This window comes from Manis javanica, chromosome 4 (assembly GCF_040802235.1).
Source record: "Manis javanica isolate MJ-LG chromosome 4, MJ_LKY, whole genome shotgun sequence".
In the NCBI taxonomy this organism is placed as follows: Eukaryota; Metazoa; Chordata; class Mammalia; order Pholidota; family Manidae; genus Manis; species Manis javanica.
This window is the reverse complement of record NC_133159.1, coordinates 12751749-12895927: the sequence shown is the minus strand read 5'-3', so window position 1 is coordinate 12895927 and position 144179 is coordinate 12751749. Positions and strand designations below refer to the sequence as shown.

At 46.4% G+C, this 144179-nt stretch overlaps 1 protein-coding gene and 1 long non-coding RNA gene across 4 annotated transcripts; one reads left to right on the top strand and one right to left on the bottom strand.

Moving 5' to 3' along the window:
* Nucleotides 1-56851: 56851 nt before the first annotated feature.
* Nucleotides 56852-142993, bottom strand: ACTL8 (actin like 8). 3 transcript variants are annotated; one of them, XM_073232917.1, is made up of 3 exons: nucleotides 142837-142993; nucleotides 60066-60483; nucleotides 56852-58128 (listed from the first exon to the last, which is right to left on the bottom strand). In XM_073232917.1, the coding sequence occupies exons 2-3, from the start codon at nucleotides 60411-60413 to the stop codon at nucleotides 57376-57378; spliced, it is 1101 nt and encodes a 366-aa protein (XP_073089018.1). In that variant the 5' UTR covers nucleotides 60414-60483; nucleotides 142837-142993; the 3' UTR covers nucleotides 56852-57375. The 3 variants fall into 3 exon arrangements, with proteins under 3 accessions (XP_073089018.1, XP_073089016.1, XP_073089017.1); XM_073232915.1 differs by lacking the exon at nucleotides 142837-142993 and adding an exon at nucleotides 71804-71904; XM_073232916.1 differs by lacking the exon at nucleotides 142837-142993 and adding an exon at nucleotides 71763-71869.
* On the top strand, nucleotides 117945-120862 carry LOC140848829 (uncharacterized). Its single transcript, XR_012130025.1, has 2 exons — nucleotides 117945-118960; nucleotides 119359-120862. It is a non-coding gene; the product is annotated as an uncharacterized lncRNA (long non-coding RNA).
* Nucleotides 142994-144179: the final 1186 nt, after the last annotated feature.

Here is a 144179-nt window from a genome sequence, read left to right as displayed (position 1 = left end):
AGCATTCCAACATCCCCTGGCACTGTCTTCTCCATGTCCACAGACCTGCCAAGGCCTCCTGCCTACCCATGACCTTACCACAGCCCAGCTCCAATGCTGGGAAAGAGCCTTTACCCCAGGAGTCTCCAAGCCATGGAGACAGGAGAGGGGTTCTGCTAATGGCTCTCCAATACAGTCCACCATAACACCAGGAATCCCTTTACCTGAGACAGCACTCCACAGTCTATGACGCACCACCAGGTGCGCTTTCTCAGGAATCTGGAAGGCAGGTGGGGTCACTCTGCCACACCCCACCCTGAAGGAGGTTGAATCACGGAAGCATCGGGATACAGTGTAGAGCCCCTTGCCCTTCCACAGATCCTGAACCTAGCACAGCAGTGATGAGGAAGATAATAGTAGAAGCTAATAGTAATCAAGTGCTGGCTTTGAACTAGATACTCTTTCAAGTACCTTACAAGTATTAAATCATTGCATTCACACATAGGCCTAAGAAGAGGATCTCCCATAATCTCCATTTCACAGGTGAGAAAAACTGAAGCTCAGAGAGACTAAGTCACTTGCTACAGGTCTCCCAGCTAGAAGGTGGCCATACCAGGGTTACTTTCATATACCTGGAGGAGAATGTCCTTCCCTGGTTTCCTGTCATCTGATAATACCTCCTCCCCTGTCCCCCCACTTCTGATAATACTCCCGCCCTCCACCCGCTTGCCCCTTCCCTCAGCCTTCTGATTGGTGGGTCTGGGAGCAGGCACTGAGTATGTGTGATACACCCCACGCTCCTCTACCACCCTGCCTGCAGAGGGCGCTCTTTGGCCCCGGTAAAGAGGTAGGAATAGTTACTTGCTCTGCCAGGGTCTGGGCAGCTCTGCCAGTGGGCTGAGCAATAGGCGGCTGGCTGAAAATCAAGCCGCACCCTCCAGACGGCACCATCAGCAATCAGGATGATGGCTGACCTCCTTCTGCCTGACTCACGCATCTGTTTCTCAATTGGTTCCAAACTTGGACACAGAGAGAGGTGTTATTTGCTGTCCTCCCTGAAACCCCAGTAATTATAAATACACAAATAAATAGAGTTCCTATTGGAACTCGTCACCTTATAAATATATCCCCTTCTAGACATAAACACGGCTGTTTTCTACATCTACCTCACATTTTATTTAATAATAGGAATGTTGCTGCTGTGTTAGGTGCACCGGGTGCAGTGACACCATTATTACACTTAATTTCACAGTTCCCATGTGGGTAGATTCTATTGGCCCCATTTCTGCAAAAGAGGAAATTCAGATCCAACAAGTGACTTTCCCAAGGACACATGGTTGGCAAGTGATGGATTAGGGTTTGTACAGGGTTCTATAGTGTCCCCCAAAATTTCATGTCCACCCAGAACCTCAGAATGTGGACTTATTCATTAATGGGGTCTTTGCAGGCATAGTTAGTTGAGTTAAATAAGATCATACTGGATTGGCGTGGGCTTAAATCCAATGACTAGTTCTTATAAGGAAACAGAGACTTGCAGAGACGCAGAGGAGCCACACGGGAGCCATGCGATGACGGCAGCGGAGATGGGCGTGTTGCACCTATGAACCAAAGGATGCCAAGGATTGCAGGCCACTGCCATAATCTCAGAAAAGGAAGATAAAAATCTTCCAGAAGGATCCTCCCCTAGAGCCTTCAGAGAGAGCATGGCCCTACCAATACCTTGATTTGGGACTTCAAACTCGAACTGGAAGAGAATGAATTTCTGTTGTTTTAAGCCACCCAGATTGTGGTACTTTGCTACAACAGCCCCAGGAACCTAATATGGGATCCAAGAGTGAATATTCTACCTGAGCAAACTCCCCTTCCTGTAGTCAGGGTCACACAAATATTACCAAGAGCCAGTGGATGCCAGACACCGAGGACACAGAGAAGACACACCCTTCGCTCAAGGGACTCACACACACACAGATAATGGCAGCACAGGTATCTCTTGCCTAATTGCTTTGGCTTCTGGTGGGGAGCACCAGCAGGGGAGAGGCTGTCTGGACAAATCTTGCTTTTGAGTCTGGGCACCATCGCTCCCTGGCTGTGTGATCAATGGCCGGTCATAGCCCACCTCTCTGAACCTCTGTTTCTTCTTCTGTAAGACAAGGTACTTACATCAGTCTGCCTTCTTCAAATTAGGTAAGGGATATAGAAACCCTCTATATCTATAAGCAGAAACTGCCTGCTGCCCTCATTGGGGTTGAGGGAGTCCAAGTATGCTCACACCTGAGCGTACACATGTGTACCTGCTCTTTCAAAGTGGGAGATAAACTCCCAGTGGCTAGGAAACAGGGCTTGTTGATATTATTCTTTACACCTTTCTGCATGTGTAAATATTTCACAATAAATTCAAAAGAGAAAGAAAGAGGATGTGGCGAAGGAGGACAGACTCCAAGGAGCTTGGTTCTGTGCTGGATCTGTGTTCTCCTCAGGCGCCATGTCCTTTGGGAGCAGAGTCATCCTCAAAGGGCATTTTGAATCACAAACAGCCTGAGCCACAAAGGAAAGAAAAGGCCCGAGGGAAGAAAGCCCGTCTGGATCAATCCCCAAGCCCCAGCACTGCCAGCTGGCCAATTTTGGCTCCTCCAGCTTTGGCTGCCAGCATCAGCCAAGCCAGGGACTGTGCAGTAAGCCTGAGATTTGTCAGAGGTGACGTCTGATCGCTGCCCGTCAAGCAGAGGGGAAAAGAGACGCGCAAGATCAAACAAGACTCTTTTGAAAACCAGTGGGTGCAGAGAAGGCCTTGGCCTTGGGGTACAGGCACCGGATGAGAGCGTTTGGGCTGCCTCGAGGTGGGAGCATTTTCCTTACTGATTCTGAGAGGATGGAGAGAATGGCTGAGCTGGGGGTGCTGGGGGCCCAGGCTTCAGAGAGAGCTTGGCAGCGCCTGGCACCAGTAACCTGGCTCTAAGCCTAACACAGCACTTCAGAGCCTCTGGACCATGCTGGGCACCCCAGCCTCTGGGGAGGCTCAGAGCAGCTCTCAGAGGCCACGCTGCCCAGCCTGCTGGAAACCTCATCAGGGCCTCCCTGGTGGAAGCACTACTTCACTCCCTGAATCAGAGTCCGAGGGAAAGATGGACGCATTTGACTTGGCCCTGCAGGGACTCATGAAAACTCACCCCCAGGCAGGACTGGCAAAAATCACTGGGGTGATTTAATTCAATCCGATTCAACCACTATTTATTAAATAAATAGACAGCTGAGCATAGAGGCTAAGAGCAGAGACTCTGAAGATGGGCACAATGCATCTGAATTCCAGCTCCACTGTTTGGGCCAGTCACTTAGCCTCTCTAAGCCTCCGTTTACTCGTCTGTAAAATTGGGATAATAATAGCATTTCCCTCATATTGGCTGGATGAGAAGGAAATGTGTTAATATTTGTAAAGCACTTAAAGTCCTTTCGACATATAGTAGTGCACAGGGATTAGTAAATGCAGCAGTGTGGAGCCGTCAGATAAACACGGACATCCTACGACGTCCCCACACACAGACAGTGGGAGCCGGAGAGAGGAAACAACTTAGTCCACGGAGGCACAGCTCAGAAATTAAACCCACAAAGCCCAAATCCAGAGTCCCCACTCTTAACCACTAACTTATAATAAACCATTTTCAGCTCACTGTTTCTACTCAGGAGTCTGGCCCGGAGCGTGGCACCCAGAAAACACGAACGCTGAATGAATGACAGAGGCCCTGCCCTTGACTCATCGTTCCGTCTCCTGGTCTTTATGTGACCTTGGGCACGTGACATAGTTTCTTAAGTGTCAGTTTCTTTGTATGTAAAATATCCGCACAATATGTGCGGATATCCAATTCACAAAGCTGTTGGTGAGAACCAAATGAGAGTTCCCATGCAAACATGCCCCATGGGGTGTCTGACAGTCAGTCTGTGTTCAATAAATGTCATCTTGATTTCATTTCTTTTCCTTGACTCTGTGCTCAGTTCTGCTCAAGGACCCACAGGGAACACAAGAGAAAGAGAAAATATATTCTTGTCCTCCTGAAGGGCTTTACACCAGATGTAAAAGTAGGAAACTGTTCAAAGGACAAACTACAATTAGGGGCCAAGGCAGAAGTGGCCTAGGAGTTCAGAGAGCTCCGTGTGGAGCAGGGCAGTCTGGAGGGCCTCAGGGAGGAGGTGTTTGAAAGAGCCATCCACCTCATTATCTGCCACACGAAGGGCCTCATGGACCATGTCCCCATTAGGTGAGGCTGGCCCACTGACGTGGGCAAGAACATGAAAACGCTGCCTCAAGGTTTGAAAATGTTTGCCTCTGGGGAGAGAAACTGGCTCTGATCAATTCCCTCTGATCAAAGGATTAGGTACGACAGCGGAACCAACTGGAGTGCTGGCAGCAGGCAAGACTGAGTGAGTGATGTTCAAAACCACACACTCTGGGCCCAGACATTGATGTCCTTCCAGAAAGTGCCCTGTGTGGATGTGAGGAAGAACAAAAAGATGGAGGAGAAAGAAAATGCTGTGCTGGGAGAGTCAACCCAGAGGCCGCAGGAGCCGATTCCATAATGTCCCAGCTGGGAGGAAACTTGAGCATCACCAAGTCACAAATTTTAAGGCTGGGCAACTCTCCAAGGTCACTCCAATCTGAGAATCTCTCCACAACACCGCCATGCCAGGCACCCTCATTCAATAGGAGAGAATGCTGAAGCCCACGGAGTTCATGAGCACTGCCCAAGTTCATGGTGATGGAAAAATGCCCTGCATCCAACCCCTCCCCCAACCTCAGCCCATGTGCGGTTGACATGTGCAGGCCAATCCAAGCCCTGCAGCCCCTGGAACACAGTAATGCATTCTGGGGTAAGCTCACAAATGTAAGCAAAGAGATGTAAGGTCTGAGACTTTGTTCAAACTGTTAAGAGGGCAATCAACAATCTTCTCTGTTCAATCCTGGGAAGTGGAGGTCTAGAGTTGCTGGCAGCCATATTGCTGTCCCATGTTGCCTGTGAGTGAATGAAGCCAGCAGAAAAGAAAGCAGAGAATTCAACTGGAGAGAGAGGAGGTCCTGATGATACCTGTATTAGTTAGGGTAACGTTAGCTGCCGTAACAAATGAATCCCAAAATCTCAATGGCTTAGCCCAATAAAAATGTATTTCTTGCTCATATAACATTCTGACCTGGATCTTTCTGATGATTCAGGATCCAGAATCCTTCTACCTCATGTCACACCCTCCCCTAGTGTCTCTGCACTCAGCCCTTGGGGGCAGTTGGAGTGGAGGGAGCATAAGCTGCCTGTTTTGTAAGCCCCTTCATGCAGAAGTGACACATACCACTTTTACCCTATTCCACTGGTGGGAACCTGTCACGTGCCCACACCTGAATGCAAGGAGGACTGGGAAATGCAGTTCCTGGCCAGGCAACAATTCTCAGCAACAATTCTGCACTAAGAAAGAGGGAGTCTGAATGGCCAGCCACCTCCATCTCCACATCACTGAATGCTTACCTCCTGAAGCCAATCTGCCCTTACTAGTTTTCTCTTACATAGGCTATTAAATTTCCTATTTCTGCATAAGGCAGTTTGGGCTGGATTTTCTGCTATTAGTGCCCAAGAGTCCTTACTGTTTAATAGTCCTGCAGCCCATCTGTGCAGATCAGGCTAAAATCCCATCCTTCCTTTCTCCAACCCAGTGCTGGTCCCTCAATACCTTCAACCTCCCCTTACCAAAGCTCCATGCACTAGCCCGTGCCGCGTGGAATCAGTCAATAACACGGTAACCCCCAAGGAAGAAGAGGGTTGGCCCGCTGGAGAGCAGAGACTGGACACTTCCCAGCACGTTCTCCACGGTGCCTGTGTCCCCACATAGGAGATGCATGGGAGAAGGATCAATAGACTTTTTTTAGTGAAGGAACAGCTGTCCAGACAGAAATGTTCAAGGTGGTCATCTTAAGGACAAAACCCTAGGAAGGACACCAGGAAGTTTCCCCCACCCCGGTGTCCTATCAGCACATAGGCCAAAGCTGAATGTGATGGTATAAAAATACATCCACAAATTCATTAACATTCCTCCTATCCATAGAACGTAACCTTTTCCCTCTGAGTGTGGACTGTACTTGGTGACTTCTCTCTAAGGCACAGAATGTAGAGAAAATGACCATGTGTGACTTCCGAGGGAAGGTTATAAAAGGCACCATGGTCTCCGTATTTCTCTCCCTTGGACCACTTGCTCTAGGGGAAGCCAGGGGCCGTGTTGTGCGGAGACCCAGGCAGCCCTATGAAGAGATCCATGTGGTGAGGAACTGGAGGATCCCGCCAACGGGCATGTGAGTGACCCTATTAGATGAAGATTCCCCGACCCCGGTTAAGCCATCGGATGACTACAGCCCTGTCCGATATCAGGACTGCAGCTTTATGAGAGGTCTTCGCCAGGACAACCCAACCAAGCTGCTCCTGAATTTCCTGGTCTCCGAAACTGAGATAATGAATGTCTGTTGTTTTAAGTCACTAAGCGTTGGGGTCATTTGTTATAGGGCAATAGATTCCTAACGCAGCCGAGTAAGGGGAGAGTGGAAGTAAGGTGTTCTGCCTTGATGACACTCCTGAGCCCATGGATATGAGTCCACGGATGGCTGAGCCTAGGTAACTGCTGTGAAGTATAACATCTATGCAAATGCAAGCTGGCTTATACATATTCATGCCCCTCATCAAAACAGAAGCTGAGGAGTCAGCTGAAAGTAAAACACTGTAAGAGGGTCAAACTAAAATAGGGGGGTTTATTGTCATTAGACACAGGGTAAGTTATATGACCTAAGTCAAACTATATGAAGTAGCTGATACATAACCATTTGGGGTATAAATGACAACTTCATATGGTTAAATGTGGCCCTTCAAAAGCCCCAATTTCTTTTCTGTGAAATAGGAGTAATGACCCTCATTATGAGGATTAAGCTAATAACCAAATAGGCTGCTTTGGAATACACAGGATGGCCCATGATCACTGAGGGATTTGCCAATGGCACAGAAGTAACGCTGGTGGGACCTAGAGAATGCCAGCTGCCGGAAACCTGCAGTCTGCCCCTGGGTCCCCTAAAGGGAGAGAGAACTGGGACCTGAAGTTCCCTGACTTTGTCTTCCCACTTGCATAATGGAAATGACACCTATATGGTGCCCTTCCTAAGCCAGACTTGCCTTTGCAAGCCATCTCCAGGCCCCCGAAGGAGGGAGCCAGAAAGCGCGCAAGGCTGTGTCCCAGCTGCCAGCTCCCCGTCCCAGCCAGTGGGAGGAAGGAGAGAGGGGCCAGGGCCCTCACTGCCTAGGCAGGCCTCGTCCCAGAGGCCGGATTTAGCAGGATTGTTCCAGCAAATGGTTCAATTCCCTCTGGTTTTCGTAGTACAAACAATCCCACACAAGTCTTAGGAAGGGGGGAAAAAAAAAAGTAATTTGTGTGTCGTAAAATGTGAAGCACTGAGCAGGGCCTTGAAATACATTTGCATTTCTAAACAAGAACCGGTGGTGGTTGTGAGTGGCTGTCATGTTGTTATCTTGTTAACTCCCTCCTGGCCCAGGCACTCTGGTTTCCCCCCACTCCCTTGCACTCTGGTGATCCAGCCTGGCAGAGGCTGCCCCTGCCCAAGCCCCAGTGGGAACACATGGGGGGCAGACATGAGCCACCCTGTAGCCTGGAGCCCAGGCCACCTGACCTGCAGGCAGATCTAGAGCCGTTGCCCCAAGCCATCCTAGATTGGCTGAACAGCGGCCTTTTGAGCTTGAGAAGAAATGCTCAAGTTGTAATCCAGCTGAGTTATTGGATAATTTGTTAGGCAGCCCTATTGTGGCAATAGCTGGTACCTTATTATTTATCAGTAGCAAGTTACTTATGGCATCCCCACCTGGTTAAGATGCCCGATGAATCCTACCACTGCTGCTGAAACCACGGCTTCACCTGACAGTCCTGAGGAGTTGGTCTCCGGGAATGCCCGGTGTGACAGCAGAGGACAAAAGGCCTCTAAAATAGTCGAGTCCATGAAGCCTAAATGACTTAAGTGACAGCCTGGCTTCCTGTCATCTCCCAGTTCCGGTGTACCCCACTCTGCCCTCTGGACCTCAACTTCCATGTTCATATCATCAGAAAGATGGAAGGAGGCCTTGAGGGAGTTGATGGACAGTTTGGAGGGTCAGGGGCCCAGACCTCGCTGTTTCATGACCTTTAGGCAGTAGTCAGGCTCTGGGACGGCCCCCAATGATCTCACACCCTGGGATTCATGCCCTTGTGGGGTCCCTGTCCATACTGTGCCAGGGCCAGTCTGTGTGACCAAAGAAATATGGCATAATTGGTAGCATGACATTCTCAAGAGTAGGTTTTAAAAGACACTGGCATCCCTACCTCAGTCCCAGTAGGCCTTTTTGTAGAAATTAACAAACTGATCCCAAAATGTGTACGTCAATCAAAACAAGTAGAAAAGCAAAACCATCCTGAAAAAAGAACAGCGTGGAAAGACTTACATGACCTAATCTCAAAACTTGCTATGAAACCACAGTGAACAAGACAATGTGATCTTGGTACAAGGATAGATACATAGATCCACAGAACAAAATTAAGAGCCCAGAAATTACATTTATAGTCAACTGATTTTCAATAAGATGCCAAGGGAGAAACAATAATCTTTTCAACAAGTGATGTTAGGATAGTGGGATATCCACATGCAAAAAATAAGTAAATAAATTTATATATTATCTTACTGCACACCCAGATGTCAACTCAAAGTGGATTGTAGATCTACATGTAAGAACTAAAACTATAAAACTTTTAGAAGAAAATAGAGGGGAAAATCTTCGTGACCTCGGGTTAGACAAAGAGTTCTTACATGTGGCAATAACAGCATGAACAATAAAAGAAAAAATTGCTAAGTTGGACTTCATTGTAATTAAAATCTTTCACACTTTAGAAGATACCACCAAGAGAATGAAAAGACAAACTACAGACCGGGAGAAAAAATTTGCAAATCATATATCTGATCATAGAGTTGTATTCAGAATATATAATGAACTTTTATGACTTAACAGTAAGACAAAATGTTCAATAGGTAAATGATCAGGGTAGACATTTCATCAAGAAGATGTGTGAATGGCAAAGAAGCCTGTGAGAAGATACTCAACACAATTAGATATTAGGGAAATGCAAGTGAAAACCACAATGGGATCCCATTGCACATCCAGTAGGATGGCTTTCATCACAAAGACGGTGAATTCCAAGCATTGACGAGGATGCAGAAGAACTAGAACGCTTGTGTATTACTGGTGGGATTTAAAACGATGAGGTCACCCTGGCAGTTCGGTATACAAAATAGACATAAATTCATCATAAACTAGCAATTCCACCCCTAGGAATCTACCCAAAAGAGACTAAAACATATGTGTACACAAAGACATGTCTGTGAATGTTCATAGCTTCATTATTCATCACAGGCAAAAACTGGACACAATATAGATTTCCAACAACTAATGTGTGGATAAACAAAATGTGGTACTTATTATTCAATGATTTGATGGAATGCTCTTCAGAAATAAAAAGAAAGGAACTCTTGATCCATGCAACAATGTGGATGACTCCAAAAAAAAATTTGCTTAGTGAAAGTATCCAGACAGAAAACACTACCTATCTATGATTCCATTAATAAGAAATGACTAGAAAAGGCAAATACAGATAGACAGCAGAATGGTGGTTGGCTAGGGCCAGGAGTGGGAGTTGGCATTCACTGTACCTGGACACAAGGTAACTTTTGAGGATGATGGAAATGTTCTAAAACCAGATTGTAGTGGTGGTTGCACAGGCCTGTAAATTTGTTGAAAGATTTAGAGGGGTGAGAAGACACTGTGACTTGCATCCGGGTGGCTCTCTTGATCACCTGCTGCCCTCTCCATGTCATGAGCCTGTAGAGAGGCCCATGTCGTAAGGAAAGGAAGCCTCCTGACGCTGCATGGGTGCCATCCTGGAAGCCGAGGCCCCAGCCCCAGGCAGGCTGCGAATGTCTACAGGCCCAGCTGACATCTTGACAGAAAGAAACCTCACGAGAGACCCTGAGCCAGAATCCTAAGCTGCTCCTAGATCCCCCACCCTCGGAAACTGCGCGAAATAATAAATCATTGTTTTAAGCTACTAAATTTGGAGTCATTTGTTATACAGCCATAGATAACTAAAATACACGTTATCTCATGGTGATCCCCATGGCCAAATTTTTGGTAGATATCTGTATCTGTTCTTTTATATTTTTACTATAAAAATGTTGTTATTATTTTTTTTAACATTATATAGGAACCGAGACTGAGACTCAAATATCCGGTCCAAGATCATACAGCCACCACGGGGTAAGGCTAGGATTTAAACCAGGGCAGCCTGACTCTGGAGAGACATTCTGACACAACAACTCACTTAGCATCCTGAACCAGGCACCCAGGAGATGCCAAGGAAGGAGGAAAAGTCAAATCTGTGCCCTGTAGGTCCTCTCAGTCTGATGGGGAGGGCAGAGCAGCAGTGTGGGCACCGGCTTAGCCATATTCTGTGGCTGTCCCCCATCCTGGGGCTCCTCCTGGCGCTCCATTCAGCACCACAGCTGCCAAACCAATTTCATTCAATTCTGCAAAGAGCTCAGAGCACCCCAAGTGGGGTTCCTGCCTCTCCCTTGAGGCAGAGAGCAGCAAAATTGGACAGTAATGTGTTGTCATTCAAATATTTCAGCAGGAGCCGGGGTGAATTATGATGCTGTCCCACTTTATTTAGTGTAGCATCTTTCATAAAAGCTGTGTCTCAGAAACACTTTGGAGAAGGAAATAATAAATAATTGCCCAGGGGGACAAAGCATGAGATGAAAAGCTCCAGGCTGGTGGGGAGGGGCAGGGGAAACTCAATCTTGAGAGGCTGGTGTGCCCAGGGAGCTCAAGCTGGGCAGCTGAACTCTGCCAAGCAGAATCTTGGGCTTGAGGCTAGTTTCCGGATGATTCCAGGGCTTCCTGGAGAGGTGGCTACAGGTCCCCCACACTTCTGCACTGGATGTCTCTTATCTGAGATAAGACCCCTGAATGGGTTACTGTGACCTCACACATCCATGCTCAGTCTACTCAGAACCTTTTGTGGCTCCCATCTCACTCAAGGTCAAGGTCCTTACTCAGAGCCACAGAGCCCTGCATGATCTCACACCCACTACTTCTCTTACTCAATCCACTCCAGTCCCACTGATCTCCTTGCTGTTGTTTCAACACACCAAGTGCATGCCTGCCTTGGGACCTTTGCACTGACTATTCCCTCTGCCTGGAACATTCTTCTCCCAAATAGCCACACAGCCAAATCTTTCACCCTCAAGTCTTTGCTAAAATGGTATCTTCTTGATCAGGCCTACCCTGACCTCCTTATTTCAGATATGTCCTTCCCTTTTCCTGTTCCTGATTTCCTTACTCTGCTCTCTTCTCCCCCAGCCACTGTACCTCTCACCTTCTCACATGCTCTGTAATGCATGCATTATTATGATTATAACTCGTCTCCTACTGCTAAATTGTAAGCATCACCAACGAAGTGCTTTTGTTCCCATATGGTGTCTGACATAGCCTAGGTGCTCAACAAACATTTGCTGAGTGCATGCAAGCATACGTGGACCCTCAAGCTCCCATGTGCAGATGCACACTTATACACTCTTACCTGTGGGCCCACCTGCACACATATCAGTGCAAATCCACAGTAAGTCTCCCCCAGGGGCTTTGGAAAGAATGCTTTCTAACTCGGAAGACCATGTCCCAAAATGTGTAAGAACCTCAACTCTGGGCCCCAGTATACCTGAGTTTTAATCCCAGCTTTAGCACCTGCTCTTACATAAACTTGGGCAAGGCATGTCACCTCTCTGTGCTTCAGTGTCCTCATCTACAAAGAGGAAATAACAATGATTATTAGGGCTTGATTAGGTAGGAACTATTATTATATCCATTATGCATATGGGGAAACTGAGGCATAGAGCAGTGAAGTGAGGATGAAATACTGCACTCAATTATAAAATAACTACCATTGCTCAGGTATTTGCTGAGCCTAGACATTGAAACTGAGAAAGCACAAGAGGCAGAAGGAGCCTGGAGTGAAAATATCAAAATACAGACATGAAAGTGGAACTAGAATCCCTTCTGCCCCAATCGCCATGCAATGGAAAGTAAATTTGTCTGGACAAAGTGAAGTTGGAGCCAATGCCAGTCATGTGGATGAAAAATAGCCCACGAACATCAGCACAGAAAGGTTCTTAGCAAGAACCAACCCACATTGCCACTTTCCAATAGAGAAAATGAGGTTCAGAGAGGGAAAGTCACTTACTGGTTATCACAGAGCAGATTAAAGTGTGAAATCTGGGACTGGAATCAGTCCTGCCTGATGCCAAGGCTCCTGTCCTTTTCATTGCCTGATTTCTTTTTCATTCATTCAATAGGCAGCCAGCTCTTGCCCAGCTCCTGCGTCGGCCAGGTTCCTAGGATCCAGCAGTCAGGCAGACACATGAACACCCACGTCTATCTATCAGACTCACAGCTGCTGGTGGCAGGAGAGGGAGGCAGAGGCCAATGAGACCTGGAGGAATATCTGGCTTGAAGCTCTTCAGAGACATTTTTTTTCCTTCTTTGCTCAGAAGCAGTGATTTCCAGTTGTGAGGTGAGGGAGATGTCTCAGCACAGTCTGAGTTTAAAATAATTAAAGATGGCACATCCCTCTGGGCCTAATTGGAAATTTAGGACTAGGTCCTAGAGTAAGTTTTGCATGCCTTTGGAAAGAGGAAAAATGAAGGTGCCTCTGTCATTTCATTCAGCCTCCATTCAATAAAGCTGTCATGTGCCCAGCACTGGGGCGGAGGTGGGTGGGTTAGGAGGCACCGGGCCAGGAGTAAGAAACGGTCTTAGTGCTCACACAGCCCACAGCCTACTTAGAAATAGGATGATCCCATGGTGTTGGTCTGAATCTAGGAAGCTGCAGCTCCTTCCAACATAATGGTTTTAGTTGGGGTAGTTTTACCCCTGTGACATTTGGCAATGTCTGGAGACATTTAGTTTGTCATAACCTGGCAGGGGCCTGCTACTGGCATCCGGGAAGCGAGGAATACAGCTGAGCCTCCTACAATGTGCTGGATAGCCCTTCAGTGAATAATTGTGCAAACCCAAAACATCAATAGTGCTGAGGCTGAAAAACCTGCTCTAAACCAGTTTTGAACCAGAAGTCCCAGGACTCTTAGAAGGTCCATGGATGTCCTTCTAGAAATGTAGCCACCTCCATGAAATCATAAGCAAAATTTGGGATCTACATGTACGTGCGGATCTTTCCAGCATGATAATCATTTTAAGTCTCAGTCCAGTTTTCAGGCCAGGCATGATGCTGAATTGTTTGACTATTTTATGCTCAGTATCCAGCATGGGGCATGGCACACAGTAAATGCATGGTACGTACTGTTTGGATGAATGGCAGGGGGTCCTTAACGAGGTCCAGGAATAGTCCTCTTCTCCACCCAAGTTCTGAACACACTGGGAAATGAGACAAAAGAGTAGCAGATGGAGGCCAACATGACACCTTTGGTATGGATAAAGGCTAAGTTGGAGAACATAGGTTTCGGTGAAAGACAAATGGGCCTGCTCAATAAACCTCAGAGTTGGGCAGACCAACCCACCTTGTCACAGAAAACTCTAGGTAAGAACAGGCCACCCACCTCCAGCCCCTATCATGGGAGCAAAGCCCATGTTAGACTAGCACTGTTCAACAGAAATATAATGCAAGCCACAAATGTAATCTTAAGTTTCTTAGTAGCCGTATTCAAAAAATAAAAAGAAATAGGTAAAATTAATTTTAATCATATATTTTATTTAACTCAGTATCCCCAATATCTAATTTTAACACATAGCTTACATAAAAAATTATTGACTCGTTTTCCATTCCTTTTGTTTTTTTCCATCCTAAGTCTTCAAATTCCAAAGTATATTTTATCCTGACAACACATCTCAGTTTGGACAAGCCACATTGCAAATGCTAAAAGCCACATGTGCTGAGGGGCTGCCATCCTGGGCAGTGAAGGTCTTAGAGGATCAGGGAATTGTGCCTGTTCCCCAAGGACAAGCTCCAAGCCAGAAGAAGAGGGTAAAAACAGGCCTACCTGAGCCAAATTCACCAGTTCATCAGATGAATTACTCCACATCTCTTGGGCAGAATGGGGATGGGCCAGAATTATACTAAGTGAGCTACTTTTACATGGAAAGAAATATTGGAATTGGAGAGTCCTCCCAGACAGATGGATGATTAACAGATGATGCGAATTCCAGGTAAGATATATCACACCAGGGCAGGCAGCCAATTTCTGTTTCTAAAAAGCTACAAATGTCAGGATTGAAGATGGCAGCATGAGAGGTGAAATTTTGTACATATAATACAAAAATATAGTTAATACAACTAATCCTGAAAGACAACAGGAAAAAAAGGCTATACCAGATGGCATATAGCTGGAGAAAGGAACAGACCTCACAGAATGGGTAACATACCAAAGCTGTGATCTGGTGGGACCCAAGCCATTCCCCACCCCAGCTCACTGTCAGGAGGAAGAGAAACAGAGTGTGGAGGGGGTGGAGGCCTTGGACTGCTGAACACCCAGCCCTGGAGATCTGCTCTGGGAGCATGAACCTACATGGCATGGTGCTCTGGAGGTTAGTGGGGTTGGAAAGCTAAGGCAGGTGGAATACTTGGAGAGATTGAGATTCCAGCTGCTTGTGGAAAACAGGGATCCACATCTAGCTACTCTGGACAAAAGAAAGGCAGGTAGTCAGGAGACATTCTAACAGCAAGAGGGCTGCTAAATGGGCAAGGATTGCACAGAGCTTGATGCTCAGGAGAAAGGACAGGTGGACAAAATTGTCCAGGTTCTCTCAGCCCATCAGGTTGGGAACTCTCAGGAGCATCAGGTGCTCCATCCTCCTGGCTGGTTATTCAGCTCCGAGGCCCCCCACCATGATACACAGCATGCTGTGCCTTCCTCCTGGCCAGCCAGCACTGGCTCACAAACTGGCAGCCCCTGCCCTAGCGTCAGGCCTGCCAGAGGATGGACCTGCCTATGGCAGCTATAAATGCAAAGCATAGAGGTTTACACCTGTGTGCTTGGCCCACTGGTTCTGGCAACGGAGACAGACATAGCAGCCAGGAAGCAGAAAACAGCTCTTTTCTCCCTCCAGGTCCCAGTGCCGCTCCTCTGTGACCCCTGACTTTGCTCCAGGGGCTGAGCAGCTCAAGAGTAGAACTTATGGGCACTACAGGGCACCATATACAAATATGAACTGCCAAAGGAACCTCATTAAAACCAAAATCCCACAAACACCAGAAAAAGGGCCAAGTGAAACTGAACTCATCAATCTTCCTGAAAGAGATTTCAAAATAAAAATCATAAACATGCTCACAGAGCTACAGAAAAATATTCAAGAACTCAGGGAAGAATTCAGGTCTGAGATTCAATCATTAAGGAATATGATATCTGAAATGAAACATACAATGGAGGGTTTTAAAAGCACACTAGATGAAGTAGAGGAGACAGTAAGTGAAAAATAAATTACAGACAGGAATACAAAGAAGTGAAAAAAATGATCTCTAGGAACAAAAGAATATTGAGAGAACTGTGTGACCAATCAAGTGGAACAATATTTGCATTACAGGGGTACCAGAAGAAGAAGAGAGAGAAAAGGGGATAGAAAATGTCTTTGAGGAGGTAATTGCTGAAAACTTCCCCGACTGGGGAAGGAGATAGTCTTTCAAGCCATGGAGGGACACAGATTTCCCAATATAAGTGACCCAAGGAAGACAACACCAAGACATATAATAATTAAAATGGCAAAGATCAAGGACAAGGACAGACTATTAAAAGCAGCCAGAGAGAGAAAAAAGATCACCTACAAAGGAAAACCCATCAGGCTATCATCAGACTTCTCAACAGAAACCTTACAGGTCAGAAGGTAGTGGCATGATATATTTAATGCAATGGAGCAGAAGGGCCTCGAACCAAGAATACTCTACCCAGCAAGATTATCATTTAAATTTGAAGGAGGGATTAAACAATTTCCAGATAAGCAAAAGCTGAGAGAATTTACCTCCCACAAACTGTCTCTACAGTGTATTTTGGATGGACTGCTATAGATGGAAGTGTTCCTAAGGCTAAACAGCTGTCACCAGAGGAAATAAAACCACAGAGGAAAATAAAGAAAGTAGAACAATTAATTACTAAGAAGATACAAAATCAAATTAACTACCCCCAAAGTCAGTCAAGGGATACACAAAGAGTACAGAGTACGATACCTAATATATAAAAAATAGAGGAGGAAGAAAAAGGAGGAAAAAAAAGAACCTTTAGATTGTGTTTGTAATAGCATATTAAGTGAGTTAAATTAGACTGTTAGATGGTAAGGAAGTTACCCTTGAACCTTTGGTAACCATGAATCTAAAGCCTGCAATGGCAATAAGTACATACCTATCGATAATCACCCTAAATGTAAATAGTATAAATGCAGTAATAAAAAGACATAGTCACTGAATGGATAAAAAACAAGACCCATCTATATGATGCCTACAAGAGACTCACTTCAAACCCAAAGACATACACAGACTAAAAGTGAAGGGATAGAAAAAGATACTTCATGCAACTAATAGGGAGAAAAAAGCAAGAGTTGAAGTACTTGTAGCAGAACAAATTAGAATTCAAAACAAAGAAAGTAACAACAGAAAAAGAAGGACATTACATAATGATAAAGGGGTCAGTCCAATAAGAGGATATAACCATTATAAATATCTATGTACCCAACACAGGAACACTTACATATGTGAAACAAATAATAACAGAATTAAAAGGGGAAATAGAATGTAATGCATTCATTTTAGGAGACTTCAACACACCACTCACTCCAAAGGACAGATCAACCAGACAGAATATAAGGAGACAGAGGCACTGAACAACACATTAGAAAAGATGGGCCTAACAGACATCTACAGAACACTCCACCCAAAAGCAGCAGGATACATATTCTTCTCAAGTGCACATGGAACATTTTCAAGAATAGATCATATACTAGGCCACAAAAAGAGCCTCAGTAAATTCAAATAGACTGAAATTGTACCAACAAGCTTCTCAGACCACAAAGATATGAAACTAGAAATAAATTATGCAAAGAAACAAAAAACCCCACAAACACATGGAGACTTAACAACATACTTAGGAATAATCAATGGATCAATGTCCAAATAAAAACAGAGATCAAGCAATATATGGAGACAAATGACAACAATAATTCAACACCACAAAATCTGTGGGATGCAGCAAAGGCCATGCTAAGAGGGAATTATACTGCAATACAGGCCTACCTCAGGAAACAAGAACAATCTCATTTGAACAGTCTAAACTCACAATTAATGGAACTAGAAAAAGAAGAACAAATGAGGCCCAAAGTCAGTAGAAGAAGGGACTTAATAAAGATTAGAGCATAAATAAATAAAATTGGGAAGAATAAAACAATAGAAAGAATCAATTAAAGCAGGAACTGGTTCTTTGAGAATATAAAATAGATAAACCCCTAGCTAGACTTAACAAGAGAAAAAGAGTGTACACACTAAACAGAATCAGAAATGAGAAGGGAAAAATCACTACCGACAACACAGAAATACAAAGAATTATTAGAGAATACTATGAAAAATTATATGCCAACAAACTGGATAATCTAGAAGAAATGGACAGCTTTCTAGAAAAATACAACCTCCCAAGAATGACCAAGGAAGAAACAGAAAATCTGAACCAACCAATTACCAGCAATGAAATTGAACTGGTAATCAAGAAACTACCTAAGAACAAAACTCTGAACCAGATGGCCTCATTGCTAAATTTTATCAAACATTTAATGGAAACCTGATGCCCATCCTCTTAAGTTTTCCAAAAAGTAGAAGAGGAGGGAACACTGCCAAACTTATTCTATGAGGCCAGCATCACTCTAATACCAAAACCAAGCAAAGACACCACAAAAAAAAGAAAATTACAGACCAATATCCCTGATGCACATAGATGCAAAAATACTCAACAAAATATTAGCAAACCAAATTCAAAAATACATCAAAAAGATCATCCATCATGTAGGATATCAAGTAGGATTTACTCCAGGGATGCAAGGATGGTACAATATTTGAAAATCCATCCACCACATAAACAAAAAGCACAAAAACCACATGATCATCTCCACAGATGCTGAAAAAGCATTTGACAAAATTCAACATCCATTCATAATAAAAACTCTCAACAAAATGGGGATAGAGGGCAAGTACCTCAACACAATAAAGGCCATATATGACAAACCCACAGCCAACATCATGCTTAGCAATGAGAATCTGAAAGCTTTTCCTTTAAGATTGGGAACAAGACAAGGATGCCCACTCTCCCCACTTTTATTCTACATAGTTCTGGAGGTTCTAGCCACAGCAATCAGATAACACAAAGAAATAAAAGGCATTCAGATTGGTAAGAAAGAAGTTAAACTGTCACTGTTGGCAGATGACATGATATTATACATAAAAAACCCTAAAGAATCTACTCCAAAACTACTAGATCTAATATCTGAATTCAGCAAAGTTGCAGGATACAAAATTAATACACAGAAATCTGTTGCATTCCTACACACTAACAATGAACTAGTGGAAAGAGGAATCAGGAAAACAATTTCATTCACAACTGCACCAAAAAGAATAAAATACCGATGGGGAGCCAAGATGGTGGCGTGAGTAGAGCAGCGGAAATCTCCCCCAAAACCACATATATCTATGAAAATATAACAAAGACAACTCTTCCTAAAATAGAGACCAGAGGACACAGGACAACATCCAGACCACATCCACACCTGCGAGAACCCAGCGCTTTATGAAGGGGGTAAGATACAAACGCCGCCCGGCGGGTCCCGAGCACCCCTCCTCCCAGCTTCCGGCGGGAGGAGAGGAGTCGGAGCAGGAGGGGGAGGGAGTCCAGGACTGCTGAACACCCAGCCCCAGGATTCCGGACCAGAGCGCAGACATAGTGCATGCGTGGGGTTCTGGATACTGGGGAAACAGAGCAGCAAGACCGGTGAGTGGGTGCCTGAGGCCGGCGCCTGAGGACAAAGAAAATCGTGCATTTTTCTTTTTTTTTTAAATTAATTATTTATTTATTTAATTTTTTGTTGTTGTTTTGGTTTGGCGAGTGCTTTTCGGAAGTCTTAAAGGGGCAGGGCAGGACACTTAGTCCAGAGGCAGGGAATCTGGGGATCTCTGGGCACTCTAACCCCCTGGGCAGCAGGGAGCACAGAGGCCCCTTATGGAGATAAATAGCCTCCCAGCCGCTCCCCCTCCAAGGGGGCTCCATCATTTTGGAGCAGCGGCCCGAGCCAGGTCATGCCCACAGCGAGAGTGGAGATAAACTCCATAGCAGCCAGGCAGGAAGCAGAAGCCCTGTCTGCGCACAGCTGCCCAGCACAAGCCACTAGAGGTCGCTGTTCTCCCAGGAGAGGAAGGCCACAAACCAACAAGAAGGAAAGTTCTCCCAGCTGTCACTCGTACCAGCTCTGCAAACTATCTCTATCACCATGAAAAGGAAAAACTACAGGCAGATAAAGATCAAAGAGTCAACACCTGAAAAGGAGACAGACCTAACCAGTCCTCCTGAAAAAGAATTCAAAATAAAAATCATGAACACGCTGATGGAGATGCAGAGAAAAATGCAAGAGCAATGGGATGAAGTCTGGAGGGAGATCACAGATGTCAGGAAGGAAATCACAGAAGTGAAACAATCCCTGGAAGGATTTATAAGCAGAATGGATAAGATGCAAGAGGCCATTGAAGGAATAGAAACCAGAGAACAGGAACGTATAGAAGCTGACATAGAGAGAGATAAAAGGATCTCCAGGAATGAAACAATACTAAGAGAACTATGTGACCAATCCAAAAGGAATGATATCTGTATTATAGGGGTACCAGAAGAAGAAGAGAGAGGAAAAGGGATAGAAAGTGTCTTTGAAGAAATAATTGATGAAAACTTCCCCAAACTGGGGGAGGAAATAATCGAACAGACCACGGAAATACACAGAACCCCCAACAGAAAGGATTCAAGGAGGACAACACCAAGACACATAATAATTAAAATGGCAAGGATCAAGGACAAGGAAAGAGTTTTAAAGGCAGCTAGAGAGAAAAAGGTCACCTATAAAGGAAAACCCATCAGGCTATCATCAGACTTCTCGACAGAAACCCTACAGGCCAGAAGAGAATGGCATGATATATTTAATACAATGAAACAGAAGGGCCTTGAACCAAGAAAACTGTATCCAGCACAACTATCATTTAAATATGATGGCGGGATTAAACAATTCCCAGACAAGCAAAAGTTGAGGGAATTTGCTTCCCACAGACCACCTCTACAGGGCATCCTACAGGGACTGCTCTAGATGGGGGCACTCCTAAAAAGAGCACAGAACAAAACACCCAACTTATGAAGAATGGAGGAGGAGGAATAAGAAGGGAGAGAAGAAAAGAATCTCCAGACAGTGTATATAACACTCAATAAGCGAGCTAAGTTAGGCAGTAAGATACTAAAGAGGCTAACCTTGAACCTTTGGTAACCACGAATTTAAAGCCTGCAATGGCAATAAGTACATATCTCTCAAGAGTCACCCTAAATGTAAATGGACTTAATGCACCAATCAAAAGACACAGAGTAATAGAATGGATAAAAAAGCAAGACCCATCTATATGCTGCTTACAAGAAACTCACCTCAAACCCAAAGACATGCACAGACTAAAAGTCAAGGATGGAAAAACAGATTTCAGGCAAACAACAGCGAGAAGAAAGCAGGGGTTGCAGTACTAATATCAGACAAAATAGACTTCAAAACAAAGAAAGTAACAAGAGATAAAGAAGGACATTACATAATGATAAAGGGCTCAGTCCCACAAGAGGATATAACCATTCTAAATATATATATGCACCCAACACAGGAGCACCAGCATATGTGAAACAAACACTAACAGAACTAAAGAAGGAAATAGACTGCAATGCATTCATTTTAGGAGACTTCAACACACCACTCACCCCAAAGGATAGATCCACTGGGCAGAAAATAAGTAAGGACACAGAGGCACTGAACAACATACTAGAACAGATGAACCTCATAGACATCTATAGAACTCTACATCCAAAAGCAACAGGATATACATTCTTCTCAAGTGCACATGGAACATTCTCCAAAATACACCACATACTAGCCCACAAAAAGAACCTCAGTAAATTCCAAAATATTGAAATTCTACCAGCCAATTTTTCAGACCACAAAGGGATAAAACTAGAAATAAATTCTACAAAGAAAACAAAAAGGCTCACAAACACATGGAGGCTTAACAACATGCTTCTAAATAATCAATGGATCAATGAACAAATCAAAATAGATATCAAGGAATATATAGAAACAAAAAACAACAACACAAAGCCCCAACTTCTGTGGGACGCAGCAAAAGCAGTCTTATGAGGAAAGTATATAGCGATCCAGGCACACTTGAAGAAGGAAGAACAATCCCAAATGAATAGTCTAACATCACAATTATCGAAACTGGAAAAAGAAGAACAAATGAGGCCTAAAGTCAGCAGAAGGAGGGACATAATAAAGATCAGAGAAGAAATAAACAAAATTGAGAAGAATAAAACAATAGCAAAAATCAATGAAACCAAGAGCTGGTTCTTTGAGAAAATAAACAAAATAGATAAGCCTCTAGCCAAACTTATTAAGAGAAAAAGAGAATCAACACAAATCAACAGAATCAGAAATGAGAACGGAAAAATCACGACAGATTCCACAGAAATACAAAGAATTATTAAAGACTACTATGAAAACCTATATGCCAACAAGCTGGAAAACCTAGAAGAAATGGACAGCTTCCTAGAAAAATACAACCTTCCAAGACTGACCAAGGAAGAAACACAAAAGTTAAACAAACCAATTACAAGCAAAGAAATTGAAATGGTAATAAAAAAACTACCCAAGAACAAAACCCCCGGGCTGGACAGATTTACCTCGGAATTTTATCAGACACACAGAGAAGACATAATTCCCATTCTCCTTAAAGTTTTCCAAAAAATAGAAGAGGAGGGAATACTCCCAAACTCATTCTATGAAGCCAACATCACCCTAATACCAAAACCAGGCAAAGACCCCACCAAAAAAGAAACTTACAGAACAATATCCCTGATGAATGTAGATGCAGAAATACTCAATAAAATATTAGCAAACAGAATTCAAAAGTATATCAAAAGGATCATACACCATGACCAAGTGGGATTCATCCCAGGGATGCAAGGATGGCACAACATTCGAAAATCCATCAACATCATCCACCACATCAACAAAAAGAAAGACAAAAACCACATGATCATCTCCATAGATGCTGAAAAAGCATCTGACAAAATTCAACATCCATTCATGATAAAAACTCTCAGCAAAATGGGAATAGAGGGCAAGTACCTCAACATAATAAAAGCCATATATGCTAAACCCACAGCCAACATTATACTGAACAACAAGCTCACACGTCACAACAAACAAAAAGCAAATAATCCAATTAAAAAATGGGCAGAGGAACTGAACAGTTCTCCAAAAAAGAAATACAGATGGCCAATAGACACATGAAAAGATGCTCCTCATTGCTAATTATCAGAGAAATGCAAATTAAAACTACAATGAGATATCACCTCACACCAGTAAGAATGGCTGCCATCCAAAAGACAAACAACAACAAATGTTGGCGAGGCTGTGGAGAATGGGGAACCCTCCTACACTGCTGGTGGGAATGTAAATTAGTTCAACCATTGTGGAAAGCAGTATGGAGGTTCATCAAAAAGCTCAAAACAGACTTACCATTTGACCCAGGAATTCCACTCCTAGGAATTTACCCTAAGAACGCAGCAATCAAGTTTGAGAAAGACAGATGCACCCCTATGTTTATCGCTGCACTATTTACAATAGCCAAGAATTGGAAGCAACCTAAATGTCCATCAGTAGATGAATGGATAAAGAAGATGTGGTACATATACACAATGGAATACTACTCAGCCATAAGAAGAGGGCAAATCCTACCATTTGCAGCAACATGGATGGAGCTGGAGGGTATTATGCTCAGTGAAATAAGCCAAGCAGAGAAAGAGAAATACCAAATGATTTCACTCATCTGTGTAGTATAAGAACAAAGGAAAAACTGAAGAAACAAAACAGCAGCGGAATCACAGAACCCAAGAATGGACTAACAGGTACCAAAGGGAAAGGGACTGGGGAGGATGGGTGGCTAGGGAGGGATAAGGGGGGGAAAGAAGAAAGGGGGTATTAAGATTAGCATGCATGGGGGGATGGGAGAAAGGGGAGTGCTGTACAACACAGAGAAGACAAGTAGTGATTCTACAACATTTTGCTACGCTGATGGACAGTGACTGTAAAGTGGTTTATAGGGGGGACCTGGTATAAGGGAGAGCCTAGTGAACATAATATTCTTCATGTAAGTGTAGATTAATGATAACAAAAAAAAAGAAAGAAAGAAAAGGTAGATTACTCCCTGATAGGATAAAACTAACTGTAAATCAACGATTAATGCATGCTTTAAATATCCTTAGTTTTGATCATTTAAAGGGTGTCAGATGATCGGCTATGGAGGTACATTTTTCTGATAATATTCCTTTCTCTTAAAAAAAAAAGCAGTTCCTGTGTGGTGACCTCCAATGAGTTCTACACAGTGGTATAAAGGGCATATCAAAGTGTGGGCAAAGGGTCTGTATGTGTTTATACAGAGGATCAAAGCCTAATTTGGCTACCCAGAAAATGAACTAAGATATGATATGAAGAAGAACTTCCAACATCAGCACTCTCTGGAAGAGTCATACCAGAAGATGATCATCAAAAAACCTCAACAAAGATCCAGGCAATGCTGCAGTTGTAGTTGCATTCGTCCCACCGGTTCCTGGACTTGCCATTGGAATGAAGAAGGAGATATCTAAGCTGGCCTTTGCATACAGTAAAACAACAAATTTGACTGGATCTATACTGTGGGAACTCAACCAAGAATTAGGAGAAGTGCAAGTTGCAGCGCTCCAAAATCTTACAACTACAGACTATCTACTGTTAAAAGAACATATGGGATGTGAACAGTCCCCAGGAATGGGTTGTTTTAATTTGTCTGATTTCTCTCAGACTGCTCAAGTTCAGTTGGACAATATCCACCATATCATAGATAAGTTTTCACAAATGCCTAGGGTGCCTAACTGGTTTTCTTGGTTTCACTGGAGATGGCTGGTAATTATAGGTTTCTTTGGTTATGTAACTGTATTCCTATTATGTTAATGTGTGTAGGCAATTTAATTAGTAGTTTAAAACCTATATATGCTTAAGTTACTCTACAAGAAGATATGTCAAAGAAATAATCAATCTTCCCATGTTTTCTTCCATCTGCTACTCCTATAGCTTTTCTTCTTCCTTCCTAATTACAACCCTTAAATAGAATTCGTGCCTCATATCGAATTTACCAAGTATCATAATTCTTCCAAGTGGTAAAGATACCTCAAGACAAATACTAGGCCTAAAAGCCACAGGAAGTAAATCTGCAAAGAAGTAAAAAGCTAACCTTTTCAAACAATATTGCCTCTCTCTCACTTACCAACTTTACATTTCCCTGTATGGCCCCGGAAGATAACTGGTTAGCCAGAGATGGGTAAGATTCCTCAAGAGAGGAACAACCTAAGACAGGCAAAGTCACAGGGGGGCCATCAGGTGAGAAATTGGGGATCAACAGAGGTGAGGCTTAGAACCTCACCCCCCCTGTTTTGAGAGAAATCTTCTACATCCATGGATGTTTTATTGCCCTTGTCTAGCTGGGATTAACACATAGTCTACAGGCACACACCTGATCATCTAAATTTGTTCTCTTACAGCACTAAACTATGTTTTCTACCTTTATCTTGCATCTACCTACCACTTCAGCATTTTATTAAAAAAAAAAATAATAATAATAATAATAATAATAATAAGGGAGAAATGTGGGATTCACATATAAATCAAGTATAAAAGTCAAACAAATATTCATATTTGACCTGATTGTGTATAGTTCATAATGTGTGATCAAAACCGAAAGTTTCTGTGATGACTGCCCTTGCACTGTTCACCATGTAAGAACTTATTCACTATGTAAGAACTTGTTCACCATGTAAGAACTTGTTCGTTATGCTTCAGAAGATTGGAGACTGATGAGAATTAGCCTTGGGTGGATTAATGATTGTACATTGAGCATTGAGTCCCCTATATAGAATTTTATTGTTGTTAACAACCATTTGATCAATAAATATGAGAGATGCCCTCTCAAAAAAAAAAGAATAAAATACCTAGGAATAAACCTAACCAAGGAGGTGAAAGACCTATACCCTGTAAACTACAAGACACTCATGAGAGAAATTAAAGAATATATCAATAAACAGAAATACATCCTGTGCTCATGGATAGGAAGAATTAATATTGTCAAAATGGCCATCCTGCCTAAAGCAATCTACAGATTCAATGCAATCCCTATCAAAATACCAACAGCATTCTTCAACGAACCAGAACAAATCGTTGAAAAATTCATATAGAACCACCAAAGACCCTAAATAGCCAAAGAAATCCTGAGAAGGAAGAATAATCCTGGGGGGACTACACTCCCTGACTTCAAGCTCTACTACAAAGCCACAGTAATCAAGACAATTTGGTACTGGCACAAGAACAGAGCCACAGACCAGTGGAACAGACTAGAGAGCTCTGATATAAACTCAACCATTTATGGTCAATTAATACATGACCTATTTTGCAGCATTTGTGAATTTTCATGGTGTTAATGCTCCCACCATGGCTGATTTCAAGCTGCTGATGTGACATAATTGAACAAGCAGCCATGTACATACAACGGGGAAATGACAGCCTCTTCAACAACTGGTGTTGGCAAAACTGGACAGCTACATGCAAGAGAATGAAACTGGATTGTTGTTTAACTCCATGAACAAAAGTAAACTCCAAATGGATCAAAGACCTGAATGTAAGTCATGAAACTGTTAAACTCTTAGAACAAAACATAGGCAAAAATCTCTTGAATATAGACATGAGCAACTTTTTCCTGAATGCATCTCCTCGGGCAAGGGAAACAAAAGTTAAAATGAACAAATGGGACTACATCAAACTAAAAAGCTTCTGTACAGCACAGGACACCATCAACAGAACAAAAAGGCATCCTACAGTATGCAAGAATATATTTGTGAACGATATATCTGACAAGGGGTTAACATCCAAAATTCGTAAAGAACTCACACACCTCAATACCCTAAAAGCAAGTAACCGAATTTTAAAAAATGGGTGGAGGATATGAACAGACAATTCTCCAAAGAAGAAATTCAGATGGCCAAAAGGCACTTGAAAAGATGCTCCACATTGCTTATTATCAGGGAAATGCAAATTAAAATCACAATGAGATATCACCTCACACAAGTTAGGATGGCCAACAGCAAAAAGACTAGGAACAACAAATGCTGGTGAGGATGTGGAGAAAGAAGAACCCTCCTACACTGCTGGTGGGAATGTACACTATTTCAACCATTGTGGAAAGCAATATGGAGGTTCCTCAAAAAACTCAAAATAGAAATACCATTTGACCCGGAATTCCACTCCTTGGAATTTACTCAAAGAATACAAGTTCTCAGATTCAAAAAGACATATGCACCCCAATGTTTATTGCAGCTCTATTTACAATAGCCAAGATATTTAAGCAACCTAAGGGTCCATCAGTAGATGAATGGATAAAGAAGATGTGGTACATATACACAGTGGAATACTACTCAGTCATAAGGAAGAAACAAATCCTACCATTTCCAACAACATGGATGGAGCTAGAGGGTATTATGCTCAGTGAAATAAGTCAGGCAGAGAAAGACAAATACCAAATTATTTCCCTCATTTGTGGAGTATAATAACAAAGGAAAACTGAAGGAACAAAACAGCAGCAGACTCACAGACTCCGAGAAGGGACTAGCGGTTACCAAAGGGGAGGGGTGGGGGAGGGGGGGTGGGGAGGGAAGGAGAAGGGGATTGAGGGGTATTATGATTGGTACACATGGTGTGGATGGGATCATGGGGAAGACAGTGTAGCAGTAGTGACTTTATGGCATCTTACTACACTAAAGGACAGTGACTGCAGTGGGGTGGGGGGGTCTCGATAATATGGGTGAATGTAGTAACCACATTATTTTTCATGTGAAACCTTCATAAGAGTGTGTATCAATGATACCTTAATACAAAAAAAAGGCTACAAATGTCAAACTCCTATGAAAGAGGACACTGCTTTGGTAGCAATATGTCCTTGTTTAGAAAAACCAGAATCCCACCACTGTCACCTCATTCAACCTCTGTGGGTGGAGGTAACAAAAATGTCTAAATAATATGGTAATAACAATAGCATCTAAATAACAGTTACCATACCTATTCCTACCATAGGGCAGACAATTGAATATAAGCTTGATGAGCATATGAACTCAACATAAAGAGGGATTTTTGTCTGATTGTCCACTGCTCTATTTCTAGTAACTGGAATACAGTAGGTGCTCAATAAATATATTTTAAATTAGTAAGTGATTTAATTCACTTACTTGGTTGAGTAACTTGCACAAAGTCACACTGCCACCAAATGGTAAAACCTGAATTTGAACCCATCTCTTGGGGAGGCTAATGCTGGTTCCAATGCCTGCTTCTCAAGTGAATGATGCAGAAAATCCCATTTTCCTCTCTATTCTTCATGAACACGGCACGAGAGTGACCCTGTAGATGACTCATCCTGAAAAGTACCCCATGGAAAGTTCAAAACCAAGGTGCTTTTCTCCACTTTCTCAACTCAAACCTCTGGGTAGTGTTTTCCCCACCCCTTCTGAATTTGTGAGCATTGGGGAAAAACAAGTTCAACTAAACTAAGTGGAGCTGGCTCACATGGTCCATGAGAGCCAATTGTTGAATTTTCAGGAATTTTGTGAGCTAGTTGTTAAATGTGGCCATTATTTTAAAATGGAAGTATGTGAAGATACCATTAAATAAATTACTTTAAAAACAAAGATAATAAATACATAGTTATTTTTCTATCTCTTACTGTTCTTTATGCTCTTAAGGTTATTTACATCCATTGTATCTGTGTGATGACATACTCTGTATTGGCATCCCACTGCACAGCTCTCCCAACTCCACATTCAATTATGTCATAGCAGCAGCTTGAAATCAGCTGCGGTGGAAGCCTTTACACCATGGGAATTGGCAAATGCTGCAAACCAAGTCCTGTTTTTAGTAACGTCCCAGAGAGATTGTTATTAAACATTTAGCAGCATTCTAGGGCTGGTTTACAACCTAGGATGGGATCACAAAGCAACGAGCATGGTTTTACAATTCTCCACTACCCCACTGGATAACAGAGAGCTGTCTTCACTCAAAAACGACATCTCACTTCAGGAAACAGTACCAGCTGTGGACTTTCTGTGCCTCCCTGTGGAGGTAGGAAATTCAATGCACCCTTCCTCTGGAGTCTAACTGCCCTGCTCATCTCAAAAGGGAGCCTCCAGGACCACAGGGATCGGTTAAGGGGCTTTCCCAGAGACATCAGCTGTCTGTGGAAACATCAAACCCCAGCCCTCTGGAGTTATTGCTATGCATGGCAGTGCAGATCTCTCGCCTCTAATGAGGAGTTGGCATGAGGCCCACGGTTTCATCCTGGACCCCCTGCTAAGGTAAAGTCGATTTAACCATATCCTGCTGCCCATCCTACTCTCCCATTGTCTCTGCTTTTAATACCTCTGGTGGATATAGCAATGGTTAGAGCAGAGGCCACACAAAGCAGAGAACAAAAGCAGGAGTCAGCCTCGGGAAGCAGGTCTGTCCAGACAGCTTTCTCATCTATATGCCTTCGGAGTCTAGGAAAATCATAATTAGCTTTGCATTTCCTCCTCAGTGGAGTTGAACATTTGTTGAGCACATCCTGGGGGCCATGTTTGTTGCTGGACACCTTATAATCTCACACAACATTTTAACTACTTTACAAAGTAGGTATCACCAACCTCTTTTACCCATGAAGATATCAAAACTTGGGGAAGCTGAGCATCCTTCCCAAGGTCAAGCAGCCAGGGAAGGGCTAAGCCAAACGTGCAACACTGGCCTCCTGGCTGCAGATTCATGTATTCTCTACTGTTACACTGGCCTGGGATAGCTATCCCAGGAAGAGTGCATATGAGTTCAACAATCAGATTTGAGTAGGACACTGGCAGCCTGGTGTGGAGCATAAACAGACCGACAGAAGCAGGGAAGATGGGACTCCTCCGAGCACACTGAATCGGCTAAAGGTTTACATAGGAGAGGAAGGCAGTACTGAGGATGGGGCACATGTGGACGAACTGAGAGGTGGTAGGAAGGAAAAGTTGCTGGTTGGAAGAATGAAGGAGTGGACAGGTGGTCAGGTGTAAGGGTGAACACGAATATGGAAAGGTGGAGGGATGGAAGGGTGGACAGTGAATGGCGGGTGGCGGTGGTGGGTGGCGGATGGTAGACAGTGAATGCTGGTGGGTGGATGTGAGAAAGAGTGAATGAACAGATGGGTAGAAGAAGACGACAAGGAAGAGGAGGGGACAGTTGGGGTGGGGAGACAAGAGACCTGGGTGAAGAGAACTGTTGGGGAGGCAGGTAGGTAGGCAGGTGGAAGGGTGGTGGGTGGATGGATAGAAAAGTAGACAGTGAAAACCTGGCCAGGTCGGACTGCGTGTGTGGATAGGTATTGACATGGGCATGTGGAAGGGTTATGGGTAGACAAGTGGATCACTGATGACTGAAAATGTGGAAAGGTGGATAATGGAAAAGTGAATATGGGTGGAAAGGTGAAGGGGTATGTGGGTAATTGGGTGGTCGGAGTGTGGGAGAGTGGAAATGTGTTTCGGTCGACGGATGGTGAATTGATTGGATGGATGAGCAGGAGTGTGGGCGTTTGGGTAGCACAATGATGGAAACCCCAAGAAAGGAAGTAAAGGACAGAGGAAGAGAAAAGTTGAGGGGAAAGACAAGAGGGCAGTGCTCACCGCAGCTCCCACGTGTGCAGCAGAGGCACATCGCAAGGCCCAAGGGGAGAGGCGCCCGCACACTGTGTCCAGGAACCAAGCAGAGCTGGCTTCCCTGGGAACACAAGGAGCAGATGGGGAAGTTTTCTCCAGGGCAGTCCCCCTAGTCCCTGGTCAAGAGCTGGGCTCCGGACCTGCCTTTCTCCTCCCCCACCCTTCCCACTTCCCGCCTCCCTGACCCCCCTGCACGGCTCCTTCTAAGTGGCAGCCTCCTCTTGGCAGCCACTCGCTGGCGTGGAGCCGTGGGACCAGCTGCTTTGACCTTCTCTGTTCTTGGACGTAATTACTGTTATCCCAGATAATCGCTTTGAAATAACTCTGTGTCATTACGCACCTTCGTGCTATTTCGCCCATTTATCTGTGAGCAGCCCTGTCCCAGGGAGCAGGGATTTGGATGGAACAGCCTGCTGGCATGTTGTTTCTCTGCACTCACGTGAACCATGCTTACCTTAACCCTTCCCATCACTGCTCTCATCTACAAGGAGTTCAAAAAATCAGACAGATGGCCCCTCCAGGCCAGGGACCAGGAGCCAGTGGGGCCAGGCACAGACTCTGGTCCCATGTTGGACGGGGTACATGTTCTGAAAGGCCAGGAGTGGATGGAGGTGGGAGAGGGAGTCTAAAGCCAAAGGCAAGAGCCAGTCAGTCTCAAGGGACAAGCCAAGGTCAGGCCCCGAAGCACGTCCGAGGTGAGGACCCTTATGGGGAAAGGCCCATGGCGGGCTGGATGGTGGTTAAGATTATGGTCGTGTCCCCAGATCCCCTTTGTGAGCTGGCAGAGCGTGTCTGGAGCACTGCAGGGTGCAGGGCCAAGGCAGGTGGGCTTGAATTACCAGGAAGGAGCCCTTCCTTGGGGCCCAAAAAGCCTCACCTTTTAGCCAGACAAGCCCCATCACAGAAGGTGTGAAGGTGCAGACAAGTCCCGCCCGAGAAAGGACTCGAGCTTCCCGTGTCTTAGCTCTGTTCCTCCACATTGTTGACGTTTCTGAGAGGTTTGGCCCCAACCCCCATGGACTTCCTCTCTAGGACTTGCCTGCTTGGAACACTGCCTTTGGAATTTTCCAGGCTTGTACTTGAATCCTGGCTCCATTGCAGAGCAGCTGTGTGACCTGGGGAAAAGGACTGAACCTCATCTATAAAGTGGGATAACAACTGCATCCACTCACAGGGTGGTTGAGAGGATCTGACACGAAAATGCACGTAATTAGCATCATGTCCGAGGCATAGTGACTGTTCAATCAATGTGAACAAGAGCACACTCGGTGGCCCTCCCTATCCCCAGCCCCCTCACGATCAAGGCTCTTCTCTCCTGCCACACCAACTTTGGGGCTCTGAACTAGAACGTCCCATTGGTTGCCATTGGTGTCCACCTGTCCCAGAAGCCACAATGCCCATCAGCTCCACTGTGGGATCCAAGCCACATGTGGCCAGGGCTGGGCGTTGAAACAGACTGGAGGCCTTCAGTTCAAGGCCAGTGCAAAGCAGGCAGCACCCAGCCCTTGAGCTGCTGACCCACCCAAGGAGCAGGAGCTCCCAGCAGCCATGCTTTGCTCCCAGTCCACAGCCCAACTCTCCCAGAAGCTCCTCGCCTTTCCTGTGCCCTGTAGTTCCCGTGTGTTGTGTCATCACCTGTCCTCAGGGTCTGCTAACACTCCAGTCTCTGTCTGCCTGGCCTGACTCCAGCTTCCAATTGTAAAACTTGCCACGGCAGGTGAACGGGAGCAACTGATGTGGCAATTGCAGGGACTATGCCTGACTGGGGGGCGGGCACAGGGCACATTCAAATCAGCAGGCTTTTCCATTATAAGCTGAGCCCTCCGGTGGGCATCTTCTGTCTCCTTTAACTATCTGTATTACACCTCTCCATTACAGCCTTTAAGCCCATCCTCTTACTTTGAATCCATCATCACTCCTGAGTCGCTTGGCTCATCTGCCCAGGGGAGAAGCAAGGAGAGTGCATAAGGCCCAGAAAGCCTAGAACAGTCCAGCAGCTGAGATCCAGGGGAACTTAGAGGGAAAGCTAAGTCTTCAAAGTCTAGCCTCCAGACTTTCCTCTTACAGGAAGCCCTCCATGATTTAAACCAGCCCAAATATTAGTCAGAGTAGCTACCACGATTTGGGTACTCATGGCTAAGCATGTACTTGGGGCTATATGATATTAACTCACTTAAATAATACCCCTTTGTTTAAGGAGAAAATAGCCTCAGGAAGGCAAAGTAACACACCCAAGATCACACAGCTTGTTGGTAACTGGTCAGGGATTCCAATCGAGTCCATGTGACTCCAAAGTGCACGCTTCCCACAAAGCCACACTGTCAGTCATGTCGGTCCTTGATGAAAGTGCCACTTTCAGTATTTTCAAGTGCGGCTTTCAGGGATTGAAAACCACGTCAAGGCTTTCTAATATTTTTCTATCATCTTCTCTGTAAGACTGGGTGGTCTTCCAGGGCCAGGGGGGTTACTTGCCCCGCCAGACTGGGAGCTTCTTGAAGGCAGAAACTGTGCCTCTCCCAGCAGACTAGAAGCAGAGGCTGTGCCTGCCCCATCATACCAGGAGTTCCTTGCGAGCAGAACCTGTGCCTCCTCCACGAGACTGGGAGTTCCAGCTCTCCAGTCCCACCTGGCCCCTTCCCTGGCCTGCCTTCCTCTGCCCTCCGTCTGTCAGTTACATTATGAGGGAGGCAGCTGGGTACCACCCTCCCCTCCTGGCATACGGCCCTGGCACTGTCCCTTCTCTGGCCCCCCTCCTGTGGCTCTTTCTCTTCGAGGCAAAGAGCACATTCATCACTTCACTAACAGGTGCCATGCGCAGCCTGCCCCAGTCTCTCCAACAGCTGGAGCAGAAGAGAGCCTGCATGCTTGTGGGGGCCTGGGCAGGAGGGCAGAGGGGGAGCAGTCCCGGCCTTCCTCCCACGGCAATTGGAGGCATGCCGGGACAGAGGGTAGGGATTTGCCTGTCCAGCTCTGCCTCTAAGAGAGCATAAAGAGAGAGTCCTCCCCAACCCACAGATACTGCTTCCAAAGCCCTACTTTGGAGTTCTGCTTCTGGGTCTAACTTACCAGCTACATGGTCTTAAGTCTCCTCTCTGTTCTCAGCCTGAAAATCTCTGTTCTAGCCTCGGCCCTGCCTCTACTGCTCTGCAAGTTTCACCATCTGTGAAATGGGAATGACAAGCCTCCCAGGCTGCTTCTGGGAATGGATCAGGCTATGCTTTCAGAGGTCCCATGCCCATGACAGGACTGGTCATGGCTGTAGCCCGTGGCCAGAGAATTCTAGCCAGGCTGGGAGGCTAGCATGTCTATACCCAAGGCAGGACGCTGCAGGCCAGCTGGGGCAGGAGGCTCGGAAGCCAGGGCAGTATCCAGGCTCACGCCATCTTTTATCCTGGGTCTTTCTTGTGCTTTGGAGTCAGACACATTTGGGTTCAAATCCTGCCTCTGGTATCTATGAAAACATAAAACATTTATAACCCTTGACCCACAGTCCCATTTCTATACTCAATCCTCTGACATAAAAGCACCATTACTGGTGGACGTCCATGCCAGAGTGGCTGTACCAGCATTTGAGAGCAGGAACCTTCCAACACCTGGGTGGGACGTGCACCAGAAGTGAGGCGGGTTGAATACGCTGTGGCGATCCATGCTACTGACTACCAGAAAACTATAAAACAGTAACTTACATCTGTTGTATCGACCTGAGATGTACAGAATATATTGTCTAGCAAAAAATGTATTGTTAAGGAAAAACAAAGTCACGGGCTAGCAAGTAAAGCAGCCCCCACATTTTCCCTAGGGCCTCTCCAAAAGTGATCTGTTTGCCTGTACGTATAGGTATGGAAAGATACTGGTTACTTCCAATGGGAGACAATGTGAGCAAGAGGAAATGAAAGAAAGGTGGAAAGGATAATCACATTTTTTACCCTTTAATATTGCTTAAATTGTTTTACTGAGCATATATTAACAAAATTAAGCAACAGCAATTTTTAAAACTCCAATTGCTGTCCCTGACTTAGAATGGGACTTGAGCATTTCATTTCAGTGAGTGTCAATTTCTTCATCTTTAAAATGGAAATAACAATATTTATCTTGTAGTCTCACTATGTGGATGGAAGAGACCATGGCCCAGGGTAAGTTCATTTCCCTCACGTGGGAAGGGTGAGGGGAGAAGGGGAGCATACGCCCCTGCAGCCAGTGGCCCAGCTCTCATGGGACAACCCCTTTGACTGATATGGGGAACACTCTGCCTTCGCCCCCCTCGAGGCCACCCACTCTCCCTGTGTACCCTGGTGATTGGGAGCGCTAAGCCAGCCTCCATCATCTTGCTCCTGAAGGACCGAGACAAATGTCCATCTCTGTGTCAGCTCCTGGCCCCACCTGGGAAAAGGCAGGTCTCCTAGGTGTGGCCTGTGGCCCTGGCTTCCTGTGGGGCCCTGGTGACTTCAGGCACAGGCAGGCTCTTCCATGGAGCCTCTGGATGAAGAAGGGAGGGAGGAGGCAGGGCTGCTGGGTAAACATCACTTGTTACACCAAAGCTCAGAGCTCTGCCCCCGAGAGCTCACTGGAGATGTCTGAAACCAGCAAAGAATCCCAAAGTGCTTTGCAAACACAACCTGAGCAGGCTGCTGCCCCTCAGGAATTGAGGTTAAGTTCTGGGCTTCTGCATGGACGAGCAGAGAGATTTTCAGGATTCCACCAGAGACGGAAAGGGGAAAGGGAGAGAGAAGAGAGAGGGGGAAGGAGGAGGAGGAGGAGGAGACCCTCCTCCTCGTCTTCTCCCCCAGGAGCCAGTGATAAGCCATGAATGGCATTGCTGCAGATCGGATAGGAATGTAGGCACCCAATGTAGAAGCGACCCCGCCGAGCACCAGGCTGGACACTGCCCATCACGGTGGAGACCCAAGGGGACCGATGCTGATGACAAGGCCCGGAACGTGGCCCGCTAACTCCAGATGCCCCTGGAACTTACCCAGCACCCTGAGGAGCAGGAAGGAAGGGCAGTCCTGAATTGAACTGGGCTGAAACCGGAAATGACTGAGTTTACCTAGAATTGCCTAAGATTACATTTTCTGCCCTCAGGAGCTTGGGACAGAAATTCAGTCCAGTGAGGGTAAAATAAAGGTATGGTTTGGGGCACAGCAGAGTACGTGGCTTGAAAATTCATACTCGCTGTCTACACAGTCCCTAGATTTGAAAATAATAAAAAGAGTGGCTGGTGTGCGGTATGCCCCAGACCCCCACCCACTCAGCCTCCCTCTTGCCCCACACGGAGGCTCTGAAAACGCGGTTGGAAAGCTTCTACCCAGGGAAAAGGGCGTCCCCAGGGCTGCATGCAACCCGTCCTGGCTCTTGGGCCCTCTCCCTTTCTCAAGGTTGAGCTGTCAGCACAGATCCGAGCAGATCCGAGGCCGGCCCGTCCCAGGAGCAACCCCTGGCAAGCATACACCAGCCCAGAGCACAAGGACGTCTTCAGGACTTGCAGGGCAATGCCACCCGCCCCCAGAGCTGAGGGCCTCACAGCAGGGCGGTGCTGTCAGCCTCAGCACTACTGAGTTTAGGGCTGGCTCATTCGCTGATGTGGGGGCCATCTGCGCATTATGGGCTGTTTAGTAGCATCTCTGGCTTCCACCCACCACGTCAGCTCTACCACATCCAATTACAACAACCAAGAATGTTTCTAGGTGTTGCCAAACATCCCCTGGAGGGCAAAATCCTCCCCATCCCTTACCCCCAATCCCCCCCACCTCCCGCCCCTGCGCTGAAGTGTTCCCTTGGCCTCCGGCTGGTTCTTTCAGGTAATAACCCTCAAAGCCCCTCCAAGACCTGGCAGCCGGTCACCTGATGGGGCCTTTCAGACAACTGGGAGGGTCTGGGTCTTTGCCAGCCCACGTGGACCTGGCCCTCCCTCCTGGGGAATTACTACATGGAAGGAACTAAAGGGGATAAACACCAGTGTGCGCCCAGGGCAGCAGAAGCAACTCCAGAGACATACAAAGACAGAAGCGAAAGCAGGCGCTCTACCCCTGGCAGGGTTGGGGCGATGGCAAGAGAGGCCCAGGTTGCGTTTGGGAGAGGTCTGCCCCATGCGCTCCCTGGACCCAGGGTGAGGCAGTCTCTCAGCATCAGCCAGGACCCGGGTCCTGGTTCTATAAGCAAGTGACCCTCACCCCGGCAGCCTGCAACATGTGACAGACAGGCTGGTGACATGGCACCGTTTGCTTCAGGAGGCCTGAGCAGATGCAGCTGGGCTCCGGAGGGAGCAGCTGGTGGGGTGAGGACTGGGCCCCCCCACACTCCCAAGCTGGCCTGTAGCTGACTGTGCTCCCCGTCACACCCACCCAGCCTGCAGCCCAAGCCCCCTGACCTGGAGCTCAGCCGTTCCTTCCACAGATGTCTTTGGGCACCACTGTGGGCCAAGCCTCATGCATGGCAGGAGGGACCAGAGATGGCACAGATTGAAAGCTTGGTGTCTCCGGGCAAGCCTGTGGACGGTAGGATCCAGGGTGCACCTAGATCTCCAGCCCCCACCCCCATCTCCTGTGGGTTCCTGGATGCCCTTCAGGATCTCAAACTCAGCACAGCCCCAGATGACTTTCTCGCTTGGCTCCCAAACATGCCCCTCTTCTGGTTCCCCCAACTCAGGCTCTGGAGCCACTTTCGCCCCTGGTCCCAAGATGCAAGCAGGGACAGGCACCTGCAAGTGCCTCCTTCCCTCACCTCCCACCAATCAGGTACCAAGTCTCATCAACTCCCATTCTTAATCATCTCTCAGCTCTAACTCTCTCTGCCACCCTGCACCCAGGTCCTGGCCTCCAGAGAGGCAGTAGGGTGTAGAGGTTAAGAAATTGCCTGGGTTCAAGACCTAGCTTCCCCATGACCTATTAGCTGTAGGATATTGAACAAGTTTTCCTACTTCCTCAGTTTTCTTCTTTAAAATTAGCATAATAATAGTACCTCCCTTATAGGATTGTTCACAGTATTTAATGAGTTACTACATGGGAAGTCCTTGGAACTGTGCCTGGAACATAATAAATGAGAAATAACTATCAGCTATTATCATCCCCACTCTATTCTCTCTGCTGCAACTGGAGTGATCTTCCTAACCTGCAAACCTGCCTTCATCTCCCACTTAAAGGGCTCCCCAGCAGACCCTTCATAACCAGGGTTCTGCTAACCACTTAGTTATCAGTATTAGTTAGTATTAGTTATCCATTGCTGTGTAACAAATTATCCCCAAAGGTAGTGGCTTAAAACAACAGGGAACATTGATGATCTCGCCTAGGGTCTGTGGGTTAAGGCATCAAGGGCCGCTCAGCTCCTGCCTCCAGGTCTCCCATGCAGCTGCAGTCAGTAGTGGGCCAGGGCTGCCACCATCTGCAGGCTTGCCTGGGACTGGAGGATCCACATCTAAGAAGGCTCATTCACTCGGCCATGGCCAGGAGGCCTCCGTGCCTCACCACCAAGGCCTCTCCACAGGGCTGCCTGATGAGACAGCTGGCTTCCCCCAGAGCAATGGATCCATCTCAGAGCAAAGGAGAAGCCCCAGGGCTTTTAGGACCTAGCCTCAGGAGTGACATCCCATCACTTCTGCCATATTTCACCAGTCACACAGACCGACCCCACCACAGAGTAGGAAGGCACTACACAAGAGCTGGGTACCATTTTGGAGGCTGGCTCCCCTCCTCCAAGCCACATCTTTCCCCACTCCACAGCTTTCAGGCAACACTCCTGGAACACAGAACTATTACAGTTCCTGGCACCGCCCATGTAGTGCCTCTGTGCCTTTGCACATACCATTCCCTCTGCCTGCAATACTCTTTGCTCACACCTCAACCTAGCCAAGGTCTACCCAGGTTTAAAAATTTAGATAAGGATTTCATTTCCAGAAAAGCTTCTCTAACCTTAAGAGGCCAGGTGAGGTATCTTTTCTTTGTTCATGACTGCCATAGCAATTAAATGGCCAACAAGGATAATGGTTAGCATTTACTGAGCACTTACTATGTTCTAAGCACTGTACTAAATGTTTTACATGTAATTAACTCATATGATCCCCCCAGCAGTTCCATGAGGTAAGTACTGTTTTACAGGTGAGAGAACTGATGCTCAGAGAAAGTCAGTCATTTGCCCAAGGTCACACAGCTGAAAGAGATGGAGTCCAAGGTCAAATCCAGCTGTCTCTTATCAATTATTAATACAGTGTTAGGTCACTCTCTTTGGCCATGAACACCAGGAGGGATGGTATTTTGACAGATTTTTTCCCGTGCTTCCAGTGCTAGGACATGCCTGGCCTACATCAAAGAGAGAAAAAAAAGGCTTAAGAGAGAAGAAGGGAGAAAGAAATGGAGGTAGAGAGGAAGAACACAGGCTTTGGTCTGGGTCTGAAGGGTGGGAATTCAGGCAGGATCCCAAGCAGGCAGTCTGGGTCCACCCATGTCAGTTCACCCTCCGCTCGGAGAACCTGAGATTTCCGAGGCCTCAGCCTGTTCGTTGAGCCCCTCCCCCTGGCGGGAGAGGGGAAAGCACCCTGCCTCGTCAGACCCCGTTCCTGCAGACTTTTGTAGTACCAGTTCTTAATTTTTATGTCCGCTTAGCCACTTGTCCTGTTAAAGGCATAATTTAATTAACGCCAAGAAATGTAATTAATTTTAATTGTTCATGATAATTCATTGTCTAATACTCTATTAATAATTATAGAAAATCCTAATGCCCAGTTACTGTCCTATAATAGGATAATTAAACACATATATAGAAGGCACTTCATTTTCAAGTGCTTCCACATCACTTTGGTCTTTGAAGCAAAGCTTCCTTGATTCAAACAGCAATGTGCTCACATGGAGTCTCCCAAAGGTGGGGACTTCATTTGTTCATTCAATTTCTTGTACTCTGGAAGACAGGGTGGCCCAGAAGTTGGCAAAGAGCTTCAAATGAGCAGAGGAGACAGGCTACTGCTGCATCAGTTGTAGAGGCAGTCCCTGCGGAGGCCCCCTGTGCACTCCCCTAGCCAGGGCAGGCCGACCCCGGCCTGGCCGCACGGCACCCCTGTGACCTCCGGTGAGCAGGTTCATCAGGCGCTCAGTTAACACACCTTATTGAGGGCTTACCATGTCCACTGCCTGCCAAGATTCTTGATGGTGGGGCCATGTTAGTGACTGACACAGACAAAATGATGCCCTGGTGGCTGTTAACCTCTAGCAGGGAGAGTTAGACCATGAACGGAGGGAGGGAGGGAGCGAGGATGCTTGGGTGGATAGATAAAAGGAATAACGGGAGGGAGGGAGGGCGGACAAACAACTGAATAAGTAAATTCAAAGAGTACCAGTGTCCTGAAGAAAATAAAACAAGATGTGGTAAATGAAGACTTGGTAGGATGGGTGCTTTTTAACTAGACTGATCAGAAAAGGCTTTCAAGGGGATGGCGTTTGCCCTGAGACCTGCATTATGACAGGGAGTCCATCTTGCAAAGATCTGGGAGGAAGGCGTTCTCGGCAGAGGGAGCATCGAGGACAAAGGCCCTGGGATGGAGACGGTCCTGAGCACTTGGGAGGCTTAGAGGAGGATGGGGCCTGGGCGGAGGCAGTGGGAGGGGGACAAGGGTGAGAGACGGAGGTGAGGACGGGACCGTGCAAGACCTTGTAAATTCAGAGGTTAGCAAGCTACTGCCCTGGGACTAATTTCAGTCTACTGCCTGTTCTTGTAAATAAAGTTTTATTGGAACAGAGCCCTGCCCATTCATTTATGACCTGTGGCCACTTTTGTGCTACAAAGGCAGCATTGAATAGTGGCAACAGAGACCAAATGGTCCACAGAGCCAAAAATATCTGCTATCGGACCCTTTATAGAAAAGGTTGCCAACATCTGTCACAGAGCACTAGGTTTTATTCTAACGGCGACGGGAGCCCCCAGAGGGTTTTAAGCAGGGAATGTCAGGATCTAATTTATACTTTTAGCCATCACTCTGACAGCTGGGTGGAAAGAAGACTGGGGGGGATGGAGGAAGGAGGGGGCATGCTTAGGAGAGGCTTTGCGGCCCAGGCCCCAGTTAACAGAGGATTACTGCTGTCAGGAAGCCAGGGCGGAAGGGGTGGAAGGCCGGTCAGGAGGCCCTGCAGCCTCCTAGTGAGAGGTGATAGGAGCTTGGACAAGGATCAAGGTGGGCAAGGAGAGAAGTCTCAGCTGAGAGGTCCTCAGAAGGTGCAATCGACAGGGCTTTTTGATGGACTGAAACGTCAGGAGTCCAGTCCTCTTCTGACACTGCCATACCTATGACTCACATGTGGTACTTTCCCTCTCTAGGCTTTGGGCTCCCCATATTAAAAATGAGGAGGCTGGACTCGGTGATCTCCAAGGCCCCTCAGTCGGCCCGGGAACCCAAGTCTGGAGCAGTTATTCCACCCGCCTGCTGCAGCAGCTGGAAGACAGAGGGGAAGCAGGCTGGATGCAGTGGGACTGGCTAGGAGCAGGGGTTCCCGGGGGAGCTGGGTCAGAGATGACCGCAGAGGGCCCATCGGACTTGGTTGGGCAGAGGTGGGGGACAAGGGGCGAGGCATCCCGGGACAATCAGAAGAGGGGCTGTAGACTCAGGCCAGGGGATCTGTCCGGTTCCTTGGAGTAAAGGAAGGACCAGAAATCCACCTGGCTAGACATCTCAACTGCAAAGATATCCCAGATGCAGTCATTCATTCATTCCAGAAACATCTGTTGAGAACCTAATATGGACATAGCGGGTTATGAATAAAACAGACAAAAGTCCCTGCTCTTGTGGAACCCTGTGGATGGATTCCACAAAAATCTATGGAGTGCCTACTGTGTGCCCAGTGCTAGATGCTACAGTGTGAACCCCACCTCATGGAGCTACCATGCTCATGGGGAACCATCCCCCTTGATCATAAACACCCACTTCATGCCTGAGAAGTAGAACATGGTGAGTCCAAGAGGCCCAGAACACGTACTCCCAACCCAGTCCATATCACCTTGCAATCACCTGGTCTGGGATGGTTAATTTTGTGTGTCAACTGGCTAGGCTATTGTATCTAGCTGTTTGGTCAAACACCAGTCTAGGTATTGCTGTGAAGGTATTGTTTTACATGAGAGTAACATTTAAATCAGTAGACTTGGAGTAAAGCAGATTATACGCCATAATGCAGATGGACCTCATCTAATCAGCTGAAAAGCTTTAAGAGCCAAAGACTGAGGTTTCTGGAGGAAGCAGTTCTGCCTCAAGAATGCAACACAGAATCGTTGCCTGAGTTTCTAACCTGCTGGCAAGTTCTGTGGATTTCAGACTCAAAGCTGCAACGTTAACTTTTTCCTGAATTTCTGGCCTTCTAGCCTTGCTCTACAAATTTTAGATTTGCCAGCCCACCGTTATATGAGCCAATCAGTCAACTTTCTGTGTGTGTGTGTGTGCGTGCATGTGTGTGTGTCAATCTGGTCCAACACTCCCAGTATAGAGGTTGAGAAACTGAGGCTCAGGCCCAATAAAGGACTTTATCAGGATCACAGGAGCAGAGACAGATCTTGGACATGGGCCTCCGAGTGCCGTAAATGTCCCCACACCTCCTCAGTCTGGAACAACCAGCGTTTCATCTGAGGGTGCAGCATTCCCTCACAGTGGGAGATCTGTGAGCCCAGAATGTTCCATAAAGGGACAGAGTTGTCCCCACCTCAAGCCTGCCCACCCCCACCCAGGGCAGCTGTCTCAGCTATCAAGAGCAGCTCACTGTTTAACCACAGGTGTTTTATCACATGGGCCAAGGCCCTGGCTGGGGTGGAAATCACACTGCATTTTCCAGGCCCTTGGGGAGACCATTTGGCATTGGTGACTACCATGGGTAGAAAATCTCCCAGATATGCTGGTGTTCAGGCTTCATGATACCCCCACAAACACCTCCCAGACAGACCCAGCTGTTCCAGGGAAACTGTGGGGCAGGCCTGAAGTTCAAGGCCAGGAGAGGGCTGAGGGAGAGGTTTGTTGAGGGTCAGTAGGTGACCAGGGTCCACTCAACTCGGGGATGCACACACACACACACACGACAGCAGCCAGCCAACTAGCTTCCCTGGAATTACCTCCCACCTCTCTGTCCTGGGCTCTGGAAAAGAATGACCAATTGTGGAAATGGACAAAGCTGGGGAGGTCTCCAGAGCTTCCTACCCCACTCCTGCCCTTGGTAGACCCAGACCCAGCCTTTTTTTCAAAGCAGGCAGGTTTAGAAAGGTGGGACCAGGCCTCACTCCTCCGCGGCTGGGCTCCTGCGTCCTCTGCCGGCCCGTAGAGTCCGGACCCGCGGTGGGAGTTGGGAGGTACAGGGCATAGGAAAGGGGAGTTGCTCAGAGGAGAATTAAGGACTCCCCATGGCCCCCTGTGGCCAATTCCCCACTCTTCATCCTGACCTGTAGGCCACATAATGGAAGTAGGGCTGAGAAAATCAAGGGGACACAGGTCTCCTGAACACCTGCCATGTGCCGAGCCCAGCAGTCTGCAGGCGCCACCTCCGTGACTGTCCTTAAGTCCCCTAGGTAAGCACAGTTCTCGCCATTCCCCATGCAAAGGAGCAAACCAGGGACCCAAGCATCTAAATAGTGTACCCAGAAGGCGATGGAGCTTGAATTACTGCCTGATCAGTGATCCTTACTGTTCCCCTTCTCTTACCCACATTCAGGCAACTCATATTTATTGAGCACATGCTGTATACCTCCTGAACAAGCCAGATGCAGCTCCTGCCCTCTTGCAGCTCCTGCCCTCTTGCAGCTCCACAAATGCTTGCAGATCCTGCTGTTCCTTGCAGACACAGGGGCAGTGAGGACAGGCCTGCACCCTGAAGACACCTGGGAAGCCTCTCCCCTGCTGGGATGGGGGGAGTGGACCACGCGCACTTGAATTCTCCACCCTGACCTGGTCTTTGAGGTCAGGCACCGCCATCTCAGGGGAGGGCAAGGGGCGGACCCATCCTGCCTCAGAAGACAATACAGGGGATGCCATCTGGCCCTGCCTGCCCCAGCCTGGGCTGAGCGCCCCACCTCCCGCCCCAGCAGGCGCTCCAGATACAAGGGCCCAGCATCTTCCTAATTTCCACATGGAAACAAGTACACAGCTTCATCCCCACCCTAAGCACTTAAATATACAATTCACTTGAAGGAATTATACACTGCCGGCTGCTTTTAAAATAGAGAGAAGACCCCCCACAGAACTGTTTCCTTTTCTCAAGCAGCAGCATCTTCTGCAGAGGAGCTGTCCAATCCTGTAATCGCACCATCTGTGCCGGGGCTTGGCTTGCAGCCTCTTCCCCTCCGGTCTGGTTTTCTATTCTGCGCCCCCACCTGCGGGGTTCTCACTGGGGCGCCCTCCCACTCTGAGCCAGCTGCGCTCCCGTGTGGCTGGATGCCTCTGGCCTGACTCTCCTCACATTAACATGCATGGTGTTAACCCCTCAGCCCCTTCCACACAGGATCCCCCCGCTCAGATTTGGGGTCATCCATTCATGTCTCTCCTAAATTCTGCCCTTTACAGAATCTTCTGGATGCCAAGCTGGGCTTCATCCCCAAAGCCCTTTTGCTGCCCTATAAACCAAACCTCAGTAAGACTTTGACTCCAGAGGCCCAGCTCCATTTCCTCTCCCCACATAACCAGACAGAACCTCATGGGCCAAAACCATGTGGGTTCTGAGCCAGACTCCTCCCCTTTCCAGCTGGGTGATATGGGGGAAGCTCTTGACCTCTCTGAACTCGGTTTCTCTATAAGAAAAACAATACACCCCTTATTCTTCTTCTATTCTGCCAACCACCTTTCTTGGTTTGGGTTTCCTCCAAAGCAGACAAGGATTTGCGCCCAAGTCAGTTAGGAAGGAGGTGAGGCCTGGACACCACATGCACAGCAAGGGAGTTGGGAAGTGAGGGAAGGAAGGAAGGGCAGCTGAAGGGTGAGTATGGAGCAGAGAGCACTGCAGACAACTGAGGCCTAGTCCTGCTGGGACCCTCTGAGAAACGGTGTGCAGACAGCTCAGAACCCTACCCACTCACGTACCACGGGACAGGCGAGGAAGCTAGGCTTGTCTATCAGCCCACATCCCTACTGCTGAGGGTCGCTCCTGGAGCGCCAACTCCCCAGGCATATCGGACTTGTCCCAGGTGAGAGCTGAGTTTGGTGGGCCTGGGGAACATCTGCATGCTAAAGTCAGACACCCCCAGGGAGGCACCCACACCTACAAACCTGCCTCACCTCCCTGCCAGGTGGTGGCTAGGGCAGCACCCAGCACATAGTAGGTGCACAGCTGCCCTGGTTGCCACCAGGTAAATGGCCTCACTTAAAAGTTCTGATCTCATCAAGATTAGGACAAAAAAAAAAAATGTCTGTGAGCTTCAGGTTGGGCATGGCGCAGGCCTCCGGGCCACTCTTTCCACGTGCATTGAAGCCAAGCCAGCCAAGGGAAGCTGAGACCAGGGCCTTAGCTCCGGAGGAGCTGTGTCTCAAACTCTTCCCAAGTCCAGACTGGCTTCCTCTGCCAGACCTCCCGCCTGCCCAGGGGTCTGTCTGCCCACCTCCCTGCCTACTAGCCCAGCCCCAGTCTCATCAGCCTCTCCCCTAGTCCAGCCTACTGTTTCGGCAGGCTCTCCCATGGGTAAAGTCCCACTTCTCCCCACTCCCAGCCAGTCCCACTCTTAGCTGGGTCTCCTGTCACTCCTGGGCAGTCTTGGACCCTGTGTGGCCTCCACCTAGGCCGGGGAAGCTGTCAGCATCTCACTGGTACCACCCAGGCCATCTGCCTGCTGCTTCCTATTTCAGTATTCATACCCATCTTCCCTGGCCCTTGGGTTCCCTGTTGGGGTCTGAACATCTGACGTCCAGCTCTTGACTCATCACTGTAGGAGGGACCTCAGGGAATGGCTGGCCTGTGCCATCCTGACCAGAGATACATCTTTGCTACCTGCATCAAACAGATGGACAGAGCTCTGCGGTCCCTGTTACCTCAGCCCCTTTGAGATGTTCCAGTGTCTTAATAAAACCCTGCTCGATTGTGGCTCTCTTACACTGATTGGTCAGAGGGATGAAGCTCACCTAACACATCCTTACTGAGTCTCAGCCTTGTGCCAGGCACCACCATCAACCATCAAAAGGTTACAGTGAACAGACAGGCTGAGTCTCTAGGAGCTAATAGGCTAAGGTCAGTGGAGGAAGGGATTGTCTGAGTGGAGACAGACAATAAACAAGGAACAAATAATTTCAGATCTTGATGAGTATGTTATGGAGGGAAAAAGAGCAGGAGGATTTGATCACATGACTAGCTGGGGAGGAGAAGCACATGACCAGGTGAAATACCTGCAGTCATTACATGAGGTCCCAGCCATGTGGGGATCTGGGACAAGATATTTAGGCAGAGGAAGAGGGAGCAGCATGTGCAAAGGTCCTGAGGTGGGAATGCTTGCGATGTGTCTGAGACTAACTGGATGTTAACATGGAACAATTTGGGTCTCAGTTTTGGATGAGGCTCAAAGACAATAAATGCCAACCACACCTGTGTTTCAAGATGAGGTATGAGACCACCGAAGGAGGAATTGTAAAGGAGGGAGTAAAAACTGGTCTTGCCATCCTTAGCTTATTACCCACCTCTGCCTTAAAAGAGGTGGGGAAGGCCAAGAGGGGACCGGAGATGGGGAGGAGGGTTTTGGGGAGAGCTGTTGGCCTTCTGAGAGTACCCACTACCTGCAGAGAAGGGCGGGGTGACTTTCCTGCTCTCAAGCCCAGGGAGAGGGGCCTCAGCAAGACCACTTGGTGAGTAAGATAGGAGCCTTCTGTATGCTGGGGTGGTGGGGGCACACAGCAGTGATGCAGAACTCACCCAGGAGAAGTGTTAAGGTGCTGATGTGTGGAAGGGGACAGCTAAAACCTGGTGTCTCTCAGGGCAAAGTGTCTCCCAGGGACTGGATGTGGGCCACAGAGGGAGAGAGGGGCTGATCAGGAGAGTTCCTCAGCAGGAAGCAACTGGAGACATCAGGAGGCAGAGGGCAGGTGCAGAAGCCCACAGGCCAGTCAGGGGAGGTGCAGGTGTGGGTGACTAAGCTAAGTGGGGTCACTAGGGTGAGCTCTGGTCCAATCTGACTGGTGTCCCTATAAGAAGGGGAGATCAGGACACACAGACCAGGGGGTATGGGCAGAGGAAAGGCCCAGAGGACACCGAGAGAAGGTGCCATCCACAAACCAAGCAGCAAAGCCTCAGAGGACCCAGCCCTGCTGAGCCCTTGCTCCTGGGCTTCCAGCCCCCAGAACGCTGAGGAAATCAGTGTCTGTTGTTCGTGTGAGATGCCCAGTCCGTGGTCCTTTGATACGGCAGCTGAGCAGACCAGTACACTCCCCCAAGTCCTGCTGAATCCAAGAGACCGGCACCCCAGGGGAGAGCAGACCTGGGAGGGGGCAAACGTACCTACACTTCAACTAGGCTTTGCCAAGACTGTGTATCTCATGGGCACTCCACTGCCTTCAAGATAAAGACACACTCCTCAGCCAGGCATTCCAGGCCCCCACTTGCTCTCTGATCACCCATCAGCCCTCCTAACCCTCTGCTCCTGACAGAACCAGCACCCAGTTACCTTCTGACTGCCGGGCTCACCTCCACACCTTTACACAGGCAGTTCCCTCAGCTTTGAATGACCTCCCTTGTCTAACTCCTACCCATTCTCTCAGGCTGGACCCAACAGCACCTCCTCTGGGAAGCCTTCCTGGGCCCTCCGTGCACTGGCACAGGGCTCTGGGCTTCCCCGGTGTCACACTCAGTTTCCCGGATGGTTTTCTCTACTGGACTGTGAAGAGCCCAAAGAGCTGAGGCGTGACCATCTGCTTTCCAAGGAGCTGACAGAGAGCTTGGAACCTGGGTAAATGGAAGGATGCATAGAAGGCAGCAGGGCTGGGAGGCCTGGAATTGTCCTCCCCAGCATGCGTGCTCACTGGAGCTGAGCGTCAGGGACTGTCAGAGCTGGCGGGACTTTAGAGACTGCCTGCTCCAACGTCCTCATCTACACATGGGGAAGCTGAGGCCTGCGAGAGGAAGTGCTTGGCCCAAGGTCCCTGAAGCCCCATCTGCCAGCATGGGGCTCCTTGCATGGTGGTACAGTTTCCCCAACCCACTCTCAGCCCCCTTGACAACTGGAGTTTAATTATTTATGATGGTGCTTTACAGCTGTGGATGAACCCACCGGAACGTATTTTGTAAAAGTAATGAAGGCTCAATAATGTGAGACCTCACTACAGCTCCTGTCACTAAATCTTGGGCCGGGAGTCGGCAAGACTGCATAGGCATTTTTTTCCCCTTCTCTCTTTCAGAGAATTGCAGGGTTTGCTGATTAGGGGTGGCTGCAGCACAAGGCGTATCTACGACATTTTTTTCTCATTTCTGGAGAAAGAAGCAGGCTTCATGGAGCCAGAATCTGAGTCTCCCAAGTGGGGATCAAACAGATGTATCAGGTTCAGGTCCCCCAGGACCCCCTCAGAGGTGTCACTCCAGGGGCAGGTGGGATGCTATCAGAGTCCCCACCGTGCCTCCAGCCCTGGAAGGACAGAATAGGCACAGTGACAGTGGAATTGAGGACAGGGCAGGCCTGGCAGTCAGCAACACACATCTCTGCTCCACCTCTCTGGGCCTCAGTTTCCCCATCTGTAAATTAGGGATCTGGAAGAGACTCTACCTCACCTGTAACAATAGTAAGACAACAGGCTTATTCCAAAAAGACGTCTGCACTGTGGGCTCCCCAGAGGCTCTCACTAGGTGCTTCCTGTAAGCCCCCCAGGAAGGTATTAACCCCAGCTTGCAGTGAGGCAGAGGAAGGTCAAATGACTTACCCAAGGTCACAGTGCTGGAGAGGAACAGAGTCAGGATTTGAGCCCAGGCCTCTGGCTCCAAAATGAGCACGGCTTTAACCACCACGGTATGCGCTTTGCACCTGAGCATCTGTAGAAGGGCAGGGCTGTGGTGGGCCCTCACAGGCTACAGCTCATAGCATCATCCCAGTAATGAAGAAGCGTGTTTTCCGATCCTCATTTATAAATGAGGACACTGGGGCTCACAGGGAACCCAGCTTGGAACCTGGGGCTCCCATCCATCACACACCTCAGGCCTCTCAGTGTTTCTGTTGTCCCAGGATGCTGAGATAAGTTCCCTGGACTCCAGTTACCACAGTGGAGATGAGAGATATGAAGTTCAGCTGCCTTAAAATTGCTGAGAAATAAAAATGATGCCCCCAACTCATTACCTGCAAGGTACAGGGATGCAGATTGGGGTGGGCAGGTGATGGTGTTTTGAGCCAGCAGAAGACATGGGGGTAGTGAGGTGGGGGAATGCAGTGGGGACACTCAGATGGAGAGTGTGCCTGGAACATTCCACCATTTAGGAGGAAGGCTGACAGAGCCTTAAGTGGTGGAATTTGGGATGGGACCTCAGGTGGTTAATATCAAGGGTTTAGACAGCAAGCCCCTCACAGACAGGAACCATTCTCCTGTGAATCTCCAGTTCCTAAGACGTGGTAGGTCCTGGCAACGAGGGCTATCAAATAAGGTTACCTGACTTGGACCTTGTTCCGCTAATAATAAGTGGACAACCATGAGAGTATCCTGTCACCTCTCTGAGTTTCTTCCTTATCTCTATAATCAGACTCATTTTCCCACAACAGAAAGTTCTATCAAGCAGCTACCTAAATACATAATCCTGCAGGTGAGAGGCCTTCAAACCTCCGTGAAGGTCAATTCAATAGAGGTACTCACAAGACTATGCCACTATTTAACTCAAAGCCAGTAAATTCTGCAAGCAGCTCATCTAAATGCAGCCTGCTGGATGTTGGAGCCACACATTTTTGCTTGGTCCTCAGGAGAGAAGAAAGAGCTGGCTGCCAAGTTTCTGTGTTGATTACAGACCTACTTCCAGGGAAGGAAGTCATTGTATTCATTCAGCAAACATTTATTGTATGTTATCTATTATTATATATAATATATATATTATTATATACTACCTGTGCTGGCACTGTTCTAGGCACTAGGGATTCAGCAGTCAACAGAACACAAAGTCCTGCCTTCAGGGAGCTTATATTCTAGTGGGAAGACAAAGTTATATTTTAAAAAATAAAGCAGGGAGAGGTAAGAGGAGGTGTGGAGGCGGAGGTCAAGGAATTCCACAAAGTGGTAATTGAGAAGAGTCAGCAGATGTCTGGGGAAGGTGCTCAGCAAGAGCAAATCAGGGCAGGTGCACACGTGGCAAGATCGAGGGCCCCTGTTGAGAGGATGTGGGCTGGAGGGCAGGAAGGAAGGAGAGAAGTCAGAGGGGCAGGAGCCACCCCAAGCAGGGCCTTATAGGACACTGCGCGGACTTCGGCATTCACTTTGAGTGCGATGGGAGCCAATGGAGGGCTTTTAAGCAGGGTGTGACGTGATGCCGCATTGAACAGGCTCACCTTGGGCAGCATGTCTTCGAGAATAAACTGCATGGGGGGCAGAGCTGGAAGCAGGCGGGCAGGTGGGAGGTCCTCGCAGGAACCCGGGTGGAAGGTGAGGGCCCGCAGTGGTGACTGTAGACTGGGTGAGACGTGGTTGCTTCTGGACATATGTTGAAGTCAGAGACAACAGGAAGATTATTTGTTGATACTCGGATTTACCCAAGGTGAACCTGACTTTCCAGGTCTTGGCCACCAGGTCAACAGTTTTGCTCAGAGGCGTCCTTGGCTGACATGGACATTCTGTCTGTTGACTCTAATCCCACAGAAGCAAGAAGAAAAGGGGCTCTTCACATCCAAACGGTTAACCACCGCAAGGCAGGTGTGAGCCAGAAAGGAGGCAGCTTGGAGGAGAGGCCAGCTCTGCCGAGCCTGGTGTAAGAGGTGCTGTGCAACTGGTGTGAGAGGCAGACTCCCCGAGGGTCCGTCTATGTCTGGCACGGGGCTGCTGTGGTCAGCCAACTTGGAGCCTCTGCATGGCCACTGACCTCAGAACAACAGCTACGGCTGTTTTTGCCAACGCCCCCGCCTCCCCAAAAATTAATAATAAATACTGCAGTCACAGTGACAATAATAATAGCAGCTAACACTTATTGCACATTTACTAAGTGCCAGATGCTGAGCTAAGCATTTTGCTTATAGCAGCTCACATAACCCTTTACACACCGTGAGGTAGGTACTATTATGACCAGTTAACAGATGAAGATTTGAAGCTCAGTGAGGCTAAGTAATCAGCCTAAGGGCACACAGCTAGAAAGTGACAGAACCGGGGCTGAAACTCTGGTCTCTATAACTGCTCCTTCAGACCTTTACGATTCCTTGCTCACTGGGCGGCCCCCCTCCCAGGGCCCACCACCCACTGTCTCAGACCTCTCATCAGCTCATAACCCTTGGCCGCTGACCCCACTGTCCCATGCTTTTCTGAGACAGGGCCAGCCCTCAACACCCACCTGCTCCATCCACATGCCCGCCACCAACTCCCTGCCCCAGAGGCCCCACCACACCACCATTTCCCACCTGCAGTGAGTCCACCTCAGCTCCAGGGAGAGAGCCAGCTGGTTGGAAACAGGCAATATTTTTAGAGAGAGGAGAGCCAAATTGGTTGCTTATTGCAAAGACAACTAATACCATAGCAAGGCCCTCCGGGACCTTTTTTAATGAATATGTAATGACTAAGATGTTAGATAAAATGATGAGACCATAGGGATTTTTCCCCCCAACCTCAGATGGCCTCTTTCTGACAGGCCAGGCACATTGCTAAGTGCACACTCACAGCCAACCCTGTAGCAGAAACAGGGTGGATGGCTCGTCAGAGCCATTTTACAGATGAGGAAACTGAGGCTCAGAAAGGCTAAGGAACTCACCCATGGTCGCACAAGTAGCGGGGGCAAAGCAGTGGTTCCCACACAGGTTCACTGACCGCATAGCCCCTCTCCCAGTGGCTGGTAAGCTGGCTGCATGAGGGAATGCATCGTGAGTCACATTCCCTTCAGCAGGTTAAACATCACACCTACAATTTTGCTCTATTTACTTTCAATGAACCCATTCTTTTCTCCATAAATCACACAGCGTCCTGCGCTTGTCAGAATCGTCAAAGGCCCAATTAACCCTGAATACTGTGGCTCCTTCTCGGCAAACTGCCCCCAAACCCACAGTTTTCAGGCTGGGAATATTAGAAAGCTGGTAGAAAGCCATCCCGGCAAGCAACCATTTATTCTATAGCGACCCTGCCAGGGGAGAGGGGGGAAAGCCCACATGTATAAGAAAACCACCCACGGCAGCTAAATTCCAACTGCCAAGGCTTTATTAGTGGTGATAAAAAGGCAGAAAATACAGCACAGGGCTTTTTACTCCCAGGTGGGGGCTGCAGTCTCAGGAATTAGTCATGTTTTGACTGGTAGAGTTATGGAATTTATAATGGAGACCCAGGAGAAATTAAACACAGATTATGGCCAACCCCCTCCCCCAGCCGAATGTCTCCAGTGGGAACAGTGCTGCCCAGCTCCCTCATCCTCTCCAGGAGCTTGGTTTGCTGATGCAGAAAGCTGGGCAATGATGGGAACCCCCACAACGCAGAGCTACAGAGGAGGTGGCTCTCACCTGCTCCCCATCTCACTGGGATCCTGCCCACCCCTCAAGTCCTGGGCAGTGGGAATCAGGTCTGTCCCGGGCAGCACCGAGCACCCAGCCTGGGGTCAGTGAGGCTTGTTGAAATGAATCTGTGTCTTCAACCCTTTCCATGTCATCCTTCTTGGGTTAAGCATCACCTTCCCCTTGGTAGGGAGGAAATAACCTTGGCGCAGGCAGGTCACAGAACTGAGGGTCAGAAGTGGCCTGCATTTGGGCAAGTCCAGTGAACTCGGTCTTAATTAAAGAAAAATGTGGGACCCGTCTCTCACTCTCTGACTTTAGGACCTCTTTACACTGCCAAAGATCCCTGAGACTGGCTGTACATCAAGATCCTAACACCTGAAGGGTTCATCAAAGGGATAGAGCGAAAGGAATCTTTGCTGGCAGCACGCATGGGGCCCAAAGAGCCTGGAGGCCCATGCTTTCTGACATCTGCCTGTGCTTGATCGGTCCTGGGGCCTCTAAACCCTTTTGCCACAAACCAATGACTCAGGGAGAAAACTACTGAGCATGTACTATGTGCCAGGCACTGTGCTAAACCATTTTATAAACATTTCTCAATTTAGCAGAGCCTAGAAAAGGGCTCAGCACAGGATAGGTGTCTGATAAATATTAATTGAATGGATAAATGACTTTCAGCCCCTTATCAGTCTTGTGAGGTAGATACTGTTATCATCTCTTTACAGATGAGGCAACAGAGCCAGAGAGGGGCAGTCGTTGGCCCCCAGCAAGACAACATGCAAGGAGGGAACAGAGATACAAGCCCGGGTGTCTGATTCCCACACTGAAGCTCCTTCTTGTCAGCCAGGGTTTGAGTTCTTGGAACAGGAGACGTGAACAGGCAGCCTGGGAGCTGTCCGAGACTCTCAGTGCTGAAAGGAAAAGCTCACGAAGCCAAGCAGACTCCCAGCTGGGGCAGGGCACATCTTGCCCTCAGCACAGTTTCATCTCACTTTCTCACCTTGGAGGCCACTGCTCCCAAGTCCCACACTCTGGGCTCCTCTCCTGCCACCATTCAGGCCAATGTGCTCTAAGACTGACAGCTACTAGATAGCTGCCAGACAATAAGGAAGATCTACTGATCCCTTAGACCCATCACAACCCCCAAATACCACCAACTCAAATTCCCAATCTGAGGCATCAAAGAGGAACAAGGTCCCAGACAATACAGACCCTTTATTTTAGCCCAGGTTCCAGTGGAATGCGTGTTTTCATGGCTTCTGTAATTGCTCCGGTCTGGTCCCTCTCTCGCCCATTCTCTAAGTTACACCCAGAGCTCCATTATTTCAGGTGGTGTCATGACTCTGCTTACAATTCTGAGAGCCTCCCCATCACCCCCAGGAAGAAGTCTTCACTTCTTGGTGTGGCACTCAGGGTCCTTCAAGAGCTGGCCCACCCATCTCCACCTTTACCTGTCCCCACTCCCTACTGCTACCATTCTCCAGCCATTCTAAATGCCCCATTTATTTAACTCCCCAAACCAGGTTGCCAAGGGCAACTATGGGGCAGGCAGCAGGAACAAGCATTCAAACCAGAGGAGCAACATGTGCTAAGACCTACACCTCTGGCAAGAGTCATTAAGCATCATTTCCTATAGAAGACCCCAGTGGCTGACCACCTCTCTCTAGAACCAGTCACTCTCCATCCCTGTGACACTTCTGTGTACAGAATGTGATTCTGCTCCATCTTCAGACAAGGAAAGAAATCACCCTGCAATGCTTCTCCATGGAAAGTAAGCTAGCACTTTATGATGTTTGATCTATTTTGTATCACTCTCACCTACATGTGAGCAGGTAAAAATCAACAGAAGAGTCAGGTTTTCACCTAAGGAGTTGGCCTAAGGGTTAGCTTATTTGTATGGCACTTGCTAGGTATATATGTCAACTCAACACAACCATATGGTAATCATCAAAACCACCCAGAGGATGGCATCATTAGGTCCAGTGTACAGATGGGAACACAGGCCTGGGAGGTTAAGTAACTTCCCCCAGGGCAACAGTGCTGGACAACAGCACAACAAGGATGCTATCCAGACAGTCTGGCCTCAGAGTCTGAGCCCTTGTGCATTTCACCATTTGCCTCTTGAAAGAAAGGAGGCCCAGATGCGAGAGAGGCAATGGAAAGCTCTTCTACAGCCAGGGGGGCACTGGTGGTTATGCCGACTTTGTTCTCAGAGTCAGCAGAACCTAAAGCTTCTACCAGGGTTATCTCAGGGAACTTGGACATCTACATGCCACTCAAACCCAGACATGGAGGTGACAGGCCCCAGTGTTGGCAACAGCAACTGGCAGGACTGTGCCCTCACAGCTGGAAATGGCCCACCTAGGGGCCCCTCTCTTTGTCCCCTCCACCAGCCCCGCTCATCCCCACTCCCCAGTTGCCAAGACCCTGCCTCCCACCCCCCTGCACCTGGCTGCCCCTGGCAGGCAGCCCCAGACCCCTCGTGGAGGATGAGTTTCCCCAGCTCTGAGCAGCTGCCAGGCCTTGCTGGAGTCGGCAGGCATCTTCCGGGCACCACTTGCCACCCTGCCAGGCCTGGCATGCCAGCAGTAACACGTTAGGTTGATGGCCCTGCACAGCCCCATGGAGCTGCTATTTTTAATTTAATTGGAGAGTTGGAGGGGAGAGATGGTACCCAGCGACGGAGTTTTAAAAGCTTTCGGGGTGGGGGAGGGGGGAGAGAAAATGAAGAAAGTTCATAATTATACACCAGGCAGCCAGATTTGATGCTTGAACAGCAAGGTTAAATGTTACATTCGGAATAAAATGAGGAAAAGAGTTCTGATAACAGTTGCCCAGAGCTAAATAAGGGGGAAAAAAATACCTCTTGCCCATCTCTTCCCCCTCATACCCATATCTGAGTGTCCTTCCTTCTGGCTTCTATGGCTCAGGAGCACACAAATAAACTGGTTTGGAGCACAAAGATTCCTGCTCAGTATGTCGGCACCTGACTGCCACCCAAAGCAGCTTTCACTCGAAACTGGAAAAATCACAAGTCTTCATTTCTCAGGACAAGAGGTCCAATAGGGTCCTGCAAACTGGGAAGGTGGTCTGGCACTGTGGGTCACAATGTGAGCTTTAGCATGGAGGGACCTAGGTTCAAATCCCTCCTCTGCCGAGGAATAGATGCTGTGGGTCAGTTCACGCAATGCCCAAGTGTCTTCTGTTTCTTTCAGGGACCTCTAAGTGTTAAGAGGTAAACAGAAGTCTGCTGGGTAAGGGTTTCGTAATATAAAGAGATAGACTCAGATGGCACACTTCTTTCACCCTTCCTTTTCCTGCAGGGAATATAGGTGTGATGCCTAGAGCTGCTGCAGTCATTGTGTGACCATGAAACAATACACTGAAAGTGCGAAAAAGGAAAGACAGAATCACTGATGATGTAGACATACCACTGTTCCACTGGGCTGCCTACTTGTTACCTGAGACAAGCAAACCCCAACATGTTTCAGCCAATTTTAGTCCAGGTTTCTAGGAATGCTGACTCCCTTCCTGTAAAAACCCCTTATCAGTCTAAGCTAAGCTTCATTTCTCTTATTTGTAAATGGGGACAAATATTCATTTGACAGTGTGCCTGTGAGGATTAAGTGGCTGCTGTTGTTATTAATACTCATGATTAATAGGAGAGCAATATCAAATTACAGAACTTAAAGTCACTTCTCATATTTCCATAGCACTTTCCAGTTTCCAAAGAGACTTATCATTCCTCATCTTAGCTCTTCTTCAACCCCAAATCTCTGAAAGGAGGAAATATTACTCTCTATTTTATACCTGGTCGACTCAAGAGCGATTAAGCAGCTTGCCCAAGGTAGCTTAGCTAATGACAGGGCCAGCCTGTAACTCAAATCTGATGCCAAGTCCCAGAGGCCTGGGCCAGGCCGGTTCTCACTTGTTCCACTAAAGAGTCCTCATTCTAAGCACCCACTCCTTAAATTTGGGGTTGAGAGCCTGTTGCTCATGTGTCAAAGACAAGGTGAGCTGGACTCTGGCCTCCAAATTCCTCCTCCTGTCCCTGAAAAATCAGGGTTCCTTGGGCTTCAGTCTTCTACACACTAAAACAGTTACTGTATTTGGGCTCCTAATTAATATTAGGGAACCAAGAGTCCACTTCAAGAGCAGCCATGTAACACACATATAACACAGTCTGGTTGAGAAGCCAGACTGGATTTGAACCCCACCTTTTGCCACTTACCAGAGAAAATATTTGTTAAATAAATAGTAAGTTATGGCTTCTTTCTCTGTATTGTCAGAGCAAGTAAAACAGTTGCTATAACAAACCACCCCCAAATGGCAGTGGCTGAACACATAGATTCCTGTTCATGTCCTAGTGCAGTGTAGGTTGCTGGCCTTGGGTAGGGTTGGGGATGAATGGAATCATTCAGCTTCCTTCCATTTGTGGCTCTGACCTCCCCCATTAGATCCTCTGCATCGTGCAGGCTAATTGGACTATTTTAAGGGTCAGATGCACACTGAACTGGCCAGACCCTGTGGTATGGTCACATGGCCCTACGTAACTGCAAGGGGTCTAGGAATGGTAACCCCACAGTGTGCCAAGGAAGGACAGGGCACTTACCTACCCACTGAAAATCGGTATCATGCCTCCTCAGATCACATGACTTTGTTACATTTGATCATTTCATTCTTCATCATCTAAAATAGATTCCCTTAATTAATGCCTGTGTCCCCACAGTAGACTGTGATCTCCTTGAAACCAGAAAAGCTCAGGTATCTTTTCCACCTCCAAGTTCCCAATGTCTAGTATAGTACCTGGCACATAGTAGGTTCTCAAATATTTATCAAATAAATACTACACTCATAGAAACTCAAACTTTAACAGAATGATGGGACATCGAGGATAAATGGAGAGAATGTGGCAGAGGAAGAACAGAAGTTCCAGGCCTCATCTTCTCTGCCCGTTGGTAACCACCATTCACAGGCCTCCAAGGTCCTCAGAGGCTGCCCCGCCCCCTCCCCAGTTCTCACACACTCACCCGCCCTGGGTCTCCCCAGAGCCCGCTCCCCCACTCATCACAGGAGCCAGCACTGGTTCCAAACAAGTTGTTTATTTGCAAATATAAAACAAGACCCTGGCCAAAGGGCACTGGTCCACCTGCAGCAGTTCCTCCCTGGCCAGAAAAAACGTGCAGGACTACAAACTTCAACTGTCCCCATTCCCACCCTCCCTGACCCTAGTCAAAAATAACTGGGACCCTAGCAGAAGGTCCCATTCTCTCTTGCCTTCTTTAAAACCTCCTCGATCAAGAAGACTGGGACAACCCAGGAGAGATGCCAGTGAAAACTAAGTGCTATCAGCATGGAGATGGCATGGGCCACCTGTACCCCAGGGACAGACCATCCCTGGAAAGGTGCTCCCTGGATGGCTTCCGGGGAGCACACTAAGTCCTCCCCTGGGTTGGATCCCGCTCTTGAAACTAGATAAAACCTTAGAACCTAAAACTCCCTTATGGCTTCAGAATTCCAAAGCCAGCTGACCCCACTCCTGCCCAGTCCCTTCCCTGACATTAATCCAGCTGAATGCCTGTGACAGGACCAGGCCTCAGGAACGAGCCAACAGATCACAGCCTCAGGCTCTCCTCATACTCGGCTTTGGTAACCCACTCAGACTTGTAAGTAGACAGATGTGCCACCACAGACGCGCCCAGCCAGACACTGAAGTGTCTGTTGGAACCCATCCACATGGTGGCCATGGAGGGGAAGAAGTGATCAGTGATCAACTCCTTGTACAGGCGCTTTGTGAAGCCTGGGTAGAGGGTGTTCCCCCCGCAGGCCACAATGTGGGAGACGAGCAGCGGCTGCATGGGGGCCTCACAGGCCCTGATGGAATCCACCGCAACCTGAGTGATGCTGGGCCCTTGCAGGTCGAACACCTGGGGATTGAAGAACATCTCGGGAGCCAGCCGCTGCAACGGGGTCAGCTCCACCGGGGTGCCATCCGGGAGCAGATAGGTGTTGCTCTCATCAGAGCCACTTGGCATGTTCTGACGCAAGTCCAGTGCCTCCCCCAAATTCTGAGGCACGTAGCACTTGGTCATCTGGGTGCTGGCAACCGTTTCCAGCTGAAACAGGTTGTGTTGATTGCAATCTTCCTTGAAAAGGCTCTTGAAGAGATAGCCAGAGAGATCCTGGCCTGCAAACTCCAGCGTCTTCCCACTGGGCCGTAAGGGGCGGCCCAGATGGAAGGGCTGCACGCGGCTCAGGCCATAGCCAGAATCTACCACTGTGCCTGTCAGGAGGCCAGAAGCGTACAAGGACATCTCCATCTGGTCAGCCAAGAGAATGGATGGGACATTCAGTAACTCAAACATTATCTGCAAGGAGGGAGAAGACAGACTCTCAGGTCATTTTCCTTCAACAAGGGCACCTGGTCCATTTCTATTTTCCCCAAGATGTGCTCCACGCCAGCTCTCAAAACTGAATTGCACAGGCCTGTGTGCTCAAGGGACTGGCAGGCTGTCCTCAGGACACTGGGCCCAGAGCCCTTGGAGCGCATTCTGGGGGGACAAGGAGTGGGTCTAGGGGGTTAGAAAGAGCCTGATTTGCCCTCAGGAGCTTGTTTGGTGGAGGGATGGGAAGAGCTGTCAGGCTGCAGAAATGGCCTGGAGATGCCTGGCGATGTTAGCGGTGTGGGGACAAGTTGTGGGCCCCAGCCAAGGGACAGGTCTGCAGCCTGAACCACTTCATTAGAAGACGGAAGGAGAGGTTACAAGAGAAACAAGTGCAGCATATTCACACTGCCTCCAATACAGTAGGGGAAACAGGAGGAGAGGAGAGGGGAGGGGAGGGCAGGAGGGACGGGAGGGAGGGGAGGGAGGAGAGGAGACGGAAAGAGACAGGAGGGGAAGGGGAAGAAAATCCCCTCACTCTCCGTAGGTGAAGATTTTTTTTAATGAAAACTTTTCAGACATCAAAACAAAATTGGAATTCTGGCACTCAGGGTTTGGTAACGTCCCTAGGCTGATTTTCTCCCCCTGCCTATCACCCCCTAGACTTTACAGAGCACCCCCACCACCTCCCCAACTCCCCAGCTCTGGCTGCAGCCCCAAGTGTCTGACCCATAGGTACAGAAGGCCTGCAGCTGGCTGTCATGTGGCCTCTGCCTGCTTCTCTTGGCCCCTGGCAAGCCCATCTTGTTCCTCAGTGGGAGGGAGCTCCCTCCATGCCCACACTCGGAATATTGTCCCTCTGCCATCCATTTCCCAAAGAGAAGCCAAGGTCCTCTTTTTCAAATAGAAAATCATATATGACTCCCCTGCTGAACCTCTCCAGGCTCTTCCTATTTATTTAGAACCAGGTTGGTGAGCATTTTTTATAAAGACTAGATAATCAAGGTTGCCAGATTTAGTAGATAAAAACATGGATGCCTAGTTAAATTTGACTTTCAGATAAATAAATAATGTTTTTATATTATGTATGTCCCATATTTGGGACATGCTTGTACTAAAATATAATTTGTTGCTTATCTGAAATTCAAATCTAACTAGGCATCATTTATTGTATCTAGCAGGCCTGCAATAGTAAATTTTTGAGGTTTTACAAAGGCTTTACAGTCTGTCACAAGTACTCAGCTGTTGTTATACCATGAAAGTAGCCAGAGACCATATGTAAATGGTGGCCATGGCTATGTTCCAATAAAACTTTATTTATAAAAATAAATGGCAGGCCAGATTGAGCCCATTATAGTTTGCCAACCCTTGATTTAGAGTAAAATTCAAGTGCTCCTCACAGACCACCAGGACTTTACAGGCCCACCTCACCTTCCCATGCCCCTCTTGCCACCCTCCTTAATTCACTGGCTGAAATCACCTCCTCAGAAAAGCCCTCCCTGATCACCCTTTCCAAAGGGGCTCCCCTTCTTTCCAGCAGTCAGCTATCAAGCCATTTCATTTTGTTTCTAGAATCGATCCCTCTCAGGAATTCCTCATTTTCAACTTATTCATGGTCAAGTCTCCCCCTAGAACCTAAGTTCTTTGAGGCCAGAGTATGATCTGTGAACACTGATAGAATCCATGAATGAATATCATGTCTCCCACAGTGGAGCCCTTTCCACAGAGCATTTTAACTGGTGTGTGTCCATCTGCAGGAGGAGCCCCTAGGCTAGCACAAGTGCCAGGCACACACTAGGCACTCAGGAAACATTTATGGGGAAGTTACTTAGAAAGCAGAGTTCCTGATCCCAATCATATCTGAACACAAAGTGCAGGCTGTGCCCCACTCCCCAGTGAGGGCAGCCCCAAGATGGCCTTACCTCCAGGGTCTTCTGTCGGTACACAGGCTCCTTCAGAGGGGACTCTGTGATCATCACAGGCGAGTCTGCATGTTCCTGCCTAAATTTATCCAGGACAATTGACCAGATGTGCTCCACACCCTCCCAGTTGAGGACACGGCCACGCTGGATAGGGTAGCTAAAGGTGTCAGGACGGTAAATGTCGATGCCTAAACTCACGCGCCTCTGGGCATAGCTGGGGCCAGGATTCTCCCTGCACGGGATGTAGTTCACGATGCTCGGGAGGACCATCTGGGGTTCATTCCACCCCGACAGGCCAGACTTCAGGAAGCCAGACCCGTGGTCGATGATAATGGTGCTGGCGGCCATGGTGGTAGCAGAGGTAGGAGAGGTCTTCTAGACTTCGTTTCTCAAGGATGTCTGGCACACTAGGCCACCTCTAGAGGGAAAGGAAGGGGGTTATTTGTGAACCCATTCTGGGCCACCATAGGCTGCTTCCCACTCTCCATCCCAGAGCTGAACTTTAGGCCCACCTGAAATCTGTCCATCCCCCTTCCAAGCCTTTGCACAAGCTGCAACCAGTGCCTGGAATGTTCTTCCCATCCCAAACTCCTAATCCTCCTGAAAGTCCCACCCAGTAGGCCCCACTGGGAAATCCTGCCAACGCTTCCTTCCCACCAAACTTCTCCCTCTGGCCTTTGCACATTCACGTGCTACACCACATGGGCACGTCCACTCCATGAGAGCCAAAGCTGGGCTCTATAAACTCTTTGCACACTCACTAAGAAGCTTATCACACAGAAAGTATTGGTGGTTGGCTATGTGACTCAGACTCATGGAACATGAACCATCAGCCTTAGGAGACACCACCCTTGATAATAATAGCAGACTGGCAGCAGCAGCATGATCAATAGTAATAATAGTGACAATAACGATGATGACAGTGACAATGATAACGACAGCAAAAGGAGTCATTTCTGGAGTACATATCCTCCATCTAGTACTACTTTGCATATTAGGTTAACTATGTAAAACTGCCATTGGTGTCGGTCAAAAATGTATCAATTATCAGCAATTTCAGGTGTTCTGACCTGACATTCATTTAATCTTCACCACAACCTATAAGGCAGGTACCACTGTATTACCCATTTTCCAGATGGGAAAATTGAAGCATGGAGGGGTTACTTTTCCAGGGTCACACAACTAATAAAAGCAGGGCAGACAGTTAAGCCCAACCAGATTCCAGAGGCCACACTCTCTGAGCATCAGGTTAGCCAGGAGATGTGTGTTTTGAGTATGAGCTGAGCAGCTATCTTCTTACATAAGGGAAGCTGTAAGCAGGACAACTAATCACACTTGCAGTTGGTTTCCTTACTTGTAAAGTGGGGAGAATAATACCCAACACACTGAAAACGTAGGTGTGGTCACTACCTGATTTCCAGACTTACTATAAAACTATAGTAGCCACGCCAATGTGGTATATTATTGGTGAAAGGACAGTCACGTAGATTCGAGGGAACAGAACAGAGAATTCAGAAACAGATTCACACAGAAAAGGAAAATTGATCTTTGACAAGGTGCAAAAATAATTAAATACAGGAAGAATAGTCTTTACAGTCAGTGGTAGGGAACAATTGGATATCTGTATGCAAAAAAATGAAACTTAGTCATCGTACCTTACACCTTAAAAAAATTAACTCAAAATGGATCATATACCAAAATGTAAAACCTAAACCTATAAAACCTTTAGAAGAAAACACAGGAAAAAGAATAGGAAAAAAAAAACATTGGAAAAAAAAAGAATAGGAAAAAAAAAAGAGAAGGTCATTGTGAACTTGGGTACAGGAAAGTTTAATTATATATAACATGATTAGCCTGATCCATAAAATAAAAATTGATATATCAGACATTGTCAAGTTTAAGAACTTTTGTACTTCAAAAGACACTGTTAATGGAATAAAAAGACAACCAACAGACTGAGAGGTAATATTTAAAAATCATCTATCTGATAAGGAATTTGTATCTAAAAATATAAAGAACTCTTAATACAATTTTTTTAATGGGCAAATTATTTAAATCTTTCATAAATAAGATAATATGGATGGCAAATCAAACACATGAAATGATGTTCAACATCATTAGTCATTAGGAAAATGAAAGCTAAAACCACAATGAAATGCTACTACACACCTACAAGAATAGCTAATGTGAAAGTCTGACCATACCAAGTACTGACAAGGAGGTGCAGGACCTGGACCCTCATACATCACTGGTGGAAAAGCGAAATGGCACAACAGCTTTGGAAAACAGTTTGGCAGCTTCTTAAAAATTTAAATATTTAAAAATTTAAAACACCAGGCAACCTAATATTTCCACTCCTGGGCATTTACCCAAGAGAAATGAAAACTATGTTCACACAAAAACCTTTATGCATATGTTTATAGTAGCTTTATTCATAGTCATCAAACACTAGAAACAACCTAAAGATCCTTCAACTGGGGAATGGGTAAACAAATCTCCTTTCAATGAAACAATACTCAGCAATAAGAAGGAATGAGCCACTGGTACATGCTATAACACCAATAAATCTCAGAGGCATTAAGTAAAAGAAGCCAGACTCAAAAGACCACACACTGTACAATTCCATTCCTATGACGTACTGGAAAAGGCAAACTGTAAGGACAGAAAGCAAATCTGTGGCTGCCAGCAGCTGGCAGTGGAGAGAGGGGTGGGCCATGAGGGGTCATGGCAGAATTTGGGGGTGATGATAGGACTATGCTATATCTTGATTGTGAAGGTGAGCATACGACTATGCGCATTTGTTAAAACCCCTGCAACTGGGGAGAGGATTAAAAATGGCACTCTGAGGAGACAGAGGCTTCCTCCTAAAACTGGAAACAATTAGAAAATATAGTTGGCGCAAATAATCCTGAGAGCAACAGGAAAGAGGACGGCGTCAGACTGCACACACCTGGAGAAAAGAGCAGACCTCAGCGAATGGGGTAAGTACCAGAGCTGTGGCTCCGTGGGACCCGAGTCCCTCCCCCACCCCAGTTCACCAGCGGGAGGAAGACAAACGGAGCAGGGAGGGAGTGGAAGGCCTGGGACTGCTGAATACCTAGCTCCAGAGATCTATGCTGGGAGCACAAACCTACATTTCATGGTGCTTTCATCATACTCTTCTGATTACGGGGTTGGAAAGCTGGGACAGGCAGAGTTCCTGGGGTGACAGGGATTCCGGCTGCTTGTGGAAGGCAGGAAACCATATCCAGCTGATGTGGGACAAAAGCTTATACCTGTGTGCTCAGCCCACTGGTTCAGGCAGTGGAGACAGACACAGCAGCCGGGAAGCGGGGAACAGCTCTTTCCTCCCTCCAGGCACCAGTACCACTCCACTGCGACCCCCGACATTACTTCAGGGGCTGAGCAGCTCCAGAGACTACAGCTTCTGGACACTAGAGGGCGCCATATACAAATATGAAACACCAAAGAAACCTGGTCCAGAGTAAAATTACTAATACAACTCCCCAGAAAGATTTAAATGATATGGACCTCGTGACTCTTCCTGAAAGGGAGTTCAAAATAAAAATTATCAACATGCTAATGGAGGTACGGAACGACATCCAAGAACTCAGGAATGAATTCAGGTTGGATATCCAATCGTTGAAGAGCACAATGGAGGGTATTAAAAGCAGGTCGGATACGGTGGAGGAGACAATAAATGAAATAGAAACTAGAGAAGAGGAAGACAAAGAAGCTGAGGCACAGAGAGAAAAAAGTATCTCTAAGAAGGAAAGAATATAGAGAGAACTGTGTGACCAATCCAAACGGAAAAATACTCGCATTATAGGGATACCAGAAGAAGAAGCGAGAGAGAAAAGGATAGAAAGTGTCTTTGAGGAGGTAGTTGCTGAAAACTTCCCCAATATGGGGAAGGAGATAGTCTCTAAGGCCATGGAGATCCACAGATCTCCCAACACAAGGGACCCAAGGAAGACAACATCAAGATACATAGTAATTAAAATGGAAAAGATCAAGGATAAGGACAGACTGTTAAAAGCAGCCAGAGACAGAAATAAGATCACATACAAAGGAAAGCCCATCAGGCTAACATCAGATTTCTCAGCAGAAACCTTACAGGCCAGAAGGGAGTGGCATGATGTATTTAATGCCATGAAGAAGAAGGGCAGGAAACCAAGATGACTTTATCTGGCAAGATTATCATTTAAATTTGAAGGAGGGATTAAACAATTTCCAGATAAGCAAAAGCTGAGAGAATTTACCTCCCACAAACCATCTCTACGGTCTATTTTGGAGGGACTGCTATAGATGGAAGTGTTCCTAAGGTTGACTAGCTGTCACCAGAGGTAATAAAACTACAATAAAGAAAGTAGAACAGCTAAGTACTAAGCAAATGCAAAATTAAATTAACTACCCCCAAAGTCAATCAAGGGATAGACAAAAAGTACAGAATATGATACCTAAAATATAAAGAATGGAGGAAGAAGAAAAAGGAGGAGAAACAGAAAAGAACCTTTAGATTGTGTTTGTAACAGCATACTAAGTGAGTTAAGTTAGACTCTTAGATAGTAAGGAAATTAACCTTGAACCTTTGGTAACCACAAATCTAAAGTCTGCAATGGCAATAAGTACATACCTATTGATAATCACCCTAAATGTAAATGGACTGAATGCACCAATCAAAAGACATGGAGTCACTGAATGGATAAAAAAACAAAACCCATCTATATGCTGCTTACAAGAGACTCACCTCAAACCCAAAAACATGCACAGACTAAAAGTCAAGGGATGGAAAAGATATTTCATGCAAACAATATGGAGAAAAAAGAAGGTGTTGCAGTACTAGTATCAGACAAAATAGACTTCAAAACAAAGAAAGTAACAAGAGATAAGGAAGGACATTACATAATGATAAAGGGGGCAGTCCAACAAGAGGATATAACCATTATAAATACATATGCACCCAACACAGGAGCACCAGCATATATGAAACAAATACTGACACAACTAAAGGAGGAAATAGAATGCAATGCATTCATTTTAGGAGACTTCAACACACCATTCACTCCAAAGGACAGATCCACCAGACAGAAAATAAGTAAGGACACAGAGGCACTGAACAACACACTAGAACAGATGGACCCATTAGACATCTATAGAACTCTACATCCAAAAGCAACAGGATACACATTCTTCTCAAGTGCACATGGAATATTCTTCAGAATAGCCACATACTAGGCCACAAAAAGAGCTTATCAAATTCAAAAAGATTGAAATTCTACCACCAACTTTTCAGACCACAAAGGTATAAAACTAGAATTAAATTGTACAAAGAAATCAAAAAGGCCCACAAACACATGGAGGCTTAACAACATGCTCCTAAATAATCAATGGATCAACAAGCAAATTAAAATAGAGATCAAACAATATATGGAAACAAATGACAACAACAACACAAAGCTCCAACTTCTGAGGGACGCAGCAAAAGCAATCTTAAGAGGAAAGTATATAGCAATCCAGGCATACTAAAGAAGGAAGAACAAACCCAAATGAATAGTCTAACGTCACAATTATCGAAATTGGAAAAAGAAGAACAAATGAGGCCTAAAGTCAGCAGAAGGAGGGACATAATAAAGATCAGAGAAGAAATAAATGAAATTGAGAAGAATAAAACAATAGGAAAAATCAATGAAACCAAGAGCTGGTTCTTTGAGAAGATAAACAAAATAGATAAGCCCCTAGCCAGACATATTAAGAGAAGAGAAAAAGAGAATCAACACACATCAACAGAATCAGAAATGAGAAAGGAAACATCACGACGGACCCCACAGAAATACTAGGAATTATTAGAGACTACTATGAAAACCTGTATGCTAACAAGCTGGAAAACCTAGAAGAAATGGACAACTTCCTAGAAAAATACAACCTTCCAAGGCTGACCAAGGAAGAAACACAAAATCTAAACAAACCAATTACCAGCAAAGAAATTGAAACAGTAATAAAAAACTACCCAAGAACAAAACCCCTGGGCCAAATGGATTTACCTCGGAATTTTATCAGACATACAGAGAAGATATAATACCCATTCTCCTTTAAGTATTCCAAAAATAGAAGAGGAGGGAATGCTCCCAAACTCATTCTATGAAGCCAACATCACCCTAATACCAAAACCAGGCAAAGACCCCACCAAAAAAGAAAATTACAGACCAATATCCCTGATGAACATAGATGCCAAAATACTCAACAAAATATTAGCAAACCGAATTCAAAAATACATCAAAAGGATCATACACCATGACAAAGTGGAATTCATCCCAGGGATGCAAGGATGGTACAACATTCGAAAATCCATCAACATCATCCACCACATCAACAAAAAGAGGGACAAAAACCACATGATCATCTCCACAGATGCTGAAAAAGCATTTGACAAAATTCAACATCCATTCATGATAAAACCTCTCAACAAAATGGGTATAGAGGGCAGGTACCTCAACATAATAAAGGCCATATATGACAAACCCACAGCCAACATCATACTGAACGGTGAGAAGCTGAAAGCTTTTTCTCTGAGATTGGGAACAAGACAGGGATGCCCACTCTCCCCACTGTTATTCAACATAGTATTAGAGGTCCTAGCCATGGCAATTAGACAAAACAAAGAAATACAAGAAATCCAAATTGGTAAAGAAGAAGTTAAACTGTCACTATTTGCAGATGACAGGATATTGTATATAAAAAACCCTAAAGACTCCACTCCAAAACTACTAGAACTGATATCAGAATACAGCAAAGTTGCAGGATACAAAATTAACACACAGAAATCTGTGGCTGTCCTATACACTAACAATGAACTAATAGAAAGAGAAATCAGGAAAACAATTCTGTGCACAATTTCATCAAAAAGAATAAAATACTTAGGAATAAACCTAATCAAGGAAGTGAAAGACCTATACCCTGAAAACTATAAGACACTCTTAAGAGAAATTAAAGAGGATACTAACAAATGGAAGCTTATCCCATGCTCTTGGCTAGGAAGAATTAATATTGTCAAAATGGCCATCCTGCCCAAAGCAATATACAGATTTGATGCAATCCCTATCAAATTACCAACAGCATTCTTCAATGAACTGGAACAAATAATTCAAACATTCATATGGAACCAGCAAAGACCACAAATAGCCAAAGCTATCCTGAGAAGGAAGAGTAAAGTGGGGGGGATTATGCTCCCTGACTTCAAGCTCTACTACAAAGCCACAGTAATCAAGACAATTTGGTACTGGCACAAGAACAGACCCACAGACCAGTGGAACAGAATAGAGACTCCAGACATTAACCCAAACATATATGGTCAATTAATATATGAAAAAGGAGCCATGGACATACAATGGGGAAAATGACAGTCTCTTCAACAGATGGTGCTGGCAAAACTGGACAGCTACATGTAAGAGAATGAAACTGGATCACTGTCTAACCCCATACACAAAAGTAAATTTGAAATGGATCAAAGACCTGAATGTAAGTATGAAACCATAAAATTCTTAGAAAAAAACATAGGCAAAAATCTCTTGGACATAAACATGAGCAACTTCTTCATGAACATATCTCCCCGGGCAAGGGAAAGAAAAGCAAAAATGAACAAGTGGGACTATATCAAGCTTAAAAACATCTGTACAGCAAAGGACACCATCAATAGAACAAAAAGGTACTGTACAGTATGGGAGAATATATTCATAAATGACAGATTCAATAAAGGGTTGACATCCAAAATATATAAAGAGCTCACACACCTCAACAAACAAAAAGCAAATAATCCAATTAAAAAATGGGCAGAGGAGCTGAACAGACACTTCTCCAAAGAAGAAATTCAGATGGGCAACAGACACATGAAAAGATGCTCCACATCTCTAGTCATCAGAGAAATGCAAATTAAAACCACAATGAGTTATCACCTTACACCAGTAAGGATCACCACCATCCAAAAGACAAACAACAACATATGTTGGCGAGGTTGTGGAGAAAGGGGAACCCTCCTACACTGCTGGTGGGAATGTAAATTAGTTTGACCATTGCAGAAAGCAGTATGGAGGTTCCTCAAAAAGCTCAAAATAGAAATACCATCTGACCCAGGAATTTCACTTCTGGGAATTTACCGTAAGAATGTTTGAAAAAGACAGATGCACCCCTATGTTTATCGAAGCACTATTTACAATAGCCAAGAAATGGAAGCAACCTAAGTGTCCATCAGTAGATGAATGGATAAAGAAGAGGTGGTACATATACACAATGGAATATTATTCAGCCATAAGAAGAAAACAAATCCTACCATTTCCAACAACATGGATGGAGCTAGAGGGTATTATGCTCAGTGAAATAAGCCAGGCAGAGAAAGACAAGTATCAAATGATTTCACTCATATGTGGAGAATAAGAACAAAGAAAAACTGAAGGAACAAAACAGCAGCAGACTCACAGAACCCAAGAATGGACTAACAGTTACCAAAGGAAAGGAACTGGGGAGGATGGGTGGGAAGGGAGGGATAAGGGCAGGGAAAAAGAAAGGGGGCTTTACAATTAGCATGTATAATGTGGGGGGGCATAGGGAGGACTGTGCAACACAGAGAAGACAAGTAGTGATTCTACAGCATCTTACTACGCTGATGGACAGTGACTGTAATGGGGTTTGTGGGGGGACTTGGTGAAGTGGGGAGTCTAGTAAACATAATGTTCATCATGTGATTGTAGATTAATGATAACAAAATGAATTTAAAAAACCCTGCAACCTTACACTAAGATGAGTGACTTTTATTCTGAATGAAAATATTTTAAGGGAAATTTTTCAGGGAGGCCAGTGGGTTGGGGAGCAAATAAATATAAAAGCCTTTACAGGGTGCTTTCTGAACCTCCCTTCGGCCAGCTCACTCATTAGACTCCAGATCCCTGCCCCCCAGGCAGCTAGCTCACCTTCCCAGCAGAGAGAGCTGGGGACACTGGAGGCTGGCAGCAGCTGGTGAGACACGTGGCTCGTTGAGCAACACTCATTAAATCATTCACTTTGAGAAACAAAATTACCCAGAGTGATGGAGAACCAGGTGCCTAGATGACATTCCGGGAAGCAAGCTCTGCCACTGGCCTCCCTGCCCCACAGGAGCCAGATGACTGACACATTCTTCCTCAGCCTTGGCATTTGAACTCACGGGAGATGTTGGCAGTGATCCCCATGTGGCTGTCCATCAGGATGTCCACTGGTGGCCCAGCTGGCCTGGCCTGGGAGCATAAGGGTGAGAGGGAGGGGGCATTCCTCTCCTGGACCATGACCATAGGAAGAAGGTCAATGGCTCCAAGAAGTCAGCTTTGAGATTAGAGATAAAATCTACATAGTCTAAAGCATTTTTACTAAGTCATCTATTCTACAAATCAATACTTAGCACCCACTATATACCAAAAACCGTTCGAGACTGACATGGTTCCTGCCCTCCCAGAGCTTACATCCTACAGAGAAAGACTGTCAATAAGCACTGGATCAAATACATCATGCCAGAGGGATTAGTACAATAAAGAAAAATAACACCTGGTGGGAGGGGCAAGGAGAATCAGGGGCACACAGGCATGGTGTTATCCTACATAAGACAATAAGAAAAGGCCTCTCTGTAAGGTGACATTTGAGCAGAGAACTGAATGAAGTAAAGGAACAACGCATGCCATTACCTGGAAAAGCATTCCAAGTCAAAGGAACAGCAAGCACAAAGTCCTGAGGAAGAAACTGCAAGATGTGTTCTAGGAACAGCCAGGAGGCCAGTACAGTGGGGACATGGTCGGCAAGGCAAAAGGGCAATGGCAATGTTGGATGGGCCTTGCAGGCCTCTGCGTTGTGCCTAGAGACAGGGGCCACTGGGGGTTTGCACAGCGTAATGACATAGCTGGCTTGAGTTGTAGAAGGCAAGAGCAGCAGCAGGAGATGGAAAGGATGTGAAAGGTGATGGTGGCCAGCATTCAGTGGTAGCAGAGAAGAGGGTGAGAAGTGACCAGATTCTGGGTATATTTAAGAAAGGCTGATACAGTGGAGAGTGGCACTAAGACAAAAATGAAGGCACCAGGATGTTTGGCTTGAAAAGCACAAAGAATGGAGTATCCACATTACTGAGATGGAGACTATAGGAAGAAGAGGTCTGGGGTAGGGAGGCAGTCAGGAATTTTATCCTGGGCTTGATAAAAGTTTGAGATGCCTATTAGACACACATGAAGAGGTCTGGAGGCAGAGTTTACGCATGTCTGAGCTGGCGATGTAATTGGGAGTCACTGAATGGATGGAACTGCTAGTTATGGGGATGGATGAGATCATGAAGGGACTCCAGGTAATGAGGACTGATGGCTGAGGGGACACTAAGGTCTAGAGGCTGGGCCTTGAGAGGGAGCCGGTGAAGAGGCTGAGAAGAGTGGTCAGGAGGTAGGAGGGAAGCCTGAGGGAGAAACATCTCCGACGCCAAGCAGAGAAAGTATTTCAAGAAAAGAGGAATCAACTATGCAGAGAAATTAGGTGAAAACAAAGAAATATTGGATTTGGCAGCATAGAAGTCATCAGTAGCGTCAGCAAAAAAGTTTCAGTGGAGTAGTGAGGAGAAAAGTCTGAGGGGCGGGAGACAGAGATTCTACCAAACAGTCAGCAGCATACAAATCAAAAACATGTTAAATGTTCAAATTAAAGGATGTGGCCACCAAGACACTATGTTTTTGGATCCTGGAGCAGTAAAAAAAAAAAAAAAATACTATAAAGAACATTATCACAGGCCTCTGGTACTGGTCAAGACAGAGGAACCCCATGACAGCCCTCTCTCCCACTGAATTTAACTAACAATTTCAGACAAAACCCCAAAATCAGCTACTGCAGGACCCTGAAAAGCAACAGAGAAGTAAAACAGGCAGATTAAGAAGAGTCAAAACTTACAGAAGCAGTGCACATAGGGGTAAGGTTCTAATTTGTTCTATTTTCCTCCCTCTTGCAGCATTGACCTGAGGCAGGTTCCCAGCAAAGCCTCAGGAATGAGTGGGTAACTGGCAGCTGAGACTAAGAGAAAACCTGATCTCTCTGGCCTTAAGATCAGGACAAGGGGCCTTTGCAAGCCGAAGAGTGTGGAAAGCAGAGAAAGGATTTCCCTAGTTCTGTGGAAGAACTGGCTCAAGTCCCAGACTCACCTGCACATATGTGGGACACACCCAAAGCCGTATAAGCTCAACTGACATGGGAACCACCACCATGGAGGAAGACAGAATAATAGTCCGAACCCAACTACATAACAAACAAAAACAAATGTTCCTCAGGGGATTTTAACAGAACACAGAGTTTCACAACACAATATTCAAGATAGCCAGGAGAGAAACCAGTATTACTCAACATACAAAGAATCAGGAAAATCTAATTCTTAAGGAAAAAGATAAAGATGCCAGTCTTGACATGATCCAGATCCTGGAATCACTGTAGGTGTTAAAGCAGCTATTATACGTCCATGATGTAAAGGTAGACACACTTGATATGAATGGGGAGACAGATGTTTTCCAAGAGAAACAGAAACTATAAAAAGAACCACATAGAAATTTGATAAGAGACAGACAATAACTGAATTAAAAAAATTTTTCTCAGTAGTAGAATGGAGATGGCAGAGATACGAGTAAAAGAAATTAAAGTGTCAATAGAAATTACCCAATCTGAAAAACAGGGAAAAATAATTCAATGAAAAGAACCTCAGGTGAAAGAGCAAACCGGGACGCCTCCATTTTGCTCTGCGTCCTCCATCTTGAGAAACTATGTCCCCGACATGATCCCTTTCCGGGAAAGTTCCCGCGCGCCCGGGAAAGTTCCCGTGCAAATCTCCCCAGCCAATCAGCCAAGACCCACAACCTCCCCGACCAATCAGCTAAAGCCACAACCATCACCCCACCAACCGCCCCAGACCCATATAAAACCTTTGTGCTTTTGAAACTCGCTCTCTCCAGCATCTCGCCGCTGTGTCGGTGCAGGTACGAGACTGAGCTGAGCTCAAATAAAGGCTCTTTGCTTTTGCATCAGACTCGGCTCCCTAGCAGTCTTTGGGGATCATGAATTCTGGGCATAACACAGGGACCCGTAGGAAATATGAAATGTCTAACAGTTGTGTCACTGAAGTCCCACAAGGAGAGAAGAAAGATTGGAACAGTAAAAACATTTGAAGAAATAATGGTTAAAAATTTCCCAAATTTTGTGAAAGACATAAATCTACAGGTTCATGAAGCCTAGCACATCCCAAAGAGAATACAGTTAAAATATATTTATGCACAGATACAGCATAGTCAACTGCTGAATACCAAGGTTTTTTTTTTTAATCTTGAAAGCATCTAGAGAAAAATTAAAACATTATAAATAGGGGAACAACAATTAGAATAACAGCAGATTTCTCATCAGGAAACAGACAAACATCATTAAAGTGCTAAAAGAAATGTCAACCCAGAATGCTAGACCCACAAAAAATACCCTTCAGGAATGAAGACAAAATAAGACATTCTTAGATAAGGAAAACTAGGGAAATTAATTACCAGCGGAACTTCTTTAAAAGAAATGCTAATTAATGTTCTTCAGTTAAAGGGAAATTATACTAGTATCTAGAATTCTAGGAATGACAATAAATATCTGAGTGATGATAAAAGGATATTATTATCCTCTTAAAATAGGTATGGCCATTGAAAGCAAAAAATTACAACAATGTCTATGGGGTTTCCAATGTATGTAGATGTAATACATAAAACTATTATGAAAAAGGAGGTTGGGGAAAGAGATTACATGGCTGCAAGTTCTGCACATTACTTGAAGCATAAATATTAACTCAGACTGCTAAATTATGTATTTGGTAACCCTAAGAAAAAACATCAAAAATATAATACAAACATACAGTGAAAAATCCAATAGATAAATTAAAATGGAATACTAAAAAAAAATTCAAAGCAGCTAAAACATGGCAGCAAAGACGGGACAGAGAAACAAAAGAATAGAGCAGAGAGGGGAAGAGAAAATAATAGCCCTAAATCCAACCATATCAACATCCACTAACATAAAATGTCCCAAGACACACCAGTGGAAAGCCAGAGATTGTCAAATTAGAATAACAACCGGAAGACCTAACTATAGGCTGTTGACAAGAAACTCGCTTTAAATAAAATGTAAAGACTGGTTAAAAGTAAAAGGATAGAAAAAGAAATAAAAACAAATCGAACGAAAGCTGGAACAGCTATCTTAACATCACAGTCGACTTCAGAACAAAGACTATTACCGGGAATAAAGGCATTGTGTAATGATAAAAAGGTCAGTTCACTAAAAGGATGTAAGAGTCCTAAACATGTCTGAGTCAAACAGATATTTAAAACTCTATAAGCAAAAGCTGAAAGATGTGCAGAGAGAAATAGAAAAATCCACCGTTCAACTTGTGGGCTTTAATTCCTTTTTCAGTAACTGAGAGAAAAGTTCAGAAATTCTACATCTTTGCCAGTGTTCTGACATTTATGCGCCACTCCATTAAACAACAGCAGACTACATATCCTTTTCAAGAGCATGTGGAATGCTCACCAAGTTAAGCCACATTATAAGCCACAAAACAAATCTTAACAAATTTAGAAGTGAAATCATATAAAGCATGTTCTCTGATCATAAAGGAACTAAACTAGATGTCAAAAGCAGGCTGATATTGAGAGTATCTGCAACATTTGGAAATTAGACAATGAAAATCTAAGTAACTCATGGCTCAAAGAAAAAATCAGAAAACATTTTGAACTGAATGAAAATAAAGATACGACCCATCAAAAGTTGTAGGATGTAGCTAAAGCAGTGCCCAGAGAGAATTTATAGCATTAGATATTCATATTAGAAAAAGAAGGAAGATTTCAAGTCAATAATCAAAGCTTCCACCTTAAGAAACCAGAAAAAAAAAAAGAGAAGAACCCATTAAATTCAAAGGAAGCATTGGATGGAAATAGCAAAGAATGAAATCACTGAAACTGAAAACAGGAAAACGGAAAAATCAATAAAACCAAAATTTGGTTCTCTGAAAAGATCAATAAATTCATAAACCTCTAGTTAGACTAAGAAAAAGGGAAGACACAAATTGTTATCAAGAATGAGGTAACATTACTTTAGACTTTACAGATAGGAAAAGAATAAAAAATTATATTAGGATCAACCTTATGCCTGTCACTTTGACAACTCAGATGAAATGGAAAAATTCCTTCGAAGACATAAACTACAAAAATTCACTTGAGAAGAAATATATAAACTGAAAAGCCCTATAACCACTACAGAGATTGAATTTTTAGTTTAAAACCCTTCCAACACAGAAAACTCCAGGCCCAAATGGCTTCCCTAGTAACCTCTACCAAACATTTAAGCAAGAAATGATGCAAATTGTATGCAGCTCTTCCTAATAGCAGAAGAGGGAACACATCCAAATTCATTTTGTAAAGGCAACACTACCTTGACACCAAAATTAAAGATATTACAAAAAAAAAGAAAAATGAAAACTACAAACTAAAATCCTTCATGAACACAGATATAAAAAATGCTCAATAAAATATTAACAAACCCAGCAATATATAAAAAGTATAATGCCTATCAACTAAATGGGGCTTATCCCAGAAATGAAGGCTGGTTCAATACTTTTAAACCAAGGGAATTCAACCTACCAACAAAGAGGAAAAAACCACATGACTGTCTCAATGAATGCAAAAAAAATAAAGAAAGAATAAATTTCAACATGCACTCATAATAAAAACTTTCAGCAGACTGGAATAGAGGAGAATTTTCTTAACCTGATAAAGGTCATCTATAAAAAAAATCCTACAGATAACATCATAATTAATGATGAAAGTTTGAAAGTTTTCCTCCTAAGATCAGGAACAAGGTAAAGAAGCCAACTCTGACCACTCATATTCAACAATGACCTGGAAGTCCTAGCCAGCACAGTAAGGCAAGGAAAAAAAAGGCATAGTTATTGGAAAGAAAGAAATAAAACTAACCCTATTTGCATAATACATAATTGCCTATGTAGAAAATCCCAAAGAACCTACAAGAAAGATCCTAGAACTAATATGTGAGCCTGGCCAAGTCACATGAACCAAGTTTAATATTTTAAAAAGCAATTAAATTTTACATATTGGCAATAAACATCTGGAAATCAAAAATTTTTTAAATAGCATCAAAAGTCATAAAATACTTTGGTATAAATCTAACGAAATACATTACAAAATACATTACAATATATGCTGAAACTACACACACAGGTGAAAGAAATCAAAACATTGATCAGAAGATTCAGTATCATTGAGATGTCACATATCCCCAAACTGATTTATAGATTCAATCCCATTCAAAATCCCAGCAGGATTTTTCTTAGGTATCAACAAACTGACTCTAAAATTCATAAAGGAAGGCAAAGGAATTGCAATGACCAAAACAATTTTTGAAAAAGAACAAAGTTGGAAGACTCACACTATCTGATTTCATGTCCCATTTTAAATCTATAGTAATCGAGACAGTATAGCATTGGTGAAAGGATAGCCATATATGTCAGTGGAAAAGAACAGAGAATCTAGAAACAGACTGAGACAAATATGGCCAATTGATTTTGACCAAGGCACTAGGACACTGCAGGGATGAAAGACAGTCTTCCCAACAAACGGTGCTAGAAAAAAAATTGAACTTCTCTCTGGAAAAAAATAATAACCTCCACCCCTTCCTCACCTCTTATAAGTCATGTAAACTGCAATTATAAAACCCCACACTATGAGACTTATGGAAGAAAATATAAGAGAAAATCTTTGAGACCTTACCTAAGAACATCTAGCTGTTCTTAGATAAACCGCCAAAGTACAATCCATAAAAGGAAAGAATTGATACACTAGGCTGCACAGACTAAAAACTTCTGCTCTTTGAAAGACCCTTTTATGGGAATGAAAAAGATAAGCCACAGACTGGTGGAAAATACTTGCAAATTGAATTTCTGATATAAGACTTGTATCCAGAAGATACAAAGAACTATCAAAAAATCAATCATTAAAAAATTGAACATTTTTTAAATGGTCAAAAATTTGGACACTTCATCAAAGAAGTCATATAGATGGTAAATAAGCACAGGAAAAGATGCTAAATATCATTTGTCATTAGGGAAATGCAAAGTAAAACTACAGTGAGATACTACTACATACAAAATAGAAAGGCTACTTTTTTTTTTTTAAAGGTACAATCAGGAAAATAGATTGGAAGTTTCTTACAAAGTTCCACACACACTTACCATTAAACCCAGCAACCCTACTCTTCATAAAAATAAAATGTATGTTCACACAAGGGCCTTTACACCAATGTAAATCATCAAAAACTGGAAACAACCTAAATTTTCCCAACTAATAAATGGATAAACTGTGGTATATCTATATGACAGTATACCACTCAGCAGTAAAAAGGGATCAACTCCTGATACACACAGCAGCATGAATGACTTCCAAAATTAGTACACAAAGTGAAATAAGACAGACTACATACTGGATGTTTCCACTTATAGAACATTCTGGAAAAGGCAAAAAACTGTAAGGACACAAAACGGATCAGTGGTTGCCAAGGGCTGGGGTCAGACAGAGGGCTGACTACACAGGGACATGGAGGAATTTTGGGAGTTGATGGAATTGTATTATATCTTGATTGTAGTAGTGGTTATAGGCCTATATGCATATGGCAACATTTAGAACTAACTACCCATCAAAAAGGATGACTCTTACTCTTACTTGCATGTAAAAATTTTGGGGGAATTTTTTAAAAGAGCATTTGGGGAACTATTGCTCTCTTAAGAGTAATGTAAGTTATATTTTCAAAGTTATATTATTGGTTAAATTTCAATATAAGTTATATTTTCCAAGTTAAATTTCCTGCAGTTGATCACTATAATATGGTTTTGAAAGAGAATATCCTTGATTGTAAAGAGATACATGAAGTATTTAAGGTAAAATGTCTTGCAAGTTACTTTCAAGTAGATCAGGAGAAAAACAGTACATTTATAGAGGAGAAACAGTCTAAACCTAAATGTGATCAAAGGATAATTACCGCATATAGACAAAGGGCTTTTGAGAATGCAGTGAATTATCCTTTCACCTTCTCCAAGTATGAATAGTTCTTAAAGTTAAAATGTTTTAGAAAAGGAAAGGATGGGAGGAGAGGAGGTGAAGATGGGGAGGTACAGGCAATGTTGATGAGTTCTCCTGTGAAGGGAGCACAGAAATACAATGGTAGACAGATATGGAGTCCCGGGAGGGTTGGGGTCTTTTAGGATGAGAAATGATCTGCTAAGGTTTTGTGGTGATAGGAATAATCCAGTGCAGGAAAAAGTGGAACCAAATCAGAACCACAGTGAATTCTAGACACCACTCTTAAGCCTTTACCCACTTCTCCAGCATCACCTTCTACCCTCTCCCTCAGCTACAGGCCTCCAGCCCCACCGACCTTTTCCTGTTCTTTCTGGCCCTAGACCACAGCCTGCTCCTTCCTCCCCAGAGGCCTTGTATTCGCTTTACCTTCTGTCTGGAGCACCTGTCCCAGCTCTTATAGAAGTTGGATGCTTCTCATCATGCTAGTCTCAGCTCAAGGGTCACCCCATCAGAGAAGCCTTCCTGACCACTCACTCTACCCCCAGACACAGCACACCAACTACTTATATTATTTTCATAGCACTTATCCCAATATGTGATTATGCTGGGCATTTCCTGGCTTGCTGTCTGTCTCCCGCTAAGTGCCACCAGTTTAGGTTCCACAGCAGACAAGTTTTTGTCTTTGGCTTCCATATTCCCATCATATAACAGGCATATTTTTGTTAAGTCACTCTGTGTTGAATGAATATGTTATTAAAGACATTGGTTTGCTGGCCGCATGATGGTTCCACAAGGACTCTACTCCCATGTCCCTAAAACATTAGTTTCTTCTATAGGCTTTTGATGACTTTCCTGCTCAAAACCCTGGGCCAGCTTCCACTGCCAACAAGATGAAGTCTGACCAGCTCAACATGCAGTGCATCTGTCAGTGTAAGTCAAGTTTGGAGAAGCGAAGGAATCAGTTCCAAGGCACCCGGTCTACAGGGCAATCAGCATTCAGATCCACGCCTGTGGGTTTCCACCGCCATGATGGACCATGTAGTCTCAGGGTAATCAATTCTCTCAGCCCTACTTTTCAGATGAGCAACTACCTTTCACGGGAGCTCGGAGGACTAGCAACATCATTTGAAGGAGACAGAGGCAGACCCCATACCCACTGGCTCTTGTTCATCAGTGGGGCCTCTTACTGCTCTTGGCTGTTAACTGTCCACCTGGATTCTTTGCTCTCCCGTGGGGCGTGCACAGTATTTGTACATACAGCGCACTCGAGGGCTTGTCCATCAAAGGTTCCAGCTCAGGCCCCTACAAATTGCTTTGTGGTTAAAAACATTTTACAAGGAACTCTTCCCTTACTCAGCAGTTTTATCTGCATTCTCACTGAATCCTAAGCAGCCTCACGAGGTAGGCAACATCATTCTGATTTCCATTCCAGTTTATGGATACTGGCACTTTATTGCTCTTAATGCTGAGCACACTTGCTCTGATCCGGGCACCATGCCAGGTGTTTCACTTCTCACTTCATGAGCACAACCACTCCATGAGGTGGGCACTGGTCTCACATGTATATGTAAGGAAACTGAGGCACAGTTAGAAAACACACCCAAGTTCCCACAGCTATTGACAGGCTGGGCTAAGATTTGAACCAAGCATCTCTGGCAGCAGAGTCTGTGCCCCTAACCAGGGAGCCACGCTGTTTCTCAATCCCAGGCCTGTGAGCATGTGAGGTTCCACGGCAAAGCGGAGTCAAGGCTGCAGGTGGAATTAAGGTTCCTAATCATCTGACCCTGCGCTAGGGAGAGTAACCTGGGTGTCCCAGATGAACCCAGTGGGACCTCAAGGGTCCTTTAAATGCAGGAAAGAGAGGCAAAAGTCAGAGTCAGACAAAGATCAAAAGATGCAAGAACACTGCTGTCTTTGAAGAGGGCAGAAAGGGCATTAGCCGAGGAATACCGGAGGCCTCAAGAAGCTGGGAAGGGCAAAGAAACAGGTCTTGCTTAGGCCTTCAAAAGGAAGGCAGCTCTGACAATACCTTGATTTTAGCCCAGTGCAATTCATTTCATGCTTCTGACCTCCAGAACGGTGAGATGATAAATCTGTGTTGTTTTAAGCATTAAGTTTGTAAGTCATTCGCCCACAGCAGCAGTAAGAAACTCATACAGATGCAAAAACAACTCACAGTTCTTTGCTGCTCCGAGCTGACCAGGCCCATGGGCTCTGTGGTGAGGTCCAAAGATAAAGCCGCCATCCCAAACACCCTCCCCTCACCCCCTATAGGGAGACCCCACCTGAGGCCCACTCAGGTTTTGTATGGCTACCCAGTGAAACCCTTTTATCCCAACAGCCAGACATGGCTCAGCTTTCCTGCAAATCAGGAACCAAGCTGGGAGGGCAGAAGTCAGGGACCCTGTAACAGGCCTCATCAGCAACAAAGTGCCCCCAGGGGCAGAGAGTCGATCAAGCCTCATCTCACAGAGGCTGATGGGCTGAACCTCATTATAGAAAGTCGGCGGGGGGTGAGAGGGTTAGGGGGGGCAGTGTGGTTTGATTCTTCCAAGGAGAAACCAGGTTCAAAGAATACCTTTTTTGAGGAAAGAGGAGAGAGGGCAGAATAGACAGAGACAGAGACAGAGGGACATCAAATTTGCATGAGGTGAAGACAGGGTTTTAATTACTCCTTTTCTTAACTTCATTGTACCTTGAGGTATTTTAACATGACTCTCCGTGGCAGGAAGGATTGATTGATTGTCTCTTGGCATTCAGAAACCCTGATTAATGTAAAACTAACCAGTCGTTCTGAACTCCGGGGAATTAATCACTTAAATGTGGGAATTACTCAATAAACCGTTCAAACATGCAATAAACCAAGCCATTAAAAATTAATCGCTCGACATCCCGACCATGTAAACAGAGCTAATAAGATTCTGGCAGCCTAGAGTGAGGAGGAAAAGGAAGAAGGGTGGTGAGCAACACCTTTAACCAGTTGCCCCCAGAGTGGATACACCAAGGTCCAGGCCACATATCACCGATCACTGGGGCACGTGATATCTGGTCCCTGGGACCTCCTGCCCTGTCCCTGGGACAAGGTCATGCAGGCAGACAAATGAGAGAAACAGAGCCCTCATGGGGCCGTTAGGAGGAGGTGGCAGAGTTAAGACAGAAACGAGCTTTGGCAGATATTTATTGAGTACCTACCTTGTGCCAGGCACTGTACTGAGCTCTGCAGATAGACCAGGAAACAAGAAGACAGTGGTGTTGTCATGTGTGTGTGTGCACACACACATGCATACTCCAGGGAGGTAGAAAACTTATTTGCTTTATAAAATGTTGGCTATAAAGAAAAATAAAACAAGGGACAGGGGTAGATATTCGGTGGGAAGAAAGTTCCTATTTTAGAGGGGCTGATCAGAAAAGACCTCTCCAAGGAGGGCCCATTTGGCCAAGACCCAGAAGAAGCAAGGGCACAAAGTATCCTGATGCCCAGGAGAGAGAGCAGGGAAGACCCCGAGGTGGGAATGCATCTAGTGTGGCCAGAAGGGAGTGACCCAGAGGTTTGGGGGGCTGGAGGGCAGGAGTGGGGAGCAGAGGGTGCAGAGCATCCAGGACCCTAGGAAGTCATAGACTCCAGCTTCTGTCTCCAGGAAGATTTTGCCACAGAAAATTTCAAAGTGGAGGTGAGAGGGTCTGATCCTCTTGTGTGTTAGGAGAATCCCCCTGGCTACTTGGGGGGGAGGGATGGGTGATGAGCAAAGGTGGAAGTGGGGGAACCAGTGAGGGGGTGGCTGCAATCATCAGGGGCAGCATTGTCACCTCCCTGGTTGTATACGTGTTACCATCCCGTCAACAGCACCCACATCTTGCTCTGGACCTGCCCTTTCCTCAAATCCCAGCTCAGGGGGGAATCCCAACAGGCTCGATCCCACAAGCTCATCCCCACCTTTCAACCACAGAGACTGGTTCAGGAGGAACACGCAACCTAATGTAAGCCAACAAGGTGAGGAGACATTAACTCAGGGCTTCTGCTAAAAGAAATATTTCCCTCTTACCATAGGAGGTCCTCCTCCAAAGAACCATTTTCTCTTGGTTATTATGTGGATGTCAGGTCTTGAACTCCCACAGCCCTTACTGTGACAGGCTTCAGCCTGAGGATATAAGGACCAAGAATATCCTGGAGAAATGGGGACAGGATGTGACACCATGAACTTCTGGATCAAACTGCTCCTGAAATCAGACTTCCTCTTTGAGTTGATCAATTTCCTTGCTTTTTTGTTTAAGCCAGTTGGGTAGGTTAGATTCCTAACTAACACACAACTCTCATGCTATGTGTATTATTTCACCAAAGCCTTAAAAGTGCTGTATGAAGAAGAGCATCTAATCTTCCAGTTTACAGAGAAGGAAACTGAGGCTCAGAAAAATAAATTGCCCAATGGCATATTGCTGGAATTTGGCAAAGCTGGAATTTGAGCACAGTCTTGCTGACTTTAAAATCCTTGCTTTGAGCTTATATTCTTCTTCACTCTCTCTCGATCTTTAAATCACAGGGACCATCAGACGGGCTGAATGATTTAATTCAGGATCGGCAGTGCAGCATCCACTGCCCCCTCACACCCTTAGCAGACACCATAACCAGCAAATATAACTATATGTTTGAAGACCTCTGTCCAGCAGGGCCTCTTTAGAGTGTGGAATCCCTTCACACACTCCAGCCACCTGGAGTTCCCACATGAGATAATAATTAACCATGGTGCTGACAAGGCCGAGAACTAGCTCTGGCCGCTGAACTATGGCTGCCAAGCCTGTACAAGCCGCTCCCTCCCGGACCGCAGCCTGCAGGGGCCAGAGAAGGAAGACGGGGATTGATGCTGACAACCAGCAGCAGCCCCTGGGAGACAGGTGGTGGCTGGCCCTCCGGGGAAATGTCAGCCTGGAGGAGGCCCCAGGCACCCCTGGAGGAGGCCAGAAGACAGCAATTACATTCTTTCTCTTCTCCCACCTTGCCCGTGTCAGGTCACAACTTTGAAAACGAACCAAAGTTTCTGGGAAGATATAAAATGCCAACACTGGTAAAAGATGAAACAAAAATGGAGACCAAACCACTAAATACGTTGAGATGGTAATCAGAGACACCCCCACCCAAGGGGCCATAACCCCAGATGTTCCACCGAGTTGATTATCCCAAGCCTATGGAAAACAGGAAAAACCAAAGGTACAGAACTTATTTAATGAGGTTAGTAATCTAAATTTCACCACTGAGTAAGTATAGTGTAAGCAAAGGAAATCATAAGCCCATGCCACTCATGAACATATGTGAAGAAACCTCCAATATTAACAATCAGAAAACCGAGTGTAAAAATCAGCATAAAACATGCTGGTAGAGAAGCAGAAGGGACTCAAGTCAGACAGCCTGGGTTCAAAACCTGACTCTCCACTCCTTATTAGCTGTAGTGACTCTCTCAGACCCAGGTAAGAGGGGACCCAGCCTGGATCAGCAGCTCCACCGAGGGTAAGTATGCATGCGTGCACGCACACACGCATCTGCTGTCACTGGGAGCCAGCACGACCCAACCCACACTCAACATCACACTCCTGACTCACACCGTTCAGACCCCAGAGAAATGCTCTGCAGGAGCTCCTGCTCAACATCATGAAAACAAGCAGCAATCTGAGCCCAAACACCCTGGATGTTTGCCCTACGTGCTGCTGTGCACATCAGGACACAGCTCTGAGTTGCAGGAGGGAAATGTGCCACAGAAGCACTCTGGTAAGAGAAAAGACAAATTCATCACCTTATCCCATCTTCCTCTCAGCACTCGTGCAACGATTCCAGCAGAAGGAAGCAGCATTTCCTAGAAACACGGTGCATCCATTTCCTTACTAGCCTTCATGCTCCAGTGTGTGGCCACAGCGGTACTCATGAATGAGCTGGCTGAGAACTGTATTCCCAACAGCCTTATGTGACAGCTCAGGGACATTTTGAAATACTCAGCAATTCATATGAGTCTTATATTTGTATGTGTCTAGACCGAGACGTGATGGGTAAAAGCCTGAAGCCGGTTATTTGTATTGGCAACTAGATGGACATCGAAGGCTACAGTTTTTATCTCCAAAGGGTAAATAAATTCAAGCTTCAAATAATTTTTAATTTAAAAATTTTATGAATGTATATTTTGCCTTTTAATGTTTGCAGATAGCTTTGAATTTCAGATGAAAAACGTTCTGAAAAGAGAAATTCTTTTTTTAATGTGACTTATGGTTGAGAAGAGTTTGATTTTGTGTGCTTTAAACATGATGCTGTATTTCTTCATCTTTTCTTTAAGTACTATTGCTAGAGCACAAGTATGTGAAAACCCTGATTATAACAAAATTTAGTTATTTTATTGAACTGGAGGCAAGCAAAGCAAGATTTGTAGAAGAAATATATAATTTATGAATTATGTGTGACTTTATTACTCATCCAAGTATCTCAGACTGATCAGAACTCTGAAATGCGCAGTTATTAAAATCAGCCATTTTGCTATCTTGTACACTTGTGCTTTATCAAGATAGATGTCTCAGATAAGAGGATATATTTCATTTAAACTTGTTATCTTGTTTTGTAACTATAAGTATTTAGAGCTGGCATATGAATCTCCATTTATACTCCTCCCTGAGCTTTGCAAATGCTAGAGTTGGGCCTGACTAGCTGTGTGACTGGGCAAGTTAGTTTCCTTATACCATTTTTGTCTCATCTAAGAAAGGGATAATATATAGTGCCCAGCTCATAAACTTGTCATAAGCATTAAGTCATAAGGATTAATATTTATAGAGCACCTATAACCTAATCTGGTGCATAGACAGAACAACCTAAGTACTTTTAGACAGAGCAGGGTTTAGCACAGAAGTACGAGAATTATTTCAATTACGTTAATACATATTGACAAAAGCATTTGATCAAATTTAACGTCTATTTATTTTTTAAATCTCAAACAAGGAATTGAAGGGCATTTCCTCAACTGGATCAACTCCACAGAGTAAAACCTATAGCATCCTTAGCTAAGGATCTTAGCCTTATTTCCTTTTAAGAGGGGGAATAAGGTAAGGAAGCCTGCCATACCTGCTACCATTCAACATCATACTGGAGGTGCTGGCACATGCACTAGGACAAGAAGAAATAAAATGTAAAGTAATTGGAAGAAGAGACGGAAAACTATCATTGTTCACATTTAACATAATAGTGTCAGCATTTATAGAAAAAAAATTTAAAAAGAATCAGAACACATGTGGAACAACCAACATATTCAGACAAAATTTAATAGCATATTTCTATACTGGCAATAACCAATCAGAAACAATTTAAAAAGAGATACACATTCATGTTGTCAATTTAAAAATATAAACTATTTAGAACTGACCCAAATGCCCAATACTTGCATGGAAAAAATTTCAAATTATTAACAGACAAAAAGAAAAAAGAAAAAAACCCTACATGTCACGTTAGCCTAAAAAAGTTTTAAAATATTACATGCCAAAAAAAGGAAACCCAGGTGTCATCATTAATTTATTAGACTCCCAGAGTAATGTAGAAATGTTAATGCAATTTCAAAAAAAAAAACCTGCAGGGTTTTTAAAGAGTTTAGTCAACTAATTCTCAAATTATCTGGAAAAAGAAAAGGTCCACCAATTGCTCAGTCTTGAAAGAGCAAAGCACCTGGCCTCTGAGAGATTAAGAGATACTGCAGAGGGGTGGTAATAAAAACAGCTGTGATGCTCATATAAAAACAGATGAATAAACAGAACAGAGGTGAGAACTTAGAAATGAAACCTATGTGTGAAAAGCTGAAGCATGATAAATGTGGTGTCTGAAACTGGAGCAGGAAGGATGGAATGGGGCAGGGCAGGAGAGACATTGGATTTACAGTGTGGAGAAATAAAGTTGTGTGCTTGCCATCCAGAGGACACAGAACAGATTCCAGACGGATTAAAGTCCTGAATTTGAAGAGTGAAACTATAAAGCTAAGAGAGGACATCGTGGGAGATTCTTTTTGGTCTAGGCATAGGAAGGTCTTCTATAACCAAGACAGAAAACGCACACATACACACACTTTCTAAGGCCAAAACAAAAAAAGAGAGAGAGTTCCAGCAACATAAAAATGATAGTTTTCTGTTCAGCGCACAGACACATGTAACAGAAACTTTTCAAAATGGGAGAAGATACTGGCAATGCCTAAAAGTGACAAGTAAAGAACACAAACCAAGAAAAGAAGACCCCAAAATGGGGAAATGGATAAAATGTTTAACTAGTCAATTCAGAGACCAGCAACCTAACCAGCCAGTCAGCACATAGGGGTGCTCAACCATACACTGATCAGCAACACACACAGTAAAGTGAGATTTCTGACATATATCAGATTAGTGAAACTAAAACATCACTGACAAACACTGGCCAAGATGTAAGGAAAAGGAGACTCCAAGCCTGCTGGTGGGACTGAGCCCAGCAAGTCCTTCTGGAAGGTCAACCTAGAGAACTGCATGTGTGTGTCCTGGGGACTCAGCATTCCTACTCCTTGGTCTGCACCCCCAGAGAAACAACCCCCTCCAACCCTGTGATGGGGCTTTCCATGGATGTCCCCTGTGGCCTATCGGTGGAGCAGGAACTAGAGACATAACTGACGTGGGTGTCACTCAGGGAGATGCATCCATTAGGAAGCTGTCATTGGACAAACCAGCAACTCAGATGTATCTTTATAACGGGTGTTGAGTCAAAACGATTAAGAAATAAACAAGCTCTTCAACAGCACAATACTGGGGATGTACATTAACACAAAAGCCTATTCTATGTGGATGCACATGCATCTCAGGACAGACAACAAGCATGTGTGTCCCCGTGGGGAGGGTACAGGAACAGTACCAGGGATGAGAGATTGGTTAAAAGTGAAACCAGAGAGGGGCCTTGACCAGACAAATAGTAGAATGATGTGAACTCGCTTCACCTGGGGGACAAAAAAAGAAGTATTTCTTTAAAAGCCCTAGTTTGGCATTTGAAAATCATGGCAAGGCAATCATGTGCATCTCAATCATCCTGATAGAAATTAAAGCACGGCTCAGACTAACAGTCTTGAAACCAGAGCTCCCAAGAAAACTCTACGGGCCTTTCAAATGTCTCTATCATCCATTCTCGCTTATTCTCTCTCTTTCCCTCTCTCTGGCTAAAATGTCCTTCCCTGCACTCAGCACCCACCAGGTAAGCTGTTTGTCTTCCTTCCTTTGAGAGATGGCGCCCAACTGGAAATGCAGTCCAGGTCCTGCCTCCAAGCATCAGTCTCCTGCCCTCCTGGACCCCATCCTAGCTGCCCATCTTGATTGCATCTTCACTGCCAGGCTCACCACACCTGCCCCACTTCTCCATTCTAGGTACCTCGCAGTGGGCATGTTTGGAGAGGGAGGTGTACATGTGTGCTACATCGTGTGGCCCTTGCACTGCGTAACTCAGGACGAGACCGGCAGCACCAGGCCGATTAAGCCTGCTTACTTATAATGCACATCTCACAAAGTCACGCACTGATACAACCTCTGCCTTCTAGGCAGAACCGGCCTAATCAGCTAGTTCTCTGAGATCCTTGGAGAGCACCCAGGCACCCCTAGAGCAAAGTCATGGTGGGGATGACATGGACTATGAACTCACCCAAGGATTGGGTTCTCAATAAGCCTTTATGGAGAAAAGGAACTTCTCTCCCCCACCTCTGTGCTCTTCCCATTCAGATCTGATAGCATTGATAGCATCCGGGCCTCTTGTTTATCTCAGGCCTCACCTCGCCTCCACTGGGGCCAAGTCAGACTTCTTGTCCCCACTGACCCCACGAGCCCCTTCTGCTGCTAATAATGTCTACCATTTGCCAGGCACCCACTCTATGCCTGGCGTTGTGCTAACCGCTTTACCTATGTCACATCGATTCATTGTCATAGCCACTGGAAAGCTGGGGATCCCTAGCTCCCTTTTACAGATGAGCAAACTGAGGTTTGGAGAGATTACACACAGCCAGTAAGTAGAGGACAATGGTAGAACCATGCCCAGGCACACAGGTATCCAGAAGGTTCTCTCAGCCATGCACTACACTGTTCTGCGGGGAAGAGAAGAGGACGATCTGATGGCCTGACACGTTTGAGAAATGTTACACATGTCGCCCTGCCCCCTTAGAGCCTCACAAGGCTCTTGAGCATGTTGAAGACTCTGAGAAGACTGCTTAATGCAGCATGTCCTGCACACACTGGCTTCACACCCCTCCTTTCCAGGACGCTCATGTCCAGAGAACACAGCTTGGGAAATGCCACTGTAGCACTGGGTCAGCTCAGCATGAATGGGCTACTCAGCTCCAAGCAATCACGGGCGTGCAGGAGAGACAGAGGGTCTGACACTGCAGCCGGTGGCTACTACCTATCAAGCAACTATCACAGTGGGGCTCAGGCACGTCATCAGCATCACCTCAAATCCCTGAGTGGCCCTAGGAGGTGGCCGCAGTCATCCTGCCTGTAGAGGTGCAGAAACAGAGGCTCCGAGATGATGGGGAACTTGCCCCAGACCGCCAGCACGGCAGGAGAGACTCAGGCCTCCAACCTGATCTGGTTGGGAGTCTGTGCTCTTTCTGCCAAACAAGTGCTTCTTAGTAAGAGGCGCTCCCAGAAAAGGTGATAGGCCTGGGTGGGGAGCGTGGAGCCAGGAGTGATGGATACTGCCCCAGGGCTGCCTGGGAACTCCAAGCCTGCAAGTTCAAGAGCTAACTCCAGGAGCACAAGTCCATACATTCCAACATGCTGCCCCCTAAGTCTCCCTACTCGGTGCAGGCTAGTCCGGAGCATTTTATCAGCTGCTGCAGAAGGCTCCACCTAGAAGGGTTTAGAAGACAAGATGAAGAAAGACACCATCGGTGTTTGAAGCCAAACAGACCTGGGGTTTGAATCCTGGACCAGCCGCATGGTAGCTGTGTGAGCTTGGAAGTCAGAAAGTTCCAGCATCACCTACGCCAGGATCTTCACACACGTGCAGAACCCTCCTCCCCCATGCATCAATCAAAGCCCATCCAAACCACAGCCTGTTTCTCCTCTTCTCCTTCATCCTCCAAGGAGCCCAACCGTACCCAGCAGAGTCAGGCTGGGCATGCTCGGGAGCCAGGGCCGTGGGGGGTCCTCACGCCTACTGACTTCCACATCCCCCCTAGTGACACAACTTGAGGGCAGGAGGAGAGCATCATTCCCAGCAACCTCCGTGGAGCAGAGCCAGCCACCTGCTGGGCTCCCACACTCACTAGCTCAGCTTGTAAAGGCCCCAGGGGGGCTCCTGGGGGTTCTGCTCTGGCAGGAAGTAGGTGTCAGGGGAATGAGATGTTACACCCCATGCCAGTTTTATTATTACACAAACCATCTTGGAATCGTCCAAGCTCATCTTGAGGAGAAAAAGAGCCACACACGCAAAGCCCAACTGCCTCGCCCAAGCTCTGCCGGCACATGGGGAGGCAAACACGGTTGGGAATCAAAGGGCAGGGACCATCCTTCCAGGGTCACTGGGTCTGTGCCCCATTTCTACAGATCTGACTTCCAGTGACAGACATGGAACCCTGGCCCTGTATTTTAGTTTCTGTTTGGAGCCAAACTGAATCTGTCACCCAGCGTTCTGCCGCGTGTTACAACTCCCTTCCAAAGAGTGTTCATTTTTTATTGCTTCTAAACCTTTCCTGGTGTAGCTGAAGCTTCCCTCTTAGTCCCAAGTAATGGAGGGAAAAGGGAACTAAAAATAGAAAGAAATTTACATTTGCAGAACACCTGTTATATTTTACTACATTTTTACTTAATCCTCACAAGAACCTTGCAAAGTAGTCAGTGTTTATAGTTGAAGAAATAGGCTCAGAGAGACCCAAGTTTGGGCAGACGACTCCCTTTCCCAGCCTCCCTTGAAGCTGAGTGTGGTCCTGAAACTGGTGAATGGGGAAGAAAGGCGGGGTGGGTTTCTATCTGCCACCTCAAGGAAGTGTCCTTAAGGGGAGAGAGCGTACCCTGCTTGGTCCTTCCCCCCTTCTGCTGCTGGAATGCAGACATGATGGTGAGCTCCAGTTACCAGCTTAGAGCATGAGTGGCCTGGAGAATGGGAGTGACTAACAGCACAAATAGAGTGGAACCCTAGTCCCGGCACTGTGGGGGGACACTCCAAGCCACACCCAGATGGATCACATCTGAACTATGTGAACATGAAAGTGAATCAATTTCTATATTGCATAAGCCTCTTATCAGGGGTTTTCCTGCATTAATCTTAAACCAATACAGGGACCTACAAGGTAATCCTCCTTTTTGCAGACCTTATCACAGATTGCCCTACTGCCTCAGCATTCAAAGGGTTAGAGGGCATTTCTAGGATTGCTAACCCACCCACTCGCACAGGGCGGTTCAGTTTTCAAAGATGCTCTTCTCTGAGGAGGAAGAGTAGGCTCCATCTGGAAGAGCAACTTTCTAGACTCCCTACATTGACCTCGACTTCCCCTCTGATGGCAACATCAGCTTGCAGCAACCAGTGCTTCACATAGGGAATTTGTTACATAATTTCACAGAGTAGGAAAATAAGACACAATGAAATAGAAAAAATTATAGCAGAGAAAAGTACAAAAATAAGATGAGACCAGGAAAACCTATATATGTGCAGCAATTTTACCGAGTTTCCTAGCAGCCAAAGCAAAGAGGGAAACAATCAACTCATGGTGACTGATGGTTGCTCAGTATCTGTTTTCCAGGCTTTGAGGCCTGAGAGTCATTTCTCCTGTGGAACCTTGAGAGGACAGTGCAGTTGATGGGCAATGCCAGCAACAGTTCCAGTGGCAAATGCAATAACAAGCATTGCAGTACAATGTATTTTAATCCTCCCAACAACCCTGGGTATCGTTGTTAATTGTCATCCAGGTTTTACAGAGGAGGAAACCAAGGAAGGTCACAAAGCTAGTGAGTAGCAGAGCTGAGATTCCAGTCCAGGACGTCAGACTCCATAATCCAGGCCCTTAACCAAGGTCTTGAAGGTTAGCCAGACCTGGGTTCAAATCTTATCCATGGCCTACAGCTGACCAGCCTTGGGCAAGTACCTGTGCCTCTCTGAGCTTCTGTCCCTTACCAGGGTTAGGAATAATCTCATAAACCAAACAGGTATTTGTGAGAAATCAGCAAAAGAAATTTGCATGTAATAGAAAATGGGTGAGACTGCCTGGTGCCCTGGAATTACTGCTAAAGCCAAAATGGGAGACAAGGAGGGCCACATACCCTTAGATTCTAGAGAGTGCTTACAAGGCACTTGTAAGTGAAATTGGAGCCAGTCTACCCCTTCGTGTCCCCTCTAAGATTTTCCAGGAAGCAGTGAAACTCTCTGCCCACATATATTATGCACAGAAGGTCGGCCTTACACAGAGCTGAGCATGGGGCACAGGGCAGTGCCGTGGGCAGAGATGGCGTTTATTAAGAAGCCCACACCAGGAGATGCCGTTGGAGCAGCAGGACCACCAGAGTGCGTGGAACCAACCCAAACCAGGGTGGGTAGCCCCCCACCCTCTGCAACACTGCCTGGTCCCGTAAGGAGTGAGTCCCTGTCCTCCCCTGCCCTGCAGGACCTGGGAAAGTTTGGGGGTGGGAACAGAATGGAAAGCCTTTGATGAAACGTGAGATTCAAGGTTCTAAACAGACTGGGCTACATTGTCATAACTGGAAAGGACCAGAAAATAGTGAAATCTGCCTGAGGACATTAAGCCCCCAGGAAGGAGAACTTGAAGAAACTTCTGAAAGGCAGCAAGTAGAAAAATCAAAACCATTTCCAGTTTTTACCCACAAAGCTTTCCAGCCAACTGGCCATGTAGGTAAAGCCCTTTGCACAGGGTCTGTGCACAGAACAGGTGGTCAAATGCATCAGCTCCCTGTATGTAGGGGTGAGAGGGCCGTGATCAATCCCTCCAAGCCCCTCCCCTAATTGGGGACCCACACTGGGGGACTTAAGAGTCCTCTCATGAGACCTGTCCCTTGCATCCGTCTCTACCCTGCTGACCTCTGTCTGATTCTCCTTGACCTTCAGTCTGCTACCTACTTGGGTGACTAGTGACAACAGGCCAGGGTCCTCAGTTTCTTCACCTTCTCTTTTGTCTCCCATCTTCACCACTGCTGGGGAGAGGTCTCAGAAAAGCATCAAAGTTAAGCCAAAAGAGGCCATTGCCACCACAGCAGGAGGAGAGACCCCACTCAGGAAAGAGGCCCCCTTAACTCTGCAATTATAGTCTCATTGTCCCCATGTCAACATAAAGGTGGGGGACAGGATGAGCAGGGCTCTGGGGGAGGACAAAGGGGTAGAGTAAGAGGAGAATGAGAAGGATGGAGGGGGGACTTCTAGCCACCCATCTAAGACTCAAAGAAACAGAAAATAAATGTCGTACTCAGATCTCTGGTCTCCACGTAGGATGTGATTATGAGAAAGACTGGCCTCTTTCCTGTGCCTGAAGCGACCAGAAAACTCTGCCAGATACCTGAAGGCAAAGCCACATGGTCACACAGTCTTCAAGCAGTTCTTTGTTAAACAAGGAAGCATCTCCACGTGTTTGATAACCAGCCACAGGTCTGTGAAATGTAACTGAGCCTCAGTTTCCCCACTTTGTCAAGAAGGGTTAAAAACATGTCCTCTAGGAAGCTGAGGGTTAAGGTGATGGGAAAAGGAATGTAAGGCACTGGGAGGGGACGTGTGCCTACAGAAGGAACCTAATAAGTGCTCGGTTGGCCCTTCCTCAAGCTCAGACTGAGGCAGCTGCCCTCAGTTGGCTGAGCTGCACACTGCTCTGGCACAAAGAAGAGGGGGTGCCCACACCACAAGGGCCCGCGGCGGGGGCAGGCCCTGGCTGCAGCCCAGGACAGAGGGGCAGGAATCCAAACAAGGAAACTGCGAGTCACGAACCCCACAGATGGCAGAGAGCAGCGCCACGAACACGCATCTCGTCTCCAGTTAGGAAGAATCAAGTTAGGGTGAGCTCTTATTTTCTCCCTCTCTCTTCCCCGTGTGATGTGTTTCTGACACTAATCAGGGATTCATCCTCTTGGGAGCCAACAATAATGATTAATGGTGTTAAATATAGCCAGAGACTGCAGGGGCAAAATTAGGCGCCATGCATAAAACATCACCCGCCTAGTCAGGCAGGCGAATCAGCTGTGCCTCGGGACTTGGTGGCCCTGGACCAGCGCCCACCATCGTGCAGCCCAATCCAGCCACCTCCTCGCCGTCTGCTCACAGGGGTGTCTGCCAGGGTGCCCGCCCTTCAATTTGCGCCCATATGTGCCTCTTACAGACCTCAAGTTAACCCAGATTAAAGGAATCAGCTTTAGAGTTAACCCAGATTAAAGGAATTGTCATCGAAGTGGTGGAGACAAAATGTGCATGGGGCCCCAACGGACCTGGGCTCAAATCCCAGCTCCTCTACTTGCTCAGTGGCCTTGGGAAACTCACATCCCACCTCGGCACCTCAGTTTACTCTTCTGTGAATGGCTTCTCTGTAGCCAATGAGGTGGTATCAAGGCATAGTGAGAGCCAGACATTTAGTGGGTACCCAGAAAATGCTAGCTCCCTTCCTCCTCCTCCCATACCCGAACAGCTGTGTGACCTAGGGCAAATCACTCAGCCTTTCTGAATTTGCAGGTGACCTTCTCACCTACAAAATGGTATCAACCCTCAAGGGGCATGGAGAACACCTTTGGTGTGCTGCCATATGCAGTCATTATGCTGTGGGTAGATATGAGTGCCAACGACCTGCCAGGCACTGTACTAGGTTTGGGGGCAGCCCAAAGACTGAGACAGTCAGTCTGGGCTCTCATGGAGCTTGCAGTCGAGTGGGGGAAACAGTCAAAAAGGCGAACAAAGTAACTACAAAATATAAAGTATTTTCTAAGGGAAAAACAAGCGGCTAACACAAACCAACAGGGACTAGAGGTGGCTGCTCTGTGGAGATGATTCATGAGGAACTGACCCTTTTAGGAGCATGGGACAAGTTCTTTTCTTCCAGGAAGTCACTTTCCTAGGCCTCCCCTACCCACGTGAATGTCCCTTCATTTCCTGACACAGATCCCCTCACTTGGGGGGTGTCTGGGAGTGACCAAAATGGCTCATCCTACTAAGATCAGCAATCTTCACGGTAGTGCATGTGTCCCAGTATGCATTCATTTATGGTTATAAACATGCACTGCCTTCCTAATTTTATGTACATCATTAAACACATAAAAATATACCTTTAGAGGAGAAGATGAGGACATAAATAGAAATGAAGTTCTAATTCTGTCTCCCAGGTTCTGTTCACACTCCTGAGGATCCACATAACCCACTCCAGCGACCATTGATCAAGAGCAGCCAGCAGCCCCAGAGGTGGCCCGAGGCATGCCAGGAAGTTGGTGGGCAGATGCAGGCCTGGCCCCTCCTACCGCAGATGCACCAGAAAGGAGTCAAGTTGTCCGTCCATAGCTCAACACCCCCCTCCGTCCCCACTGGTGGGTATGGGCTCAGGGCCCCTTTCTGTTAGGCACTCAACCTTCCCCTGCCAAGTAGCACACGCCCACCCCACCCCCACCCTCCTCTGCACCCAGACCTCCTCCTATGGCCCGGGTGAGCCATGCAATGACCTTCCTATGTTACAACCCCTCCTTCAGTTCCTTCCTCTGAGCACTTCCCCTCACCACTCTCCTGCCTCCCTGGCTGATTCAGCTTCCATCCCTGAAGTATCAGCTAAGGCAACCCCACATCATGGAGCAGAGAGAAGATGACACCTAGGTGGGGAGACTGGGTGAGGCTGCCCAGGGCAAGCAGTGACCTTCCTGGGAGCTTGGGCCTCTGCCTGCCTAATGCCTGAGGGCACTAGGCCTTGGCACACCTGTATCCTGCATCCTGGATAGGAGGCTCTGAGCTGAGGTAACAGTGCCTGACCCCAGGCCCCCAGCGCTCCATTAAGCAGAGTGTAAGTAACTTTGTGACACTGAGCTCCTTGAGAGTGGGATAATTTCTAATTATCCACATCTGTGGTGGGTGGCCCAGGGCCTGGTGCTGATCATAAGCTTGGCAAATATTTGTTAGACCAAGTTAGTGATGGAAAAAAAAGGCAAACAATTATAAGTGAGATAGATATCTTAGCCAACCTTAGAGATCCAGAAACCTCAGAAGAAAAGACAGGTATTTCTAACTGTGTAACAATTCACAGGTTTTGCATGGCAAAGGATACCATAAACAAGATTAACAGACAACTTGAAATCTCTTGCAATATAGTTGCCCTGCAGAGGCCCCAAGACAGTTAATGTGCTGTACAGAGAGCTGATAACTTGACAAGAAGGGAACAGATGATCCTATGGACAAACGAGCAAAGGATTCACAGAGGCAATTCACAGGCAGGCACATCCAAATGGCCAAATAGATAGATGAAAAGATGCTCAGACTCACCACTAGTGCGGGAAATGCAAATTAAAACTAACAACGAAATATCACTTTATACCTCACTACCTGGTCCAAACTAACAACACCGAAAACAACTCTTGCTGGTGGGATACAGGGAAAAGATGACTCTCAAATTATAAGAGTAAAACGAGAAGTGTTACAGCCTCTGAGGAAATCAAGCTGACAGCAGCTATTAAAATTCAAAGTACATAAACCTTTTGACCCAGCAATTTGACTCCTGGAATCTTACCCCAGTGAAATAAAATCTGAGGATGTACCTAAGGATGTATGGGTACATGGAGGATTACCTTCATGCTGCTCATTATGGTAACAATAGGAAATGAGTGATAATCTATAGGGCAATGGTTGGTGCAATCACAGTACATCCATGCTTTGGAATATTATACAGTCATTAAAAAGAATGTGCTAGAACTACAGCTTTTGGTGTAGAAAGATTTCTACAAGGCATTGTTGAAGGAGAGATGATCCAGGAATGTAGAAATATTAACATGTTTGTATACAATTGTGAAAACATGGGACATATGAAAAGATCTATACAAGATCATTATGTTGGCATCAAGGTAGAAATAAGAGGGATGAGAGAGGGGATTAAAGATGGCAGTATGAGAACTGAGACATAAACTCCTCCCAAAACTGCATATAATATGAAAATATAGCAAATACAACTAATCCTGAAAGTGCAACAGGAAAGAAGACTACGACAGACTGCCTACATCTGGGAAAAAGAGAAGATCTCATGGAAAAGGGTAAAGTAGCAAAGCCACAATCTGGTGGGACCCAAGGCCTACCACCATCCCAGCTCACTGGCAGGAGGAAGAGAAACAGAGTGGGGAGGGGTTGGAGGCCTAAGACTGCTGAACACCTAGCTGTGGAGATCTGCTCTGGGAGCAGGAACCTACATTACATGGTGCTCTGGAGATTAATGGGGTTGGAAAGCTAAGACAGGCAGAATACTCGGAGAGACTGAGATTCCAGCCACTTGTGGAGAACAGGTACCCACAACTGGCCTCTCTGGGACAAAAGAAAGGTGGGCACTCAGAGAGACCTGCCAACAGCAAGAGGGCTGCTAAAGTTGCAAAGATTGCACAGAGCTTGCTGCTCAGGAGAAAGGACAGGTGGACAAAATTGCCCCAGTGCACTCAGTCCAGCAGGTTGGGAACTTTCAGGAGCTTCAGGTCCTTCATCCCCCTGGCTGGCAACATAGCCCGGAGGCCCCCTATTGCGATATGCAACCTGCCACTCCTTCCTCCCAGCCAGCCCAGCTCACAAACCTGCTGCCCCTGCCATCGTGCCAGGCCAACTGGAGGGCAGCCCCACATACAGTGGCTACAGGGGCATAATGCAGAGGCTGCTCTCTGCACACTCAGCCCACTGGCCCTGGCAATGGAGGCAGGAACTGCAGCCAGGAAGCAGGAAAGAGCTCTTTCCTCCTGGCAGTCAACAGCACTGCTCGCCTGCAACCCTGGCCATCGCTCCAGGTGCTAAGCAGCTCCAGAGAGTAGAGATTCTGGGCACTAGAGGGCACTGCTTACACAAAGTTATTATTACATAATATGAATATGCATTACAAAAATGAAACATCAAAAGAACCTAGTACAAACCAAAATCCCACAAACACCAGAAAGAGAGCCAAGTGAAACTGAAATCACAAATCTTCCTGAGAAAGATTTCAAACTAAAAATCATAAACATACTCACAGAGCTACAGAAAGATATTAAAGACCTCAGGGAGGAATTCAAGAAAAAGACAGAAACTTTGAAAAATACAGTACCCAAAATGAAACATACAATGGAGGGATTTAAAAGAGATTAGATGAAGTAGAGGAGATGGTAAATGAAATAGAAATTAGAGAACACAAATACAAAGAAGCTGAGGCACAGAGAGAGAAAAGGATCTCTAGGAATGAAAGAATATTGAGAGAACTATATGACCTATCCAAACGGAACAATATTCACATTATAGAGGTACCAGAAGAAGAGAGAGAAAAAGGGATAGAAAGTGTCTTTGACGAAGTAATTGCTGAAAACTTCCCTAATCTTGGGAAAGAGATAATAATCTCTCAGGCCACAGATCTCCCAACAAAAGGGACCAAGGAAGACAACACCAAGACATATAATAAATAAAATGGCAAAGATCAAGGACAGGACAGAGTATTAAAAGCAACCAGACAGAGAAAAAAGATCACATGCAAAGGAAAATCCATCAGGCTATCATCAGACTTCTCAACAGAAACTTTACAGGCCAGAATGGAGTGGCATGATATATTTAATGCAATGAAACAGAAGGGCCTCGAACCAAGAATACTTTATCTGGCAAGATTATCATTTAAATTTGAAGGAGGGATTACACAATTTCCAGATAAGCAAAAGTTGAGGGAATTTATCTCCCACAAACCATCTCTAAAGTGTATTTTGGAGGGATTGCTATAGATGGAAGTGCTTCTAAGGCTAAATATATGTCACCAGAGAAAATAAAACCACAATAAAGAAAGTAGACCAATTAATTACTAAGGAAATACAAAATTATATCAACTCCCCAAAGGTCAGTCAAGGGATACACAAAGAGTAGAGAACATGACACCCAATACACAAAGAATGGTGGAGGAAGAAAAAGAAGAGAAGGGGAAAAAAAACCTTCAGACTGTGTTTCCAATAGCGTACTGAGTGAGTTAAGTTAGAATACCTGATAGTAAAAAAGCTACCCTCTAACCTTTGGTAACCATGAATCTAAAGCCTGCAATGGCAGTAAGTACATATCTATCGATAATCACCCAAAATATAAATGGACTGAATGCACCAATCAGAAGACACAGAGTTACTGAATGGATAAAAAAAACAAGACCCGGAGGGGGAGCCAAGATGGCGGCGTGAGTAGAGCAGTGGAAATCTCCTCCCAAAAACACATAGAGCTATGAAAATATAACAAAGAAAAATCTTCCTAAAATAGAGACCACAGGACACAGGACAACATCCAGACCACATCCACACCTGCAAGAACCCAGCGCCTTGCGAAGGGGGTAAGATACAAGCCCCAGCCCGGCGGGACCCGAGCGCCCCTCCCCCCGGCTCCCGGCGGGTGGAGAGAAACCGGAGCGGTTTTTTTTTTTTTTTTTTTTTTTTTTGGCGAGCGCTTCTTGGAAGCCTTAGAGGGACGGGCCCCCGTTGCTGGGGAGGCAGGGTGGCGGGACCGGTGAGGAGGTGCCTGGGAACAGCGCCGGAGGACAAAGAATATCCCGCGTTTCTCCCTGCGAGACCTGGGGGCGGGTGCCTGAGACCGGTGCCTGAGGACGGAGGAGGTCGCGCGTTTTTCCCCTTTTTTTTTTTTTTCTCTTTTTGGCGAGCGCTTTTTGGAAGCCTTGAAGGGACGGGGACCCCAGTGCTAGGGAGGCACGGTGGCGGGACTGGTGAGCGGGTGGCTGGGACCGGCGCCTGAGGACAAAGAATATCCCCCGTTTTTCCCTGCGGGACCGGTGGGCGGGTGCCTGAGACCGGCACTTGAGGACAGAGGAAATCGCGCGTTTTTCCCCTTTTTTTTTTCTCTTTTCTGCGAGTGCTTTTTGGAAGCCTAAAAGGGACAGGGACCCCGGTGCTAGGGAGGCAGGGCGGCGGGACTGGTGAGCGGGTGCCTGGGACCGGCACCTGAGGACAAAGAATATCCCGCATTTTTCCCTGTGGGACCGGTGGGTGGGTGCCTGAGACCAGCACCTGAGGACGGAAGAAATTGCGCGTTTTTCCCCTTTTTTTTCTCTCTTTTTGCCGAGTGCTTTTTGGAAGCCTTGAAGGGACAGGGACCCCGGTGCTAGGGAGGCAGGGCGGCGGGACTGGTGAGCGGGTGCGTGGGACCAGTGCCTGAGGACAAAGAATATTGAGCGTTGCTTCCCTGCGGGACCGGTGGGTGGGTGCTTTTTGGAAGCCTTGAAAGGACAGGGACCCTGGTGCTAGGGAGACAGGGCAGCAGGACCAGTGAGCGGGTGCCTGGGACCGGCACCTGAGGACAAAAAAAAAAAAAAAAAAAAAAAAAATCGCTTGTTTTTTCCTTTTTTTTCCTTTTTTTTTTCTCTTTGTTTCTGTTCCCTCTCTCATTGTTGCTGCTGTTGTTTTGGTTTGGAGAGTGCTTTTTGGAAATCTTAAAGGGGCAGGACAGGTCACTTAGACCAGAAGCAGGGAATCTGGGGATCTCTGGGCACTCTAACCCCCTGGGCAGCAGGGAGCACAGAGGCCCCTTACGGAGATAAATAGTCTCCTGGCTGCTCCCCCTCCAACGGGGCTCCACCATTTTGGAGGAACAGCCCCAGCCAGGCCAAGCCCACAGCAACAGCGGAGATAAACCCCAAAGCAACTGGGCAGGAAGCAGAAGCCCTGTCTGCGCACAGCTGCCCAACACAAGCCACTAGAGGTCGCTATTCTCCCAGGAAAAGGCTACAAACCAACAAGAAGGGAAGCTCTTCCAGCGGTCACTTGTACCAGCTCTGCAAACTATCTCTATCACCATGAAAAGGCAAAACTACAGGCAGACAAAGATCACAGAGACAACACCTGAGAAGGAGACAGACCTAACTAGTCTTCCTGAAAAAGAATTCAAAATAAAAATCATGAACATGCTGACAGAGATGCAGAAAAAAATGCAAGAGCAATGGGATGAGATGCAGAGAAAAATGCAAGAGCAGTGGGATGAAGTCCGGAAGGAGATCACAGATGTCAGGAAAGAGATCACAGAAGTGAAACAATCCCTGGAAGGATTTATAAGCAGAATGGATAAGATGCAAGAGGCCATTGAAGGAATAGAAGCCAGAGAACAGGAACGTATAGAAGCTGACATAGAGAGAGATAAAAGGATCTCCAGGAATGAAACAACACTAAGAGAAATATGTGACCAATACAAAAGGAAAAACATTCGTATTATAGGGATACCAGAAGAGGAAGAAAGAGGAAAAGGGATAGAAAGTGTCTTTGAAGAAATAATTGCTGAAAACTTCCCCAAACTGGGGGAGGAAATAATCGAACAGACCATGGAATTATACAGAACCCCCAACAGAAAGGATCCAAGGAGGACAACACCAAGACACATAATAATTAAAATGGCAAGGATCAAGGACAAGGAAAGAGTTTTAAAGGCAGCTAGAGAGAAAAAGGTCACCTATAAAGGAAAACCAATCAGGCTAACATCAGACTTCTCAACAGAAACCCTACAGGCCAGAAGAGAATGGCATGATATACTTAATGCAATGAAACAGAAGGGCCTTGAACCAAGGATACTGTATCCAGCACGACTATCATTTAAATATGATGGTGGGATCAAACAATTCCCAGACAAGCAAAAGCTGAGGGAATTTGCTTCCCACAAACCACCTCTACAGGGCATCCTACAGGGACTGCTCTAGATGGGAGCACCCCTAAAAAGAGCACAGAACAAAACACACAACATATGAAGAATGGAGGAGGAGGAATAAGAAGGGAGAGAAGAAAAGACTCTCCAGACAGTGTATATAACAGCTCAATAAGTGAGCTAAGTTAGGCAGTAAGATACTAAAGAAGCTAACCTTGAACCTTTGGTAACCACGAATCTAAAGCCTGCAATGGCAATAAGTACATATCTTTCAATAGTCACCCTAAATGTAAATGGACTTAATGCACCAATCAAAAGACATAGAGTAATAGAATGGATAAAAAAGCAAGACCCATCTATATGCTGCTTACAAGAAACTCACCTTAAACCCAAAGATAAGCATAGACTAAAAGTCAAGGGATGGAAAAACATATTTCAGGCAAACAACAGTGAGAAGAAAGCAGGGGTTGCAGTACTAATATCAGACAAAATAGACTTCAAAACAAAGAAAGTAACAAGAGATAAAGAAGGCCACTACATAATGATAAAGGGCTTAGTCCAACAAGAGGATATAACCATTCTAAATATATATGCACCCAATACAGGAGCACCAGCATATGTGAAGCAAATACTAACAGAACTAAAGAGGGAAATAGACTGCAATGCATTCATTGTAGGAGACTTCAACACACCACTCACCCCAAAGGATAGATCCACCGGGCAGAAAATAAGTAAAGACACACAGGCACTGAACAACACACTAGAACAGATGGACCTAATAGACATCTATAGAACTTTACATCCAAAAGCAACAGGATATACATTCTTCTCAAGTGCACATGGAACATTCTCCAGAATAGACCACATACTAGCTCACAAAAAGAGCCTCAGTAAATTCCACAATATTGAAATTCTACCAACCAATTTTTCAGACCACAAAGGTATGAAAGTAGAAATAAATTCTACAAAGAAAACAAAAAGGCTCACAAACACATGGAGGCTTAACAACATGCTACTAAATAATCAATGGATCAATGAACAAATCAAAATAGAGATCAAGGAATATATAGAAACAAATGACAACAACAACACTAAGCCCCAACTTCTGTGGGATGCAGCGAAAGCAGTCTTAAGAGGAAAGTATATAGCAATCCAGGCACACTTGAAGAAGGAAGAACAATCCCAAATGAATAGTCTAACATCACAACTATTAAAACTGGAAAAAGAAGAACAAATGAGGCCTAAAGTCAGCAGAAGGAGGGACATAATAAAGATCAGAGAAGAAATAAACAAAATTGAGAAGAATAAAACAATAGCAAAAATCAACGAAACCAAGAGCTGGTTCTTTGAGAAAATAAACAAAATAGATAAGCCTCTAGCCCAACTTATTAAGAGAAAAAGAGAGTCAACACAAATCAACATAATCAGAAATGAGAATGGAAAAATCACGACAGACTCCACAGAAATACAAAGAATTATTAAAGACTACTATGAAAACCTATATGCCAACAAGCTGGAAAACCTAGAAGAAATGGACAACTTCCTAGAAAAATACAACCTCCCAAGACTGACCAAGGAAGAAACACAAAAGTTAAACAAACCAATTACAAGCAAAGAAATTGAAACAGTAATCAAAAAACTACCCAAGAACAAAACCCCGGGGCCGGACGGATTTACCTCGGAATTTTATCAGACACACAGAGAAGACATAATACCCATTCTCCTTAAAGTGTTCCACAAAATAGAAGAAGAGGGAATACTCCCAAACTCATTCTATGAAGCCAACATCACCCTAATACCAAAACCAGGAAAAGACCCCACCAAAAAAGAAAATTACAGACCAATATCCCTGATGAATGTAGATGCAAAAATACTCAATAAAATATTAGCAAACAGAATTCAACAGTATATCAAAAGGATCATACACCATGACCAAGTGGGGTTCATCCCAGGGATGCAAGGATGGTACAACATTCGAAAATCCATCAACATCATCCACCACATCAACAAAAAGAAAGAAAAAAACCACATGATCATCTCCATAGATGCTGAAAAAGCATTTGACAAAATTCAACATCCATTCATGATAAAAACTCTCAGCAAAATGGGAATAGAGGGCAAGTACCTCAACATAATAAAGGCCATATATGATAAACCCACAGCCAGCATTATACTGAACAGCGAGAAGCTGAAAGCATTTCCACTGAGATCGGGAACCAGACAGGGATGCCCACTCTCCCCACTGTTATTTAACATAGTACTGGAGGTCCTAGCCACGGCAATCAGACAAAACAAAGAAATACAAGGAATCCAGATTGGTAAAGAAGAAGTTAAACTGTCACTATTTGCAGATGATATGATACTGTACATAAAAAACCCTAAAGACTCCACTCCAAAACTACTAGAACTGATATCGGAATACAGCAAAGTTGCAGGATACAAAATTAACACACAGAAATCTGTAGCTTTCCTATACACTAACAACGAATCAATAGAAAGAGAAATCAGGAAAACAATTCCATTCACCATTGCATCAAAAAGAATAAAATACCTAGGAATAAACCTAACCAAGGAAGTGAAAGACTTATACTCTGAAAACTACAAGTCACTCTTAAGAGAAATTAAAGGGGACACTAATAAATGGAAACTCATCCCATGCTCATGGCTAGGAAGAATTAATATCGTCAAAATGGCCATCCTGCCGAAAGCAATATACAAATTTGATGCAATCCCTCTCAAATTACCAGCAACATTCTTCAATGAATTGGAACAAATAATTCAAAAATTCATATGGAAACACCAAAGACCCCGAATAGCCAAAGCAATCCTAAAAAAGAAGAATAAAGTAGGGGGGATCTCACTCCCCAACTTCAAGCTCTACTACAAAGCCATAGTAATCAAGACAATTTGGTACTGGCACAAGAACAGAGCCACAGACCAGTGGAACAGATTAGAGACCCCAGAAATTAACCCAAACATATATGGTCAATTAATATTTGATAAAGGAGCCATGGACATACAATGGCAAAATGACAGTCTCTTCAACAGATGGTGCTGGCAAAACTGGACAGCTACATGTAGGAGAATGAAACTGGACCATTGTCTAACCCCATATACAAAGGTAAACTCAAAATGGATCAAAGACCTGAATGTAAGTCACGAAACCATTAAACTCTTGGAAAAAAACATAGGCAAAAACCTCTTAGATATAAACATGAGTGATCTCTTCTTGAACATATCTCCCCGGGCAAGGAAAACAACAGCAAAAATGAGCAAGTGGGACTACATTAAGCTGAAAAGCTTCTGTACAGCGAAAGACACCATCAATAGAACAAAAAGGAACCCTACAGTATGGGAGAATATATTTGAAAATGACAGATCTGATAAAGGCTTGACGTCCAGAATATATAAAGAGCTCACACGCCTCAACAAACAAAAAACAAATAACCCAATTAAAAAATGGGCAGAGGAACTGAACAGACAGTTCTCCAAAAAAGAAATACAGATGGCCAAGAGACACATGAAAAGATGCTCCACATCGCTAATTATCAGAGAAATGCAAATTAAAACTACAATGAGGTATCACCTCACACCAGTAAGGATAGCTGCCATCCAAAAGACAAACAACAACAAATGTTGGCGAGGCTGTGGAGAAAGGGGAACCCTCCTACACTGCTGGTGGGAATGTAAATTAGTTCAACCATTGTGGAAAGCAGTATGGAGGTGCATCAAAATGCTCAAAACAGACCTACCATTTGACCCAGGAATTCCACTCCTAGGAATTTACCCTAGGAACGCAGCAATCAAGTTTGAGAAAGACAGATGCACTCCTATGTTTATCGCAGCACTATTTACAATAGCCAAGAATTGGAAGCAACCTAAATGTCCATCTGTAGATGAATGGATAAAGAAGATGTGGTACATATACACAATGGAATACTACTCAGCCATAAGAAGTGGAAAAATCCAACCATTTGCAGCAACATGGATGGAGCTGGAGAGTATTATGCTCAGTGAAATAAGCCAAGCGGAGAAAGAGAAATACCAAATGATTTCACTCATCTGAGGAGTATAGGAACAAAGGAAAAACTGAAGGAACAAAACAGCAGCAGAATTACAGAACCCAAAAATGGACTAACAGGTACCAAAGGGAAAGGAACTGGGGAGGATGGGTGGGCAGGGAGGGATAAGGGGGGGGAAGAAGAAGGGGGGTATTAAGATTAGCATGCATGGGGGGGAGGGAGAAAGGGGAGGGTGGGCTGCACAACACAGAGAGGACAAGTAGTGACTCTACCACATTTTGCTAAGCTGATGGACAGTAACCGTAATGTGGTTGTTAGGGGGGACCTGATATAGGGGAGAGCATAGTAAACATAGTATTCTTCAGGTAAGTGTAGATTAAAAATTTAAAAAAAAAAAAGAAAGAAAGAAAGAAAAGGGGGATTATTCCTTAACAGGATAAAACTATTGGTAAATCAAAGATCAACGCATGCTTTAAATATCCTTAATGTTGATCACTTAAAGGGTGTCAGATGATCAGCTATGGAGGTACTCTTTTCTGATAATATTCCTTTCTCTTAATTAAAAAAAAAAAAAAAAAGCAGTTACTGTGTGCTGACCTCCAATGAGTTCTGCACAGTGGTATAGAGGGCATGTCAAAGTGTGGGCAAAGGGTCTGTTTGTTTCTACGCAGAAGATCAAGGCCTAGCTTGGATACCCAGAAAATGAACTAAGATACGATATGAGGAGGAGCTTCCGGCATCAGCACTCTCTGGAGGACTCGTGCCGGGGGATGATCATCAAAAAGCCTCCACAGGGATCCGGACGATGCTGCGGTTGTGGCTGCATCCAGCCCACCGTCTCCTGGACTTGCCATAGGAATGAGGAGGGAGATGTCTAGACTGGCATGTGCATACAGTGAGACAACGAATTTGACCGGATCTGTACTGTTGGAACTCAACCAGGAGTTGGGAGGGGTGCAAGTTGTAGCACTCCAAAATCTCATGACTATAGACTATCTATGGTTAAAAGAACATATGGGATGTGAACAGATCCCAGAAATGGGCTGCTTTAATTTATCTGATGGTTCAAGTACAGTTGGACAATATCCATCATATCATAGATAAATTTTCACAAATGCCTAGGGTGCCTAAATGGTTTTCTTGGCTTCACTGGAGATGGCTGGTAATTATAGATTTGCTTTGTTTATGTCACCGTATTCCTATTATGTTAATATGTGTGTGCAAATTAGTTAGTAGTTTAAAACCTATACATACTTAAGGTACTATACAAGAAGATATGTCAAAGAAATAATCAATCCTCCCAAGTTTCCTTCATATGCTACATCTATAGCTTTTCTTCTTCCTTCCTAATTACAAACCTTAAATAGAATTCGTGCCTCATATCGAATTTACCGAGTATCATAATTCCTCCAGGTGGTAAAGATACCTCGAGACAAGTGCTGGGCATAGAAGCCACAGGGCATAAATCTGCAAAGAAGTAAAAAGCTAACCTTTGCAAACAATATGGCTTCTCTCTCACTTACCAACTTTACATTTCCCTGTATGGCCCCGGAAGATGACTGGTTAGCCAGAGACGGGTAAGATTCCTCAAGGGAGGAACAACCTAAGACAGGCACAGTCGCAGGGGGGCCATCAGGTGATAATTTGGGGATCAACAGAGGTGAGGCTCAGAACCTCACCCCCCCTGCTTTGAGAGAAATCTTCTGCATCCGTGGATGTCTTGCTGCCCTTGTCTAGCCTGGATTAATACTTAGTCCATAGGCACACACCTGATCATCTGATCATCTATATTTGCCTTCTTACAGCACTAAACTATGTTTTCTACCTTTATCTTGCATCTACCTACCACTTCAGCATTTTATTAAAAATAAAAATAATAATAATAATAGGAGAAATGTGGGATCAACATATAAATCAAGTACAAAAATCAAATGAATATTCATATTTGACCTGATGGTTTATAGGTCATATTGCATGATCAAAACCGAAAGTTTCTGTGATGACTGCCCTTGTACTGTTCACCATGTAAGAATTTATTCACTCTGTAAGAATTCGTTCACCATGTAAGAACTTGTTCGTTATGCTTCAGAAGATTGGAGACTGACGAGAATTAGGCTTGAGATGGATTAATGATTGTACATTGAGCATTGACCCCCCTATACTGAATTTTATTGTTGTTAACAACCATTTGATCAATAAATATGAGAGATGCCCTCTCAAAAAAAAAAAAAAAAAAAAAACAAGACCCATCTATATGCTGCCTACAAGAGACGAACATCAAACCCAAAGACATACACAGACTAAACGCAAAGGGTGGAAAAAGATATTTCATGAAAATAATAGGGAGAAAAAGCAGGGGTTGCAGTACTTGTATCAGACAAAATAGACTTCAAAACAAAGTAACAAGAGACAAAGAAGGACGTTACATAATGATAAATGGGTCAGTCCAACAAGAGGAAATAACCATTATAAATATCTATGCACCCAACATGGGAACATCTACATATGTGAAACAAATACTAACAGAATTAAAGGGGGAAATACAATGCAATGCATTCATTCTAGGAGGCTTCAACACACCACTCACTCTAAAGGACAGATCAACCAGACAGAAAATAAGTAAGGACACAGAGGCACTGAACAACACATTAGAACAGATGGACCTAACAGACATCTACAGAACACTCCACCCAAAAGCAGCAGGATACACATTCTTCTCTGCACTTGGAACATTGTCAACAATAGATCATACACTAGGCCACAAAAAGAGCCTCAGTAAATTCAGAAGGATTGACATTGTACCAAACAGCTTCTCAGACCACAAAGGTAAGAAACTAGAAATAAATTATGCAAAGAAAACAGAAAAGCCCACAAACACATGGGGGCTTAACAATATGCTCCTAAATAATCAATGGCTCAATGACCAAATAAAAACAGAGATCAAGCAATATATGGAGACAAATGAAAACAATAACTCAACACCACAAAACCTGTGAGATGCAGCAAAGGCCATGCTAAGAGAGAAGTATATTGCAATACAGCCTACCTCAGGAAAGAACAATCCCAAATGAACAGTCTAATCTCACAATTAATGGAACTAGAAAAAGAAGAACAAATGAGGCCCAAAGTCAGTAGGAAGGACAAAATAAAGATCTGAGCATAAATAAATAAAATTGAGAATAAAACAATAGAAACAATCAATGAAACAAGGAGCTGGTTCTTCGAGAAAAATCAACAAAATAGATAAACCCCTAGCCAAACTTATCAAGAAAAAAAGAGAGTCTACACACATAAACAAAATCAGAAATGAGAAAGGAAAAATCACCACAGACACCACAGAAATACAAAGAATTATTAGAGAATACTATGAAAAGTTATATACTAACAAATTGGATAACCTAGAAGAAATGGACAACTTTTTAGAAAAATACAACCTTCCAAGACTGACCCTGGAAGAAACAGGAAATTTGAACAGACCAATTATCAGCAACAAAATTGAATTGGTAATAAAAAAAAAACTACCTAAGGACAAAATCCTGGACCAGATGGCTTCATCACTGAATTTTATCAAACATTTAGTGAAGACCTAATACCCATGCTCCTTAAAGTTTTCTAAAAAGTAGAAGAGGAGGGAATACTTCCAAACTCATTCTATGAGGCCAGCATCTCTCTAATACCAAAACCAGACAAAGACACCACATAAAAAGAAAATGACAGACCAATATCCCTGAAGAACATAGAAGCAAAAATACTCAACAAAATATTAACAAACTGAATTCAAAAATACATCAAAAAGATCATCCATCATGATCAAATAGGATTTATTCCAGGGATGTAAGGATGGTACAATATTTGAAAATCCATCAACATCATCCACCACATCAACAAAAAGGACAAAAATCACATGATCATCTCCATAGATGCTGAAAAAGCATTCAGCAAAATTCAAGATCCTTTCATGATAAAAACTCTCAACCAAATGAGTATACAGGGCAAATACCTCAATATAATAAAGGCCATATATGACAAACCCACAGCCAACATCATACTTAACAGCAAGAAGGTGAAAGTTTTCCTTTAAGATTGGGAACAAGACAAGGATGCCCACTGTCCCCACTGTTATTCAACATAGTACTGGAGGTCCTAGCCATGGCAATCAGACAAAACAAAGAAATACAAGGCATCCAGATTGGTAAGGAAGAAGTTAAACTGTCACTGTTTGCAGATGATATGATATTATACATAAAAACCACTAAAGAATCTATCCCAAAACTACTAGAACTAATAACTGAATTCAGCAAAGTTGTGGGATACAAAATCAATACACAGAAATCTGTTGCTGTCCTATGTACTAATGATGAACTAGCAGAAAGAGAAATCAGGAAAACAATTCCATTTCACAACTGCATCAAAAATAATAAAATACCTAGGAATAAACCTAACCAAGGAAGCGAAAGACCTATACCCTGAAAACTACAAGACACTCATGAGAGAAATTAAAGAGGACACTAATAAATGGAAATACATCCCATGTTCATGGATAGGAGAAATTAATATTGTTAAAATGGCCATCCTGCCTAAAGCAATCTACAGATTCAATGCAATCCCTATCAAAATAACAACAGCATTCTTCAACAAATTAGAGCAAATAGTTCTAAAATTCACATGGAACCATAAAAAACCCCAAATAGCTAAAGCAATCCTGAGAAGGAAGAATAAAGCTGGGAGGATTATGCTCCCTGACTTCAAGCTCTACTACAAAGCCACAGTAATCAAGACAATTTGGTACTGGCACAAGAACAGACCCATAGATCTATGGAATGGAATAGAGGGTCCAGATATTAACCCAACCATGTATGGTCAATTAATATATGATAAAGGAGCCATGGATATACAATGGGGAAATGACAACCTCTTCAACAACTGGTGTTGGCAAAATTGGACAGCTACATGTAAGAGAATGAAACTGGATTATTGTCTAACTCCATACACAAAAGTTAACTCAAAATGAATCAAAGACCTGAATGTAAGTCATGAAACCACAAAACTCTTAGAAGAAAACATGGGCAAAAATCTCTTGAATATAAAGATGAGCAACTTTTTCCTGAATATATCTCCTCAGGCAAGTAAAACAAAAGCAAAAATGAACAAATGGGACTACATCAAACTAAAAAGCTTCTGTACAGCAAAGGACACCATCAGCAGAACAAAAAGGCATCCTACAGTATGGGAGAATATATTGGTAAATGACACATCCGACAACGTGTTAACATCCAAAATATATAAAGAATTCACTTGCCTCAACACCCAAAAAACAAATAACCCAATTAAAAAATGCGCAGAGGATCTGGATAGACACTTCTCCAAAGAAGAAATTCAGATAGCCAACAGGCCCATGAAAAAATGTTCCACATCGCTAATTATCAGGGAAATGCAAATTAAAACCACAATAAGATATCACCTCACCAGGTAGGATGGCCAACATTGAAAAGGCAAGGAACAACAAATGCAGGTGAGGATGCAGAGAAAGGGGAACCCTCCTACACTGCTGGTGGGAATGTAAATTAGTTCAACCATTGTGGAAAGCAATATGGAGGCTCCTCAAAAAACTCAAAATAGAAATACCATTTGACCCAGGAGTTCCACTCCTAGGAATTTACCCAAAGAAAACAAGATCCTAGATTCAAAAAGACATATGCACCCCTATGTTTATCGCAGCACTACTTACAATAGCCAAGATATTTAAGCAACCTACGTGTCCATCAGTAGATGAATGGATAAAGAACACAATGGAATATGATTCAGCCAGGAGAAGAAAACAAATCCTACCATTTGCAACAACATGGATGGAGCTAGAGGGTATTACACTCACTGAAAGAAACTAAGCAGAGAAAGACAAGTACCAAATGATTTCCCTCCTTTGTGGAGTATAACAACAAAGCAAAACTGAAGGGACAAAACAGCAGCAGACTCACAGACTCCAAGAAGGGACTAGCGGTTACCAAAGGGGAGGGGTGGAGGAGGAAGGGTGGGGAGGAACAGAGAAGGGAATTTAGGGGCATTATGATTGACACACATGGTGTGGGTGGGGAGTCACAGGAAGACAGTATAGCACCATGAAGACAAGTAGTGCCTCTGTGGCATCTTACTACACTGATGGATAGTGACTGCAATGGGGTGTGGGGGGGCCTTGATAATATGGGTGAATGTAGTAACCACATTGCTGGTCATGTGAAACCTTCATAAGAGTGTGTATCAATAATATCTGAATAAAAAAAGAAGGAAGAAAGAAGGGAGGGAGGAAAGAAAAGAAAAGAAGAAGGAAAAGAAAAGAAATGAAAGAAGGATGATGTCCCTGAAGGAGGGTTATGGAATAAACAAAACAAAGGGAAATGACACCAAAATGTATCATGTGACATGTGCATTTATGTAGCACTGTCTGTAAGAAGAATTTACATAGGTACGGAAAGGAAACCCGCTCTGCCCTTCTGTGTTCCTCTTGGCCTCATGCTCACATTCATCCCCCGTTTTCTTAACTCTTCCTCTCACTTCACACAATTCAGACAAGAAAAACAAAGATCTCAAATCCAAAGTGAGATACCTGATTTATCTGGCCCCCTTAATTCTCCAAAACACAGCCTAGAAAGACAAAGCAAAATATAGATCTGATAGCCAAAAGGGATTATGTATTCTTTACTGAGAGGAAAGCACTTTGAGCTAATTACTCTTATTTTATACAATTTTAATAAGCTTATTAAGCCCATTGTGGCAGACACGCCTGAAGGTGACCCTGGTGATCCACATCATCAGGTAATCTCCTCCCCTTGCAGGAAGGCGGGACCTGCGGCTTGCTCTAACCAATAGGATACTGCCAAGTGACGCACTGTCACTCCTATGACTGTTTCATTACGTAAGACTGTCTTAGCAGGTGAAGAGAGAGACACTTTCCTGCTGGCCCTGGGCATGCAAAGGGCTATGTTCTGCACTGTGGATGGAGAGGGCCACGAGGCAGAGGCCTGTGGGTGGCCTGCAGGAGCTGAGGGCAGTCCCAGACAACAGCCAGAGAAGAACTGATCCCCTCGGTCATTCAACCACAAGGAAATGAATTCTGCCTACCTGAACAAGTTTGGAAATGATTCTTCTCTGACCAAGCCTCCACATAAGAACAGAGTGAAGTCAATATCTTGACTGCAGCCCAGTCAGATCCCGAGCAGAGGCCACAGCTCAGCCGTGCCTGGGCTCCACGGCCACAGAAACTGGGATGTAGTAAATGGGTGTTGTTTTCCACCTCTAAATCTGTTGTAATTCGTTATGCAGCAAGAGAAATCTAATATACTCATCGAATGAAGAAATAAAAGGGTGAATTGAGACAAATATACCAAGAACTCTAAGACATGAGCATTAGGATAAAGAATAGCAGATACAAACTAGCTAACAACTGTTTGGGACTATTGTGAGTTAGGGCAAAGGACCCTGTAAGCACCCTGTCCCAGCAAGGGATGGACACCTAAGCCTCTGAGGGGCTTGGGGGTGGCAAGGAGATAGAGGGAGCAGTGAACATTTGAAGCAGCAACTATACTGCAGTGACCTATCCATGGGTGCTCTTACCATCCCCCAAAACAGAAGGGGACAGTCCAATCACCTGGTCAAGAAGCGACAGCACACTGAGGAAGGAAACCTTTCTAGTGAACGAGCCTGGCTGTGTGTTCGCCAGCACACACTGGGCACACAGCGCCAGGTGCTGACTGAGCACACGGGTCCCCAGGCTGGAGCAGTCCAGCTGGGCACACTGAGGGCAGGTGTTGCCTCTCATGTTACAGATGAGAGAACAGGAGTTCAAAGGTCAAACAGCCTGCAAGTGGCCCAACAGCATTCAAGCTGGCTCTGCTGGGCACCAAGGCCAAGCTGGCACCCATCCAACTCCACAGCCCATGCATGCTCTCAATACACCTGCCCCCTGGGCCTCAGTCTCCCCAAGCTACAAAATAGGGAGAAGCCCAGTGCTTATCTCAGGAGGAGTAATGGGCTCATGCATGGACAGCACTTGGGAGACAGCCTGGCAGGAGCAAAGTGCTGCATCGCCCCTATTGTTCGGCACCCCTCTCAAACACATGAGCACCAAAAGAATAAAAAGTTCAATTTCTCAACAGTAACAACTCCTGGGGAAATGGGTTATTATAAATCACTTTTCTGGCTTTGTAACATCCCTGTGAGGTACAAAAGGGAGGGGTATCTTCCCATAACAGAGACAAGACAATAAGGTCTGAAATGATTGACTGACGACCCATCCACACAGTGAGAGGCAGGATAGAAGACAGACTCCAGTATAGACCTAGAGGGCAACTCGGGGCCCACCCCAGAACCCCAGGCTCCAAGTTATTAACAGTTCAACTGGCCCAGACATCCCCTTGTTCCAGCCCAGGCCAAGAGCTATGTCTCACTCCAGAATTCCAAGCTGGGGGGCCCGAGAGACGCATCGCCCAGAAAACCCAGCTCCTCCTTACAATGGGAGTGAACACTCACCTGCAGAAGAGGCCTGTGGACATGGCTGTGTAGCTTCAGTTCCCCCAGCCTCATGAGAAACCAAGAACTCATCTCTAGGACACACCAGGAAGCCAGAGTTGCACAAACCTCGGCATGCCAAAGAGCAGCAGGCATGGGATTCCTACCCTTCTTCCAAGCCAGTTCCAGACGCAACACAGCATTAAGGAATGAACATTCTAAATAACAAAAATCTACCTTCATAGAGAGCCCCCAGGCATAATCTGACACAGGAACCTAGCTAGGATCATAAGAGCCAGGATATCACCCTCCACTCTGGGCTCCCCCACACCCCCTACACAGATGGGTCCAATAAAGGCTTTTGGAACGAGTGCATCAGTAAAGTACTTTACAACTCAGGGTTTACGACTTGTTTTCCCCCCTACACAAGCAGATACACAGAAGCAGCTGCAAGGATGTTCACAACAGAGCTGTTTATAGATAAGGAAACAGGGCAATTTGTCCAAAAACAGAAGACTGGTCAAATTACGGTACATCCAGACAGCAGACTTCTCTGTGGTCTGTACAGATGCTTTGTGAACATTTCTTCACATGAAAAGTATTAAATATTTCAGGTTAAAATGTGAGCTTTGCTATTACATGTATTATCATCCCTTTTGTGTCCAATCAAATACAGAAAAGGGTTCAGAAGGTCATGGACCAAGGCAGTATCTGTGGGTAATGAGATTAAAGGGATTTCCCCCCTCTTGCTTATCTGCACTCCTCATTTCTCCTACTGGGAACACATATTGCTTTGTACAGGTCAGCAACCAAAGACGAAATAAGTAACTTAGCTTTTAAGGCCAGGGAGCACTTTCACCCATATTATGTCTTATAATCCTCAAAACCAGAAGCAGGGGCACCCCTGGCCTCCCGATTGCCAAATCCAACTTGAGCTGTCTGCACCGTCAGCAGCATTTAATGCTGTTTCTTCCTCTCTCATCTCCAGAACTCTCCTTCTCTGTGGGGGGATCCTAACTAGGTCCTCTGGGGTCCGGGGATGGGCTTTGGCTTGGGGAAGGTGCATGCCCCTGGAGTTGTACACCAAAGGTGTATGTGTTCATAACGTATACTTTCCTAGAGAAGAATCCAAAACCCTCATATACTTAAGGATGCCTATGACTCCTGAGAGGTATGGTCTGCTGACCTAGGCCTTCCAGAATAGCCTCTGCCCATCTCCTCTTTGTTTCATCAGGCTCCTTCATTGGTGGCCCATTTTTCAGATCTCTCCTTCTCTTTGTGCTTCCCGTGACCTGTCCTCTGTTCTAATAGACCAGCCAAAGATGTGTCCTGTAAGAGTGCGGGCCTCTCATCTCAGCATCTCTGCCCAGTCCAAGAAAGCTATGTGTCTCTCTGAGGGAAAAGTATGCATTGATTTTATTATGGATCTAAGTGGTTCACACCCTCCTGAAGCCCATGCACAAATGGTCCCTGGAATGAGTTGAATAGGGTCCCCCAAAATTCATGTTCACCTAGAACCTCAGAGCATGGCTGTCTTTGGAAATAGGGTCTCGGTGGATGTAATTAGTTTAGGATCTTGAGATGAAATCATCCTGGATTTTAGCTGGACCCTAAATCCAATGACTTCTAAGTTCCCGGTGTCCTTAAAAGAGAAGGAAAAGACTCAGAGACGCATGGGAAGGAGGCCAGGTGAGGACAGAGCGGAGACGAGAGTGACGCAGCCACACAGCAAGAACGTGTGGGGCCACCAGGAGCTGGGGGCAGGATCCTCTCTAGAGCCTTTGAAAGGAGCGCCGCCCTGCCGACACCTCGATTCCAGCGTGGTGAGACTGAGTTCAGACTGTGGCCTCCAGAACAGGAGGGAATACATTTCTGTTCTTTTAAGCCACCCAGTTTATGGTAATTCGCTATGACAGCCTTGGGAGACTGATGCAGCCCCCAACCCCAGAGAGACTCTCGGCCCCAGTTTGGAACCTCTCTGGTAGGAACCAGTAGTTCATGAATCTGCAGGCCAGAGCTCCCTGGACGCTGCCTGTGGCTGCCTCTCCACCCTTCAGCCTCTGGGCTGCCCGCCCCCGCCAAGGCCCCACCCCTGCTCCTCTCTGATGTTCTTGACTCAAGACTGGTTCCGTCAACCCAGGCTCTGAAGCCAACACCCTCCCCGCACCTCCCACATCCTATTAATAAAACAAAGTAAAAATTAAATTACTTCTAACACACCCCCAGTCTGCTTTCAAGAGGGCCGGATGGTTTCAAATTCTAATTTGCTTTCCAAGGTCTTAAAATAATTTCACAAGAGCCCGGCGATGCCCGCCCCCATCCCCGCCTGCATCTCACGGCAGGATTAGGCAGCAGAAGTCCAGGCTACACTCAGAACAACAAGAGGGAGAGGACAGGGCCTGGACAACTGGAGAGCTGGGATCTCCCCCTGACCACTTCGCAGACTCTCAGGAACGTCTTACACAAGACCCCAGCCCTCTGTGGACCTCGGTCCTCCCATCTTTAGTGTTACGTGGAGGCGTTCTGAGATCTGTCCAGGCTAATGCTACATCTTGGCTACTGCCAGTCATTACACCAGAGGTTCTAACCCTTCTTGGATTTATGGAGTGTGACAGAGCACCTCGTGTTCACCCAGATGCAGGTCCCCCTCCCCAGGCGCGTGGAAGACGAATCCCCAGCCTCAGAGGGAGCCATGAAACCAGCTCTGGCCTATGAAGTGAGTGCATAAGTGATCACTTCTAGGAAAAGGCATTTAAAAGGCACTGGGCCTTTTTAACCCCTTTAATGGTGACCGTAGAGGCCCCATGTTGAGATGGCAGAGCACCCAATCCACCCTGGATCTCTGAGTCACAGCCTGGAAGAGACCTGTAGGACCCCAACCTCCCTGAGAAATAAGTTAGCTTAAGAGTGGCCATCTTGAAGCCCAAAAAGCCATTCTGATATATGACTCAGAGGGAACAACTGAAACCAGGTAACTCCTCTGGAAAAACAAGTTAATCAATCATGACTGCTGGCAGCGCTAACCTTTCGGTTAGTTAAGCATAAAAGCTGACCCTACCTTGCTACACCCCCAGGACGTGGCACTAACCCAGAAATCGTAGGTTTGAAAAATTACTGCCTTTGTAGTATTGTTATCTTGCTATGTAGTATTGTTATCTTGTTACTACAACATAATCTGTAACCATGGTAAATCTCTAGGGCTGAATGCCTCAGAAAATCCTATATAACCACTTAGTTGTAAGTACTCAGGGTCCTCGTTGAGACCTGCTGGACGGGCTGACTTGGACCCCAACTAGTTGGCTTCCGAATAAATTCCTCTTGCTTGTTGCATCAAGAAACGTCTTTGGTGAGTGATTTGGGGCGGCGCCTTCCTCAGGGGAATCCAACATTTGGGGGCTCGTCCGGGATCATGCGCTCACCCCGCTTCACTCCCGAAGTCGCTCTTGGAGGAAGAGGTAAGATTAGTGGCGCCTTGAGTTGTCTGTGTTCTGTCTTCTGTTTTCAGTGAGACCGGTCAGAATTCTGTAAAGGGGTACCCACTGTCTGGCAGCTGTCCCGATCCTGTAAAGGGGTCGAGACTGCGGTCGGTAGACGTACTAGGAGCACCGCAGGCTGCAACCCTGAGGGACGCCTCGGGGAGGTTGGGAGGCCAGGGACGCCTGGTAGCCTCCCGTCTGTTTTTCTGGCAAGGTGAATCTGATGAGATAGGGTTGATTTTCAGGCGCCAGGAATATCAACCCTCTGATTCCTTTCGGTTTCTGTTTGAAAATCTGAGAAAAAAAAAAACAAAAAGCGGCCGCTGTGTGTCTAATCTGTGTGTGTCTCTGTTTTTTGTGTCTTTCATGTGCCTAATAATTGTTATACTGACAATGGGACAGACTCAGACAACCCCCTAAGTGTGTAAATGAATATATCTTTCTACCTCCGGATGGTATTAATGAAATTGATTTAAAGACAAGCGCTTGTGAAAATTGAGTGTTCTAAAACTTCCAGAAAACCTGATAAAAAAGTGTTAAGCATTAATGCTAATTTGGGTTTGCCTGAGACGGGCATGTCCTGGTAGTTGTCGGCTGCCTGAGTTTACCTAGAGTCATTTGAGTCATGTTATCTGCTAAATCTTTTAAGAATAGAATGCTTAGAAGCTTGGCTTTGTCTAGTGTTCAGTGGGGGTCTTGTGAGTAGGCTAGCATAGTTGTTGCAGGTAAGTGAACTGGATAAGTGTGGCAAGTGAACACCTTTTTAATTGTGTGTTGCAGTGTGTATGCCTACCTGCAGCCTGAGAATCTTTGTAGTAACTTAAAGCCTTAGAGTTTTGTTAAGTTGAGAAGATGTGCTCTGTGTTTGCTGGGAGATTGTGCTGTGAAGCTCATAGTTGCAGAAATTGTAGAATGTGTTCGTAAGTTTGTCAGTCTAGGAAATGTTGGTTTGACAGTTTGCAGTGTCCTGCTTCTCAGTGTTCACTGGAGCTTGAAGTTTCTAATAGTTTTGAGTTCTGGTTAGAACTGCTTAAAGTGATAGAGAGGGCATTTCTCTATGTTGAAAGATCACAGCAGTTTCTCATGCTTAAAGTCTCAGTGAGTTGCCATGAAATCGTAATGTTAAAGGGACTAAAAGCTAAAGTTTGTTAACAACTGTATAACCTTTATTTGCCTTTGAAATATTTTGTTATTAAAAATAATTGCATGGCCTGAAAAATTGAATTCCTAAGCAGAATAGTAACAAAGCTTTTTTCAGCTGATTAAATGCACTTAGTTAACAAACCAAAATTTATTAAACTGTAGAATCTGGACAAGATTATGTTTCTCCCAGAAAAACAGGTTTCACTGTAAAAGTTTAGATAGACGAACGTGTGACCACTTTTGAGAAAAGTTGTAATAGATTTTTTGAGAACCACCAGGTCTTCTTGTTTAATTTATATGCTGTATGTTTTAAAAAAAAAACATGGGGGACTCTCCATATTTTTTAATGCAAATAATCTTAGAGCTTTTAATAGAATTTGCATAGCAGCTTATATCTACTATTAAAGAGTAAAACATTCTTGAAGCTTTCAGGGAAAACCTGTAAACTTAAGCACTTTCTCTGCTTTTTTGTATCTGGTCTTAGACACTTATGCTGAGTTATGTTCTTATTATTTTCACTGTTTGTAAGCTATTGATTGTAAGCCAAAGGTCATCATTTCTCAGTCCCTAAATGAAGAAGTAAAATGCCTGACCTCTTTCATCTCAAATCATATTTCTGGTCATATCTGAATATCTGTGTGAAAGAAAGAGACATTTAAATTTGAGATTCTGCTTAAACTTTTAAGTTGAATTTGACTATAGCCATATTCATTCTTTGTATGTATCTCTAACAGGTCTTTTGTATGCCTGGTGATATTATACTCTGCCTTGAGTTTAGACAGTTCTTTCAGGTAAATATGAATTCTTATTGTAGCTTTTTTCCCCTCCTGAAGATGAAAGCAGAAGAATCTACCATCTGCTACCATTCTCTCAAGAACGCTTAGTAACCTAGAATTAGTTTGACTTTCTGTATGTTGTCTTTAAAAATTGACAGCAGCAGTCTCCCCTGCTGCCCCACTTTTTAAGATATCTTGTTTACTGTGCTGAGTATATAGACAATAAATGTGTAATGATAGTTCTAAAAAAATTAAATGCAAAAAGGTGCTTTTACCTCTAGTTAACTCTGATATTTTCCAGAGGGCCCCTGGAACATGTCAGAAGAATTTTTTCTCACTAGAGAAAGTATTTGACTAATTTGGCTTATTTATCTGATATATATATATTTATTTACCAGGAAAGCACTGTCAAAGAGAATGATGCTAAACTTTGTTACTAAATGTTTTGTATTACAGAAATATCAGAATTTCCTTATGTCAACTGTTTTACAGTAAGCTCTCATCAGATCTTTAACCATTGTCATTTGTAAGTCTTTTGTCATTTATAGTATTATCCCTAAACTGGTAAAGAACTAGATTTCAGCAGAACAGGTATTAGTTACATAAGATTACATAAACTAAAGAAAATGATTTTGTGTCTTTTTGTTTCAAATGTTGCTGGTAAAATGTTTTAACCTTGTTCTCTTAAACTGACAACAGTTTAGTAAATGACTATCTTTATGAGCAGAATTGAAACATCCTTCTCTCTACTTGATCCCTCCAGAGTTTAAAAACTTTCAGTGACTGTTTTTATATTCCATGGCAGTATGTTTATTTGCACGAGTTCAGTAAGAATCTGCTTTCCTTGTGAGAAGACTACTTAAGAACACTGGTTATACTACCAGGGCTTTGACTGGAATGTCGTACCTGAGAGACATGTGCATAGACTCAGATGTGAACAACTTTAAAGAACTAAGATTGACTTTATAAAGCCAACAAAGCCCCTTGGAAGAACTGGCCTAGTACCTTGCTTACAGAGTTCCCAGCAGCCTTACCAGGTGAGTAAAGAAAGTCACTTCCTGGCAGGTGCAGAGACCTCGAGAAGAGAAGAATTCATCCAAATCTACAGGTACTGCAGGTAAAGCCTGATGGCAAGTCTGGCTTGGCTGTCTGGCCTCAAGAGGCCTTTAAAAGTTCAATCTGAAATTCCTTACAAAAAGTTCCAGCAAAGCATATTTAAAAGAACCTGTGTAATCAATTGCTCTTCTTGCTGCACCTGTGCAAATAATCAAGCCAGCTGTTAATTATTTTCTTAACCTAGTTACTTCTAGTAAAAATGAGAGTGATTTTAGAGAGAAGTATCGTTTCAATAATGTAGCCTCCTTCCAGAATAAAAAAATCCAACTCCAGATGTTGCTACATAACCTAATAACACAATTTGTTTTATCTTGCCTAGAAGCCACAAAACTGCAAATAGTAATAAAAATGAAACCCAGAATAGAAGCGCCAGCCTTCTGAAGCCCTCTCAACTGACCAGTGATGGAGACCTAGCTGCACCCTTTACTGCGCCCCCTTCTCAGCACGAAGCAGCCAGAGCGGTCATCGCCCCTTTTCCCTAGCAGCAGCTAGAGTCTCTATCTGTAGAAGAAAGAATGAGACCATACCCATAGCCTTCCCTGGTAAAAACAGGTATTTAATCCCTCCTCCCAAGAGATGGTGGGCTTGTAACACTGGAGTGACCCCATGTGTCTCTACTTCTGCCTTCAACTCCTCCCGTGATTTCTGTATCATGGTCCAGTTAGTACCCAGACTAATGTATCATGATGACTTATCATTCGTGGCAGAATTAGAACCTAAACTAAGGTATAAAAGAGAGCCAGTCTCACTCACTCTAGCTGTATTACTAAGAGTAAGAGTCGCAGCCGGAGTAGGACCAGGGGCAGCTGCAATTATACAAGGAAACCAACATTATGAAGGACTAAGAATAGCTATCGGTGAAGATTTGAGAACTATAGAACAGTCTATTTCTAAACTTGAAAAGTCCCTAACCTCTCTCTGAAGTAGTGCTACAAAATAGACGAGAGTTAGATTTACTATTTCTAAAAGAAAGTAGATTGTGTGCAGCTCTAAAGGAAGAGTGCTGCTTCTATGCAGACCATACTGGAGTAGTAAGAGACTCAATGTCTAAATTAAGAGAAAGATTAAATCAGCGAAAGCGAGAACGAGAAGCTAACCAGAGCCTGTTTGAATCCTGGTTTTCTAGATCCCCATGGCTTACAACTCTAATATCCACTTTGGCAGGACCCCTGCTTATTTTAATATTGCTCCTCACCTTAAGTCCCTGCATTTTAAATCGAGTAATAACCTTTATTAGAGAAAGAGTAAGTGCTGTGCAGGTGCTAATGCTGAGACAACAGTATCATACCCTCACACAACAAGAAGAAACCAACATTCCATGATTAGAATGTTCAGAAAAAGAAGTGGGGAATGTAGGACCCCAACCTCCCTGAGAAATAAGTTAGCTTAAGAGTGGCCATCTTGAAGCCCAAAAAGCCATTCTGATATATGACTCAGAGGGAACAACTGAAACCAGGTAACTCCTCTGGAAAAACAAGTTAATCAATCATGACTGCTGGCAGCGCTAACCTTTCGGTTAGTTAAGCATAAAAGCTGACCCTACCTTGCTACACCCCCAGGACGTGGCACTAACCCAGAAATCGTAGGTTTGAAAAATTACTGCCTTTGTAGTATTGTTATCTTGCTATGTAGTATTGTTATCTTGTTACTACAACATAATCTGTAACCATGGTAAATCTCTAGGGCTGAATGCCTCAGAAAATCCTATATAACCACTTAGTTGTAAGTACTCAGGGTCCTCGTTGAGACCTGCTGGACGGGCTGACTTGGACCCCAACTAGTTGGCTTCCGAATAAATTCCTCTTGCTTGTTGCATCAAGAAACGTCTTTGGTGAGTGATTTGGGGCGGCGCCTTCCTCAGGGGAATCCAACAGACCCATCCTGGGGAGTCACCCAGCTCACCTCGAACTTTGCAAGGTCAATAGCAAATGGGCAATAGACTTGGTTGTTTTAAGCCACTGAGACTGCAAGAGGTATGTATGTATTAATGCAGCACTGCCTGGCCTGTCTGACTAACACAGATACTATTTCCTTTTAAGGATCTGATGATGAGGAATCTGGGCAGAAAGTAAAAGGGACTTTCTCAAATTCACAAATTGACAGCTATCAAACCCAGACAGAATGGCAAACGGGATGGGAAGTGGGGAGCAGAGAGATCTTAGATTGCCTCTAACTCAAGCCAGACACAAGGCAAAGGGCAGAGGTCAGAGGTGTCTTCCCACAGAGGTTCACCCAAGTTGAGTGCTTAAGGAGGAGAGAAAGAAGAGGAAGGAAAAAGACTTGAAAGAGGGCCAGCAGGTGCAAATGCTCAGAGAAGAAATCAAACACGAAGCTGCCAATCATTTAACATGGCTGGAGTCTCAGGTGTGTACAGGGAACAGGGGCCAGTGAGGCAGAGAAAGGAACACCAGGGAGGCAGAACGGACCAGAGGCTTTCCCATGAGCCCATCCTACCACCAAGCCAAACCAGCCCTGGGCAGAGGTGGGCTGCACATGGGGCCTTCCAGAAACATGCGCAGCTTCCCCTAACCCTGAAGAGGCCCTATCATCCATCCCTCTATATGGCCACTCAACTCTGGCGCTTCTTCAGCAGGCCACCTGCCACCTCTTCCGCTCAAGAGTGGAAGAACACAGTCAATGTCTGGAAGAGTGAGGTCCGGGGACGCACCACCTCGGCTGGGCTTAAAGCCCCAGATACACCCCAGCTGAGGCTAATGAGACACAGGGCTGTGCCCAGGATAGCCATTTCCAGTTAGAGCGGAAAAGGCCCTTAGATCTCTAGTCATACTCCTCCCTGGACAAAGAAAGATGGGCACAGAGAGTGGAAGCAGCTCACCTAAAGCCACACAGCCAAATCCCTAGAACGCAGACTGGGTCCCATGCATGCTGTTCTGTCTTTAAGTACTCTGCTTCTTAAGATGCCAGGGTCCTTGGGATTTCCATTTCACCAGAAACTCGCCCCTCTCTGAATCAGCAACCATGCCCAACGACACACTGATACCCAACAATACAACTGGGCCCAGTTTTAGTTTTCACGCAGGAAGGAAGGAAAGGACAACCCAAACTCTCACTGGGAACAGCTAAGCTTGGACCCCTCCATGGGTTCTGGCAGAGACCCCAGCCCTGTGCTCCTCACCACTCCCACCCCCAGGATCCTGAAAGACATCCTGAGAAATGGCCCAAGAAATGCTTCAGCCGTGCAGCCCCTCTGCCCAGTGAGACTCCACTATGGAAAGAGCAAACCTTTTGCACCCAGGCCAGAAGAATCTCAAGGCGTGGTGACAAGATAAACCCTTCCAGCTCACCCCAATTTCCTAGAGGCGCCTCAGTCCATCTTGGCCCTGGGGGCATTTCACAACTTGCTATTAACAAGGAACATGCCCTTGGCTAAACCCGCATCTCAGGATAGGGCGATGCCCAACTGTTCCCCAGAACCAGTTCGGACTCATCTGCCTCCCATTCAGCCCTCAAAGCAGCCAATGAGCACCATTACCCCTGACACCAACTTCCAGAGAGCATGACATGACAAGGGAGGAAGAGGAGAGGCCCCAGCTTCAGATGGCACACTCTAGGGCACAAACCACCATTCTGCTCCCTCCCAGTCCTGGCAGACATCACTAATCAATCATCAGATTCTTTCCCGTAAAGCCAACGCATCAGCCTGGAATCTCTCTGCACCCCGCTCCAGTTAGCAACGGCCATCTATCAGAACTGGTGCACTAGATGAAAGCCATTTCCACACCTCCTATCACCGGCCAAAGATCTCAGATATGAGGGCTGCTTTCCACCTCTGGGCACACATTTATCTACTGGTGTAAGTAAAAGAATCAGGACACACTTGCAAGTGGGAATGATGCATGCCTGGAGCCCCAGGATAAAGAATTTCATGAGGCATTCTGCCAAGCGACGGATGCTGAGCACACAGAAGTCACAGGTTGGGGGAGGTGGCATGCCTATGATATAAACAACTGGTTAGCACTCTGGACAGGCTGAGGTTCCTCGAGAACTGGGACACAGAATCAGACTTCCTGAAAGTTCTGACCTGGTGCCACATGCACATTATGTACATTTCTTGGGCACTTGTTCTGCTGTGGTTAGGTTATTGTCTTAGAAACAGGAAACAAAGAAGAGGGACAAATAGACTCCTTGAAAAGGACCAATGTAAAAAGTGAGGTCACTCGAGGGATTGGTGCTAGAACCAGTCTTATTTAAAACCTTTACAAGTGAGCCGAGTGGAAGACAGTAGACGAGACTGCCAAGTTCGCAGATGGCATTGACGCTGCCTGGGAGGGAAAATGAGGCCATCAGGGACACGTGGCAGGGAGAAGGGAGTAGAGCAGGGGAAGCAAAGCCAAGTCTGTGCCAGGGAGATGGGCCCTGGGAGAAAGTTGTTGCCCAAGTGCCTGGAAGGCTGCAGGGAACCTCCGTCCCACCTCCTGAAGCTGCCCGTGTACCAGCGGGGAGCAGAGGGGCCCAGAACAGGAGCAAGACAAGTTCAGGGCCAACACAGAGGTCCTCACTGCCTGCTCCAGGCACTGAGCAGCTCAGAGGATCTAGCTTGAACCAGGATCTCTCTGTCTTCTAGGTCCAGACACTGCCTCTCAGAGAGGACAGCTCTCCTCAGAGCCGGTTGAAGGCCCAGGATGAAGGCTGCTCGGGTGAGTCCCCTCCTGCCCAGGACTTGGTGCTGCCCTCACCACGAACATCTGTCCACAGCTCTAAAGCTTTCTGTGGCTCCCTGTGGCCCTCAGGGGCAGGTCACAAGTCTTGGTTGGGGAGAAGGGGCAGAGGCGTGCAAATCCCATCCGTATCATTTACAGGCTGTGTGACTGAGGCCAGTGATTTTACCTCCCTGAGCCTCAGCATCTCCATAGCACAGATAAGGACAGCTACTCCCAGAGTTGAGGACAAGAGACAGCAAGTGACAAGAACCCCATGGATACTCAAGGAGTTGCTATTATCAATCTGGACAAGACCGTCCATGATTTTTCTTCTCAGCCTCCTATCTAAACCTACCACAACCCTCAGAGACTAACAGCAGGCTCTCCAGTCTCTCAGGCGTGCTCTTCTCCCTGCAGTGGCCTTCCCTCCACCCCACCTTAGACTCCTGGGTAACTGTTCCCCTTCCAGTCCTCGTGTTGAGTGACACCTCCTCCAGGAAGCCCTCTCTGACTCTTCCAGGTAAACCAGGCACTTCCCCACACTGCCCTGGGAATCTCCTGCTCTAGGACCTTCACTCCCAACTCCATGCGAGGTTCGTTAGCCTTAGTCTGTCCATCCTACCAGACCGAGAACACCTAGGGCAGGTGAATGTTGGGAGGAAAGAAAGGAGAAAGAGGGAGGAGGGGAGAAGCCTCAAGGAGCTTGAAAAGAGGAGCTTTCACACATAAACAGGTGCATGGAGCTGAGTCCAGCCATAAGACGGAGAGGGCCTTCTTTGAGTTGAATCAGGATGAAGACCGAAGTGGCCATCAGGCTTAGCTGTCCCCCTGACAGGGGGCTGTAGCCTTTTGATGGCACACCCCCGGCCCCGGCCTACAATGGTTTCCTTCCGGGTGTCACCTCTGGGTCTGCCTGTGCTTTTGATGCTGGTGGCACAGCCCTGGTGGCTGACTTCCTGGCTTCTGGCATCTCTGTGGTCACTGCCCTTAAGAACCTCCTGCCTCCCTGGTCTGGTGCTGGTTAATGAACTTCTCAGCCTCTCCCATCCTAAAAACCAACTCTTTCCTCCATTTCCAGGCAGAGCTAACTCAGGCTCCTGAAGCCAATCAATGGGGTGGTGCAGGGACGGCCTCTGCAGGCTCCTCCCAGGGCCCTCATTCCTGCCCCACCCAGCTGGACCTCTGGGCTCCAGAGTTCCTGCCTCATGGCAGCCCAGGGTCTCAAACTTGCCTGGTGAATTTAGCCAATCCCTGCCCTATCTGGCCTCGGTCCAAACCCCTGTATTTTCAGATACCATACGTAACACTGCTCTGATCTCAGTCCTCTCCTAGGAGCCGGCAGGGAGCCTGCCAAAGCTTCCAGGAGGACGCATCTCCCAGGAACCTCTGGGGCTCTACCTCCTCCCCGCTAGGCTCCAGGACTGGACCTCCTGCATATGAATCAGATACATGAAAAGGGCTGAGGGCCATGGGGGAGGCAGAGCCTGCCGGGCACATGCATCCGACTAGGCGAGAGGGGCACCTATCGCCTGAGATGGGGCAAAGATACTGGCAGTAAGACTCCAAGGTGTTCCTCAGCCTCCCTCCAGCTGCCCTGGATCACTTGCCTCCTTCTGGCTGGAAGCAAGGGCACCACAGCTGCTCAGCTGGCAGAAGAGTTTTCCCCACCAGCAAAAAGGGAGAAATGCAGGGTCAGGACCAAACGCAGGAAATAATCATTTGTCAGAGTAACAGCCCCCACGGCCCCCACTGAAGCCAAATGAGGCCCAGTTTTGGCCTCAGAGAACCCTGGGCTTTGGTTCCTAAGCAACTGGCAGCAGGTGTGCTTCTGATCGTCCTGGGTGTGAAAGGGTGTGAAGAGACACCTCTAGGGTCATGGTGAGAACCAAAAGACCACAACACCGGCATGAACACAATCCTGCCACATCCTCAAAATGGCCCTAGGAAGGTGGTGGCATCGTCTCCCCCACGTTACAAAGGAGAAAACAGAAGCTTAGGAATCCCATTCACCTCACAATAACCAGCATCTATTCAGCACGGGCCAGGCACTGTCCTGCACTTTGCCTGGATTACCTCTTTTGATCCTCTCACTAACCCTGTGAGAGACCCTCTTATTACGCCACATTACAGACAGGGAACCTCGGGCACACAGAGGTCAAGAATGGTGCCAAATTCACACAGACTCTGGGACAGCAGAAATTTGAGCCTTGTGGTCCCATGTCATCCCCACCAGGTGAACCTGCCCCCCCACATTCTGTAAAGTAGAACAGAATCAGGCACTCCAGTAAAGCTTGTTCCAGACGGGCCACGGCTAGAGTGGAAGACCCAGTAAATATGTCTGTGTACATGGGGTGGGGCCTGGCTGCCACTATACCTTCATCAGGCCGTCTCCAAAACAAGCAGCATTTATGAACGCCTGCTATGTGCTCAGAAAGTGCTTCCCTTGCACTGTCATTATTCCTGTCCTCTCATTTCACACATTTGGGACCAGAGAGGTGAGACCATTTGCCAAAGCACACACAGCAAGACGTGGTGAGCCACCAGCCCCTGACTCCCAGCCCGGTGCTCTCCTGACTTCAGAGGGGCGCTGGCCGCACTCAGCTGGTGGCCGGGAGCTGCTTGAAGAAGCACATAAAACAAGTCCCTAATCCTCGTTATTAATGTAAATAATATTCCAGCAAAGAAAGCAAGCTGCCTGCCTCCCCAGGGGGCTTTGGGGATTACATCTACAGTGTCCAACACAGCCAGGACAATAACCAATTGACTCTTATTAAAACTCCAATAATACTGGCTTGATTGCAGCTTTGATATGCGCCCTGCTGTGAGTGGGGGTCAACCACATTAGGAAGATGTAATTAGACTAATAAATTCCCGGCAATCCTTTTTTTCCCTCCCTCTTTTCTCCAAGAATACCTCATTACACACGTGGAGGCCCATCATGAGCTCTGCTGGGTCTGACCAGAGAAAGATCCCTTGTGCCCCAAAGTTTCAGAGCCTGTGGGACTCACTGGTCAAACTGTAGAGGCTCCAGGGATCTGGGCACATAGGTGGGATTGGGATTTATTACAGGACCTACAGTCGGGCCTTGAGAATCTGAAAGACTAGCTGCAGGGGACTGGTAAGGGGCCAGACTTCAGGGGAGAGTCAACTTCCCTCAAGTCGCAGAGGTCATCCTAGCCCTGAACTGCAGAGGAAAAGCCCATCTTCTGGGATGGGAGAAAGCTTACAGAGAAGCTCCCATTTAGAAAAGACCCTCCCATGCCTCCTAACCTCTGACTTTCCAAAATACAGTTATTCTGTTACGCTTGTTTTGAAAATGTGTGTTCCAACATGTTCCATGTATGAAGGAACAATTTGAGCATCACGTAAATGTCCTGCTGGCTCATGTAAGATTTCAGCCCAGAGAAACACCAAGTAAACAAAGTCACACCCAGCTCACAGGAGCCACCTAGGAATACACACACACACACGCCTCACAGCACAACAGCTCCACCCATCCACACCTGCCCTTACACACATTTCCACCTGAAGTTCCTTCTTGTATTACTTCACAAATAACTTCACACCCTCCCTCTATGTCCCCTCAGCCTATTTTGAGTTTTTTCTCCCCATCCTCTTGTCTATTTCTCTGTTTATCTTTGTGTTTGTTCTCTTCCTCTTATATACCTGGTAGCAGATGCAGGAGCCTGGCTGGTGGCCAGCAGGTAGAGTGGGCACATACTCCTACATGCAAACTTTCGGGTTTTTTCAAGATCAAGTGCATCAAGATTCAAGGTCAAGATCATTTTAGCATTTATGCATTTCTTAACCTTAAATGGGGGTACAACTTGGCTACCATATTATTAGATTCTTACCTTTTTTAATGTGTCACTGACAAAGTACTTGAGTGTTGTGTGCCCCTAACCCCAGCGTCCCATAAACCTGTGGTTTTTACTGTGCAATTCTGCCTCGGATGGTGATTTTGAGGCACACCCCTGTCTGTGACAGCAGAGGCGCTCTTCTTCCCAAGGGCAAAGCATCCTGCAAGACAAGGGCAGTGCGTGCAGGATCATGTCCCCATCACACAGAAGGGAACATAAAGCCCAGAGGGCGTTCAGATTCACCAACCTCCTAATAACCTCATGCTGGCCCCATTGTCTTGGGTTTTTATGTTTATTGTGCACCTGTTCTATGTCCAATGCTATGCTCAGCACTTTAAAGCCAAGTTCAAGGCAGGAGAGCTGGGTGAGAACAAGCTTCCCTTAGAATTCCTGGGTTCAAATCCCAGCTCTACAAGTTTGGCTCTGTGACTCCAGTGCCAGCCAAAAGGTGACAAGACATGGGGATGTTGGATTGTGGGCTGCGGGGCTTCTGCTCTTAGACCCAGGTTCAAATCCTGACTCTCTGACTTCCTCCTTTGCGGCCCCAGGCCGATGACCTGGCCCCTCAGCCTTAGTTCGGTCATCCATAAAGTGGGCTGAAAGGTGCATGTGCCTCACGGGGTGGTTGGTTGTGAGGATTCACGGGATTCCGTGTGCAAGTCATCCGTGCAGAAGGCCCAGCACATGAAGCAGGAGGTGAGGGGGAGGCGCCACCCTGGGCCGCCTCAGCTGAACCCCACCCATTCTCCTGGTCTCCTGGTTAGGCTTCCCAGCAGCCTCCCTCTCCAAGGCCCCGGAGGGTGCCAGCCCCACCCGTGCAGGAAGAGAATCCCCTTCTAGTTTACTGCGCCATCTCGAGGCAGCCCTCCGGACCACAGCCTTCCCTGCCCAGCACCCGTATATCTGCACCTCCGTGAAGAAGGCTCCAGCGCACTGACTGGGCCTGTGGGCGACCCAGGCCCTGCCTCCCAACACCCACCCCTCCCCAGGAGATGCCGGCACTATGGAGCCAGGGAGAACTCCACTACGGCACACTGCTGGAGGACAGGCCACTTCCCCAAGGACAGGCTCCTCTCTGACCCTCCCAGGCCACCCCAGCAGCCCTGGGACCAGCAGCTGGGGCTCGGGTGGACGTGAGTGAGCACTGCCTGAATACTTACTGTCCTACCTGCCAGGCATTTGACATGCAGCAACCACTTGGTCAAGGAGGTCATCTACCTCCACTTACAGATGGGGAAACAGAGGCTCAGAGAGGTTAAATGACTTTTCTGCCAGGAGCACAAAGATGGGAAGCAGCAGAGCTGGTATCCAAGCCAGGTCCAGGACCACGTCACAGCGTTTCCACTCAGCCACACCTCCCCGCCAGCTGCCAGGTGTGTCCAGCTTGTCCTCTATCCCCCAGTTCACCCACCTGTGACATGGGGGCAATGCTGGTCCCATACATATCACTGGACTATCCGAGAAGCAAGGAAGAGGGCAAGGTGCTTTGAGAATTAGGAAAAGGAACTATGGAGGGACAGGAATCTCCCCTAGTACCCTTCCCTCGGTGGGAGCTGTAAAAACTCAGCTTCCGACCCCAGCGTCACTTATCCAGCAAGCCAGCCTCTCCCCTGCAGTATATCAGGAGCCTGTGGCCTCTGCTTTAGCACTTCCGGTGGCAGGAGCTCACTGAGCCCAGGCAGTCTGTTTTGACTTTAGATCCCTTAGCTGCTAACAGTCTGGGAGCCAAAAATCCATCTCCCTGGCAGTTCTGCCCAGCAGACCCAGAGGATACCCCCTCTGGGATAAAGGACCAACCCCACCTTCTTTCCCTGACAGTGGTTATCATGCACCCTCCCTCCCCCCACCCAAGTCATATCTTTCCGGGCCAAACATTTGACTGCCTTCAATCCACCCTCCTAGGACGAAAAGAATGATGACGAACATAAAGGTAACATCAGCGGCGAACATTTAAAGAACATATGAGAGGCACTATTCCACGTCAGGAGTCAGCAAACTGTGACCCATGGCCACGTCCAGCTCACTGCCTGTTTTCAGATGGCCTATGAGCCAAGCACGGTTTTTGCATTTTTAAATAGTTGGAAAAACATCAGAAAAAGAAGACTCTTTTGTGACACAGGAAAAGTATATGACATTCAAATTCCAGTGTCTATAAATAAAGTTTTATTGGAACACAGCCATGTCCATCATTTACATATTGTCTACGGCTGTTTTCAAGTTACTACAGCAGAGTTAAGGAGTTTGGCAGAGACTCGGCCTACTGAGCCTAAATGTTTCCTATCTGGTCCTTTACAGAAAAGGTTTGCCAGCTCCTGTTCTATATATTCTATATGCATCATCTCCATCCTTACAATAGCCCATGAGTAAGTCAACACTGTGATCTTCACTTTACATAGGAGGAAGCCAAAGCTCAGAGATGTTACGAAAATTGCCCAAGTCCCACAACCCCATTGGTTGTCACGCCAGGATTTGAACCCAGGCAATTTGACTCCAATTTCTGTGTCTTACCCACCCCCTTATTCTTCCTGGCTGGAGTCTGAGGCTGATAATTATCACACACCACAGCCCCAGTGCAGCCATTTCCCTCCCCTGCCTATTGGTCCTCCAGGCTTCACTGCGCATGGTGGGAATGACCGGAGTACCTGGTCAGCTCATTGGCCACTATGACCCCCAGATCCTCTTCTAATCCTCTTGGCTCTTTTAGGTCTAAGCCCACTCTTAAAAGGGCCTATAAATCCATTGCTCTCTGAATACAAAAGAAATCGATATATAAGCACCCTCCAGACTGTGGACAGCAACAGATGTGATAAAGTTGGTAGCTATAGCCAGAGGTCTCTAAAAATTTATGGAAGCCAATAAATCTTGCTCTTGGGCTGCCCACTGGCTTCAAATAAACCTGACCTACCCATGATCTCACAGAGGTAGAAAGTAGAAGGCCCTGGGACTGCTGTCCAGGTTATGGAAATCTCTAGGCCACCTACCCTGCTTTTATCTCTCTGAATATACAAGGGGAGAAGGTAGCATGCTCTGTTGCCATAGGAACTAGGCAAGGCTTGTCTGCAGCAGGAAGAATTAAAGATAGACACTAGAGGTGGAGGTAATCCAAAGGGAGGGGGTCCAGGCACACAGATTCCTAATCCGTGATTCAAGTTTCTCAAAGAGGTTTCTGCCCCATTATTAACTCTGAGCTTAGGAGTACATTATAAACCACAGGTTCATCAATAAATCTAGAAGGCCAATATTTGATTTTTATTTATTTGAATAGTTAATGTAGCTGTATCTCATGCAGCTGGAAGACACACAAATAACCCAGCCCAGGCAATGCAAGCTGGTGACCTGCACACCAGGTTCAGTCCACCTAGTTGCTGTTAATTGACCGAAACATTTGTTTTTTCCAAAAACTTCTAAATCTATCACCTAAACTTTGAAGTATTTTACAGCACAATTCAGATTTTTGGCTTTTCTTGAAATAATCCAAAGATCTGGCAATAGCAGTCCACACAGCAACTGGTTAGCCCCAAGCAGGAGCCGCCCCATGTCAGGGCACCTGCCTGCCAGGCCCCTACTTTCCCAGCACCCTCTTCTCTCCTACATGGCCCATTTCACACCTTTAGGCATTTTAGGGACCCTGTAGGCATTTGAATTTGTGACAGTCAATCCCCATTTTACTGGGAGAAAAACTGAAACATATCAAGGAGAAACATCTTGCCTAAAATGCAACATCGAATTCATGACAAAACTGGTCTCCCAGTGTCCAGGGCAGGACTCCGCTCAGACTGTCTGGAAGGACAGTCTACAGGCTGGGTTAAATCTGTCAGCTACAAACGTGTCTAAGGGGAAAATTAGATTTTTCTGCTGACTCCAATTTTGCCAGCTTTGCCCCAGCTCTGTGCAGGGGGAGGGCAGGGAGGAGAGAAAGATGTACAGGGACAAGGAGAAAGTCTCCTCGGCACCTCTCCCAGCCCCCTGCGTTCCACCACCCCTGCCTGCCCATAGCCTTGCTCAGAGCCACCTAGGAGTACAAAAGAAGAAAAGGCTAGAAGAAAAAGCACCGGGGCAATAGCCCAGGATAGGTCAGCCCCCCAACTTCACAGCAAGTAGACAAGTAGAGTATGTTGGCCAGTCTGGGTTTGAAAACCCCCTCTGCTCCCTGCTCGCTGTGTGACCTTGGCCAAGTCACTTCACCTCTCTGAGCCCTTGTGGAGGGGTAATAGCAGCATACTTAGGGTGGATTGCTGTGAAGGTTAAATAAGGCCAGGAGAAAATGCTTCACAGAGCATCGGTACACGTAGTTGCTCCGCCCAAGCAGCGTGTTCTTTCTATTCCTCCTCACACTCTGCTTCCACCCCAGCCAGTCCCCCGCCCAGGTCCAAACTCCTCTGGCTGGTGTTCAGTTGCATCGTCAGCCCGCAGCGCCAGCCACGCTCCACGCTCCCTACCAGTGAGTCAGCAGCCACGAAACAGAGCAGACCCATTCCAGCCTCTGTGACTGTGCCCCACCATGGGCCACTCACAGAGCTGTCCCTGCTCCTCCCCCTCCAATTCAAGACCAGCCAGACCCAGAGTTCCCCCAACCTGCCCCAGACCCAGGCACCTCTGTCCACTCTCAACTCAGCTCCTTCATTCACTCACAGGAATTTGGTCCTATTCTGGAATATTCCATATGGTGATATCATCTGCCCTTAGCATCTTGGAGGCCCAGAACACAACTCACACATCTTTGAGACCTTTTCAAAGGACTTAGGTGCTTGCAGGAGCCAAAGCACCCTTCCTCTCTTCTTTTGATATTAGCACCCCCAAATGCCTTTCCAGCCCTGAGCCTGCCCCCAAAGTGCAGGCTTGGCCAGGCTTTTGATCATGAGGCCCTGAACACTGCCAAGCCAGGACGGGTCACATGGCCTCCTGTTAATTAGATCCCCTCTCTCCCAGGACATAGAATTCTGATCCTGCAAGATGCCTTACAGCTGGCCAGGGCCCCCCATCCTGGTGGGGTTCCAGAGGGCTTTGGGTTCCTGGCCTTTCCACGATGCTCCTTCAGCCAAACAAATTCCACAAGCTTCCTTCTGGCCAGTTCCTTTCCTGCTCAGGTTGGCCAGGGCCTATTTCTGCTGTTTGCCAAAAAAGGAGCCCTGACTGATTCTCTAGACCCCACATCACAGACACGCTCACACCTGCCTCCCAGAACCGAAACCACAGACCCCCAGTCCAGTTGGAGGGACTCCTGGGCACCCTCCTGCATAACCAGAGAGGCTGAGACCCTCATGCTTCAAGAAAAAGCAGAGCTGCCAACCGCTTCACCACCGCAGCTGAATCCCTCCCGGGTGTCTACTGTGGATTCCTGGTGAGCAGAGAAACCAAGCGGGGGTGGTGCCTCTTGTTTGAAAAAAATAAATAAATAAAATAACAATGAGATGTAATTGAGCAGATTACATACAAAGCAGGTGTTTCTGCAGACACCAAAAATAAAAAATGAGTGCCTAAGTAGGATAAACACGGCATACACAGATCTTCATCCAATATCCAAAGAGCAAAGGGCTTGCAATGCACCAAAAGACTAATGGACAAGACAGCCCAGGGGGCACAGAAGAGCAGTGCTGGGGGGCGGTGGGCCACGAGGCAGCCAAACTCACCCCAGCAGGAGAGCAGGGAAGGCCTCGGCCATGAGGGAAGCACGTGTAGAGGTCAGCCGGATAAGGAAAGCCCCAGGGGAGAGATTTCAGAGAAGAGGCGCCTCTGAATCACCCTGATCTAAGCAGCCAGCATCAGCTCTGGCCTGGACCACATCAACATCTGCCTGCTTGGCCCCTCTTCCTCTGCCTCACCCCCTATAGCCTGTCCTCCACAGAGGACGTCAGACCATCTCATTCTTCTGCTCAAACAGCCCCCCACCATCCAGTCTCCCTACTCTTACCTCTCTGAACTCCCCTCCTGCCCCTTCCTTGCAGGTCCTTAAGCATGGCTTACTTGGTCCTACCACAGGGCCTTTGCACACCTGCTCCTTCTGCCTGGGACCTCTTTCCCATGCTGTCCTCATGGCTTGCCTCTTGCTTCCCTCCAGTCCCTGGGTAGCCGGTCCCTGACCCACTCTAGCGAAAGCCTCCTGTCTCCAACACTACGTCCCCTTTCCACTCTCTCCACAGCTCTCCCAACCCAAAGCTGCACTATTTGTCTCCCTGTGGTTTGTCTCCCCCAACTGGAAGGGAAGTTCCTTGGGGGGCGGGACTTGGTCTGTTCTGTCAGGGCTGACACCCTAACAGCTTGAACAGTGCTTGGTACATAACAGGTACCCATAAACAAGGTTGAGGGAGCAAGTAAATGAATGAATTAATGACCGCCGCAAAGAGACACACGCAGCCTGTCCAGGAATGCCGACTTAACAATTCGCACGGCAGGTTGGTGAGAAGCCTGGCCCTGGAGAATGCCTGGGTCGCAGTCCTGCTTTCTCACCTCCCCGCTCCCTGCCCTCGGGTCAGCACACCCTCGCGGGGCTTCAGCTCCCTCGCGTGCAAACCTGGGGTGCTAAGGGTCCCCCTAGGCTGCCTGCTGGGAGGAATAAACGCGTGGCCGATGCAATTTGGTGAGGACAGTGTCTGAGCTGTCACTGCCCCCAGTCTTGATTTTTGCTTTATTCTTGCTCTTCCGTAACAAACTTCAGCTGAGTGGTAGAATCATCGGGAGGCCCTCCTTAACGGGACATTTGAGCAAAATTGAAGGGACCATGAATTGAGGGAACCATGTTCTATGTGAGGGCAGGGGACACAGGTTCGAACCAGGCCCTGCTGCTCCCACGCTGCACAATCTCGGGGAACACATAGCTTTGCGCGATCGAGTCAGGGCCTGGCGCCACTCCCAGCTCACAGGGCTGCCACAGGGCTGAACGCATGCACCTTCAGGGAGACAGCAAACCCACGCACCCCACCCATTACTCATTATTAGATTTGCAGAGCAGCTACAAAGTCAAAAAGCTAGAGTTCAAAGGTGACGCCTCCAATGCATGCCACTGAGCAGCAGCTCCCTTTGGAGATGTCAGCAGCGCTTTCAAAACCTCAATTACAAGGGCAGGAAGTGTTACCACTTCTTACATTTCGGTCACAATATCATCCAAGAGCTGAGGGTTACGCAGGGGAAATTATAGTAATTACTCTGTGGGAGGGCTGGCTGCGTGAACTTTGGCTGATTTAAAACCTGGGGTGAGCTTTCACTGCGCGGGGGCCAGGGGAGCAATGAGGGGAACCTCCGCCTCACATCAGAGACCTGGGAAATGATGCCGATGTCACTGGATGAACCCCATTGCTGCCGTCAGCCAAGCAGGCAGGAAAGCCTAGTGCCTGAGAACACAGGCATCAAGTCGGATCAGCCAGCCTTGCCCCCCCCTGTGTTGACCACAAGCCAGATGCTGTCCTTGGAGACCTCACATTGCTGGGGAAGAGAGACGTGCACACACGCTGCGCAGGAAGTCTGTGTACTTGGCCCAGGGCTCAGGGCGGACACCTCTGAAGAGGCAAAACCGGAGCTGAGCCCTAAACGATGGTGAGGAGCCAGCATGGAGAGGAGCCTGGCCACATTACCTCACCTCCCGGGCTTCGGCTTCTTCCCCTGTCCCATGGGTGTGATTGCTGTGCCTCCTCCACAGGGTCACTGTGCGCATCTGAGGACTTACTAGTAAACATAGCGCTCAGCCCGGGGCCTGGCCCGAAGCTCCCACACAGAGGATGGGCTCTCTTACCAAGATAACTTACACAAAAGCATAAGACCCTCCTCTGTGCCAGGCCCCATCCTGGTCACTGGAGTCGGCTGTGGACTAAAGCGGATAGAATTCCGGCACCCAGGAACCAGGGCAGGAGGAAGGCTCCCCCACCAGTCCCCCAAGAGATCCCCAGGCTCACTGTCCTTGCCTGCTGCTCTTCATGGGAGGAAGCATCCAGCCGCACCCCCCCCCACGAGCCAGCCCCATCTCTCCACTGACTGGATGTCACCACCTGCCCCCTGGCCCCCCACCTGCTGCACAGTTGCCCACTGATTGGGGTATGTCCCCAGGTCCTGAATCAAAACATAGATGCCTGGGCCCTGCCCCGTGACTGACTCAGGGCCAAGAAAGGCCAGGACTTCGTGCTGATGCTTGGGAGCCACGGGCAAACTTACCTGCCCGTCACTCAACCACGAGCTGGTTGATGGCAGAAAGCACCTCCCTCTGCCTCATGTTCCCAGCACCTGGCACACAGTAGGTGCTCAGGGGAATGTATGTGCTCAGCAGTGGGAGGGGAGAAATATCAACTAGATCAAATGCCGTCTTGCCCCCAACCCAAGGTCACTAATGGTCTATTGTGCTGCCACCAAGCAAGACACAAGGGGTGACCTGCTCTGTACCTGGTCACCTGGGCTAAGTGGGGAGGAAGATTGGGACCAGCCACCTGGGCACAGAAAGGCTGCTCGGAGCCTCAGGTCTTCGTCCCGAGAATGGGAGTGCTGACTCCATCTCCTCCAAGAGAATCAAGGCTTGGATTTTGAACCGCAGAAGCGAAGGCCCCACAGTCCAGCTCCTCACACCTGAGAAGGGTCCTCTCTGTCCCACCTGAACAACGACTTTTGGCCCTGGCTTAAATGCTCCCAGCGATGGGATGCTCACCACCTCACTAGAAAACCCATCATACTGTGAGGCAGACTGGTCTATTACTAGAAAGTTCTCGATTTGGAAGCCAGTCCTGGCCTTTGACCCCACGGAGTAAGACTGCTCCTGTGTCATGTGACTGAAAGGAAGTTACCAGAAACCCGCAGGTCTGGGAAAATGGTGCTGTGGGACAGGCTCCATGGGCATCAGCCTGGCTCCAAACCCATGGTCACCACTCACAGGAGGCGCGACCTTGGGCAAGGGGTCCCTTCAGGTGATGGCTTCCTCGTCCATAAAATGGGGAAAATAACAGCACACCCATTATTAGGTAATGTTATTGTGAGGACTGAATAAAAGGCAGCATGCCAGGTGCCTAGTACAGCGCCTGGCACTTTATATGCTCGAGGAATTTCACTACATCAGTCAGAGACAATGCAAGTGGAGGGACAGGGAGTAGGCAAGTCACAAGGCCTTGAAATCTGGGGCTCAGAGGGTGGATGTGTCCTCAGAACAGCCCAGGAGGGCCTCCCTCAACTTCTCTCACAGAGAGGACACGGCCAAGCAAGTCACAGATAAATGGCCACATCCTAGAACAGACCAGCGCTCAGCAGCCCTGGTGCCTGCGACCCACACCTCCAAAGCCACAGAGGAAGTCCCCCAGGCGGACGGACATTCGGTGTCCACCAGCCCCCACTGCCTGGACACTGGGTCCCTGGACACTGGGGCCACAGCCTTCTCCACAGGAGGCTAAGTGGGGAGCCAGAAGGGGAGAAGAAGCCACCAGGCCTATTAACACATCCGTTTCTGCATGAACTCCCCCAGGGAGCCAGGCGGGCAGAGTTAGAGGAATAAGAGCTTTAAGACTCACAGGATTTTTCAAAAGAAATATTCAGCTATTAAAACTCAGACTCTTAAGCCACACAGGGGCTGCATACCAAGTGGGGCTGGTGGTTGTCTGCAGCGTGTGGGTGAGACCGGGGGGAGGAGGCTGGACCACTGTGGTCACAGCACTGTCCCCACCAAGGGTGCCCAGGCTGGAGCCTGCCTCCGGGAATCTTGACACGTTCCCTTCCACACCTATCAGAGCAGCAGGAAGGAGCCGCATGGCAAGAGGAAGGAGGCTCCCAGTCTGACTTCTGACTTCAAGCTGACTTCATAGCATCCCCTGGCCTGGCCCCAGATTCTCATTCTCCCTGCCTTTACTGAGCATTAACTATGTGCCAGGCACAGAGCTAGAGGATTTCTCATCTTTGGCACTACTGACATCTGAGCCCAGATAATGCTCTGTTGGGAGGTGTCCTGTGTACCAGAGGGTGTTTAGCAGCATCCTTGGCCTCTACCCACTAGATGCCAGCAGCACCTTCCCCTGGTTAGGACAACCAGAAGTCCCCTGGGGGACAAAATTGCCCCCAATTAAAAATTATTGGCCTAAAAGGATGAAAGCAATTAAAGAATAAGCCTGACTTTGCTGCTTTCCTGCCTCAAACCTTCCTGGAGCCCATGACTCTTGCCATGGGGTCCAAGCTCCGTGGCCCGACATTCAAGGCCTGGCAGGACTGGCCACTCTACCTTGCCCCATACTTGACCCCCCAGCAGCAAAGTACAGGTCATCCCCGCCTCAGGGGTCCTCGTGCCTCCTGGTTTGTCCTTCTTTCAACCCCCTTATCTGCCTGGTGTCTGCCTGTTGGTGTTGAAATATTCCAGTCAGGTGTAACCTCCTCCAGGAAGCCTTCCCTGCTACTCCTCACTCCCTGGGGAATGTGCACACCCCTGTGCTCCCACGGCCCCACGTGAAACTCCATCATAGCACACACTGAGGCACTCTGGGGGCAGGACCAGGCTATGGTCACCTGCTTACCCAGGACAGCCCTCACCCCAGAGAATTTATACCAGAAAGGATATTCTCAGCCTCATACTGAAAGGGGTTGGATTCTTTCCTTTGGTCAAGAAGGGAAATCCATTGGAGCTGAAGGAGAGGCTGTTAAACTACAAAGCCTATGGGAACAGGGCACCCATCCTCTGGGAAAAATGGAGGGATCTTCAGGAAGGAAAGCCACAGGATCATACCCAGAGCCAGACCCACAGCTGCCCACGATGGGGAGGAACCAGCCAAAGGCTTGTGCATGTATCGAGGGGGCAGCACTTCCATGAGCTCGGGCGCTGGCTTCCTGGGCCTGAAGCTGGCTTCCTGGGCCTTGCTCAGCTCCACCACCCACACAGCTGTGTTTCCATCCTTTGCTATTTGGCTCTTGGGCGCATGTGCAAAAATCATGATGATCCTGACGGAAAGCCTTGGAGGAATCGTCTCATTTAAGTCTGGTGACAACCCTGTGAGGTTACCATCCCCACTTAGCAAATGGGAAACTGAGGCTCAGACTGACCAGGTCATCCGCCGGTAGGGTGCTGAACTCCATCTCAGACCATTTCCTGAGGGCTGACACCCACCTCTCCACACACTGCACCTCATCAGCTCTGAGGCTCCCAAACTCCCATTCTTTTGTAGACAGTGAAATTGGGGGGGAAAACTGGGAAACATTTTGCTCTGAACCTTCCCACAGCTTGGATACAAACCCAGAAGTCCTGGGAACCCCCTCATGGAGAAGGCCTCGAGTAATGAGGAACTGAGAAGAGAAAAGCATTTCAGCCCCTCGTAAAAACCCCTCCAAGCAGAAGAGGGATTTGCAGTGTCCTCCAAGCCATCCTTTCCAGAGCGGGACATCACGGGGCTGTCGTCCCAGGTTGGAGGCAAGGGGCCCTGGGAGCAGCAGAGAGTACAGCCGGGGTCACTCATATGTGGCTCAGCAGTGGGGAAGGCAGAGCAGGATGGAGCGCCAGGGGGGCTCAGAGCTCCGACTCCTGACCTGGGGGGTCCCAATGCCTGGGGCAGGGAGAGGCCAGGTGCCAGGATCCAATCCTCCCTGGGTCTGAGATGGAGAGCCATCGGGGGGAGGGAGAGGCATGCAAATGTGACAGTGAGGGAACCAGGAATGTCATCTCCTCGGAGGAGAAGCTTTCTGAAGATCACAGCCCCCAACCCCCTCCCGGCCTCCAAATATCATCTATAACATCATCACAACACTGGCCGCTCCAGATTTACCCCACTATCCAAAAGTTCGCTTTCTGCCACCTCGCCTTTACCAAAGACTGACATCAGTACCTGTCTTCGCTCACCAGAAGGCCCTGGAGGATTTTGCTTCTGTGAAATGGTAAGTGTTTCTTTGTTTGATGTCATTTCGACTCATGAAAGTTTTCATAGGAAGGCTCTACTTTCGGATAGTATGGGGGACCCGGATCTGAAACCTCTTTCTGCCTGGATTTACTTGTTCTTCACCTGTCTCCCCATCCAGCCAGAGGGGCTTTGAGGGATGGCTTCCAGCCCTCCTTGCATGCCCTGCCGCTGGCCCAGCATCTGGCACAGGCAGGCATGCTAAATAAATAAGTGCTGCAGTCAAGAAATGAAAGGAAGTCCAAGTTTTGGGGCATGGAACCAACCGGGCCCTAGCTGCACCCCAGCCCTAACCCCTAAGCCTGTTTCATCATTTGTGAAACAGGAGCTATGACCAACTGCTCTGTCGCCCTCTTGACATGAAAATGGACAGGAAGAAGGGGGTTGGGATGAGGGGAATGGAGGAGGGCGGTGTGAGCAAGGGTGCACACGTGTGCCATGGGCTGAGCCCAGGACCACCATGGGAGCTGCCCTGGCAAAGTCCCTGCCGCCCCCATTTTAGACACCACGAAGCCCAGCCAGGAGTGAAGCCATCAGCACAACAGAAGCTCTTTCAAAGACAGAAACCCCACTGTTCCCCAGAGCCCACAGGCCCAAGACCTTTCCCTGGTGCCCACCCCCACTGCAAGGGAGAATTCCAGAGACTCAGCCCACTCCAGTCCCCTAGCCTCCCATCCCTAGAGGTCACAGTCCCAGGAGTTCTCTCGCACTCTCCTTTCACTGTTGCCAGGACTCTACAGGCCAGCCTTATCCCCACTCACAGGGAGGAAACTGAGGCCCACAAGGTCAGGGGACGTGCCCAGGTCATGCAGCCAGCAGCAGAGCTGGAAGCCCTGTGTAGCCATATTCTCCCCTCCACAGCCGCCATCAGCCCGAAGGACCGAGTCCTCAGGGAGGCCCTCAGGCTGGAGGCGCTCAGGGAAAAGACCTCACCTTACAGGAACAACCAGGCGAGAGGGCTCAGCCTTCATGCAACTGCTGCAAACCCACCCTGGCTCAGCCAGCCCTGCCCTCCTGCCCTTGGTCCCAGGCCCTGGCTCCAAGTCAGGAGCCAAGACCCAGTGCACACCACTGTGTGCAGACAGTGCACACCACTGCTCAACAGCCACACTCAACTTCCTGGCAGAGAGAAAGGGACCCAGGGCGAGAGGCAGGGAGGGACAGAGTGGCTGTGTAAAGACCCCTGGCCTACCAGTCAGGTGACTGCCTTCTGCCCCTCAGGCCCCCAAAGCCCAGAATTTGAGGGTTTGACCCTGGGAACCATTCCCTCTACCCTCAGTCCTGGGGACTCAGTTACATTTGAGTCCCTTCCAGCAAGACCACCGACCTCACCGGCCCTCCCCAGCCACCAGAAGCCCAAGGTTGCTCCAAAGAGCATCTGGCTCTTAGCACCTCTAGTCGGGCGAAGGTAGGGGACTGGACCTCTAATTCTCTGTCTCCCCAAGAAAGGAGACGCACCCTCCCAGGATCCAGACGAGTTCAGAGGAGCCTGCTGACCCACCAAACCTCCCATCTGATACAGGGAGAGTCCCACAGTGTCACCTGCAGCCCCAGACACGGAGGGATTAAAATGCGTCAGGCCCTAGAGCAAAGCCAACTCTAATAACACAGCAGGGTTGTGCCCACACTCCCACAAATCTTCCCTCTTGGTGTTCCTTCAGGATGGATGTTTGGTAATCAATTGCCCCATTTTAAAGATGAAGCCATAGAGGCCCAGCAAGATTATATGGACTGGTCATATGGCATCTGTGACAGCAAGAACCTGGCCCAGAGAGATGGCTGCCTCCACCCCGAAGCCTGGCCCAGTCCCCAGGGTAGGAAGGGAGGGAAGCAGGGAAAGCGGAAACATGCATTAAGCACCTGCAGTGTGCCAGGCACACTTGCATCCAGGACCTCTCTAAATGCGTGAGGTTGGAATGATCCCCAAGCGGAATACTGCAGCCCCTCTTCTTCCTCCCTGTGCCGTGAAGGCCCCACCCCCATAAGTCCACCCCCTTCAACCCAAACAGCGATGGGGACCTGGCTCTTTTCTGTGAGGATATCTACAACCTTATTTAAAAGTCACTACTGCACATAATTAGAAGCACTTACCCCCTCGGATCCATCCTTCTCCTCCAATCGGTTTTATAGCCAGTAATAACTCTTGAAAATTCCTCAACAGATGGAAATTTTATTTGACTAATCATAGCCATTTGACTTGCTGGGGTGCGGAGCCTTGGGGCTCAGACAGGCAGGGTGCCAACTGAGGTGATTATCGGGGGGTTGGGCAAAAAGCCCAGAACCAAGGCCACCTTGAGGGTCCACTCCTTAGAGGGAAGCCATGAAAAGACATCAGAATATGCCAGGCACTGGGCAGCAATGGGCAGCTGTGCCCTACCTTTTCTGGGTCCAAAGGTGCCTCTAGGCAGGGTGCTGAGACCCTCTACCAAGCACTTCAGGCTCTTGGTCTCTGGACACATGATGGGGAAGCTGGGACATCCTGGCTTTAACACCTAATACCAACAGCATGTCACAACCACCCACAGCACACCTACTCCATGCCAGCCTGTGCCAAGGACCCATGTGCTATCCCATTCACTCCTGCCAACAATCCTATGGATGCACACAAACATCCCCATTTCACAGATCCACAAATAGAGGAGCAAACTCACATTCCCAGAGTCACTAGGCTGAGCTGCCACCTTCATCTGGGGAGATGAAAGTTGGTGTCCCTCCCTCCCACTCACACAAGGCCAAGTGATCTTTCTAAGGTTCACATCAAATCCCATCACTGCTATAAAAAGAAAAAAAAAAACAGACCCTCAAATCTCCCAATAAGTCCTCTAGACAAATATTTAAAGCCCCTTAGCCTGGCCTCCACAAAGGAACCCCATGTGAATTATCTAAGAAATAGGAAACTATATTACACAAAAAGCCTTGTCCACTTGACAATATGCATAGCAGATTATTCATAACAGCCCCAAACTGAAATAACAGCATGAAAATGGATAAACAAACTGTGGTCTGTACATTCCATGTGAATCACTTTATAACCAATCAGGAGGGAGAAACCACACGGTAATTTGAACAAGGAAAGTTCCAAATAAAGAATTATTAACTGTAATAGCAGATTGAATTAACAAGGGGCTGCCTAGGAAGAATAGTATCAATAAAGAATCTGCCCAAGACTGACATACAGTCCCTGAGGAACAGCCCCCTACCCCCAACCTGGGCTGAATCAAGCCGGCAAGGGAGCATCTCCCACCCCAGGACTGAGATACGGCCCCCAAGGAAGAGCCCCTGAGGCTGAGGTAGGACCCCAAGGAAGTATAAACACACACACCACCCAGGGCCGACATCCAGATCCTGCCTGACAGGGTTTGCCTGCAGCTCAATGCGCGGCAAAAGCGGGTCTGGGGCCACACCAGTGGAACTGGCTAGCAATCCAACCTGTAGAACTTACCAGAAATCTGCCCCGCGGGATGCCACAAAAGCTGCTCTCACAAAGTCACTCGACGACAAAATGCCCTTAAAAGGGTTGCTGGGGGAGCTGCTGGCCGCTGGGTGCTCCTGACCACGGGCACTGCAGGACCCAGGACTGGAGACGCCGCTCGTGCGGCAGGAGCCTGTGAGCACATGGAAATCAGGAAGCGGAGCCCGGTTCCGGCGGCAAGGTCTCCGCAACGCCCCCTACTGGAGAAAGGGCCAGCCTGCCCGCCAGCTAGGGAAAAAATTTACAGGACCCAGATCCATTTTCACTCAACAGACAAGAAGGATGAACTTGGGGCTAAGAGGCAATCATGCATAACCAGCAAACTCCATTCATTCAGTTGCTCAGCTCCCAGTGCACCCCACAGCTGAACTCCTGTACAACAACACAACACTGCATTTCTACCTAAGAATGCACAACTCTCATTCTTACAAGAGAAGTTCCATAAAATAAATTATAACATTCCCACAAGTCATCACTGACTGTATTATTCCTCAAATTCAGTCAAGGTTCCACAGAATATTCTGTCACCTAAAAACTAAATTGTAATGTTAAGCCCCAAAAACTGGCAAGTAAAATAAAAATAAAAGGAGAGAGAAGGAAATAGTTGCTGAGTAAATTTATTCTAATTATTCTTTCAGGAACTGGGGAAATAACTTCAGGCTGTGTCTGTGGACCAACTGTGAGTCAGACTGGAGCTAAGATTCTTTCTGTCACCTGACATCATGAGCCTCCACTTTGACTTATGGACCAGAATGACATTGTAGTTCTGTAGGAATTGGTGTCTATGCAGAACCAGAGCCTATAATCCCAAAGGCATCTGGATCTTTCCTTTTCCCAGTACACAGTCACTCTGGTAAAAGGCCACAGGTCCCTTTGGATGAAGTATTTGCAGCAACCATGCAGCTACTTTCTCAAGGGGACATGGCCTCCTAAGGGCTTCAGGGTCTGTGAATTGACTTGCATCTGGAAACAGGAGGGGAGGCCAAGCCTCTCTACTGTGGTAATACAGGTCAGATTTGGGCTACCAGGCCCAGAACTTTTTTGTTTGTTTCTTTGTTTTTTTGTTTTTTGTTTTGTTTTGTTTTGTTTTATTTTGGTATCATTAATCTACAATTACATGAGCAACATTATGTTTACTAGACTCCCCCTATCAAGTACCCCCCCACATACCCAATAAAGTCACTGTCCATCAGCGTAGTAAGATGCTACAGAATCACTACTTGTCTTCTCTGTGCTATACTGCCTTCCCCATGCCCCCCCATCCCCTGTACATTATGTGTGCTAATAGTAATGCCCCTTTTTTCCCCCTTTTT

Bases quoted from the DNA above. Each gene is read 5' to 3' on its own strand.
- ACTL8 (XM_073232917.1), bottom strand. From the start codon at position 60,413: ATGGCCGCCAGCACCATTATCATCGACCACGGGTCTGGCTTCCTGAAG. The intron at 58,129-60,065 runs GTAAGGCCATCT...CCCTCCTTGCAG, and splicing joins ACCGACAGAAGACCCTGGAG to ATAATGTTTGAGTTACTGAA.